We start from the raw sequence: 133,439 nt of genomic DNA, 5'->3' as shown, positions 1-133,439 counted from the left end.
CATCAAAAATGAAATGCTCAAGTTCAGCAATATGGAGATGCAGGGTGCGGTACTCAAATTATTCAACATCATATTACGTTCAGGCTGTTTTCCCGATATCTGGTGCCAAGGACTAATCTCCCCCATATATAAAAGCGGAAACAAATCAGACCCAAATAACTACCGCGGCATCTGTGTCAACAGTTGTCTAGGGAAGTTATTCTGCAGTATTCTAAATAGTAGATTACTTGATTTTCTTAACAAACATAATATCCTCAGAAAAAACCAAATAGGCTTTCTTCCAAAACACCGCACCGCCGACCATATCTATACCCTTCACACCCTCATTGAAAAACATATACACCAAACAAAAAATGGGAAAATATTCGCCTGTTTCATCGACTTCAAGAAAGCCTTTGACTCTATATGGCACGAAGGGCTCTATTATAAACTTCTTCAATGTGGAATAGGGGGCAAAGTCTATGACCTTATTAAATCAATGTATCTGAAAAACAAATGCGGGGTCAAAATTGGAGACAAACGCACCGATTTCTTCACCCAGAGAAGAGGCGTCCGGCAGGGCTGCAATTTGAGCCCGACCCTGTTCAACATATACATAAATGAATTAGCAGACATGCTGGAGCAAAGCGAGTCACCAGGTCTCCGTCTCCTAGATGGAGAAGTGAAATCCCTGTTCTATGCGGACGACCTGGTTCTGCTGTCTCCCACAGAACAGGGATTACAGCAACAACTAGACCTACTCGACAAATACTGCCAAAATTGGGCTCTAACAGTAAATCTAAAGAAAACCAACATCATGATTTTTCAAAAAAGGCCCAGATGTCAGGAAAACAAATACCAGTTTACCCTCAGTGATACCACTATAGGACACACTATGAGCTACACCTACCTTGGTCTAACTATTACAGCATCAGGGAGCTTCAGCATAGCAGTGAATGCACTAAAAGAAAAAGCCCGAAGAGCCCTATATGCAATAAAAAGAAAATTCTACAACATCCAAATCCCAATCAAAATCTGGCTCAAAATATTTGACAGCATAATCCTGCCCATTGCACTGTACGGTAGTGAAGTATGGGGCCCGCTAAATCACCAAAGCTACACTAAATGGGAAAAACATACAATAGAAGCCCTACATGCAGAATTCTGCCGAAGCATCCTTCGCACCCAAAGGAAAACGCCAACAAATGCATGCAGAGCCGAACTAGGCAGATACCCACTGATAATAAACATCCAAAAACGAGCACTAAACTTCCTAAATCACCTCAAATCTAGCTCCCCAGACACCCTTCATTTCAAAGCCTTTCAGACCCAAGAGCTAAACCCAGAAAAGAGTCCCCTGAGTCAGCTGCTACGGAAACTAAGTACTCAGCCGGACCCTGACCAGCCCCAGACCAACACAGCCGCCCAAACACCAATCCGAGTGAACCAAATCATTAAAAAATGCAAAGAAACCTACCTGGAACATTGGAACAAAATAACCGAAAGCCAAAGCAGATTAGAATGTTACCGGGCCCTAAAAAGAGAATATAAACTGGCAGACTACCTCACGACCATCAGAGACACAAAACAGAGACAGACCCTCACCAGGTACAGACTAAGCGACCACCAACTGGAAATTGAAAAAGGCAGATACAAGAAATCCTGGCAGCCTAGAGAGAATAGAATATGCGATCAATGTCTGGCTGGCGAGGTTGAAACAGAAATGCATTTCCTCCTAAAATGCGAAAAATTCAACACATCAAGAAACATATTATTCAACAAGCTAAGCCAAACAACCCCAGATTTCAAGGAATTGGATGATCTGTCAAAATTGAGATTAGTCCTAGGAGAAGGAGACAGACCATACCTTGGGGCCAAATATGTAACAACATGTCACAACCTGAGGACTGTTTAAAATTAAGACTGTTTAAAATTAATATTGAACGTACCAAATGAAGTACAAAGACTGTTTAAAATTAATACTGTTTAAAAGTAATATTGTATGTACCCAACAAATGTCAAATCGATTGACACCTACAGAATGTTGGAAAACTGTACCTTTTTGCTATGTAAGCTTTGGCAATATGGTTCTCTGTAAACTTTCATGCCAATAAAGCATTTTAATTGGAATTGGAATTGGACAGAGAAACACAGAGCGACAGAGAGAGACAGAGAAAGAGAGAGAGACAGAGAGCGACAGAGAAACACAGAGCGACAGAGAGAGACAGAGAAAGAGAGAGAAACAGAGAGAGACAGAGAAAGAGAGAGACAGAGAAAGAGAGAGACAGAGAAAGAGAGAGACAGAGAAACAGAGGGAGACAGAGAAACAGAGAGAGACAGAGAGAGACAGAGAAACACAGAGAAACAGAGAGAGACAGAGAAACAGAGAGAGAGACAGAGAGAGACAGAGAAACACAGAGAAACAGAGAGAGACAGAGAAACAGAGAGAGACAGAAACAGAGAGAGACAGAAACAGAGAGAGACAGAGAAACAGAGAGAGACAGAAACAGAGAGAGACAGAGAGCGACAGAGAGAAACAGAGAGAGAGACAGAGAAACAGAGAGAGAGACAGAGAAAGAGAAACACAGAGCGACAGAGAGAGACAGAGAGAGAGAAACACAGAGCGACAGAGAGAAACAGAGAGAGAGACAGAGAAACAGAGAGAGAGAGAGAGAGACACAGAGAGAGAGAGAGAGAGACAGAGAGAGAGAGAAACAGAGAGAGAGAGAGAAACAGAGAGAGACAGAGAAACAGAGAGCGAGAGAGAGACGGAGAGAGAGAGACAGAGACAGACAGAGCGAGAGACAGACAGACAGAGATAGAGAACAAAATAACCGAAAGCCAAAGCAGATTAGAATGTTACCGGGCCCTAAAAAGAGAATATAAACTGGCAGACTACCTCACGACCATCAGAGACACAAAACAGAGACAGACCCTCACCAGGTACAGACTAAGCGACCACCAACTGGAAATTGAAAAAGGCAGATACAAGAAATCCTGGCAGCCTAGAGAGAATAGAATATGCGATCAATGTCTGGCTGGCGAGGTTGAAACAGAAATGCATTTCCTCCTAAAATGCAAAAAATTCAACACATCAAGAAACATATTATTCAACAAGCTAAGCCAAACAACCCCAGATTTCAAGGAATTGGATGATCTGTCAAAATTGAGATTAGTCCTAGGAGAAGGAGACAGACCATACCTTGGGGCCAAATATGTAACAACATGTCACAACCTGAGGACTGTTTAAAATTAAGACTGTTTAAAATTAATATTGAACGTACCAAATGAAGTACAAAGACTGTTTAAAATTAATATTGTTTAAAAGTAATATTGTATGTACCCAACAAATGTCAAATCGATTGACACCTACAGAATGTTGGAAAACTGTACCTTTTTGCTATGTAAGCTTTGGCAATATGGTTCTCTGTAAACTTTCATGCCAATAAAGCATTTTAATTGGAATTGGAATTGGAATTGGAGAGAAATAGAGAGCAAGAGAGACAGATAGAGAGACAGAGATATAGGAGACAGTTGAGAGATAGGGACAGAGACACACATAGAGACAGAGAGACGCATATAGAGACAGAGAGAGACACGCATATAGAGACAGAGAGAGACACGCATATAGAGACAGAGAGAGACACGCATATAGAGACAGAGAGAGACACGCATATAGAGACAGAGAGAGACACGCATATAGAGACAGAGAGAGACACGCATATAGAGACAGAGAGAGACACGCATATAGAGAGAGAGAGAGACATGCATATAGAGAGAGAGAGAGACACGCATATAGAGACAGAGAGAGACACGCATATAGAGACAGAGAGAGACACGCATATAGAGACAGAGAGAGACACGCATATAGAGACAGAGAGAGACACGCATATAGAGACAGAGAGAGACACGCATATAGAGACAGAGAGAGACACGCATATAGAGACAGAGAGAGACACGCATATAGAGACAGAGAGAGACACGCATATAGAGACAGAGAGAGACACGCATATAGAGACAGAGAGAGAGACACGCATATAGAGACAGAGAGAGACACGCATATAGAGACAGAGAGAGACACGCATATAGAGACCGAGAGAGACACGCATACAGAGACAGAGAGAGACACGCATACAGAGACAGAGAGAGACACGCATACAGAGACAGAGAGAGACACGCATACAGAGACAGAGAGAGACACGCATACAGGGACAGAGAGAGACACGCATACAGAGACAGAGAGAGACACGCATACAGAGACAGAGAGAGACACGCATACAGAGACAGAGAGAGACACGCATACAGAGACAGAGAGAGACACGCATACAGAGACAGAGAGAGACACGCATACAGAGACAGAGAGAGACACGCATATAGAGACAGAGAGAGACACGCATATAGAGACAGAGAGAGACACGCATACAGAGACAGAGAGAGAGACAGAGACAGAGAGAGACACGCATACAGAGACAGAGAGAGACACGCATATAGAGACCGAGAGAGACACGCATATAGAGACAGAGAGAGAGACGCATACAGAGACAGAGAGAGACACGCATATAGAGACAGAGAGAGACACGCATATAGAGACAGAGAGAGACACGCATATAGAGACAGAGAGAGACACGCATATAGAGACACAGACAGAGACACGCATATAGAGACACAGACAGAGACACGCATATAGAGACAGAGAGAGACACGCATATAGAGACCGAGAGAGACACGCATATAGAGACAGAGAGAGAGACGCATATAGAGACAGAGAGAGAGACGCATATAGAGACAGAGAGAGACACGCATATAGAGACAGAGAGAGACACGCATATAGAGACAGAGAGAGACACGCATACAGAGACAGAGAGAGACACGCATATAGAGACAGAGAGAGACACGCATACAGAGACAGAGAGAGACACGCATATAGAGACCGAGAGAGACACGCATATAGAGACAGAGAGAGAGACGCATATAGAGACAGAGAGAGACACGCATATAGAGACAGAGAGAGACACGCATATAGAGACAGAGAGAGACACGCATATAGAGACCGAGAGAGACACGCATATAGAGACAGAGAGAAATTGGAGACAAACGCACCGATTTCTTCACCCAGAGAAGAGGCGTCCGGCAGGGCTGCAATTTGAGCCCGACCCTGTTCAACATATACATAAATGAATTAGCAGACATGCTGGAGCAAAGCGAGTCACCAGGTCTCCGTCTCCTGGATGGAGAAGTGAAGTCCCTGTTCTATGCGGACGACCTGGTTCTGCTGTCTCCCACAGAACAGGGATTACAGCAACAACTAGACCTACTCGACAAATACTGCCAAAATTGGGCTCTAACAGTAAATCTAAAGAAAACCAACATCATGATTTTTCAGAAAAGACCCAGATGTCAGGAAAACAAATACCAGTTTACCCTCAGTGATACCACTATAGGACACACTATGAGCTACACCTACCTTGGTCTAACTATTACAGCATCAGGGAGCTTCAGCATAGCAGTGAATGCACTAAAAGAAAAAGCCCGAAGAGCCCTATATGCAATAAAAAGAAAATTCTACAACATCCAAATCCCAATCAAAATCTGGCTCAAAATTTTTGACAGCATAATCCTGCCCATTGCACTGTACGGTAGTGAAGTATGGGGCCCGCTAAATCACCAAAGCTACACTAAATGGGAAAAACACACAATAGAAGCCCTACATGCAGAATTCTGCCGAAGCATCCTTCGCACCCAAAGAAAAACGCCAACAAATGCATGCAGAGCCGAACTAGGCAGATACCCACTGATAATAAACATCCAAAAACGAGCACTAAACTTCCTAAATCACCTCAAATCTAGCTCCCCAGACACCCTTCATTTCAAAGCCTTTCAGACCCAAGAGCTAAACCCAGAAAAGAGTCCCCTGAGCCAGCTGCTACTGAAACTAAGTACTCAGCCGGACCCTGACCAGCCCCAGACCAACACAGCCGTCCAAACACCAATCCGAGTGAACCAAATCATTAAAAAATGCAAAGAAACCTACCTGGAACATTGGAACAAAATAACCGAAAGCCAAAGCAGATTAGAATGTTACCGGGCCCTAAAAAGAGAATATAAACTGGCAGACTACCTCACGACCATCAGAGACACAAAACAGAGACAGACCCTCACCAGGTACAGACTAAGCGACCACCAACTGGAAATTGAAAAAGGCAGATACAAGAAATCCTGGCAGCCTAGAGAGAATAGAATATGCGATCAATGTCTGGCTGGCGAGGTTGAAACAGAAATGCATTTCCTCCTAAAATGCAAAAAATTCAACACATCAAGAAACATATTATTCAACAAGCTAAGCCAAACAACCCCAGATTTCAAGGAATTGGATGATCTGTCAAAATTGAGATTAGTCCTAGGAGAAGGAGACAGACCATACCTTGGGGCTAAATATGTAACAACATGTCACAACCTGAGGACTGTTTAAAAGTAAGACTGTTTAAAATTAATATTGAACGTACCAAATGAAGTAGAAAGACTGTTTAAAATTAATATTGTTTAAAAGTAATATTGTATATACCCAACAAATGTCAAATCGATTGACACCTACAGAATGTTGGAAAACTGTACCTTTTTGCTATGTAAGCTTTGGCAATATGGTTCTCTGTAAACTTTCATGCCAATAAAGCATTTGAACTGAACTGAAAACTGAACTGAGAGACACGCATATAGAGACAGAGAGAGACACGCATATAGAGACAGAGAGAGACACGCATATAGAGACAGAGAGAGACACGCATATAGAGACAGAGAGAGACACGCATATAGAGACAGAGAGAGACACGCATATAGAGACAGAGAGAGACACGCATACAGAGACAGAGAGAGACACGCATATAGAGACAGAGAGAGACACGCATATAGAGACAGAGAGAGACACGCATACAGAGACAGAGAGAGAGACGCATATAGAGACAGAGAGAGAGACGCATATAGAGACAGAGAGAGACACGCATATAGAGACAGAGAGAGACACGCATATAGAGACAGAGAGACACGCATATAGAGACAGAGAGAGACACGCATATAGAGACAGAGAGAGACACGCATACAGAGACAGAGAGAGACACGCATATAGAGACAGAGAGAGACACGCATATAGAGACAGTGAGAGACACGCATATAGAGACAGAGAGAGACACGCATATAGAGACAGAGAGAGAGACGCATATAGAGACAGAGAGAGAGACGCATATAGAGACAGAGAGAGACACGCATATAGAGACAGAGAGAGACACGCATATAGAGACAGAGAGAGACACGCATACAGAGACAGAGAGAGACACGCATATAGAGACAGAGAGAGACACGCATATAGAGACCGAGAGAGACACGCATATAGAGACACAGACAGAGAGAGACACGCATATAGAGACAGAGAGAGACACGCATATAGAGACAGAGAGAGACACGCATATAGAGACAGAGAGAGACACGCATATAGAGACAGAGAGAGACACGCATATAGAGACAGAGAGAGACACGCATATAGAGACAGAGAGAGACACGCATATAGAGACAGAGAGAGACACGCATATAGAGACAGAGAGAGACACGCATATAGAGACAGAGAGAGACACGCATATAGAGACAGAGACACGCATATAGAGACAGAGAGAGACACGCATATAGAGACAGAGAGAGACACGCATATAGAGACAGAGAGAGACACGCATATAGAGACAGAGAGAGACATGCATATAGAGACAGAGAGAGACACGCATATAGAGACAGAGAGAGAAAACCAAATAGGCTTTCTTCCAAAACACCGCACCGCCGACCATATCTATACCCTTCACACCCTCATTGAAAAACATATACACCAAACAAAAAATGGGAAAATATTCGCCTGTTTCATCGACTTCAAGAAAGCCTTTGACTCTATATGGCACGAAGGGCTCTATTATAAACTCCTTCAATGTGGAATAGGGGGCAAAGTCTATGACCTTATTAAATCAATGTATCTGAAAAACAAATGCGGGGTCAAAATTGGAGACAAACGCACCGATTTCTTCACCCAGAGAAGAGGCATCCGGCAGGGCTGCAATTTGAGCCCGACCCTGTTCAACATATACATAAATGAATTAGCAGACATGCTGGAGCAAAGCGAGTCACCAGGTCTCCGTCTCCTAGATGGAGAAGTGAAATCCCTGTTCTATGCGGACGACCTGGTTCTGCTGTCTCCCACAGAACAGGGATTACAGCAACAACTAGACCTACTCGACAAATACTGCCAAAATTGGGCTCTAACAGTAAATCTAAAGAAAACCAACATCATGATTTTTCAAAAAAGGCCCAGATGTCAGGAAAACAAATACCAGTTTACCCTCAGTGATACCACTATAGGACACACTATGAGCTACACCTACCTTGGTCTAACTATTACAGCATCAGGGAGCTTCAGCATAGCAGTGAATGCACTAAAAGAAAAAGCCCGAAGAGCCCTATATGCAATAAAAAGAAAATTCTACAACATCCAAATCCCAATCAAAATCTGGCTCAAAATATTTGACAGCATAATCCTGCCCATTGCACTGTACGGTAGTGAAGTATGGGGCCCGCTAAATCACCAAAGCTACACTAAATGGGAAAAACATACAATAGAAGCCCTACATGCAGAATTCTGCCGAAGCATCCTTCGCACCCAAAGGAAAACGCCAACAAATGCATGCAGAGCCGAACTAGGCAGATACCCACTGATAATAAACATCCAAAAACGAGCACTAAACTTCCTAAATCACCTCAAATCTAGCTCCCCAGACACCCTTCATTTCAAAGCCTTTCAGACCCAAGAGCTAAACCCAGAAAAGAGTCCCCTGAGTCAGCTGCTACGGAAACTAAGTACTCAGCCGGACCCTGACCAGCCCCAGACCAACACAGCCGCCCAAACACCAATCCGAGTGAACCAAATCATTAAAAAATGCAAAGAAACCTACCTGGAACATTGGAACAAAATAACCGAAAGCCAAAGCAGATTAGAATGTTACCGGGCCCTAAAAAGAGAATATAAACTGGCAGACTACCTCACGACCATCAGAGACACAAAACAGAGACAGACCCTCACCAGGTACAGACTAAGCGACCACCAACTGGAAATTGAAAAAGGCAGATACAAGAAATCCTGGCAGCCTAGAGAGAATAGAATATGCGATCAATGTCTGGCTGGCGAGGTTGAAACAGAAATGCATTTCCTCCTAAAATGCGAAAAATTCAACACATCAAGAAACATATTATTCAACAAGCTAAGCCAAACAACCCCAGATTTCAAGGAATTGGATGATCTGTCAAAATTGAGATTAGTCCTAGGAGAAGGAGACAGACCATACCTTGGGGCCAAATATGTAACAACATGTCACAACCTGAGGACTGTTTAAAATTAAGACTGTTTAAAATTAATATTGAACGTACCAAATGAAGTACAAAGACTGTTTAAAATTAATATTGTTTAAAAGTAATATTGTATGTACCCAACAAATGTCAAATCGATTGACACCTACAGAATGTTGGAAAACTGTACCTTTTTGCTATGTAAGCTTTGGCAATATGGTTCTCTGTAAACTTTCATGCCAATAAAGCATTTTAATTGGAATTGGAATAATTGGAGAGACACGCATATAGAGACAGAGAGAGACACGCATATAGAGACACAGAGAGCGACACGCATATAGAGACACAGACAGACACGCATATAGAGACAGAGAGAGACACGCATATAGAGACAGAGAGAGACACGCATACAGAGACAGAGAGAGACACGCATACAGAGACAGAGAGAGACACGCATACAGAGACAGAGAGAGACACGCATACAGAGACAGAGAGAGACACGCATACAGAGACAGAGAGAGACACGCATATAGAGACAGAGAGAGACACGCATATAGAGACACAGACAGAGACACGCATATAGAGACACAGACAGAGACACGCATATAGAGACACAGACAGAGAGAGAGAGAGACAGAGAGGGAGACAGAGAGACAGGGAGGGAGACACAGAGAGAGAGAGACAGAGAGAGAGAGACAGAGAGAGACTCAGTGAAGTAACTACTAACACTACTAACAATAACCAGCCCCAGGACAGTGACATCGTAGCACAGAGAATTCGACAACACAATTGTCACTAAGCAAAAGGAAAAATACCTGTCATATTGGGCAGAAACAACAAAAACCCAAAACAAACTCAATTGCTACTTGGCCCTAAACAGACAATACAACATGGATGAATACCTGACCATGGTAAAGGATAGCAAACTGAGAAAAACTTTGACAATGTACAGACTTAGTGAACATAGCCTGGCCATCGAAAAAGGCAGACACAGGCAGACCCGGCTGCCAAGAAAGGACAGGATATGCTCTCACTGCAGTCAGGGAGTGGTGGAGACAGAGATGCACTTCCTCACAGCTTGTGGAAAATATCAGGGCATCAGGGAGAATTTCTACCCAAAATTCACAAAAATATGCCCTGAATTCAGAAATTTGAATGATGACCAAAAACTCCCATACCTACTAGGGGAACAGAGAAACTGTGTAACCTTAGCGGCACACTATGTTACAGCTTGCCATAAACAGAGGGACAACCAGTAAACCTAAGAAAAGAGTATATACAAATTATATGAATGTATATTTATACACTCTGTTTATACACTGTATGGATAGATCTGCGTTTGTGTTCAACCATAAATGTTTTTCGATGCTTTGGCAACATAAGATGTACCTTGTCATTCCAATAAAGCAATTTGAATTGAATTGAGAGAGACAGAGAGACAGAGACAGAGAGAGACATTTATAAAAAAGGGCGAAAACCACTTATGGCTCAAGATTAAGAAAGACATAATTTCTAGCATGCAAAATGTTTTCATTTGCGCAATCTACATCCCCCCTACAGAATCCCCGTACTTCAAAGAGGACACCTTCTCCAACATTGAGAGGGAGATTAACCATTACCAGGCCCATGGGAACGTGTTGATTTGTGGTGACCTCAACTCAAGAACTGGTGAAGAACCAGACTTTATCAGTACTCAGGGGAATAATTACATATTTGGAAATAACCAGTTTGATCTCCCTTTACGTTCACACAGGTGTAACTACGACAAACAGATAAATGCAAACGGAAAACAGCTCCTGCAGCTCTGTCGAAGCCTGGGTCTGTACATCGTCAATGGTAGGTTCATAGGAGACTCCCTAGGAAGACCGACCTATTCTTCACCTCTTGGCATCAGCACCGTAAACTACATGATTACAGATCTGGACCCATCCTCTTTCAGAGCATTCAGATTCAAACCACTAACACCACTGTCAGATCACAGCCAAATTACTGCATATCTTAAAAGGACAGAAACAACCAACACAGAAACACAGCCCAGTAAGCTGTACAACATTAAAAAATCCTACAGATGGGCCCAAAACAGTACGGAAAAATACCAGAAAGCAATTAGCAGCCAATCAACTCAATCCCTCTTGGACAACTTTCTGGAAAACACATACACTCACAATAAAGAAGGCGTAAACCAGGCAGTGAATAACCTAAATAATATTTTTGATAATTTGGCAACAATGTCGAACTTGATATCTCGCAAGAGTAAACCCAAAACAAAAAACCACGAAAAATGGTTTGATTCAGACTGTCATAACATGAGGAAAAAACTCAGAAAAATATCAAACCAAAAACACAGAAAACGAGGAACTATGCCTTGCTTATTGTCAGGCACTAACACAATATAAAAACACACTCAGAACCAAGAAAGAACAGTATATTAAGAATATACTCAGCTCCATTGAGGAATCTATCGATTCTAATTGTTTCTGGGACAACTGGAATACATTACACAAAAAGCAACACGATGAATTGCCCATTCAAAACGGAGACACATGGGAAAACCATTTTGAAAAATTATACCAGAAAAACACACAAAGCCCAGAGCAAGATCTAATATGCAAAGAATTGGAAAAGCTCGAACTGGCCATAAAAGACAACCAAAACCCATTAGACCACCCAATAACTGAAAAAGAGCTATTTGAAAAATTCAAGGACCTGCGACCAAGAAAAGCTTGCGGTGCAGATGGCATACTAAGCGAGATGATTAAACACACTGACGATAAAATGAAATTGGCTATCCTAAAACTCTTCAACTTGGCTCTGAGTGTCGGTTACTTCCCTGATATCTGGAACAAAGGACTCATAACGCCCATATACAAAAGTGGAGACAAAGTTGACCCAAATAACTATCGAGGCATCTGTGTGAACAGTAACCTGGGGAAGGTATTCTGTAGTATCATAAACCAAAGACTTATAAACTTCCTTGAGGAGCACAATGTCTTGAGTAAAAGCCAAATTGGATTCTTACCAAGTTATAGAACATCGGACCATATTTTCATCCTACACACCCTAATTGACAAACATGTTCACCAAAACAAAAGCAAAATTTTTGCCTGCTTTATAGATTTCCAGAAGGCTTTCGATTCTATTTGGCACGACGGTCTATTAAAACTTAGTGAAAGTGGTGTAGGGGGAAAAACATATGATGTAATTAAATCAATGTATACAAACAATAAATGTGCAGTTAAAATTGGAGACAAACAAACAAAATATTTCTCACGGGCGTGGAGTGGCGCAGGGCTCGCCTATCTCACCGACACTCTTTAATATTTACATAAATGAATTGGCAAAACTACTTGAACAATCTACAGCACCTGGCCTCGCCCTATATGACTCCATGGTTAAATTCCTCCTCCATGCAGATGACCTGGTTCTGCTGTCACCAACTGAGGAGGGTCTACAGCAGAACCTGGATCTGCTAGAGTCGTTCTGTCAGACCTGGGCCCTGACAATAAACCCCCAAAAACCCAAAGTTCTTGTGTTCCAGCAAAGATCCAGACATCAGGGACCCAGAATGAACTTCACACTAGGAGCAACTAAAATTGAACAAACTACAAATTACACATACTTAGGCTTAAAAATCAGTTCTACGGGAAACTTTCATTTGGCTGTGAATGAACTGAAAGAGAAAGCAAGAAGGGCTTTCTATGCCATTAAAAAGTCAATCCAAATAGAAATTCCAATTGGCATTTGGCTCAAAATTTTCAAATCAGTAATTGAACCAATTGCACTATATGGCAGTGAGGTGTGGGGTCCGCTAACACAACAAGATTTCGCAAAATGGGACAAACACCCAATTGAGATCCTGCATGCAGAATTCTGTAAAAGTATCCTCCGGACTCAGAGGAAAACCACAAACAATGCACGCAGGGCAGAACTAGGCCAATATCCACTACTAATTAATATCCAAAAACGAGCCATCAAACTTTGGAAACACCTAAAAATGAGCAACCCCCACTGCTATCATTACGAAGCCTTGAAATGCCAAGAGATGATCATAGAGAAGAGTTCCCTCAGTCAACTAGTCCTGGGACTCAGTGAAGTAACTACCAACACTACTAATAATAACCAGCCCCAGGACAGTGACATCCTAGCACAGAGAATTCGACCCAACACAATTATCACTAAACAAAAGGAAAAATATTTGACCTATTGGACAGAAACGACAAAAACCCAAAACAAACTCGATTGCTATTTGGCCCTAAACAGACAATACAACATGGCTGAGTACCTGACCATGGTAAAGGATAGCAAACTGAGAAAAGCCATGACAATGTACAGACTTAGTGAACATAGCCTGACCATCAAAAAATGCAGACACAGGCAGACCCGGCTGCCCAGAGAGGACAGGATATGCTCTCACTGCAGTCAGGGAGTGGTGGAGACAGAGGTGCACTTCCTCACAACTTGTGGAAACTATCAGGACATGAGGGAGAATTTCTACCCAAAATTCACAAAAATATGCCCTGAATTCAAAAATTTGAATGACCACCAAAAACTCCCATATCTATTGGGGGAACAGAGAAAATGTGTAACTATAGCGGCACACTATGTTACAGCTTGCCACAAGCAGAGGGACACCCAGTGACACATTAAATCTAAGAAAAGATTATATGCATATTATATGTGTATATATCTATGTATACATGGGTATACTTGTCTATACACTGTATGTCTAGATCGGTGTTTATGTGTTCAATCATACATGTATTTCTGTGCTTTGGCAACATAAGATGTATCTTGTCATGCCAATAAAGCAATTTGAATTGAATTGAATTGAGACAGAGAGAAACAGAGACAGAGAGAGAGAGAGACAGAGAGAGAGAGAGAGAGAGAGAGAGACAGAGTTGAGATAGGGAGACAGACACACAGAGACAGAGACAGAGAGACAGAGGGAGAGAAATAGAGAGCGAGAGACAGATAGAGACACACAGATAGAGAGAGATAGAGAGACAGAGATATAGGGAGACAGAGTTGAGAGATAGGGAGATAGAGACAGAGATAGAGCGATAGAGACAGAGACGCATATATAGAGACAGAGACAAACATAGAGACAGAGACACACATACAGAGACACACATACAGAGACAGAGACACACATACAGAGACAGAGACACACACATAGAGACAGAGACACACACATAGAGACAGAGACACACACATAGAGACAGAGACACACACAGAGAGACGGAGAAAGAGACAGGGAGAGGGAGAGACACAGAGAGAAAGACAGAGAGACCGAGCGAGCGAGAGAGAGAGCGAGACAGGGAAGGGGGCACGCACTGGGCCTCTGACTCGTGTCTCGTCCAGTGTGGTACTGGCCTACCTGGCTGACCTTTAACCCCTTGACCAGCATGAGGTCAGTCTTCGCTGGGCTCGGCACCAGCCAAAGGGAACACTACCGGGACCGTTACTCCCTGAAATTTGCTCTCTGACCTTGACTGAGCGATCACTCTGACACATCACCGTGCCCTAGTTCCAGTCAGTCCCACGGGTTCATGGGTTCCAGACACACACACACCAGACAGGAGTGAATCATTCCCTTTTACCCGCTGTGTGCTGTACATGTACAGGAGCCGACACTGAGACACACACGGTCTGTACAGTACCAGACGGGAGTGAATCATTCCCTTTTACCCGCTGTGTACTGTACACATACAGGAGCTGACACTGAGACACACACGGGCCGTACAGTACCAGACGGGAGTGAATCGTTCCCTTTTACCCGCTGTGTACTGTACATGTACAGGAGCTGACACTGAGACACACACGGGCCATACAGTACCAGACGGGAGTGAATCGTTCCCTTTTACCCGCTGTGTACTGTACATGTACAGGAGCTGACACTGAGACACACACGGGTCGTACAGTACCAGACGGGAGTGAATCGTTCCCTTTTACCCGCTGTGTACTGTACATGTACAGGAGCTGACACTGAGACACACACGGGCCGTACAGTACCAGATGGGCGTGAATCATTCCCTTTTACCCGATGTGTACTGTACATGTACAGCAGCTGACACTGAGACACACACGGGCCGCACAGTACCAGACGGGAGTGAATCGTTCCCTTTTACCCGCTGTGTGCTGTACATGTACAGGAGCTGGCACTGAGACACACACGGGCCGCACAGTACCAGACGGGAGTGAATCGTTCCCTTTTACCCGCTGTGTGCTGAGAGACTGATACACAACTCTCTTTCAGATTAGTCCACGGGTGTGCTGACAAGTCGCACGCACAGCTGCTATGTCCAGGGCCCCAGGGCAGGTGTACTTGGTGACTGGGGGATGCGGCTTTCTGGGGAGGCACCTGGTGAAGATGCTGGCTGAGCGCGGAGAGGGCATCTCGGAGATTCGAGTCTTTGACCTGCACCTGGACAGGGAGCTGGAATCTCTGAGCACAGGTAGGGAGCAGTCCCTGGGGATTGATGCAGGGAGGGAGCGGGGCTATGGGGAGAGGGCGGGGCAGCGGGATTAGTTTGGGGATTGATACAGGGCTATGGGGAGAGAGCGGGGCAGTGGGATTAGTTTGGGGATGGATACAGGGCTATGGGGAGAAAGCGGGTCAGTGGGATTAGTTTGGGATTGATACAGGGCTATGGGGAGAGAGCGGGGCAGTGGGATTAATTTGAGGATTGATACAGGGCTATGGGGAGAGAGCGGGGCAGTGGGATTAGTTTGGGGATTGTTACAGGGCTATGGGGAGAGCGCGGGGCAGTGGGATTAGTTTGGGGATTGTTACAGGGCTATGGGGAGAGAGCGGGGCAGTGGGATTAGTTTGTGGATTGATACAGGGCTATGGGGAGAGAGCGGGGCAGTGGGATTAGTTTGGGATTCATAGAGGGCTATGGGCAGAGAGCAGGGCAGTGGGATTAGTTGGGGATTGATACAGGGCTATGGGGAGAGAGCGGGGCTATGGGATTAGTTTGGGGAATGATACAGGGCTATGGGGAGAGAGCGGGACAGTGGGATTAGTTTGGCAATGAAACGGCTATGGGGAGAAAGCGGGGCAGTGGGATTAGTTTGGGATTGATACAGGGCCATGGGGAGAGAGCGGGGTAGTGGGATTAGTTTGGGATTGATACAGGGCTATGGGGAGAGAGCGGGGCTATGGGACTAGTTTGGGGAATGATACAGGGCTATGGGGAGAGAGCGGGGCAGTGGGATTAGTTTGGCAATGAAACGGCTATGGGGAGAGGGCGGGGCAGTGGGATTATTTTGGGGATTGATACAGGCCTATGGGGAGAGAGCGGGGCGGTGGGATTAGTTTGGGGATTGATACAGGGCTATGGGGAGAGAGCGGGGCAGTGGGATTAGTTTGGAGATTTATACAGGGCTATGGGGAGAGTGGGGGGGCAGTGGGATTAGTTTGGGGATTGATACCGGGCTATAGGGAGAGAGCAGGGTAGTGGGATTAGTTTGGGATTGATACAGGGCTATGGGGAGAGTGCGGGGAAGTGGGATTAGTTTGGGGATTGATACAGGGCTATGGGGAGAGCGCGGGGCTGTGGGATTAGTTTGGGGATTGATATGGGGCTATGGGGAGGGAGCTGGCCAGTGGGATTAGTTGGGGATTAATACAGGCCTATGAGAAGGGAGTGGGGCAGTCTGATTAGTTGGGAATTGTTACAGGGCTATGGGGAGAGAGCGGGGCAGTGGGATTAGTTTGGCAATTGATGCGGGGCAATGGGATTAGTTGGGGATTGATACAGGGCTATGGGGAGAACGCGAGGCAGTGGGATTAGTTTGGGATTGATACAGGGCTTTGGGGAGAACGCGGGGCAGTGGGATTAGTTTGGGATTGATATAGGGCTATGGGGAGAACGCGGGGCGGTGGGATTAGTTGGGAATTGATACAGGGCTATGGGGAGAGCGCGGGGCAGTGGGATTAGTTTGGGGATTGATACAGGGCTATGGGGAGAACGCGAGGCAGTGGGATTAGTTGGGAATTGATACAGGGCTATGGGGAGAGCGCGGGGCAGTGGGATTAGTTTGGGGATTGATACAGGGCTAGGGGGAGAGCGGGGCAGTGGGATTAGTTGGGAATTGATACAGGGCTATGGGGCGAGCGCGGGGCAGTGGGATTAGTTTGGGATTGATACAGGACTATGGGGAGAGCGCGGGGCAGTGGGATTAGTTTGGGGATTGATACAGGGCTGGGGGAGAGAGCGGGGCAGTGGGATTAGTTGGGAATTGATACAGGGCTATGGGGAGAGCGCGGGGCAGTGGGATTAGTTGAGAATTGAAACAGGGCTATGGGGAAAGAGTGGGGCAGTGGGATTAGTTGGGAATTGATACAGGGCTATTGGGAGAGAGCGGGGCAGTGAGATTAGTTGGGAATTGATACAGGGCAATGGGGAGAGAGCAGGGCAGTGGGATTAGTTGGGAATTGATACAGGGCTATGGGGAGAGAGCGGGGCAGTGGGATTAGTTTGGGATTGATACAGGGCTTTGGGGAGAGAGCGCGGCAGTGGGATTAGTTTGTGTATTGATACAGGGCTTTGGAGAGAGAGCGGGGCAGTGGGATTATTTGGGATTGATACAGGGCTATGGGGAGAGAGCGGGGCAATGGGACCAGTTGGGAATTGATTGAGGGCTATGGGGAGAGCGCGGGGCAGTGGGATTAGCTTGGGATTGATACAGGGCGATGGGGAGAGAGCGGGGCAGTGGGATTAGTTGGGAATTGATAAAGGGCTATGGGGAGAGAGCGGGGCAGTGGGATTAGTTTGGGGATTGATACAGGGCTATGGGGAGAGAGCGGGGCAGTGGGATTAGTTGGGAATTGATACAGGGCTATGGGGAGAGCGCGGGGCAGTGGGATTAGTTTGGGATTGATACAGGGCTATGGGGAGAGAGCGGGGCAGTGGGATTAGTTGGGAATTGATACAGGTCCATGGGGAGAGAGCGGGGCAGTGGGATTAGTTGGGAATTGATAAAGGGCTATGGGGAGAGAGCGGGGCAGTGGGATTAGTTGGGGATTGACACAAGGCTATGGGGAGGGAGCGGGGCAGTGGGATTAGTTTGGGGATTGACACAAGGCTATGGGGAGAGAGCGGGGCAGTGGGATTAGTTTGGGATTGTTACAGGGCTATGGGGAGAGAGTGGGGCACTGTGATTGGTTTGGGGATTGATACAGGGCTATGGGGAGAGAGCGGGGCAGTGGGATTAGTTTGGGGAGAGAGCGGGGCAGTGGGATTAGTTTGGGATTGACACAGGGCTATGGGGAGAGAGCGGGGCAGTGGGATTGTTGGGGATTGATAGAGGGCTATGGGGAGAGAGTGGGGCAGTGTGATTAGTTGGGGATTGAGACAGGGCTATGGGGGGAGAGCGGGGCAGTGGGATTAGTTTGGGGATTGAAACAGGACTATGGGGAGAGAGCGGGGCAGTGGGATTAGTTTGGGGATTGATACAGGGCTATGGGGAGAGAGTGGGGCAGTGGGATTAGTTGGGAATTGATACAGGGCTATGGGGAGAGAGCGGGTCAGTGCGATTAGTTTGGGGATTGATACAGGACTAAGGGGAGAGAGCGGGGCAGTGGGATTAGTTGGGGATTGATACAGGGCTATGGGGAGAGAGCAGGGCAGTGAGATTAGGTTGAGCATTGATACAGGGCTATGGGGAGAGAGCGGGGCAGTGAGATTAGTTTGGGGATTGATACAGGGCAATGGGGAGAGAGCGGGGCAGTGGGATTAGTTGGGAATTGATACAGGGCTATGGGGAGAGAGCGGGGCAGTGGGATTAGTTTGGGATTGATACAGGGCTATGGGGAGAGAGCGGGGCAGTGGGATTAGTTGGTAATTGATACAGGGCTATGGGGAGAGAGCGGGGCAGTGGGACTAGTTGGGAATTGATACAGGGCTATGGGGAGAGCGCGGGGCAGTGGGATTAGCTTGGGAATTGATACAGGGCTATGGGGAGAGAGCTGGGCAGTGGGATTAGTTGGGAATTGATACAGGGCTATGGGGAGAGAGCGGGGCAGTGGGATTAGTTGGGAATTGATGCAGGGCTATGGGGAGAGAGCGGGGCAGTGGGATTAGTTGGGAATTGATACAGGGCTATGGGGAGAGAGCGGGGCAGTGGGATTAGTTTGGGATTGATACAGGGCTATGGGGAGAGAGCGGGGCAGTGGGATTAGTTGGTAATTGATACAGGGCTATGGGGAGAGAGCGGGGCAGTGGGATTAGTTGGGAATTGATACAGGGCTATGGGGAGATCGCGGGGCATTGGGATTAGTTTGGGATTGATACAGGGCTATGGGGAGAGAGCGGGGCAGTGGGATTAGTTGGGAATTGATGCAGGGCTATGGGGAGAGAGCGGGGCAGTGGGATTAGTTTGGGGATTGATACAGGACTATGGGGAGAGAGCGGGGCACTGTGATTAGTTAAGGGATTGATACAGGGCTATGGGGAGAGAGCGGGGCAGTGGGATTAGTTTGGGGATTGATACAGGGCTATGGGGAGAGAGCGGGGCAGTGGGATTAGTTTGGGATTGTTACAGGGCTATGGGGAGAGAGTGGGGCACTGTGATTAGTTTGGGGATTGATACAGGGCTATGGGGAGAGAGCGGGGCAGTGGGATTAGTTTGGGGAGAGAGCGGGGCAGTGGGATTAGTTTGGGATTGATACAGGGCTATGGGGAGAGAGCGGGGCAGTGGGATTGTTGGGGATTGATAGAGGGCTATGGGGAGAGAGCGGGGCAGTGTGATTAGCTGGGGATTGAGACAGGGCTATGGGGGGAGAGCGGGGCAGTGGGATTAGTTTGGGGATTGAAACAGGACTATGGGGAGAGAGCGGGGCAGTGGGATTAGTTTGGGTATTGATACAGGGCTATGGGGAGAGAGTGGGGCAGTGGGATTAGTTGGGAATTGATACAGGGCTATGGGGAGAGAGCGGGTCAGTGGGATTAGCTTGGGAATTGATACAGGGCTATGGGGAGAGAGCTGGGCAGTGGGATTAGTTGGGAATTGATACAGGGCTATGGGGAGAGATCGGGGCAGTGGGATTAGTTGGGAATTGATGCAGGGCTATGGGGAGAGAGCGGGGCAGTGGGATTAGTTGGGAATTGATACAGGGCTATGGGGAGAGAGCGGGGCAGTGGGATTAGTTTGGGGATTGATACAGGGCTATGGGGAGAGAGTGGGGCAGTGGGATTAGTTGGGAATTGATACAGGGCTATGGGGAGAGAGCGGGTCAGTGGGATTAGCTTGGGAATTGATACAGGGCTATGGGGAGAGCTGGGCAGTGGGATTAGTTGGGAATTGATACAGGGCTATGGGGAGAGAGCGGGGCAGTGGGATTAGTTGGGAATTGATACAGGGCTATGGGGAGAGCGCGGGGCAGTGGGATTAGCTTGGGAATTGATACAGGGCTATGGGGAGAGAGCTGGGCAGTGGGATTAGTTGGGAATTGATACAGGGCTATGGGGAGAGAGCGGGGCAGTGGGATTAGTTGGGAATTGATGCAGGGCTATGGGGAGAGAGCGGGGCAGTGGGATTAGTTGGGAATTGATACAGGGCTATGGGGAGAGAGCGGGGCAGTGGGATTAGTTTGGGATTGATACAGGGCTATGGGGAGAGAGCGGGGCAGTGGGATTAGTTGGTAATTGATACAGGGCTATGGGGAGAGAGCGGGGCAGTGGGATTAGTTGGGAATTGATACAGGGCTATGGGGAGATCGCGGGGCATTGGGATTAGTTTGGGATTGATACAGGGCTATGGGGAGAGAGCGGGGCAGTGGGATTAGTTGGGAATTGATGCAGGGCTATGGGGAGAGAGCGGGGCAGTGGGATTAGTTTGGGGATTGATACAGGACTATGGGGAGAGAGCGGGGCACTGTGATTAGTTAAGGGATTGATACAGGGCTATGGGGAGAGAGCGGGGCAGTGGGATTAGTTTGGGGATTGATACAGGGCTATGGGGAGAGAGCGGGGCAGTGGGATTAGTTTGGGATTGTTACAGGGCTATGGGGAGAGAGTGGGGCACTGTGATTAGTTTGGGGATTGATACAGGGCTATGGGGAGAGAGCGGGGCAGTGGGATTAGTTTGGGGAGAGAGCGGGGCAGTGGGATTAGTTTGGGATTGAGACAGGGCTATGGGGAGAGAGCGGGGCAGTGTGATTAGCTGGGGATTGAGACAGGGCTATGGGGGGAGAGCGGGGCAGTGGGATTAGTTTGGGGATTGAAACAGGACTAGGGGGAGAGAGCGGGGCAGTGGGATTAGTTTGGGGATTGATACAGGGCTATGGGAGAGAGTGGGGCAGTGGGATTAGTTGGGAATTGATACAGGGCTATGGGGAGAGAGCGGGTCAGTGCGATTAGTTTGGGGATTGATACAGGACTAAGGGGAGAGAGCGGGGCAGTGGGATTAGTTGGGGATTGATACAGGGCTATGGGGAGAGCGCGGGGCAGTGGGATTAGTTTGGAGATTGATACAGGGCTATGGGGAGAGCGCGGGGCAGTGAGATTAGTTTGGGGATGGAGACGGCTATGGGGAGAGAGCAGGGCAGTGAGATTAGGTTGAGGATTGATACAGGGCTATGGGGAGAGAGCGGGGCAGTGGTATTAGTTTGGGGATTGAAACAGGGCTATGGGGAGAGAGCGGGTCAGTGGGATTAGTTTGGGAATTTATACAGGGCTATGGGGAGAGAGCGGGGCAGTGGGATTAGTTTGGGGATTGGTACAGGGCTATGGGGAGAGAGCAGGGCAGTGGGATTAGGTTGGGGATTGATACAGGGCTATGGGGAGAGAGCGGGGCAGTGGGATTAGTTTGGGGATTGATACAGGACTATGGGGAGAGTGCGGGGCACTGATTAGTTGGGAATTGATACAGGGCTATGGGGAGATCGCGGGGCAGTGGGATTAGTTGGGAATTGATACAGGGCTATGGGGAGAGAGCGGGTCAGTGGGATTAGTTTGGGGATTGATACAGGACTATGGGGAGAGAGCGGGGCACTGTGATTAGTTTGCGGATAGATACAGGGCTATGGGGAGAGAAGCGGGGCAGTGGGATTAGTGGGGATTGATACAGGGCTATGGGGAGAGAGCGGGGCAGTGGGATTAGTTTGGGATTGTTACAGGGCTATGGGGAGAGAGTGGGGCACTGTGATTGGTTTGGGGATTGACACAGGGCTATGGGGAGAGAGCGGGGCAGTGGGATTAGTTTGGGGAGAGAGCGGGGCAGTGGGATTAGTTTGGGATTGACACGGCTATGGGGAGAGAGCGGGGCAGTGTGAATAGTTGGGGATTGAGACAGGGCTAAGGGGGGAGAGCGGGGCAGTGGGATTAGTTTGGGGATTGAAACAGGACTATGGGGAGAGAGCGGGGCAGTGGGATTAGTTTGGGGATTGATACAGGGCTATGGGGAGAGAGTGGGGCAGTGGGATTAGTTGGGAATTGATACAGGGCTATGGGGAGAGAGCGGGTCAGTGCGATTAGTTTGGGGATTGATACAGGACTAAGGGGAGAGAGCGGGGCAGTGGGATTAGTTGGGGATTGATACAGGGCTATGGGGAGAGCGTGGGGCAGTGGGATTAGTTTGGAGATTGATACAGGGCTATGGGGAGAGCGCGGGGCAGTGAGATTAGTTTGGGGATTGACACAGGGCTATGGGGAGAGAGCAGGGCAGTGAGATTAGGTTGAGGATTGATACAGGGCTATGGGGAGAGAGCGGGGCAGTGAGATTAGTTTGGGGATTGATACAGGGCAATGGGGAGAGAGCGGGGCAGTGGGATTAGTTTGGGGATTGACACAAGGCTATGGGGAGAGAGCGGGGCAGTGGGATTAGTTTGGGATTGTTACAGGGCTATGGGGAGAGAGTGGGGCACTGTGATTGGTTTGGGGATTGATACAGGGCTATGGGGAGAGAGCGGGGCAGTGGGATTAGTTTGGGGAGAGAGCGGGGCAGTGTGATTAGTTGGGGATTGAGACAGGGCTATGGGGGGAGAGCGGGGCAGTGGGATTAGTTTGGGGATTGAAACAGGACTATGGGGAGAGAGCGGGGCAGTGGGATTAGTTTGGGGATTGATACAGGGCTATGGGGAGAGAGTGGGGCAGTGGGATTAGTTGGGAATTGATACAGGGCTATGGGGAGAGAGCGGGTCAGTGCGATTAGTTTGGGGATTGATACAGGACTAAGGGGAGAGAGCGGGGCAGTGGGATTAGTTGGGGATTGATACAGGGCAATGGGGAGAGCGCGGGGCAGTGGGATTAGTTTGGAGATTGATACAGGGCTATGGGGAGAGCGCGGGGCAGTGAGATTAGTTTGGGGATTGACACAGGGCTATGGGGAGAGAGCGGGGCACTGTGATTAGTTAAGGGATTGATACAGGGCTATGGGGAGAGAGCGGGGCAGTGGGATTAGTTGGGGATTGATACAGGGCTATGGGGAGAGCGCGGGGCAGTGGGATTAGTTTGGAGATTGATACAGGGCTATGGGGAGAGCGCGGGGCAGTGAGATTAGTTTGGGGATTGACACGGCTATGGGGAGAGAGCAGGGCAGTGAGATTAGGTTGAGGATTGATACAGGGCTATGGGGAGAGAGCGGGGCAGTGGTATTCGTTTGGGGATTGAAACAGGGCTATGAGGAGAGAGCGGGTCAGTGGGATTAGTTTGGGAATTTATACAGGGCTATGGGGAGAGAGCGGGGCAGTGGGATTAGTTTGGGGATTGGTACAGTGCTATGGGGAGAGAGCAGGTCAGTGGGATTAGGTTGGGGATTGATACAGGGCTATGGGGAGAGAGCGGGGCAGTGGGATTAGTTTGGGGATTGATACAGGACTATGGGGAGAGTGCGGGGTACTGATTAGTTGGGAATTGATACAGGGCTATGGGGAGATCGCGGGGCAGTGGGATTAGTTGGGAATTGATACAGGGCTATGGGGAGAGAGCGGGTCAGTGGGATTAGTTTGGGGATTGATACAGGACTATGGGGAGAGAGCGGGGCACTGTGATTAGTTTGCGGATAGATACAGGGCTATGGGGAGAGAGCGGGGCAGTGGGATTAGTGGGGATTGATACAGGGCTATGGGGAGAGAGCGGGGCAGTGGGATTAGTTTGGGATTGTTACAGGGCTATGGGGAGAGAGTGGGGCACTGTGATTGGTTTGGGGATTGATACAGGGCTATGGGGAGAGAGCGGGGCAGTGGGATTAGTTTGGGGAGAGAGCGGGGCAGTGGGATTAGTTTGGGATTGACACAGGGCTATGGGGAGAGAGCGGGGCAGTGTGATTAGTTGGGGATTGAGACAGGGCTATGGGGGGAGAGCGGGGCAGTGGGATTAGTTTGGGGATTGAAACAGGACTATGGGGAGAGAGCGGGGCAGTGGGATTAGTTTGGGGATTGATACAGGGCTATGGGGAGAGAGTGGGGCAGTGGGATTAGTTGGGAATTGATACAGGGCTATGGGGAGAGAGCGGGTCAGTGCGATTAGTTTGGGGATTGATACAGGACTAAGGGGAGAGAGCGGGGCAGTGGGATTAGTTGGGGATTGATACAGGGCTGTGGGGAGAGCGCGGGGCAGTGGGATTAGTTTGGAGATTGATACAGGGCTATGGGGAGAGCGCGGGGCAGTGAGATTAGTTTGGGGATTGACACAGGGCTATGGGGAGAGAGCAGGGCAGTGAGATTAGGTTGAGGATTGATACAGGGCTATGGGGAGAGAGCGGGGCAGTGAGATTAGTTTGGGGATTGATACAGGGCAATGGGGAGAGAGCGGGGCAGTGGGATTAGTTTGGAATTGATACAGGGCTATGGGGAGAGAGCGGGGCAGTGGGATTAGTTGGGAATTGATACAGGGCTATGGGGAGAGAGCGGGGCTGTGGGATTAGTTTGGGATTGATACAGGGCTATGGGGAGAGAGCGGGGCAGTGGGATTAGTTGGTAATTGATACAGGGCTATGGGGAGAGAGCGGGGCAGTGGGACCAGCTGGGAATTGATACAGGGCTATGGGGAGAGCGCGGGGCAGTGGGATTAGCTTGGGAATTGATACAGGGCTATGGGGAGAGAGCGGGGCAGTGGGATTAGTTGGGAATTGATACAGGGCTATGGGGAGAGAGCGGGGCAGTGGGATTAGTTGGGAATTGATGCAGGGCTATGGGGAGAGAGCGGGGCAGTGGGATTGGTTGGGAATTGATACAGGGCTATGGGGAGAGAGCGGGGCAGTGGGATTAGTTTGGGATTGATACAGGGCTATGGGGAGAGAGCGGGGCAGTGGGATTAGTTGGTAATTGATACAGGGCTATGGGGAGAGAGCGGGGCAGTGGGATTAGTTGGGAATTGATACAGGGCTATGGGGAGATCGCGGGGCATTGGGATTAGTTTGGGATTGATACAGGGCTATGGGGAGAGAGCGGGGCAGTGGGATTAGTTGGGAATTGATGCAGGGCTATGGGGAGAGAGCGGGGCAGTGGGATTAGTTTGGGGATTGATACAGGACTATGGGGAGAGAGCGGGGCACTGTGATTAGTTAAGGGATTGATACAGGGCTATGGGGAGAGAGCGGGGCAGTGGGATTAGTTTGGGGATTGATACAGGGCTATGGGGAGAGAGCGGGGCAGTGGGATTAGTTTGGGATTGTTACAGGGCTATGGGGAGAGAGTGGGGCACTGTGATTAGTTTGGGGATTGATACAGGGCTATGGGGAGAGAGCGGGGCAGTGGGATTAGTTTGGGGAGAGAGCGGGGCAGTGGGATTAGTTTGGGATTGATACAGGGCTATGGGGAGAGAGCGGGGCAGTGGGATTGTTGGGGATTGATAGAGGGCTATGGGGAGAGAGCGGGGCAGTGTGATTAGTTGGGGATTGAGACAGGGCTATGGGGGGAGAGCGGGGCAGTGGGATTAGTTTGGGGATTGAAACAGGACTATGGGCAGAGAGCGGGGCAGTGGGATTAGTTTGGGGATTGATACAGGGCTATGGGGAGAGAGTGGGGCAGTGGGATTAGTTGGGAATTGATACAGGGCTATGGGGAGAGAGCGGGTCAGTGCGATTAGTTTGGGGATTGATACAGGACTAAGGGGAGAGAGCGGGGCAGTGGGATTAGTTGGGGATTGATACAGGGCTATGGGGAGAGCGCGGGGCAGTGGGATTAGTTTGGAGATTGATACAGGGCTATGGGGAGAGCGCGGGGCAGTGAGATTAGTTTGGGGATTGACACGGCTATGGGGAGAGAGCAGGGCAGTGAGATTAGGTTGAGGATTGATACAGGGCTATGGGGAGAGAGCGGGCAGTGGGATTAGTTTGGGGATTGAAACAGGGCTATGGGGAGAGAGCGGGTCAGTGGGATTAGTTTGGGAATTTATACAGGGCTATGGGGAGAGAGCGGGGCAGTGGGATTAGTTTGGGGATTGGTACAGGGCTATGGGGAGAGAGCAGGGCAGTGGGATTAGGTTGGGGATTGATACAGGGCTATGGGGAGAGAGCGGGGCAGTGGGATTAGTTGGGAATTGATACAGGGCTATGGGGAGAGAGCGGGGCAGTGGGATTAGTTTGGGGATTGATACAGGGCTATGGGGAGAGCGCGGGGCAGTGGGATTAGTTTGGGGATTGATACAGGACTATGGGGAGAGTGCGGGGTACTGATTAGTTGGGAATTGATACAGGGCTATGGGGAGAGAGCGGGGCAGTGGGATTAGTTGGGAATTGATACAGGGCTATGGGGAGAGAGCGGGTCAGTGGGATTAGTTTGGGGATTGATACAGGACTATGGGGAGAGAGCGGGGCACTGTGATTAGTTTGCGGATAGATACAGGGCTATGGGGAGAGAGCGGGGCAGTGGGATTAGTGGGGATTGATACAGGGCTATGGGGAGAGAGCGGGGCAGTGGGATTAGTTTGGGATTGTTACAGGGCTATGGGGAGAGAGTGGGGCACTGTGATTGGTTTGGGGATTGATACAGGGCTATGGGGAGAGAGCGGGGCAGTGGGATTAGTTTGGGGAGAGAGCGGGGCAGTGGGATTAGTTTGGGATTGACACAGGGCTATGGGGAGAGAGCGGGGCAGTGTGATTAGTTGGGGATTGAGACAGGGCTATGGGGGGAGAGCGGGGCAGTGGGATTAGTTTGGGGATTGAAACAGGACTATGGGGAGAGAGCGGGGCAGTGGGATTAGTTTGGGGATTGATACAGGGCTATGGGGAGAGAGTGGGGCAGTGGGATTAGTTGGGAATTGATACAGGGCTATGGGGAGAGAGCGGGTCAGTGCGATTAGTTTGGGGATTGATACAGGACTAAGGGGAGAGAGCGGGGCAGTGGGATTAGTTGGGGATTGATACAGGGCTGTGGGGAGAGCGCGGGGCAGTGGGATTAGTTTGGAGATTGATACAGGGCTATGGGGAGAGCGCGGGGCAGTGAGATTAGTTTGGGGATTGACACAGGGCTATGGGGAGAGAGCAGGGCAGTGAGATTAGGTTGAGGATTGATACAGGGCTATGGGGAGAGAGCGGGGCAGTGAGATTAGTTTGGGGATTGATACAGGGCAATGGGGAGAGAGCGGGGCAGTGGGATTAGTTTGGAATTGATACAGGGCTATGGGGAGAGAGCGGGGCAGTGGGATTAGTTGGGAATTGATACAGGGCTATGGGGAGAGAGCGGGGCTGTGGGATTAGTTTGGGATTGATACAGGGCTATGGGGAGAGAGCGGGGCAGTGGGATTAGTTGGTAATTGATACAGGGCTATGGGGAGAGAGCGGGGCAGTGGGACCAGCTGGGAATTGATACAGGGCTATGGGGAGAGCGCGGGGCAGTGGGATTAGCTTGGGAATTGATACAGGGCTATGGGGAGAGAGCGGGGCAGTGGGATTAGTTGGGAATTGATACAGGGCTATGGGGAGAGAGCGGGGCAGTGGGATTAGTTGGGAATTGATGCAGGGCTATGGGGAGAGAGCGGGGCAGTGGGATTGGTTGGGAATTGATACAGGGCTATGGGGAGAGAGCGGGGCAGTGGGATTAGTTTGGGATTGATACAGGGCTATGGGGAGAGAGCGGGGCAGTGGGATTAGTTGGTAATTGATACAGGGCTATGGGGAGAGAGCGGGGCAGTGGGATTAGTTGGGAATTGATACAGGGCTATGGGGAGATCGCGGGGCATTGGGATTAGTTTGGGATTGATACAGGGCTATGGGGAGAGAGCGGGGCAGTGGGATTAGTTGGGAATTGATGCAGGGCTATGGGGAGAGAGCGGGGCAGTGGGATTAGTTTGGGGATTGATACAGGACTATGGGGAGAGAGCGGGGCACTGTGATTAGTTAAGGGATTGATACAGGGCTATGGGGAGAGAGCGGGGCAGTGGGATTAGTTTGGGGATTGATACAGGGCTATGGGGAGAGAGCGGGGCAGTGGGATTAGTTTGGGATTGTTACAGGGCTATGGGGAGAGAGTGGGGCACTGTGATTAGTTTGGGGATTGATACAGGGCTATGGGGAGAGAGCGGGGCAGTGGGATTAGTTTGGGGAGAGAGCGGGGCAGTGGGATTAGTTTGGGATTGATACAGGGCTATGGGGAGAGAGCGGGGCAGTGGGATTGTTGGGGATTGATAGAGGGCTATGGGGAGAGAGCGGGGCAGTGTGATTAGTTGGGGATTGAGACAGGGCTATGGGGGGAGAGCGGGGCAGTGGGATTAGTTTGGGGATTGAAACAGGACTATGGGCAGAGAGCGGGGCAGTGGGATTAGTTTGGGGATTGATACAGGGCTATGGGGAGAGAGTGGGGCAGTGGGATTAGTTGGGAATTGATACAGGGCTATGGGGAGAGAGCGGGTCAGTGCGATTAGTTTGGGGATTGATACAGGACTAAGGGGAGAGAGCGGGGCAGTGGGATTAGTTGGGGATTGATACAGGGCTATGGGGAGAGCGCGGGGCAGTGGGATTAGTTTGGAGATTGATACAGGGCTATGGGGAGAGCGCGGGGCAGTGAGATTAGTTTGGGGATTGACACGGCTATGGGGAGAGAGCAGGGCAGTGAGATTAGGTTGAGGATTGATACAGGGCTATGGGGAGAGAGCGGGCAGTGGGATTAGTTTGGGGATTGAAACAGGGCTATGGGGAGAGAGCGGGTCAGTGGGATTAGTTTGGGAATTTATACAGGGCTATGGGGAGAGAGCGGGGCAGTGGGATTAGTTTGGGGATTGGTACAGGGCTATGGGGAGAGAGCAGGGCAGTGGGATTAGGTTGGGGATTGATACAGGGCTATGGGGAGAGAGCGGGGCAGTGGGATTAGTTGGGAATTGATACAGGGCTATGGGGAGAGAGCGGGGCAGTGGGATTAGTTTGGGGATTGATACAGGGCTATGGGGAGAGCGCGGGGCAGTGGGATTAGTTGGGAATTGATACAGGGCTATGGGGAGAGAGCGGGGCAGTGGGATTAGTTGGGAATTGATACAGGGCTATGGGGAGAGAGCGGGTCAGTGGGATTAGTTTGGGGATTGATACAGGACTATGGGGAGAGAGCGGGGCAGTGGGATTAGTTTGGGGATTGATACAGGGCTATGGGGAGAGAGCGGGGCACTGTGATTAGTTTGCGGATAGATACAGGGCTATGGGGAGAGAGCGGGGCAGTGGGATTAGTTTGGGGATTGATACAGGGCTATGGGGAGAGAGCGGGGCAGTGGGATTAGTTTGGGATTGTTACAGGGCTATGGGGAGAGAGTGGGGCACTGTGATTGGTTTGGGGATTGATACAGGGCTATGGGGAGAGAGCGGGGCAGTGGGATTAGTTTGGGGAGAGAGCGGGGCAGTGGGATTAGTTTGGGATTGACACAGGGCTATGGGGAGAGAGCTGGGCAGTGTGATTAGTTGGGGATTGAGACAGGGCTATGTGGGGAGAGCGGGGCAGTGGGATTAGTTTGGGGATTGAAACAGGACTATGGGGAGAGAGAGGGGCAGTGGGATTAGTTTGGGGATTGATACAGGGCTATGGGGAGAGAGTGGGGCAGTGGGATTAGTTGGGAATTGATACAGGGCTATGGGGAGAGAGCGGGTCAGTGCGATTAGTTTGGGGATTGATACAGGACTAAGGGGAGAGAGCGGGGCAGTGGGATTAGTTGGGGATTGATACAGGGCTATGGGGAGAGCGCGGGGCAGTGGGATTAGTTTGGAGATTGATACAGGGCTATGGGGAGAGCGCGGGGCAGTGAGATTAGTTTGGGGATTGACACAGGGCTATGGGGAGAGAGCAGGGCAGTGAGATTAGGTTGAGGATTGATACAGGGCTATGGGGAGAGAGCGGGGCAGTGAGATTAGTTTGGGGATTGATACAGGGCAATGGGGAGAGAGCGGGGCAGTGGGATTAGCTTGGAATTGATACAGGGCTATGGAGAGAGAGCGGGGCAGTGGGATTAGTTGGGAATTGATACAGGGCTATGGGGAGAGAGCGGGGCAGTGGGATTAGTTTGGGATTGATACAGGGCTATGGGGAGAGAGCGGGGCAGTGGGATTAGTTGGTAATTGATACAGGGCTATGGGGAGAGAGCGGGGCAGTGGGACTAGTTGGGAATTGATACAGGGCTATGGGGAGAGCGCGGGGCAGTGGGATTAGCTTGGGAATTGATACAGGGCTATGGGGAGAGAGCGGGGCAGTGGGATTAGTTGGGAATTGATACAGGGCTATGGGGAGAGAGCGGGGCAGTGGGATTAGTTGGGAATTGATGCAGGGCTATGGGGAGAGAGCGGGGCAGTGGGATTAGTTGGGAATTGATACAGGGCTATGGGGAGAGAGCGGGGCAGTGGGATTAGTTTGGGATTGATACAGGGCTATGGGGAGAGAGCGGGGCAGTGGGATTAGTTGGTAATTGATACAGGGCTATGGGGAGAGAGCGGGGCAGTGGGATTAGTTGGGAATTGATACAGGGCTATGGGGAGATCGCGGGGCATTGGGATTAGTTTGGGATTGATACAGGGCTATGGGGAGAGAGCGGGGCAGTGGGATTAGTTGGGAATTGATGCAGGGCTATGGGGAGAGAGCGGGGCAGTGGGATTAGTTGGGAATTGATACAGGGCTATGGGAGGAGAGCGGGGCAGTGGGATTAGTTGGGAATCGATACAGGGCTATGGAGAGAGCGGGGCAGTGGGATCACTTGGGAATTGATACAGGGCTATGGGGAGACAGCGGGGCAGTGGGATTAGTTTGGGGATTGATACAGGAATTTGGGGAGAGAGCGGGGCACTGTGATTAGTTTGGGGATCGATACAGGGCTATGGGGAGAGAGCGGGGCAGTGGGATCAGTTGGGAATTGATACAGGGCTATGGGGAGAGAGCGGGGCAGTGGGATTAGTTGGGAATTGATACAGGGCTATGGGGAGAGAGCGGGGCAGTGGGATTAGTTGGGAATTGAGACAGGGCTATGGGGAGCGAGCGGGGCAGTGGGATTAGTTTGGGGTTTGATACAGGACAATGGGGAGAGAGCGGGGCACTGTGATTAGTTTGGGGATTGATACAGGGCTATGGGGAGAGAGCGGGACGGTGGGATTAGTTTGGGGATTGATCGAGGGCTATGGGGAGAGAGCGGGGCAGCGGGATTAGTTTGGGGTTTGATACAGGGCTATGGGGAGAGAACGGGGCAGGGGGATTAGTTTGGGGATTTATACAGGGCTATGGGGAGAGAGCTGGGCAGTGGGACTAGTAGGGAATTGATACAGGGCTATGGGGAGAGCGCGGGGCAGTGGGATTAGTTTGGGATTGATACAGGGCTATGGGGAGAGAGCGGGGCAGTGGGATTAGTTGGGAATTGATACAGGGCTATGGGGAGAGAGCGGGGCAGTGGGATTAGTTGGGAATTGATACAGGGCTATGGGGAGAGAGCGGGGCAGTGGGATTAGTTGGGAATTGAGACGGCTATGGGGAGCGAGCGGGGCAGTGGGATTAGTTTGGGGATTGATACAGGACTATGGGGAGAGAGCGGGGCACTGTGATTAGTTTGGGGATTGATACAGGGCTATGGGGAGAGAGCGGGACGGTGGGATTAGTTTGGGGATTGATACAGGGCTATGGGGAGAGAGCGGGGCACTGATTAGTTTAGGGATTGATACAGGGCTATGGGGAGAGCAGGGCAGTGGGATTAGTTTGGGATTGATACAGGTCTATGGGGAGAGAGCGGGGCAGTGGGATTAGTTTGGGGATTGATACAGGGCTATGGGGAGAGAGCGGGGCAGTGGGATTAGTTGGGAATTGATACAGGGCTATGGGGAGAGAGCGGGGCAGTGGGATTAGTTTGGGGATTGATACAGGACTATGGGGAGAGTGCGGGGCACTGATTAGTTGGGAATTGATACAGGGCTATGGGGGAGCGCGGGGCAGTGGGATTAGTTGGGAATTGATACAGGGCTATGGGGAGAGAGCGGGGCAGTGGGATTAGTTGGGAATTGATACAGGGCTATGGGGAGAGAGCGGGTCAGTGGGATTAGTTTGGGTGTTGATACAGGACTATGGGGAGAGAGTGGGGCACTGTGATTGGTTTGGGGATTGATACAGGGCTATGGGGAGAGAGCGGGGCAGTGGGATTAGTTTGGGGAGAGAGCGGGGCAGTGGGATTAGTTTGGGATTGACACGGCTATGGGGAGAGAGCGGGGCAGTGGGATTGTTGGGGATTGATAGAGGGCTATGGGGAGAGAGCGGGGCAGTGTGATTAGTTGGGGATTGAGACAGGGCTATGGGGAGAGAGTGGGGCAGTGGGATTAGTTGGGAATTGATACTGGGCTATGGGGAGAGAGCGGGTCAGTGCGATTAGTTTGGGGATTGATACAGGACTAAGGGGAGAGAGCGGGGCAGTGGGATTAGTTGGGGATTGATACAGGGCTATGGGGAGAGCGCGGGGCAGTGGGATTAGTTTGGAGATTGATACAGGGCTATGGGGAGAGCGCGGGGCAGTGAGATTAGTTTGGGGATTGACACAGGGCTATGGGGAGAGAGCAGGGCAGTGAGATTAGGTTGAGGATTGATACAGGGCTATGGGGAGAGAGCGGGGCAGTGAGATTAGTTTGGGGATTGATACAGGGCAATGGGGAGAGAGCGGGGCAGTGGGATTAGTTTGGAATTGATACAGGGCTATGGAGAGAGAGCGGGGCAGTGGGATTAGTTGGGAATTGATACAGGGCTATGGGGAGAGAGCGGGGAAGTGGGATTAGTTTGGGATGGATACAGGGCTATGGGGAGAGAGCGGGGCAGTGGGATTAGTTGGTAATTGATACAGGGCTATGGGGAGAGAGCGGGGCAGTGGGACTAGTTGGGAATTGATTCAGGGCTATGGGGAGAGCGCGGGGCAGTGGGATTAGCTTGGGAATTGATACAGGGCTATGGGGAGAGAGCGGGGCAGTGGGATTAGTTGGGAATTGATACAGGGCTATGGGGAGAGAGCGGGGCAGTGGGATTAGTTGGGAATTGATGCAGGGCTATTGGGAGAGAGTGGGGCAGTGGGATTAGTTGGGAATTGATACAGGGCTATGGGGAGAGAGCGGGGCAGTGGGATTAGTTTGGGATTGATACAGGGCTATGGGGAGAGAGCGGGGCAGTGGGATTAGTTGGTAATTGATACAGGGCTATGGGGAGAGAGCGGGGCAGTGGGATTAGTTGGGAATTGATACAGGGCTATGGGGAGATCGCGGGGCATTGGGATTAGTTTGGGATTGATACAGGGCTATGGGGAGAGAGCGGGGCAGTGGGATTAGTTGGGAATTGATGCAGGGCTATGGGGAGAGAGCGGGGCAGTGGGATTCGTTGGGAATTGATACAGGGCTATGGGAGGAGAGCGGGGCAGTGGGATTAGTTGGGAATCGATACAGGGCTATGGAGAGAGCGGAGCAGTGGGATCACTTGGGAATTGATACAGGGCTATGGGGAGAGAGCGGGGCAGTGGGATTAGTTTGGGGATTGATACAGGACTATGGGGAGAGAGCGGGGCACTGTGATTAGTTTGGGGATCGATACAGGGCTATGGGGAGAGAGCGGGGCAGTGGGATCAGTTGGGAATTGATACAGGGCTATGGGGAGAGAGCGGGGCAGTGGGATTAGTTGGGAATTGATACAGGGCTATGGGGAGAGAGCGGGGCAGTGGGATTAGTTGGGAATTGAGACAGGGCTATGGGGAGCGAGCGGGGCAGTGGGATTAGTTTGGGGTTTGATACAGGACAATGGGGAGAGAGCGGGGCACTGTGATTAGTTTGGGGATTGATACAGGGCTATGGGGAGAGAGCGGGACGGTGGGATTAGTTTGGGGATTGCTACAGGGCTATGGGGAAAGAGCGGGGCCCTGTGATTAGTTTGGGGATTGATACAAGGCTATGGGGAGAGAGCGGGGCAGTGGGAATAGTTTGGGGATTGATACAGGGCTATGGGGAGAGAGTGGGGCAGTGGGATTAGTTTGGGGATTGATACAGGGCTATGGGGAGAGAGCGGGGCAGTGGGATTAGTTGGGAATTGATACAGGGCGATGGGGAGAGAGCGGGGCAGTGGGATTAGTTTGGGGATTGATACAGGACTATGGGGAGAGAGCGGGGCACTGTGATTAGTTTAGGGATTGATACAGGGCTGTGGGGAGAGAGCAGGGCAGTAGGATTAGTTTGGGATTGATACAGGGCTATGGGGAGAGAGCGGGGCAGTGGGATTAGTTGGGGATTGATACAGGGCTATGGGGAGAGAGCGGGGCAGTGGGATTAGTTTCGGGATTGATACAGGTCTATGGGGAGAAAGCGGGGCAGTGGGATTAGTTTGGGGATTGATAGAGGGCTATGGGGAGAGAGCGGGGCTGCGGGATTAGTTTGGGGTTTGATACAGGGCTATGGGGAGAGAACGGGGCAGGGGGATTAGTTTGGGGATTTATACAGGGCTATGGGGAGAGAGCTGGGCAGTGGGACTAGTAGGGAATTGATACAGGGCTATGGGGAGAGCGCGGGGCAGTGGGATTAGTTGGGAATTGATACAGGGCTATGGGGAGAGAGCGGGGCAGTGGGATTAGTTGGGAATTGATACAGGGCTATGGGGAGAGAGCGGGGCAGTGGGATTAGTTGGGAATTGAGACGGCTATGGGGAGCGAGCGGGGCAGTGGGATTAGTTTGGGGATTGATACAGGACTATGGGGAGAGAGCAGGGCACTGTGATTAGTTTGGGGATTGATACAGGGCTGTGGGGAGAGAGCGGGACGGTGGGATTAGTTTGGGGATTGATACAGGGCTATGGGGAGAGAGCGGGGCACTGTGATTAGTTTAGGGATTGATACAGGGCTATGGGGAGAGCAGGGCAGTGGGATTAGTTTGGGATTGATACAGGTCTATGGGGAGAGAGCGGGGCAGTGGGATTAGTTTGGGGATTGATACATGGCTATGGGGAGAGAGCGGGGCAGTGGGATTAGTTGGGAATTGATACAGGGCTATGGGGAGAGCGGGGCAGTGGGATTAGTTTGGGGATTGATACAGGACTATGGGGAGAGTGCGGGGCACTGATTAGTTGGGAATTGATACAGGGCTATGGGGAGAGCGCGGGGCAGTGGGATTAGTTGGGAATTGATACAGGGCTATGAGGAGAGAGCGGGGCAGTGGGATTAGTTGGGAATTGATACAGGGCTATGGGGAGAGAGCGGGTCAGTGGGATTAGTTTGGTGGTTGATACAGGACTATGGGGAGAGAGCGGGGCACTGTGATTAGTTTACGGATAGATACAGGGCTATGGGGAGAGAGCGGGGCAGTGGGATTAGTTTTGGGATTGATACAGGGCTATGGGGAGAGAGCGGGGCAGTGGGATTAGTTTGGGATTGTTACAGGGCTATGGGGAGAGAGTGGGGCACTGTGATTGGTTTGGGGATTGATACAGGGCTATGGGGAGAGAGCGGGGCAGTGGGATTAGTTTGGGGAGAGAGCGGGGCAGTGGGATTAGTTTGGGATTGACACAGGGCTATGGGGAGAGAGCGGGGCAGTGGGATTGTTGGGGATTGATAGAGGGCTATGGGGAGAGAGCGGGGCATTGTGATTAGTTGGGGATTGAGACAGGGCTATGGGGGGAGAGCGGGGCAGTGGGATTAGTTTGGGGATTGAAACAGGACTATGGGGAGAGAGCGAGGCAGTGGGATTAGTTTGGGGATTGATACAGGGCTATGGGGAGAGAGTGGGACAGTGGGATTAGTTGGGAATTGATACTGGGCTATGGGGAGAGAGCGGGTCAGTGCGATTAGTTTGGGGATTGATACAGGACTAAGTGGAGAGAGCGGGGCAGTGGGATTAGTTGGGGATTGATACAGGGCTATGGGGAGAGCGCGGGGCAGTGGGATTAGTTTGGAGATTGATACAGGGCTATGGGGAGAGCGCGGGGCAGTGAGATTAGTTTGTGGATTGACACAGGGCTATGGGGAGAGAGCAGGGCAGTGAGATTAGGTTGAGGATTGATACAGGGCTATGGGGAGAGAGCGGGGCAGTGAGATTAGTTTGGGGTTTGATACAGGGCAATGGGGAGAGAGCGGGGCAGTGGGATTAGTTTGGAATTGATACAGGGCTATGGGGAGAGAGCGGGGCAGTGGGATTAGTTGGGAATTGATACAGGGCTATGGGGAGAGAGCGGGGCAGTGGGATTAGTTTGGGATTGATACAGGGCGATGGGGAGAGAGCGGGGCAGTGGGATTAGTTGTTAATTGATACAGGGCTATGGGGAGAGAGCGGGGCAGTGGGACTCGTTGGGAATTGATACAGGGCTATGGGGAGAGCGCGGGGCAGTGGGATTAGCTTGGGAATTGATACAGGGCTATGGGGAGAGAGCAGGGCAGTGGGATTAGTTGGGAATTGATACAGGGCTATGGGGAGAGAGCGGGGCAGTGGGATTAGTTGGGAATTGATGCAGGGCTATGGGGAGAGAGCGGGTAGTGGGATTAGTTGGGAATTGATACAGGGCTATGGGGAGAGAGCGGGGCAGTGGGATTAGTTTGGGATTGATACAGGGCTATGGGGAGAGAGCGGGGCAGTGGGATTAGTTGGGAATTGATACAGGGCTATGGGGAGATCGCGGGGCATTGGGATTAGTTTGGGATTGATACAGGGCTATGGGGAGAGAGCGGGGCAGTGGGATTATTTGGGAATTGATGCAGGGCTATGGGGAGAGAGCGGGGCAGTGGGATTAGTTTGGGGATTGATACAGGACTATGGGGAGAGAGCGGGGCACTGTGATTAGTTAAGGGATTGATACAGGGCTATGGGGAGAGAGCGGGGCAGTGGGATTAGTTTGGGGATTGATACAGGGCTATGGGGAGAGAGCGGGGCAGTGGGATTAGTTTGGGATTGTTACAGGGCTATGGGGAGAGGGTGGGGCACTGTGATTAGTTTGGGGATTGATACAGGGCTATGGGGAGAGAGCGGGGCAGTGGGATTAGTTTGGGGAGAGAGCGGGGCAGTGGGATTAGTTGGGAATTGATACAGGGCTATGGGGAGAGAGCGGGGCAGTGGGATTGATACAGGGCTATGGGGAGAGCGCGGGGCAGTGGGATTAGTTTGGAGATTGATACAGGGCTATGGGGAGAGCGCGGGGCAGTGAGATTAGTTTGGGGATTGACACGGCTATGGGGAGAGAGCAGGGCAGTGAGATTAGGTTGAGGATTGATACAGGGCTATGGGGAGAGAGCGGGGCAGTGAGATTAGTTTCTGGATTGATACAGGGCAATGGGGAGAGAGCAGGGCAGTGGGATTAGTTTGGAATTGATACAGGGCTATGGGGAGAGGGCGGGGCAGTGGGATTAGTTGGGAATTGATACAGGGCTATGGGGAGAGAGCGGGGCAGTGGGATTAGTTTGGGATTGATACAGGGCTATGGGGAGAGAGCGGGGCAGTGGGATTAGTTGGTAATTGATACAGGACTATGGGGAGAGAGCGGGGCAGTGGGACGAGTTGGGAATTGATACAGGGCTATGGGGAGAGCGCGGGGCAGTGGGATTAGCTTGGGAATTGATACAGGGCTATGGGGAGAGAGCGGGGCAGTGGGATTAGTTGGGAATTGATACAGGGCTATGGGGAGAGAGCGGGGCAGTGGGATTAGTTGGGAATTGATGCAGGGCTATGGGGAGAGAGGGGGGCAGTGGGATTCGTTGGGAATTGATACAGGGCTATGGGGAGAGAGCGGGGCAGTGGGATTAGTTTGGGATTGATACAGGGCTATGGGGAGAGAGCGGGGCAGTCGGATTAGTTGGTAATTGATACAGGGCTATGGGGAGAGAGCGGGGCAGTGGGATTAGTTGGGAATTGATACAGGGCTATGGGGAGATCGCGGGGCATTGGGATTAGTTTGGGATTGATACAGGGCTATGGGGAGAGAGCGGGGCAGTGGGATTAGTTGGGAATTGATGCAGGGCTATGGGGAGAGAGCGGGGCAGTGGGATTAGTTGGGAATTGATACAGGGCAATGGGAGGAGAGCGGGGCAGTGGGATTAGTTGGGAATCGATACAGGGCTATGGAGAGAGCGGGGCAGTGGGATCACTTGGGAATTGATACAGGGCTATGGCGAGAGAGCGGGGCAGTGGGATTAGTTTGGGGATTGATACAGGACTATGGGGAGAGAGCGGGGCACTGTGATTAGTTTGGGGATCGATACAGGGCTTTGGGGAGAGAGCGGGGCAGTGGGATCAGTTGGGAATTGATACAGGGCTATGGGGAGAGAGCGGGGCAGTGGGATTAGTTGGGAATTGATACAGGGCTATGGGGAGAGAGCGGGGCAGTGGGATTCGTTGGGAATTGAGACAGGGCTATGGGGAGCGAGCGGGGCAGTGGGATTAGTTTGGGGTTTGATACAGGACAATGGGGAGAGAGCGGGGCACTGTGATTAGTTTGGGGATTGATACAGGGCTATGGGGAGAGAGCGGGGCAGTGGGATTAGTTGGGAATTGATACAGGGCTATGGGGAGAGAGCGGGGCAGTGGGATTAGTTGGGAATTGATACAGGGCTATGGGGAGAGAGCGGGGCAGTGGGATTAGTTGGGAATTGATACAGGGCTATGGGGAGAGAGCGGGGCAGTGGGATTAGTTGGGAATTGAGACAGGGCTATGGGGAGCGAGCGGGGCAGTGGGATTAGTTTGGGGATTGATACAGGACTATGGGGAGAGAGCGGGGCACTGTGATTAGTTTGGGGATTGATACAGGGCTATGGGGAGAGAGCGGGACGGTGGGATTAGTTTGGGGATTGCTACAGGGCTATGGGGAAAGAGCGGGGCCCTGTGATTAGTTTGGGGATTGATCCAAGGCTATGGGGAGAGAGCGGGGCAGTGGGAATTGTTTGGGGATTGATACAGGGCTATGGGGAGAGAGCGGGGCACTGTGATTAGTTTAGGGATTGATACAGGGCTATGGGGAGAGCAGGGCAGTGGGATTAGTTTGGGATTGATACAGGTCTATGGGGAGAGAGCGGGGCAGTGGGATTAGTTTGGGGATTGATACAGGGCTATGGGGAGAGAGCGGGTCAGCGGGATTAGTTTGGGGTTTGATACAGGGCTATGGGGAGAGAGCGGGGCAGTGGGATTAGTTTGGGGATTTATACAGGGCGATGGGGAGAGAGCGGGGCACTGGGACTAGTAGGGAATTGATACAGGGCTATGGGGAGAGCGCGGGGCAGTGGGATTAGTTTGGGATTGATACAGGGCTATGGGGAGAGAGCGGGGCAGTGGGATTAGTTGGGAATTGATACAGGGCTATTGGGAGAGAGCGGGGCAGTCGGATTAGTTGGTAATTGATACAGGGCTATGGGGAGAGAGCGGGGCAGTGGGATTAGTTGGGAATTGATACAGGGCTATGGGGAGATCGCGGGGCATTGGGATTAGTTTGGGATTGATACAGGGCTATGGGGAGAGAGCGGGGCAGTGGGATTAGTTGGGAATTGATGCAGGGCTATGGGGAGAGAGCGGGGCAGTGGGATTAGTTGGGAATTGATACAGGGCAATGGGAGGAGAGCGGGGCAGTGGGATTAGTTGGGAATCGATACAGGGCTATGGAGAGAGCGGGGCAGTGGGATCACTTGGGAATTGATACAGGGCTATGGGGAGAGAGCGGGGCAGTGGGATTAGTTTGGGGATTGATACAGGACTATGGGGAGAGAGCGGGGCACTGTGATTAGTTTGGGGATCGATACAGGGCTTTGGGGAGAGAGCGGGGCAGTGGGATCAGTTGGGAATTGATACAGGGCTATGGGGAGAGAGCGGGGCAGTCGGATTAGTTGGGAATTGATACAGGGCTATGGGGAGAGAGCGGGGCAGTGGGATTAGTTGGGAATTGATACAGGGCTATGGGGAGAGAGCGGGGCAGTGGGATTAGTTTGGGGATTGATACAGGACTATGGGGAGAGTGCGGGGCACTGATTAGTTGGGAATTGATAGGGCTATGGGGAGAGCGCGGGGCAGTGGGATTAGTTGGGAATTGATACAGGGCTATGGGGAGAGAGCGGGGCAGTGGGATTAGTTGGGAATTGATACAGGGCTATGGGGAGAGAGCGGGGCCCTGTGATTAGTTTGCGGATAGATACAGGGCTATGGGGAGAGAGCGGGGCAGTGGGATTAGTTTGGGGATTGATACAGGGCTATGGGAAGAGAGCGGGGCAGTGGGATTAGTTTGGGATTGTTACAGGGCTATGGGGAGAGAGTGGGGCACTGTGATTGGTTTGGGGATTGATACAGGGCTATGGGGAGAGAGCGGGGCAGTGGGATTAGTTTGGGGAGAGAGCGGGGCAGTGGGATTAGTTTGGGATTGACACAGGGCTATGGGGAGAGAGCGGGGCAGTGTGATTAGTTGGGGATTGAGACAGGGCTATGGGGGGAGAGCGGGGCAGTGGGATTAGTTTGGGGATTGAAACAGGACTATGGGGAGAGAGCGGGGCAGTAGGATTAGTTTGGGGATTGATACAGGGCTATGGGGAGAGAGTGGGGCAGTGGGATTAGTTGGGAATTGATACAGGGCTATGGGGAGAGAGCGGGTCAGTGCGATTAGTTTGGGGATTGATACAGGACTAAGGGGAGAGAGCGGGGCAGTGGGATTAGTTGGGGATTGATACAGGGCTATGGGGAGAGCGCGGGGCAGTGGGATTAGTTTGGAGATTGATACAGGGCTATGGGGAGAGCGCGGGGCAGTGAGATTAGTTTGGGGATTGACACGGCTATGTGGAGAGAGCAGGGCAGTGAGATTAGGTTGAGGATTGATACAGGGCTATGGGGAGAGAGCGGGGCAGTGAGATTAGTTTGGGGATTGATACAGGGCAATGGGGAGAGAGCGGGGCAGTGGGATTAGTTTGGAATTGATACAGGGCTATGGGGAGAGAGCGGGGCAGTGGGATTAGTTGGGAATTGATACAGGGCTATGGGGAGAGAGCGGGGCAGTGGGATTAGTTTGGGGATTGATACAGGACTATGGGGAGAGTGCGGGGCACTGATTAGTTGGGAATTGATAGGGCTATGGGGAGAGCGCGGGGCAGTGGGATTAGTTGGGAATTGATACAGGGCTATGGGGAGAGAGCGGGGCAGTGGGATTAGTTGGGAATTGATACAGGGCTATGGGGAGAGAGCGGGGCCCTGTGATTAGTTTGCGGATAGATACAGGGCTATGGGGAGAGAGCGGGGCAGTGGGATTAGTTTGGGGATTGATACAGGGCTATGGGAAGAGAGCGGGGCAGTGGGATTAGTTTGGGATTGTTACAGGGCTATGGGGAGAGAGTGGGGCACTGTGATTGGTTTGGGGATTGATACAGGGCTATGGGGAGAGAGCGGGGCAGTGGGATTAGTTTGGGGAGAGAGCGGGGCAGTGGGATTAGTTTGGGATTGACACAGGGCTATGGGGAGAGAGCGGGGCAATGTGATTAGTTGGGGATTGAGACAGGGCTATGGGGGGAGAGCGGGGCAGTGGGATTAGTTTGGGGATTGAAACAGGACTATGGGGAGAGAGCGGGGCAGTAGGATTAGTTTGGGGATTGATACAGGGCTATGGGGAGAGAGTGGGGCAGTGGGATTAGTTGGGAATTGATACAGGGCTATGGGGAGAGAGCGGGTCAGTGCGATTAGTTTGGGGATTGATACAGGACTAAGGGGAGAGAGCGGGGCAGTGGGATTAGTTGGGGATTGATACAGGGCTATGGGGAGAGCGCGGGGCAGTGGGATTAGTTTGGAGATTGATACAGGGCTATGGGGAGAGCGCGGGGCAGTGAGATTAGTTTGGGGATTGACACGGCTATGGGGAGAGAGCAGGGCAGTGAGATTAGGTTGAGGATTGATACAGGGCTATGGGGAGAGAGCGGGGCAGTGAGATTAGTTTGGGGATTGATACAGGGCAATGGGGAGAGAGCGGGGCAGTGGGATTAGTTTGGAATTGATACAGGGCTATGGGGAGAGAGCGGGGCAGTGGGATTAGTTGGGAATTGATACAGGGCTATGGGGAGAGAGCGGGGCAGTGGGATTAGTTTGGGATTGATACAGGGCTATGGGGAGAGAGCGGGGCAGTGGGATTAGTTGGTAATTGATACAGGGCTATGGGGAGAGAGCGGGGCAGTGGGACTAGTTGGGAATTGATACAGGGCTATGGGGAGAGCGCGGGGCAGTGGGATTAGCTTGGGAATTGATACAGGGCTATGGGGAGAGAGCGGGGCAGTGGGATTAGTTGGGAATTGATACAGGGCTATGGGGAGAGAGCGGGGCAGTGGGATTAGTTGGGAATTGATGCAGGGCTATGGGGAGAGAGCGGGGCAGTGGGATTAGTTTGGGATTGATACAGGGCTATGGGGAGAGAGCGGGGCAGTGGGATTAGTTGGTAATTGATACAGGGCTATGGGGAGAGAGCGGGGCAGTGGGATTAGTTGGGAATTGATACAGGGCTATGGGGAGATCGCAGGGCATTGGGATTAGTTTGGGATTGATACAGGGCTATGGGGAGAGAGCGGGGCAGTGGGATTAGTTTGGGGTTTGATACAGGACTATGGGGAGAGAGCGGGGCACTGTGATTAGTTTGGAGATTGATACAGGGCTATGGGGAGAGAGCGGGACGGTGGGATTAGTTTGGGGATTGCTACAGGGCTATGGGGAAAGAGCGGGGCCCTGTGATTAGTTTGGGGATTGATACAAGGCTATGGGGAGAGAGCGAGGCAGTGGGAATTGTTTGGGGATTGATACAGCGCTATGGGGAGAGAGTGGGGCAGTGGGATTAGTTTGGGGATTGATACAGGGCTATGGGGAGAGAGCGGGGCAGTGGGATTAGTTGGGAATTGATACAGGGCGATGGGGAGAGAGCGGGGCAGTGGGATTAGTTTGGGGATTGATACAGGACTATGGGGAGAGAGCGGGGCACTGATTAGTTTAGGGATTGATGCAGGGCTATGGGGAGAGAGCAGGGCAGTGGGATTAGTTTGGGATTGATACAGGGCTATGGGGAGAGAGCGGGGCAGTGGGATTAGTTGGGGATTGATACAGGGCTATGGGGAGAGAGCGGGGCAGTGGGATTAGTTTCGGGATTGATACAGGTCTATGGGGAGAAAGCGGGGCAGTGGGATTAGTTTGGGGATTGATAGAGGGCTATGGGGAGAGAGCGGGGCAGCGGGATTAGTTTGGGGTTTGATACAGGGCTATGGGGAGAGAACGGGGCAGGGGGATTAGTTTGGGGATTTATACAGGGCTATGGGGAGAGAGCGGGGCAGTGGGACTAGTAGGGAATTGATACAGGGCTATGGGGAGAGGGCGGTGCAGTGGTATTAGTTTGGGATTGATACAGGGCTATGGGGAGAGAGCGCGGCAGTGGGATTAGTTGGGAATTGATACAGGGCTATGGGGAGAGAGCGGGGCAGTGGGATTAGTTGGGAATTGATACAGGGCTATGGGGAGAGAGCGGGGCAGTGGGATTAGTTGGGAATTGATACAGGGCTATGGGGAGAGAGCGGGGCAGTGGGATTAGTTGGGAATTGAGACAGGGCTATGGGGAGCGAGCGGGGCAGTGGGATTAGTTTGGGGATTGATACAGGACTATGGGGAGAGAGCGGGGCAGTGTGATTAGTTTGGGGATTGATACAGGGCTATGGGGAGAGAGCGGGACGGTGGGATTAGTTTGGGGATTGCAACAGGGCTATGGGGAAAGAGCGGGGCCCTGTGATTAGTTTGGGGATTGATCCAAGGCTTTGTGGAGAGAGCGGGGCAGTGGGAATTGTTTGGGGATTGATACAGGGCTATGGGGAGAGAGCGGGGCACTGTGATTAGTTTAGGGATTGATACAGGGCTATGGGGAGAGCAGGGCAGTGGGATTAGTTTGGGATTGATACAGGGCTATGGGGAGAGAGCGGGGCAGTGGAATTAGTTGGGGATTGATACAGGGCTATGGGGAGAGAGCGGGGCAGTGGGATTAGTTTGGGGATTGATACAGGTCTATGGGGAGAGAGCGGGGCAGCGGGATTAGTTTGGGGTTTGATACAGGGCTATGGGGAGAGAGCGGGGCAGTGGGATTAGTTTGGGGATTTATACAGGGCGATGGGGAGAGAGCGGGGCACTGGGACTAGTAGGGAATTGATACAGGGCTATGGGGAGAGCGCGGGGCAGTGGGATTAGTTTGGGATTGATACAGGGCTATGGGGAGAGAGCGGGGCAGTGGGATTAGTTGGGAATTGATACAGGGCTATTGGGAGAGAGCGGGGCAGTGGGATTAGTTGGGAATTGATACAGGGCTATGGGGAGAGAGCGGGGCAGTGGGATTAGTTGGGAATTGATACAGGGCTATGGGGAGAGAGCGGGGCAGTGGGATTAGTTTGGGGATTGATACAGGACTATGGGGAGAAAGCGGGGCACTGTGATTAGTTTGGGGATTGATACAGGGCTATGGGGAGAGAGCAGGGCAGTGGGATTAGTTTGGGATTGATACAGGGCTATGGGGAGAGAGCGGGGCAGAGGGATTAGTTGGGAATTGATACAGGGCTATGGGGAGAGAGCGGGGCAGTGGGATTAGTTGGGAATTGAGACAGGGCTATGGGGAGCGAGCGGGGCAGTGGGATTAGTTTGGGGATTGATACAGGACTATGGGGAGAGAGCGGGGCACTGTGATTAGTTTGGGGATTGATACAGGGCTATGGGGAGAGAGCGGGGCAGTGGGATTAGTTTGGGGATTGATACAGGGCTATGGGGAGAGAGCGGGGCAGTGGGATTAGTTTGGGATTGATACAGGGCTATGGGGAGAGAGCGGGGCAGTGGGATTAGTTGGGGATTGACACAAGGCTATGGGGAGAGAGCGGGGCAGTGGGATTAGTTTGGGGATTGATACAGGACTATGTGGAGAGAGCCGGGCACTGTGATTAGTTTGGGGATTGATACAGGGCTATGGGGAGAGAGCGGGGCAGTGGGATTAGTTTGGGGATTTATACAGGTCTATGGGGAGAGAGCGGGGCAGTGGGTTTAGTTTGGGGATTGATACAGGGCTAGGGGGAGAGAGCGGGGCAGTGGGGTTAGTTTGGGGATTGACACAGGGCTATGGGGAGAGAGCGGGGCAGTGGGATTAGTTGGGAATTGATACAGGGCTATGGGGAGAGAGCGGGGCAGTGGGATTAGTTTGGGGATTGATACAGGGCTATGGGGAGAGAGCGGGGCAGTGGGATTAGTTTGGGGATTGATATAGGGCTATGGGGAGAGTGCGGGGCAGTGGGATTAGTTTGGGATTGATACAGGGCGATGGGGAGAGCGCGGGGCAGTGGGATTAGTTGGGAATTGATACAGGGCTATGGGGATAGAGCGGGGCAGTGGGATTAGCTGGGAATTGATACAGGGCTATGGGGAGAGAGCGGGGCAGTGGGATTCGTTGGGAATTGATACAGGGCTATGGGGAGAGAGCGGGGCAGTGGGATTAGTTGGGAAGTGATACAGGCTATGGGGAGAGAGGGGGGCAGTGGGATTAGTTAGGAATTGATACAGGGCTATGGTGAGAGAGCGGGGCAGTGGGATTAGTTTGGGGATTGATACAGGGCTATGGTGAGAGAGTGGGGTAGTGGGATTAGTTTGGGGATTTATACAGGGCTATGGGGAGAGAGCGGGGCAGTGGCATTAGTTGGGAATTGATACAGGGCTATGGGGAGAGAGCGGGGCAGTGGGATTAGTTGGTAATTGATACAGGGCTATGGGGAGAGAGCGGGGCAGTGGGATTAGCTGGGAATTGATACAGGGCTTTGGGGAGATCGCGGGGCAGTGGGATTAGTTTGGGATTGATACAGGGCTATGGGGAGAGAGCGGGGCAGTGGGATAAGTTGGGAATTGATACAGGGCTATGGGGAGAGAGTGGGGCAGTGGGATTAGTTGGGGATTGATACAGGGCTATGGGGAGAGCGTGGGGCAATGGGATTAGTTGGGAATTGATACAGGGCTATTGGGAGAGAGTGGGGCAGTGGGATTAATTGGGAATTGATACAGGGCTATGGGGAGAGAGCGGGGCAGTGGGATTAGTTTGGGGATTGATACAGGACTATGGGGAGAGAGCGGGCCACTGTGATTAGTTTGGGGATTTATACAGGGCTATGGGGAGAGAGCGGGGCACTGTGATTAGTTTGGGGATTGATACAGGGCTATGTGGAGAGAGCGGGGCAGTGGCATTAGTTTGGGATTGATACAGGGCTATGGGGAGAGAGCGGGGCAGTGGGATTAGTTGGGAATTGATACAGGGCTATGGGGAGAGAGCGGGGCACTGGGATTAGTTGGGAATTGATACAGGGCTATGGGGAGAGAGCGGGGCAGTGGGATTAGTTGGGAATTGAGACAGGGCTATGGGGAGAGAGCGGGGCAGTGGGATTAGTTTGGGGATTGATACAGGACTATGGGGAGAGAACGGGGCACTGTGATTAGTTTGGGGATTGATACAGGGCTATGGGGAGAGAGCGGGGCCCTGCGATTAGTTTGGGGATTGATACAAGGCTATGGGGAGAGAGTGGGGCAGTGGGATTAGTTGGGAATTGATACAGGACTATGGGGAGAGCGCGGGGCAGTGGGATTAGTTGGGAATTGATACAGGGCTATGGGGAGAGAGTGGGGCAGTGGGATTAGTTGGGAATTGATACAGGGCTATGGGGAGAGAGCGGGGCAGTGGGATGAGTTGGGAATTGATACAGGGCTATGGGGAGAGAACGGGGCAGTGGGATTAGTTCGGAATTGATACAGGGCTATGGGGAGAGAGCGGGGCAGTGGGATTAGTTGGGAATTGATACAGGGCTATGGGGAGAGAGTGGGGCAGTGGGATTAGTTGGGAATTGATACAGGGCTATGGGGAGAGAGCGGGGCAGTGGGATTAGTTGGGAATTGATACAGGGCTATGGGGAGAGAGTGGGGCAGTGGGACTAGTTTGGGGATTGATACAGGACTATGGGGAGAGAGCGGGGCACTGTGATTAGTTAAGGGATTGATACAGGGCTATGGGGAGAGAGCGGGGCAGTGGGATTAGTTTGGGGATTGATACAGGACTATGGGGAGAGAGCGGGGCACTGTGATTAGTTAAGGGATTGATACAGGGCTATGGGGAGAGAGCGGGGCAGTGGGATTAGTTTGGGGATTGATACAGGGCTATGGGGAGAGAGCGGGGCAGTGGGATTAGTTTGGGATTGTTACAGGGCTATGGGGAGAGAGTGGGGCACTGTGATTAGTTTGGGGATTGATACAGGGCTATGGGGAGAGAGCGGGGCAGTGGGATTAGTTTCGGGAGAGAGCGGGGCAGTGGGATTAGTTTGGGATTGATACAGGGCTATGGGGAGAGAGCGGGGCAGTGTGATTAGTTGGGGATTGAGACAGGGCTATGGGGGGAGAGCGGGGCAGTGGGATTAGTTTGGGGATTGATACAGGGCTATGGGGAGAGAGTGGGGCAGTGGGATTAGTTGGGAATTGATACAGGGCTATGGGGAGAGAGCGGGTCAGTGCGATTAGTTTGGGGATTGATACAGGACTAAGGGGAGAGAGCGGGGCAGTGGGATTAGTTGGGGATTGATACAGGGCTATGGGGAGAGCGCGGGGCAGTGGGGTTAGTTTGGAGATTGATACAGGGCTATGGGGAGAGCGCGTGGCAGTGAGATTAGTTTGGGGATTGACACGGCTATGGGGAGAGAGCGGGGCAGTGGGATTAGTTGGGAATTGATGCAGGGCTATGGGGAGAGAGCGGGGCAGTGGGATTAGTTGGGAATTGATACAGGGCTATGGGGAGAGAGCGGGGCAGTGGGATTAGTTTGGGGATTGATACAGGACTATGGGGAGAGTGCGGGGCACTGATTAGTTGGGAATTGATACAGGGCTATGGGGAGAGCGCGGGGCAGTGGGATTAGTTGGGAATTGATACAGGGCTATGGGGAGAGAGCGGGGCAGTGGGATTAGTTGGGAATTGATACAGGGCTATGGGGAGAGAGCGGGTCAGTGGGATTAGTTTGGGGATTGATACAGGACTATCGGGAGAGAGCGGGGGACTGTGATTAGTTTGCGGATTGATACAGGGCTATGGGGAGAGAGCGGGGCAGTGGGATTAGTTTGGGGATTGATACAGGACTAAGGGGAGAGAGCGGGGCAGTGGGATTAGTTGGGGATTGATACAGGGCTATGGGGAGAGCGCGGGGCAGTGGGATTAGTTTGGAGATTGATACAGGTCTATGGGGAGAGCGCGGGGCAGTGAGATTAGTTTGGGGATTGACACAGGGCTATGGGGAGAGAGCGGGGCAGTGGGATTAGGTTGAGGATTGATACAGGGCTATGGGGAGAGAGCGGGGCAGTGAGATTAGTTTGGGGATTGATACAGGGCAATGGGGAGAGAGCGGGGCAGTGGGATTAGTTTGGGGATTCATACAGAGCTATGGGGAGAGAGTGGGGCAGTGGGATTAGTTGGGAATTGATACAGGGCTATGTGGAGAGAGCGGGGCAGTGCGACTAGTTGGGAATTGATACAGGGCTATGGGGAGAGAGCGAGGCAGTGGGATTAGTTCGGAATTGATACAGGGCTATGGGGAGACAGCGGGGCGGTGGGATTAGTTTGGGGATTGATACAGGACTATGGGGAGAGAGCGGGGCACTGTGATTAGTTAAGGGATTGATACAGGGCTATGGGGAGAGAGCGGGGCAGTGGGATTAGTTTGCGGATTGATACAGGACTATGGGGAGAGAGCGGGGCAGTGCGATTAGTTGAGAATTGATACAGGGCTATGGGGAGAGAGCGAGGCAGTGGGATTAGTTTGGGGATTGAAACAGGACTATGGGGAGAGAGCGGGGCAGTGCGATTAGTTGGGGATTGAGACAGGGCTATGGGGGGAGAGCGGGGCAGTGGGATTAGTTTGGGGATTGAAACAGGACTATGGGGAGAGAGCGGGGCAGTAGGATTAGTTTGGGGATTGCTACAGGACTATGGGGAGAGAGCGGGGCCGTGGGATTAGTTTGGGGATTGATTCACGGCTATGGGGGGAGAGCGGGGCAGTGGGATTAGTTTGGGGATTGATACAGGGCTATGGGGAGAGAGCGGGGCAGCGGCATTAGTTTGGGGATTGATACTGGGCTATGGGGAGAGAGCGGGGCAGTGCGATTAGTTTAGGGATTGATACAGGCTATGTGGAGAGAGCGGGGCAGTGGGATTAGCTTGAGATTGATACAGGGCTATGGGGAGAGCGCGGGGCAGTGAGATTAGTTGGGATATGATACAGGGCTATGGGGAGAGAGCGGGGCAGTGGGATTAGTTGGGAATTGATACAGGGTTATGGGGAGAGCGCGGGGCAGTGGGAATAGTTCAGAATTGATACAGGGCTATGGGGAGAGAGCGGGGCAGTGGGATTAGTTGGGAATTGATACAGGGCTATGGGGAGAGAGTGGGGCAGTGGGATTAGTTGGGAATTGATACAGGGCTATGGGGAGAGAGCGGGGCAGTGGGATTAGTTGGGAATTGATACAGGGCTATGGGGAGAGAGCGGGGCAGTGGGATTAGTTTGGGGATTGATACAGGACTATGGGGAGAGAGCGGGGCAGTGGGATTAGTTGGGGATTGATACAGGGCTATGGGGAGAGAGCGGGGCAGTGGGATTAGTTTGGGGATCGATACAGGACTATGGGGAGTGAGTGGGGCACTGTGATTCGTTTGGGGATTGATACAGGGCTATGGGGAGAGAGCGGGGCAGTGGGATTAGTTTGGGATTGATACAGGGCTATGGGGATGAGCAGGGCCATGGGATTAGTTTGGGGATTGATACAGGGCTATGCGGAGAGAGCGGGGTAGCGGGATTAGTTTGGGGATTGATACAGGGCTATGGGGAGAGAGCGGGGCAGTAGGATTAGTTGGGGATTGAGACAGGGCTATGGGGGGAGAGCGGGGCAGTGGGATGAGTTTGGGGATTGATACAGGACTATGGGGAGAGAGCGGGGCACTGTGATTAGTTGGGAATTGATACAGGACTATGGGGAGAGAGCGGGGCAGTGGGATTAGTTTGGGGATTGATACAGGACTATGGGGAGAGAGCGGGGCAGTGGGATTAGTTTCGGGATTGACACAGGGCTATGGGGAGAGAGCGGGGCAGTGGGTTTAGTTTGGGAATTTATACAGGGCTATGGGGAGAGAGCGGGGCAGTGGGATTAGTTTGGGGATTGAGACAGGGCTATGGGGAGAGAGCGGGGCACTGTGATTAGTTTGGAGATTGATACAGGGCTATGGGGAGAGAGCGGGGCAGTGGGATAAGTTTGGGGTTTGATACAGGACTATGGGGAGAGAGCGGGGCAGTGGGATTAGTTTGGGAATTTATACAGGGCTATGGGGAGAGAGCGGGGCAGTGGGATTAGTTTGGGGATTGATACAGGACTATGGGGAGAGAGCGGGGCAGTGGGATTAGTTTCGGGATTGACACAGGGCTATGGGGAGAGAGCGGGGCAGTGGGTTTAGTTTGTGATTGATACAGGGCTATGGGGAGAGAGCGGGGCAGTGGGATTAGTTGGGAATTGATACAGGGCTATGGGGAGAGAGCGGGGCAGTGGGATTAGTTTGGGGATTGATACAGGGCTATGGGGGGAGAGCGGAGCAGTGGGATAAGTTTGGGGTTTGATACAGGACTATGGGGAGAGAGCGGGGCAGTGGGATTAGTTTGGGAATTTATACAGGGCTATGGGGAGAGAGCGGGGCAGTGGGATTAGTTTGGGGATTGAGACGGCTATGGGGAGAGAGCGGGGCACTGTGATTAGTTTGGAGATTGATACAGGGCTATGGGGAGAGAGCGGGGCAGTGGGATTAGTTTGGGGATTGATACAGGGCTATGGGGAGAGAGCGGGGCAGTGGGATTAGTTGGGAATTGATACAGGGCTATGGGGAGAGAGCGGGGCACTGTGATTAGTTGGAAATTGATACAGGGCTATGGGGACAGAGCGGGGCAGTGGGATTAGTTTGGGGATTGATACAGGGCTATGGGGAGAGAGCGGGGCAGTGGGATTAGTTGGGAATTGATACAGGGCTATGGGGAGAGAGCGAGGCAGTGGGATTAGTTGGGAATTGATACAGGGCTATGGGGACAGAGCGGGGCAGTGGGATTAGTTTGGGGATTGATACAGGGCTATGGGGAGAGAGCGGGGCAGTGGGATTAGATTGGGGATTGATACAGTGCTATGGGGAGAGAGCGGGGCAGTGGGATTAGTTTGGGGATTGATACAGGGCTATGGGGAGAGAGCGGGGCAGTGGGATTAGTTTAGGATTGATACAGGGCTATGGGGAGAGAGCGGAGCGGTTGGATTAGTTGGGAATTGATACAGGGCTATGGGGAGAGAGCGGGGCAGTGGGATTAGTTGGGAATTGATACAGGGCTATGGGGAGAGAGCGAGGCAGTGGGATTAGTTGGGAATTGATACAGGGCGATGGGGAGAGAGCGGGGCAGTTGGATTAGTTTGGGGATTTGTACAGGACTATGGGGAGAGAACGGGGCGGTGGGATTAGTTTGGGGATTGATACAGGGCTATGGGGAGAGAGCGGGGCAGTGGGATTAGTTTGGGGATTGATACAGGGCTATGGGGAGAGAGCGGGGCAGTGGGATTAGTTTGGGGATTGATACAGAGCTATGGGGAGAGAGCGGGGCAGTGGGATTAGTTTGGGTTTGATACAGGGCTATGGGGAGAGAGCGGGGCAGTGGGATTAGTTTGGGATTGATACAGGGCTGTGGGGAGAGAGCGGGGCAGTGGGATTAGTTGGGGATTGATACAGGGCTATGGGGAGAGAGCGGGGCAGTGGGATTAGTTTGGGGATTGATACAGGACTATGTGGAGAGAGCGGGGCACTGTGATTAGTTAAGGGATTGATACAGGGCAATGGGGAGAGAGCGGGGCAGTGGGATTAGTTTGGGGATTTATACAGGGCCAAGGGGAGAGAGCAGGGCAGTGGGATTAGTTTGGGGATTGATACAGGGCTATGGGGATGAGCAGGGCCATGGGATTAGTTTGGGGATTGATACAGGGCTATGCGGAGAGAGCGGGGTAGCGGGATTAGTTTGGGGATTGATACAGGGCTATGGGGAGAGAGCGGGGCAGTAGGATTAGTTGGGGATTGAGACAGGGCTATGGGGGGAGAGCGGGGCAGTGGGATGAGTTTGGGGATTGATACAGGACTATGGGGAGAGAGCGGGGCACTGTGATTAGTTGGGAATTGATACAGGACTATGGGGAGAGAGCGGGGCAGTGGGATTAGTTTGGGGATTGATACAGGACTATGGGGAGAGAGCGGGGCAGTGGGATTAGTTTCGGGATTGACACAGGGCTATGGGGAGAGAGCGGGGCAGTGGGTTTGTTTGTGATTGATACAGGGCTTTGGGGAGAGAGCGGGGCAGTGGGATTAGTTGGGAATTGATACAGGGCTATGGGGAGAGAGCGGGGCAGTGGGATTAGTTTGGGGATTGATACAGGGCTATGGGGGGAGAGCGGGGCAGTGGGATAAGTTTGGGGTTTGATACAGGACTATGGGGAGAGAGCGGGGCAGTGGGATTAGTTTGGGAATTTATACAGGGCTATGGGGAGAGAGCGGGGCAGTGGGATTAGTTTGGGGATTTATTCAGGGCTATGGGGAGAGAGCGGGGCACTGTGATTAGTTTGGAGATTGATACAGGGCTATGGGGAGAGAGCGGGGCAGTGGGATTAGTTTGGGGATTGATACAGGGCTATGGGGAGAGAGCGGGGCAGTGGGATTAGTTGGGAATTGATACAGGGCGATGGGGAGAGAGCGGGGCACTGTGATTAGTTGGGAATTGATACAGGACTATGGGGAGAGAGCGGGGCAGTGGGACTAGTGGGGAATTGATACAGGGTTATGGGGAGAGCGCGGGGCAGTGGGATTAGTTCGGAATTGATACAGGGCGATGGGGAGAGAGCGGGGCAGTGGGATTAGTTGGGAATTGATACAGGGCTATGGGGAGAGAGTGGGGCAGTGGGATTAGTTGGGAATTGATACAGGGCTTTGGGGAGAGAGCGGGGCAGTGGGATTAGTTGGGAATTGATACAGGGCTATGGGGAGAGAGCGGGTCAGTGGGATTAGTTTGGGGATTGATACAGGACTATGGGGAGAGAGCGGGGCACTGTGATTAGTTTGGGGATTGATACAGGGCTATGGGGAGAGAGCGGGGCAGTGGGATTAGTTTGGGGATTTATACAGGGCGATGGGGAGAGAGCGGGGCACTGTGATTAGTTAAGGGATTGATACAGGGCTTTGGGGAGAGAGCGGGGCAGTGGGATTAGTTTGGGGATTGATACAGGGCTATGGGGAGAGAGCGGGGCAGTGGGATTAGTTTGGGATTGTTACAGGGCTATGGGGAGAGAGTGGGGCACTGTGATTAGTTTGGGGATTGATACAGGGCGATGGGGAGAGAGCGGGGCAGTGGGATTAGTTTGGGGAGAGAGCGGGGCAGTGGGATTAGTTTGGGATTGACACAGGGCTATTGGGAGAGAGCGGGGCAGTGGGATTAGTTGGGGATTGAGACAGGGCTATGGGGGGAGAGCGGGGCAGTGGGATTAGTTTGGGGATTGAAACAGGACTATGGGGAGAGAGTGGGGCAGTGGGATTAGTTTGGGGATTGATACAGGGCTATGGGGAGAGAGCGGGGCAGTGGGATTAGTTTGGGGATTGATTCACGGCTATGGGGAGAGAGCGGGGCAGTGGTATTAGTTTGGGGATTGATACAGGGCCATGGGGAGAGAGCGGGGCTGTGGGATTAGTTGGGGCTTGATACAGGGCTATGGGGAGAGAGCGGGGCAGTGGGATTAGTTTGCGGATTGATACAGGACTATGGGGAGAGAGCGGGGCAGTGGGATTAGTTTGGGGATTGATACAGGGCAATGGGGAGAGAGCGGGGCAGCGGGATTAGTTTGGGGATTGATACAGGGCTATGGGGAGAGAGCGGGGCTGTGCGATTAGTTTAGGGATTGATACAGGGCTATGGGGAGAGAGCGGGGCAGTGGGATTAGTTGGGGATTGATAAAGGGCTATGGGGAGAGAGTGGGCAGTGGGATTGGTTTGGGGATTGATACAGGACTATGGGGAGAGAGCGGGGCAGTGGGATTAGTTTGGGGATTCATACACGGCTATGGGGAGAGAGCGGGGCAGTGGGATTAGTTTGGGGATTTATACAGTGCTATGGGGAGAGAGCGGGGCAGTGGGATTAGTTTGGGGATTGATACAGGGCTATGGGGAGAGAGCGGGGCAGTTGGATTAGTTTGAGGATTGATACAGGGCTATGGGGAGCGAGCGGGGCAGTGGGATTAGTTGGGAATTGATACAGGGCTTTGGGGAGAGAGCGGGGCAGTTGGATTAGTTTGGAATTGATACAGGGCTATGGGGAGAGAGCGGGGCAGTGGGATTAGTTTGGGGATTGATACAGGGCTAAGGGGAGAGAGCGGGGCAGTGGGATTAGTTTGGGATTGATACATGGCTATGGGGAGAGAGCGAGGCAGTGGGATTAGTTGGGGATTGATACAGGGCTATGGGGAGAGAGCGGGGCAGTGGGATTAATTTGGGGATTGATACAGGACTATGGGGAGAGAGCGGGGCAGTGGGATTAGTTTGGGGATTGATACAGGGCTATGGGGAGAGAGCGGGGCAGCGGGATTAGTTTGGGGATTGATACAGGGCTATGGGGAGAGAGCGGGGCAGTGGGATTAGTTTGGGGATTGATACAGGGCTATGGGGAGAGAGCGGGGCAGTGGGATTAGTTTGGGATTGATACAGGGCTATGGGGAGAGAGCGGGGCAGCGGGATTAGTTTGGGGATTGATACAGGGCTATGGTGAGAAAGCGGGGCAGTGGGATTAGTTGGGGATTGATACAGGACAATGGGGACAGCGCGGGGCAGTGGGATTAGTTTGAGGATTGATACAGGACTATGGGGAGAGAGCGGGGCAGTGGGATTAGTTGGGGATTGATACAGGACTATGGGGAGAGAGCGGGGCAGTGGGATTAGTTGGGGATTAATACAGGGCTATGGGGAGAGAGCGGGGCAGTGAGATTAGTTTGGGGATTGATACTGGGCTATGGGGAGAGAGCGGGGCAGTGGGGTTAGTTTGGGGATTGATACAGGGCTATGGGGAGAGAGCGGGACAATGGGATTAGTTGGGGATTGATACAGGTCCATGGGGAGAGAGCGGGGCAGCGGGATTAGTTTGCGGGTTGATACAGGACTTAGGGAGAGAGCGGGGCAGTGGGATTAGTTTGGGGATTGATACAGGGCTATGGGAAGAGAGCGGGGCAGCGGGATTAGTATGGGGATTGATACAGGGCTATGGGGAGAGAGCGGGGCAGTGGGATTAGTTGGGGATTGATACAGGGCTATGGGGGGAGAGCAGGGCAGTGGGATTAGTTTGGGAATTGATACAGGACTATGGGGAGAGAGCGGGGCAGTGGGATTAGTTTGGGGATTGATACAGGGCTATGGGGTGATAGCGGGGCTGTGGGATTAGTTTGGGGATTGATACAGGACTATGGGGAGAGAGCGGGGCAGTGGGATTAGTTTGGGGATTGATACAGGACTATGGGGAGTGAGCGGGGCAGTGGGATTAGTTTGGGGATTGATACAGGGCTATGGGGAGAGAGCGGTGCAGCGGGATTAGTTTGGGGATTGATACAGGGCTATGGGGAGAGAGCGGGGCAGTGGGATTAGTTGGGGATTGATACAGGGCTATGGGGAGAGAGCGGGGTGGTGGGATTAGTTGAGGATTGATGCAGGGCTATGGGGAGAGAGCGGGGCAGTGGGGTTAGTTTGGGGATTGATACAGGGCTATGGGGAGAGAGCGGGGCAGTGAGATTAGTTTGGGGATTGATACAGGGCTATGGGGAGAGAGCGGGGCAGTGAGATTAGTTTGGGGATTGATACAGGGCTATGGGGAGAGAACGGGGCAGTGGGATTAGTTTGGAGATTGATACAGGGCTATGGGGAGAGAGCGGGGCAGTGAGTTTAGTTTGGGGATTGATACAGGGCTATGGAGAGAGAGCAGGGCAGTGAGATTAGTTTTGGGATTGATACAGGGCTATGGGGAGAGAGCGAGGCAGTGAGATTAGTTTGGGGATTGATACAGGGCAATGGGGAGAGAGCGGGGCAGTGGGATTAGTTTGGGGAATGATAGACGGCTATGGGGAGAGAGCGGGGCAGTGGGATTAGTTTGGGGATTGATACAGGACTATGGGGAGAGAGCGGGGCAGTGAGATTAGTTTGGGGTTTGATACAGGGCTATGGGGAGAGAGCGGAGCAGTGAGATTAGTTTGGGGATTGATACAGGGCTATGGGTAGAGAGCGGGGCAGTGGGATTAGTTTGTGGATTAATACAGGGCAATGGGGAGAGAGCGGGGCAGTGAGATTAGTTGGGGATTGATACAGGGCTATGGGGAGACAGCGGGGCAGTGGGGTTAGTTTGGGGATTGATACAGGGCTATGGGGAGAGAGCGGGGCAGTGAGATTAGTTTGGGGATTGCTACTGGGCTATGGGGAGAGAGCGGGATTCGTTGGGGATTGATGCAGGTCTATGGGGGGACAGCGGGGCAGTGGGATTAGTTTGGGGATTGATACAGGACTATGGGGAGAGAGCGGGGCAGTGGAGTTAGTTTGGGGATTTATACAGGGCTATGGGGAGAGAGCGGGGCAGTGGGATTAGTTTGGGGATTGATACAGGGCTATGGGGAGAGAGCGGGGCAGTTGGATTAGTTTGGGGATTGATACAGGGCTATGGGGAGAGAGCGGGTCAGTGGGATTAGTTGGGAATTGATACAGGGCTTTGGGGAGAGAGCGGGGCAGTGAGATTAGTTGGGAATTGATACAGGGCTATGGGGAGAGAGCGGGGCAGTGGGATTAGTTGGGAATTGATACAGGGCTATGGGGAGAGAGTGGGGCAGTTGGATTAGTTGGGAATTGATACAGGGCTATGGGGAGAGAGCGGGGCAGTGGGATTAGTTTGGGGAGTGATACAGGACTCTGGGGAGAGAGCGCGGCAGTGGGATTAGTTTCGGGATTGATACAGGGCTATGGGGAGAGAGCGGGGCAGCGGGATTAGTTTGGGGATTGATACAGGGCTATGGGGAGAGAGCGGGGCAGCGGGATTAGTTTGGGGATTGATACAGGGCTATGGGGAGAGAGCGGGGCAGCAGGATTAGTTTAGGGATTGATACAGGACTATGGGGAGAGAGCGGGGCAGTGGGATTAGTTTGGGGATTGATACAGGGCTATGGGGAGAGAGCGGGGCAGCGGGATTAGTTTGGGGATTGATACAGGGCTATGGGGAGAGAGCGGGGCAGTGGGATTAGTTGGGGATTGATACAGGGCTATGGGGGGAGAGCAGGGCAGTGGGATTAGTTTGGGGGTTGATACAGGACTATGGGGAGAGAGCGGGGCATTGGGATTAGTTGGGAATTGATACAGGGCTATGGGGACAGAGCGGGGCAGTGGGATTAGTTTGGGGATTGATACAGGGCTATGGGGAGAGAGCGGGGCAGTGGGATTAGATTGGGGATTGATACAGTGCTATGGGGAGAGAGCGGGGCAGTGGGATTAGTTTGGGGATTGATACAGGGCTATGGGGAGAGAGCGGGGCAGTGGGATTAGTTTAGGATTGATACAGGGCTATGGGGAGAGAGCGGGGCGGTTGGATTAGTTGGGAATTGATACAGGGCTATGGGGAGAGAGCGGGGCAGTGGGATTAGTTGGGAATTGATACAGGGCTATGGGGAGAGAGCGAGGCAGTGGGATTAGTTGGGAATTGATACAGGGCTATGGGGAGAGAGCGGGGCAGTTGGATTAGTTTGGGGATTGGTACAGGACTATGGGGAGAGAACGGGGCGGTGGGATTAGTTTGGGGATTGATACAGGGCTATGGGGAGAGAGCGGGGCAGTGGGATTAGTTTGGGGATTCATACAGGGCTATGGGGAGAGAGCGGGGCAGTGGGATTAGTTTGGGGATTGATACAGAGCTATGGGGAGAGAGCGGGGCAGTGGGATTAGTTTGGGATTGATACAGGGCTATGGGGAGAGAGCGGGGCAGTGGGATTAGTTTGGGATTGATACAGGGCTGTGGGGAGAGAGCGGGGCAGTGGGATTAGTTGGGGATTGATACAGGGCTATGGGGAGAGAGCGGGGCAGTGGGATTAGTTTGGGGATTGATACAGGACTATGTGGAGAGAGCGGGGCACTGTGATTAGTTAAGGGATTGATACAGGGCAATGGGGAGAGAGCGGGGCAGTGGGATTAGTTTGGGGATTTATACAGGGCCAAGGGGAGAGAGCAGGGCAGTGGGATTAGTTTGGGGATTGATACAGGGCTATGGGGATGAGCAGGGCCATGGGATTAGTTTGGGGATTGATACAGGGCTATGCGGAGAGAGCGGGGTAGCGGGATTAGTTTGGGGATTGATACAGGGCTATGGGGAGAGAGCGGGGCAGTAGGATTAGTTGGGGATTGAGACAGGGCTATGGGGGGAGAGCGGGGCAGTGGGATGAGTTTGGGGATTGATACAGGAGTATGGGGAGAGAGCGGGGCACTGTGATTAGTTGGGAATTGATACAGGACTATGGGGAGAGAGCGGGGCAGTGGGATTAGTTTGGGGATTGATACAGGACTATGGGGAGAGAGCGGGGCAGTGGGATTAGTTTCGGGATTGACACAGGGCTATGGGGAGAGAGCGGGGCAGTGGGTTTAGTTTGTGATTGATACAGGGCTATGGGGAGAGAGCGGGGCAGTGGGATTAGTTGGGAATTGATACAGGGCTATGGGGAGAGAGCGGGGCAGTGGGATTAGTTTGGGGATTGATACAGGGCTATGGGGGGAGAGCGGGGCAGTGGGATAAGTTTGGGGTTTGATACAGGACTATGGGGAGAGAGCGGGGCAGTGGGATTAGTTTGGGAATTTATACAGGGCTATGGGGAGAGAGCGGGGCAGTGGGATTAGTTTGGGGATTTATACAGGGCTATGGGGAGAGAGCGGGGCACTGTGATTAGTTTGGAGATTGATACAGGGCTATGGGGAGAGAGCGGGGCAGTGGGATTAGTTTGGGGATTGATACAGGGCTATGGGGAGAGAGCGGGGCAGTGGGATTAGTTGGGAATTGATACAGGGCTATGGGGAGAGAGCGGGGCACTGTGATTAGTTGGGAATTGATACAGGACTATGGGGAGAGAGCGGGGCAGTGGGATTAGTGGGGAATTGATACAGGGTTATGGGGAGAGCGCGGGGCAGTGGGATTAGTTCGGAATTGATACAGGGCTATGGGGAGAGAGCGGGGCAGTGGGATTAGTTGGGAATTGATACAGGGCTGTGGGGAGAGAGTGGGGCAGTGGGATTAGTTGGCAATTGATACAGGGCTTTGGGGAGAGAGCGGGGCAGTGGGATTAGTTGGGAATTGATACAGGGCTATGGGGAGAGAGCGGGTCAGTGGGATTAGTTTGGGGATTGATACAGGACTATGGGGAGAGAGCGGGGCACTGATTAGTTTGGGGATTGATACAGGGCTATGGGGAGAGAGCGGGGCAGTGGGATAAGTTTGGGGATTTATACAGGGCGATGGGGAGAGAGCGGGGCACTGTGATTAGTTAAGGGATTGATACAGGGCTATGGGGAGAGAGCGGGGCAGTGGGATTAGTTTGGGGATTGATACAGGGCTATGGGGAGAGAGCGGGGCAGTGGGATTAGTTTGGGATTGTTACAGGGCTATGGGGAGAGAGTGGGGCACTGTGATTAGTTTGGGGATTGATACAGGGCGATGGGGAGAGAGCGGGGCAGTGGGATTCGTTTGGGGAGAGAGCGGGGCAGTGGGATTAGTTTGGGATTGACAGGGCTATGGGGAGAGAGCGGGGCAGTGGGATTGTTGGGGATTGATAGAGGGCTATGGGGAGAGAGCGGGGCAGTGGGATTAGTTGGGGATTGAGACAGGGCTATGGGGGGAGAGCGGGGCAGTGGGATTAGTTTGGGGATTGAAACAGGACTATGGGGAGAGAGTGGGGCAGTGGGATTAGTTTGGGGATTGATACAGGGCGATGGGGAGAGAGCGGGGCAGTGGGATTAGTTTGGGGATTGATTCACGGCTATGGGGAGAGAGCGGGGCAGTGGTATTGGTTTGGGGATTGATACAGGGCCATGGGGAGAGAGCGGGGCTGTGGGATTAGTTGGGGCTTGATACAGGGTTATGGGGAGAGAGCGGGGCAGTGGGATTAGTTTGCGGATTGATACAGGACTATGGGGAGAGAGCGGGGCAGTGGGATTAGTTTGGGGATTGATACAGGGCTATGGGGAGAGAGCGGGGCAGTGCGATTAGTTTAGGGATTGATACAGGGCTATGGGGAGAGAGCGGGGCAGTGGGATTAGTTGGGGATTGATAAAGGGCTATGGGGAGAGAGTGGGCAGTGGGATTGGTTTGGGGATTGATACAGGACTATGGGGAGAGAGCGGGGCAGTGGGATTAGTTTGGGGATTCATACAAGGCTATGGGGAGAGAGCGGGGCAGTGGGATTAGTTTGGGGATTTATACAGTGCTATGGGGAGAGAGCGGGGCAGTGGGATTAGTTTGGGGATTGATACAGGGCTATGGGGAGAGAGCGGGGCAGTTGGATTAGTTTGAGGATTGATACAGGGCTATGGGGAGCGAGCGGGGCAGTGGGATTAGTTGGGAATTGATACAGGGCTTTGGGGAGAGAGCGGGGCAGTTGGATTAGTTTGGAATTGATAGAGGGCTATGGGGAGAGAGCGGGGCAGTGGGATTAGTTTGGGGATTGATACATGGCTATGGGGAGAGAGCGAGGCAGTGGGATTAGTTGGGGATTGATACAGGGCTATGGGGAGAGAGCGGGGCAGTGGGATTAATTTGGGGATTGATACAGGACTATGGGGAGAGAGCGGGGCAGTGGGATTAGTTTGGGGATTGATACAGGGCTATGGGGAGAGAGCGGGGCAGCGGGATTAGTTTGGGGATTGATATAGGGCTATGGGGAGAGAGCGGGGCAGTGGGATTAGTTTGGGGATTGATACAGGGCTATGGGGAGAGAGCGGGGCAGTGGGATTAGTTTGGGATTGATACAGGGCTATGGGGAGAGAGCGGGGCAGCGGGATTAGTTTGGGGATTGATACAGGGCTATGGTGAGAGAGCGGGGCAGTGGGATTAGTTGGGGATTGATACAGGACAATGGGGACAGCGCGGGGCAGTGGGATTAGTTTGAGGATTGATACAGGACTATGGGGAGAGAGCGGGGCAGTGGGATTAGTTGGGGATTGATACAGGGCTATGGGGAGAGAGCGGGGCAGTGGGATTAGTTTGCGGATTGATACAGGGTAATGGGGAGAGAGCGGGGCAGTGGGATTAGTTTGGGGATTGATACAGGGCTATGGGGAGAGAGCGGGGCAGTGGGATTAGTTTGGGGATTAATACAGGGCTATGGGGAGAGAGCGGGGCAGTGAGATTAGTTTGGGGATTGATACTGGGCTATGGGGAGAGAGCGGGGCAGTGGGGTTAGTTTGGGGATTGATACAGGGCTATGGGGAGAGAGCGGGACAATGGGATTAGTTGGGGATTGATACAGGTCTATGGGGAGAGAGCGGGGCAGCGGGATTAGTTTGCGGGTTGATACAGGACTTAGGGAGAGAGCGGGGCAGTGGGTTTAGTTTGGGGATTGATACAGGGCTATGGGAAGAGAGCGGGGCAGCGGGATTAGTATGGGGATTGATACAGGGCTATGGGGAGAGAGCGGGGCAGTGGGATTAGTTGGGGATTGATACAGGGCTATGGGGGGAGAGCAGGGCAGTGGGATTAGTTTGGGAATTGATACAGGACTATGGGGAGAGAGCGGGGCAGTGGGATTAGTTTGGGGATTGATACAGGGCTATGGGGTGATAGCGGGGCTGTGGGATTAGTTTGGGGATTGATACAGGGCTATGGGGAGAGAGCGGGGCAGTGGGATTAGTTTGGGGATTGATACAGGACTATGGGGAGAGAGCGGGGCAGTGGGATTAGTTTGGGGATTGATACAGGGCTATGGGGAGAGAGAGGTGCAGCGGGATTAGTTTGGGGATTGATACAGGGCTATGGGGAGAGAGCGGGGCAGTGGGATTAGTTGGGGATTGATACAGGGCTATGGGGGGAGTGCGGGGCAGTGGGATTAGTTTGGGGATTGATACAGGACTATGGGGAGCGAGCGGGGCAGTCAGATTAGTTTGGGGATTGATACAGGACTATGGGTAGAGAGCGGGGCAGTGGGATTAGTTGGGGATTGATACAGGGCTATGGGGAGAGAGCGGGGCGGTGGGATTAGTTGAGGATTGATGCAGGGCTATGGGGAGAGAGCGGGGCAGTGGGGTTAGTTTGGGGATTGATACAGGGCTATGGGGAGAGAGCGGGGCAGTGAGATTAGTTTGGGGATTGATACAGGGCTATGGGGAGAGAGCGGGGCAGTGAGATTAGTTTGGGGATTGATACAGGGCTATGGGGAGAGAACGGGGCAGTGGGATTAGTTTGGAGATTGATACAGGGCTATGGGGAGAGCGCGGGGCAGTGAGTTTAGTTTGGGGATTGATACAGGGCTATGGGGAGAGAGCAGGGCAGTGAGATTAGTTTGGGGATTGATACAGGGCTATGGGGAGAGAGCGAGGCAGTGAGATTAGTTTGGGGATTGATACAGGGCAATGGGGAGAGAGCGGGGCAGTGGGATTAGTTTGGGGAATGATAGACGGCTATGGGGAGAGAGCGGGGCAGTGGGATTAGTTTGGGGATTGATACAGGACTATGGGGAGAGAGCGGGGCAGTGAGATTAGTTTGGGGTTTGATACAGGGCTATGGGGAGAGAGCGGAGCAGTGAGATTAGTTTGGGGATTGATACAGGGCTATGGGTAGAGAGCGGGGCAGTGGGATTAGTTTGGGGATTAATACAGGGCAATGGGGAGAGAGCGGGGCAGTGAGATTAGTTGGGGATTGATACAGGGCTATGGGGAGACAGCGGGGCAGTGGGGTTAGTTTGGGGATTGATACAGGGCTATGGGGAGAGAGCGGGGCAGTGAGATTAGTTTGGGGATTGCTACTGGGCTATGGGGAGAGAGCGGGATTAGTTGGGGATTGATGCAGGGCTATGGGGGGACAGCGGGGCAGTGAGATTAGTTGGGAATTGATACAGGGCTATGGGGAGAGAGCGGGGCCGTGGGATTAGTTGGGAATTGATACAGGGCTATGGGGAGAGAGTGGGGCAGTTGGATTAGTTGGGAATTGATACAGGGCTATGGGGAGAGAGCGGGGCAGTGGGATTAGTTTGGGGATTGATACAGGACTCTGGGGAGAGAGCGCGGCAGTGGGATTAGTTTCGGGATTGATACAGGGCTATGGGAAGAGAGCGGGGCAGCGGGATTAGTTTGGGGATTGATACAGGGCTATGGGGAGAGAGCGGGGCAGCGGGATTAGTTTGGGGATTGATACAGGGCTATGGGGAGAGAGCGGGGCAGCAGGATTAGTTTAGGGATTGATACAGGACTATGGGGAGAGAGCGGGGCAGTGGGATTAGTTTGGGGATTGATACAGGGCTATGGGGAGAGAGCGGGGCAGCGGGATTAGTTTGGGGATTGATACAGGGCTATGGGGAGAGAGCGGGGCAGTGGGATTAGTTGGGGATTGATACAGGGCTATGGGGGGAGAGCAGGGCAGTGGGATTAGTTTGGGGGTTGATACAGGACTATGGGGAGAGAGCGGGGCATTGGGATTAGTTGGGAATTGATACAGGGCTATGGGGACAGAGCGGGGCAGTGGGATTAGTTTGGGGATTGATACAGGGCTATGGGGAGAGAGCGGGGCAGTGGGATTAGATTGGGGATTGATATAGTGCTATGGGGAGAGAGCGGGGCAGTGGGATTAGTTTGGGGATTGATACAGGGCTATGGGGAGAGAGCGGGGCAGTGGGATTAGTTTAGGATTGATACAGGGCTATGGGGAGAGAGCGGGGCGGTTGGATTAGTTGGGAATTGATACAGGGCTATGGGGAGAGAGCGGGGCAGTGGGATTAGTTGGGAATTGATACAGGGCTATGGGGAGAGAGCGAGGCAGTGGGATTAGTTGGGAATTGATACAGGGCTATGGGGAGAGAGCGGGGCAGTTGGATTAGTTTGGGGATTGGTACAGGACTATGGGGAGAGAACGGGGCGGTGGGATTAGTTTGGGGATTGATACAGGGCTATGGGGAGAGAGCGGGGCAGTGGGATTAGTTTGGGGATTGATACAGGGCTATGGGGAGAGAGCGGGGCAGTGGGATTAGTTTGGGGATTGATACAGAGCTATGGGGAGAGAGCGGGGCAGTGGGATTAGTTTGGGATTGATACAGGGCTATGGGGAGAGAGCGGGGCAGTGGGATTAGTTTGGGATTCATAGAGGGCTGTGGGGAGAGAGCGGGGCAGTGGGATTAGTTGGGGATTGATACAGGGCTATGGGGAGAGAGCGGGGCAGTGGGATTAGTTTGGGGATTGATACAGGACTATGTGGAGAGAGCGGGGCACTGTGATTAGTTAAGGGATTGATACAGGGCAATGGGGAGAGAGCGGGGCAGTGGGATTAGTTTGGGGATTTATACAGGGTCAAGGGGAGAGAGCAGGGCAGTGGGATTAGTTTGGGGATTGATACAGGGCTATGGGGATGAGCAGGGCCATGGGATTAGTTTGGGGATTGATACAGGGCTATGCGGAGAGAGCGGGGTAGCGGGATTAGTTTGGGGATTGATACAGGGCTATGGGGAGAGAGCGGGGCAGTAGGATTAGTTGGGGATTGAGACAGGGCTATGGGGGGAGAGCGGGGCAGTGGGATGAGTTTGGGGATTGATACAGGACTATGGGGAGAGAGCGGGGCACTGTGATTAGTTGGGAATTGATACAGGACTATGGGGAGAGAGCGGGGCAGTGGGATTAGTTTGGGGATTGATACAGGACTATGGGGAGAGAGCGGGGCAGTGGGATTAGTTTCGGGATTGACACAGGGCTATGGGGAGAGAGCGGGGCAGTGGGTTTAGTTTGTGATTGATACAGGTCTATGGGGAGAGAGCGGGGCAGTGGGATTAGTTGGGAATTGATACAGGGCTCTGGGGAGAGAGCGGGGCAGTGGGATTAGTTTGGGGATTGATACAGGGCTATGGGGGGAGAGCGGGGCAGTGGGATAAGTTTGGGGTTTGATACAGGACTATGGGGAGAGAGCGGGGCAGTGGGATTAGTTTGGGAATTTATACAGGGCTATGGGGAGAGAGCGGGGCAGTGGGATTAGTTTGGGGATTTATACAGGGCTATGGGGAGAGAGCGGGGCACTGTGATTAGTTTGGAGATTGATACAGGGCTATGGGGAGAGAGCGGGGCAGTGGGATTAGTTTGGGGATTGATACAGGGCTATGGGGAGAGAGCGGGGCAGTGGGATTAGTTGGGAATTGATACAGGGCTATGGGGAGAGAGCGGGGCACTGTGATTAGTTGGGAATTGATACAGGACTATGGGGAGAGAGCGGGGCAGTGGGATTAGTGGGGAATTGATACAGGGTTATGGGGAGAGCGCGGGGCAGTGGGATTAGTTCGGAATTGATACAGGGCTATGGGGAGAGAGCGGGGCAGTGGGATTAGTTGGGAATTGATACAGGGCTATGGGGAGAGAGTGGGGCAGTGGGATTAGTTGGGAATTGATACAGGGCTTTGGGGAGAGAGCGGGGCAGTGGGATTAGTTGGGAATTGATACAGGGCTATGGGGAGAGAGCGGGTCAGTGGGATTAGTTGGGGGATTGATACAGGACTATGGGGAGAGAGCGGGGCACTGTGATTAGTTTGGGGATTGATACAGGGCTATGGGGAGAGAGCGGGGCAGTGGGATTAGTTTGGGGATTTATACAGGGCGATGGGGAGAGAGCGGGGCACTGTGATTAGTTAAGGGATTGATACAGGGCTATGGGGAGAGAGCGGGGCAGTGGGATTAGTTTGGGGATTGATACAGGGCTATGGGGAGAGCGCGGGGCAGTGGGATTAGTTTGGGATTGTTACAGGGCTATGGGGAGAGAGTGGGGCACTGTGATTAGTTTGGGGATTGATACAGGGCGATGGGGAGAGAGCGGGGCAGTGGGATTCGTTTGGGGAGAGAGCGGGGCAGTGGGATTAGTTTGGGATTGACACAGGGCTATGGGGAGAGAGCGGGGCAGTGGGATTGTTGGGGATTGATAGAGGGCTATGGGGAGAGAGCGGGGCAGTGGGATTAGTTTGGGGATTAAAACAGGACTATGGGGAGAGAGTGGGGCAGTGGGATTAGTTTGGGGATTGATACAGGGCTATGGGGAGAGAGCGGGGCAGTGGGATTAGTTTGGGGATTGATTCACGGCTATGGGGAGAGAGCGGGGCAGTGGTATTAGTTTGGGGATTGATACAGGGCCATGGGGAGAGAGCGGGGCTGTGGGATTAGTTGGGGCTTGATACAGGGCTATGGGGAGAGAGCGGGGCAGTGGGATTAGTTTGCGGATTGATACAGGACTATGGGGAGAGAGCGGGGCAGTGGGATTAGTTTGGGGATTGATACAGGGCTATGGGGAGAGAGCGGGGCAGCGGGATTAGTTTGGGGATTGATACAGGGCTATGGGGAGAGAGCGGGGCAGTGCGATTAGTTTAGGGATTGATACAGGGCTATGGGGAGAGAGCGGGGCAGTGGGATTAGTTGGGGATTGATAAAGGGCTATGGGGAGAGAGTGGGCAGTGGGATTGGTTTGGGGATTGATACAGGACTATGGGGAGAGAGCGGGGCAGTGGGATTAGTTTGGGGATTCATACAAGGCTATGGGGAGAGAGCGGGGCAGTGGGATTAGTTTGGGGATTTATACAGTGCTATGGGGAGAGAGCGGGGCAGTGGGATTAGTTTGGGGATTGATACAGGGCTATGGGGAGAGAGCGGGGCAGTTGGATTAGTTTGAGGATTGATACAGGGCTATGGGGAGCGAGCGGGGCAGTGGGATTAGTTGGGAATTGATACAGCGCTTTGGGGAGAGAGCGGGGCAGTGGGATTAGTTTGGGGATTGATACAGGGCTATGGGGAGAGAGCGGGGCAGTGGGATTAATTTGGGATTGATACATGGCTATGGGGAGAGAGCGAGGCAGTGGGATTAGTTGGGGATTGATACAGGGCTATGGGGAGAGAGCGGGGCAGTGGGATTAATTTGGGAATTGATACAGGACTATGGGGAGAGAGCGGGGCAGTGGGATTAGTTTGGGGATTGATACAGGACTATGGGGAGAGAGCGGGGCAGCGGGATTAGTTTGGGGATTGATACAGGGCTATGGGGAGAGAGCGGGGCAGTGGGATTAGTTTGGGGATTGATACAGGGCTATGGGGAGAGAGCGGGGCAGTGGGATTAGTTTGGGATTGATACAGGGCTATGGGGAGAGAGCGGGGCAGCGGGATTAGTTTGGGGATTGATACAGGGCTATGGTGAGAGAGCGGGGCAGTGGGATTAGTTGGGGATTGATACAGGACAATGGGGACAGCGCGGGGAAGTGGGATTAGTTTGAGGATTGATACAGGACTATGGGGAGAGAGCGGGGCAGTGGGATTAGTTGGGGATTGATACAGGGCTATGGGGAGAGAGCGGGGCAGTGGGATTAGTTTGCGGATTGATACAGGGTAATGGGGAGAGAGCGGGGCAGTGGGATTAGTTTGGGGATTGATACAGGGCTATGGGGAGAGAGCGGGGCAGTGGGATTAGTTTGGGGATTAATACAGGGCTATGGGGAGAGAGCGGGGCAGTGAGATTAGTTTGGGGATTGATACTGGGCTATGTGGAGAGAGCGGGGCAGTGGGGTTAGTTTGGGGATTGATACAGGGCTATGGGGAGAGAGCGGGACAATGGGATTAGTTGGGGATTGATACAGGTCTATGGGGAGAGAGCGGGGCAGCGGGATTAGTTTGCGGGTTGATACAGGACTTAGGGAGAGAGCGTGGCAGTAGGTTTAGTTTGGGGATTGATACAGGGCTATGGGAAGAGAGCGGGGCAGCGGGATTAGTATGGGGATTGATACAGGGCTATGGGGAGAGAGCGGGGCAGTGGGATTAGTTGGGGATTGATACAGGGCTATGGGGGGAGAGCAGGGCAGTGGGATTAGTTTGGGAATTGATACAGGACTATGGGGAGAGAGCGGGGCAGTGGGATTAGTTTGGGGATTGATACAGGGCTATGGGGTGATAGCGGGGCTGTGGGATTAGTTTGGGGATTGATACAGGGCTATGGGGAGAGAGCGGGGCAGTGGGATTAGTTTGGTGATTGATACAGGACTATGGGGAGAGAGCGGGGCAGTGGGATTAGTTTGGGGATTGATACAGGGCTATGGGGAGAGAGCGGTGCAGCGGGATTAGTTTGGGGATTGATACAGGGCTATGGGGAGAGAGCGGGGCAGTGGGATTAGTTGGGGATTGATACAGGGCTATGGGGGGAGTGCGGGGCAGTGGGATTAGTTTGGGGATTGATACAGGACTATGGGGAGCGAGCGGGGCAGTCAGATTAGTTTGGGGATTGATACAGGACTATGGGTAGAGAGCGGGGCAGTGGGATTAGTTGGGGATTGATACAGGGCTATGGGGAGAGAGCGGGGCGGTGGGATTAGTTGAGGATTGATGCAGGGCTATGGGGAGAGAGCAGGGCAGTGGGGTTAGTTTGGGGATTGATACAGGGCTATGGGGAGAGAGCGGGGCAGTGAGATTAGTTTGGGGATTGATACAGGGCTATGGGGAGAGAGCGGGGCAGTGAGATTAGTTTGGGGATTGAGACAGGGCTATGGGGAGAGAACGGGGCAGTGGGATTAGTTTGGAGATTGATACAGGGCTATGGGGAGAGCGCGGGGCAGTGAGTTTAGTTTGGGGATTGATACAGGGCTATGGGGAGAGAGCAGGGCAGTGAGATTAGTTTGGGGATTGATACAGGGCTATGGGGAGAGAGCGAGGCAGTGAGATTAGTTTGGGGATTGATACAGGGCAATGGGGAGAGAGCGGGGCAGTGGGATTAGTTTGGGGAATGATAGACGGCTATGGGGAGAGAGCGGGGCAGTGGGATTAGTTTGGGGATTGATACAGGACTATGGGGAGAGAGCGGGGCAGTGAGATTAGTTTGGGGTTTGATACAGGGCTATGGGGAGAGAGCGGAGCAGTGAGATTAGTTTGGGGATTGATACAGGGCTATGGGTAGAGAGCGGGGCAGTGGGATTAGTTTGGGGATTAATACAGGGCAATGGGGAGAGAGCGGGGCAGTGAGATTAGTTGGGGATTGATACAGGGCTATGGGGAGACAGCGGGGCAGTGGGGTTAGTTTGGGGATTGATACAGGGCTATGGGGAGAGAGCGGGGCAGTGAGATTAGTTTGGGGATTGCTACTGGGCTATGGGGAGAGAGCGGGATTAGTTGGGGATTGATGCAGGGCTATGGGGGGACAGCGGGGCAGTGGGATTAGTTTGGGGATTGATACAGGACTATGGGGAGAGAGCGGGGCAGTGGAGTTAGTTTGGGGATTTATACAGGGCTATGGGGAGAGAGCGGGGCAGTGGGATTAGTTTGGGGATTGATACAGGGCTATGGGGAGAGAGCGGGGCAGTTGGATTAGTTTGGGGATTGATACAGGGCTATGGGGAGAGAGCGGGTCAGTGGGATTAGTTGGGAATTGATACAGGGCTTTGGGGAGAGAGCGGGGCAGTGAGATTAGTTGGGAATTGATACAGGGCTATGGGGAGAGAGCGGGGCTGTGGGATTAGTTGGGAATTGATACAGGGCTATGGGGAGAGAGCGGGGCAGTTGGATTAGTTGGGAATTGATACAGGGCTATGGGGAGAGAGCGGGGCAGTGGGATTAGTTTGGGGATTGATACAGGACTCTGGGGAGAGAGCGCGGCAGTGGGATTAGTTTCGGGATTGATACAGGGCTATGGGGAGAGAGCGGGGCAGCGGGATTAGTTTGGGGATTGATACAGGGCTATGGGGAGAGAGCGGGGCAGCGGGATTAGTTTGGGGAATGATAGACGGCTATGGGGAGAGAGCGGGGCAGTGGGATTAGTTTGGGGATTGATACAGGACTATGGGGAGAGAGCGGGGCAGTGAGATTAGTTTGGGGTTTGATACAGGGCTATGGGGAGAGAGCGGAGCAATGAGATTAGTTTGGGGATTGATACAGGGCTATGGGTAGAGAGCGGGGCAGTGGGATTAGTTTGGGGATTAATACAGGGCAATGGGGAGAGAGCGGGGCAGTGAGATTAGTTGGGGATTGATACAGGGCTATGGGGAGACAGCGGGGCAGTGGGGTTAGTTTGGGGATTGATACAGGGCTATGGGGAGAGAGCGGGGCAGTGAGATTAGTTTGGGGATTGCTACTGGGCTATGGGGAGAGAGCGGGATTCGTTGGGGATTGATGCAGGGCTATGGGGGGACAGCGGGGCAGTGGGATTAGTTTGGGGATTGATACAGGACTATGGGGAGAGAGCGGGGCAGTGGAGTTAGTTTGGGGATTTATACAGGGCTATGGGGAGAGAGCGGGGCAGTGGGATTAGTTTGGGGATTGATACAGGGCTATGGGGAGAGAGCGGGGCAGTTGGATTAGTTTGGTGATTGATACAGGGCTATGGGGAGAGAGCGGGTCAGTGGGATTAGTTGGGAATTGATACAGGGCTTTGGGGAGAGAGCGGGGCAGTGAGATTAGTTGGGAATTGATACAGGGCTATGGGGAGAGAGCGGGGCAGTGGGATTAGTTGGGAATTGATACAGGGCTATGGGGAGAGAGTGGGGCAGTTGGATTAGTTGGGAATTGATACAGGGCTATGGGGAGAGAGCGGGGCAGTGGGATTAGTTTGGGGATTGATACAGGACTCCGGGGAGAGAGCGCGGCAGTGGGATTAGTTTCGGGATTGATACAGGGCTATGGGGAGAGAGCGGGGCAGCGGGATTAGTTTGGGGATTGATACAGGGCTATGGGGAGAGAGCGGGGCAGCGGGATTAGTTTGGGGATTGATACAGGGCTATGGGGAGAGAGCGGGGCAGCAGGATTAGTTTAGGGATTGATACAGGACTATGGGGAGAGAGCGGGGCAGTGGGATTAGTTTGGGGATTGATACAGGGCTATGGGGAGAGAGCGGGGCAGCGGGATTAGTTTGGGGATTGATACAGGGCTATGGGGAGAGAGCGGGCCAGTGGGATTAGTTGGGGATTGATACAGGGCTATGGGGGGAGAGCAGGGCAGTGGGATTAGTTTGGGGGTTGATACAGGACTATGGGGAGAGAGCGGGGCATTGGGATTAGTTGGGAATTGATACAGGGCTATGGGGACAGAGCGGGGCAGTGGGATTAGTTTGGGGATTGATACAGGGCTATGGGGAGAGAGCGGGGCAGTGGGATTAGATTGGGGATTGATACAGTGATATGGGGAGAGAGCGGGGCAGTGGGATTAGTTTGGGGATTGATACAGGGCTATGGGGAGAGAGCGGGGCAGTGGGATTAGTTTGGGGATTTATACAGGGCGATGGGGAGAGAGCGGGGCACTGTGATTAGTTAAGGGATTGATACAGGGCTATGGGGAGAGAGCGGGGCAGTGGGATTAGTTTGGGGATTGATACAGGGCTATGGGGAGAGAGCGGGGCAGTGGGATTAGTTTGGGATTGTTACAGGGCTATGGGGAGAGAGTGGGGCACTGTGATTAGTTTGGGGATTGATACAGGGCGATGGGGAGAGAGCGGGGCAGTGGGATTCGTTTGGGGAGAGAGCGGGGCAGTGGGATTAGTTTGGGATTGACACAGGGCTATGGGGAGAGAGCGGGGCAGTGGGATTGTTGGGGATTGATAGAGGGCTATGGGGAGAGCGGGGCAGTGGGATTAGTTGGGGATTGAGACAGGGCTATGGGGGGAGAGCGGGGCAGTGGGATTAGTTTGGGGATTGAAACAGGACTATGGGGAGAGAGTGGGGCAGTGGGATTAGTTTGGGGATTGATACAGGGCTATGGGGAGAGAGCGGGGCAGTGGGATTAGTTTGGGGATTGATTCTCGGCTATGGGGAGAGAGCGGGGCAGTGGTATTAGTTTGGGGATTGATACAGGGCCATGGGGAGAGAGCGGGGCTGTGGGATTAGTTGGGGCTTGATACAGGGCTATGGGGAGAGAGCGGGGCAGTGGGATTAGTTTGCGGATTGATACAGGACTATGGGGAGAGAGCGGGGCAGTGGGATTAGTTTGGGGATTGATACAGGGCTATGGGGAGAGAGCGGGGCAGCGGGATTAGTTTGGGGATTGATACAGGGCTATGGGGAGAGAGCGGGGCAGTGCGATTAGTTTAGGGATTGATACAGGGCTATGGGGAGAGAGCGGGGCAGTGGGATTAGTTGGGGATTGATAAAGGGCTATGGGGAGAGAGTGGGCAGTGGGATTGGTTTGGGGATTGATACAGGACTATGGGGAGAGAGCGGGGCAGTGGGATTAGTTTGGGGATTCATACAAGGCTATGGGGAGAGAGCGGGGCAGTGGGATTAGTTTGGGGATTTATACAGTGCTATGGGGAGAGAGCGGGGCAGTGGGATTAGTTTGGGGATTGATACAGGGCTATGGGGAGAGAGCGGGGCAGTTGGATTAGTTTGAGGATTGATACAGGGCTATGGGGAGCGAGCGGGGCAGTGGGATTAGTTGGGAATTGATACAGGGCTTTGGGGAGAGAGCGGGGCAGTTGGATCAGTTTGGAATTGATACAGGGCTATGGGGAGAGAGCGGGGCAGTGGGATTAGTTTGGGGATTGATACAGGGCTAAGGGGAGAGAGCGGGGCAGTGGGATTAGTTTGGGATTGATACATGGCTATGGGGAGAGAGCGAGGCAGTGGGATTAGTTGGGGATTGATACAGGGCTATGGGGAGAGAGCGGGGCAGTGGGATTAATTTGGGGATTGATACAGGACTATGGGGAGAGAGCGGGGCAGTGGGATTAGTTTGGGGATTGATACAGGGCTATGGGGAGAGAGCGGGGCAGCGGGATTAGTTTGGGGATTGATACAGGGCTATGGGGAGAGAGCGGGGCAGTGGGATTAGTTTGGGGATTGATACAGGGCTATGGGGAGAGAGCGGGGCAGTGGGATTAGTTTGGGATTGATACAGGGCTATGGGGAGAGAGCGGGGCAGCGGGATTAGTTTGGGGATTGATACAGGGCTATGGTGAGAGAGCGGGGCAGTGGGATTAGTTGGGGATTGATACAGGACAATGGGGCCAGCGCGGGGCAGTGGGATTAGTTTGAGGATTGATACAGGACTATGGGGAGAGAGCGGGGCAGTGGGATTAGTTGGGGATTGATACAGGGCTATGGGGAGAGAGCGGGGCAGTGGGATTAGTTTGCGGATTGATACAGGGTAATGGGGAGAGAGCGGGGCAGTGGGATTAGTTTGGGGATTGATACAGGGCTATGGGGAGAGAGCGGGGCAGTGGGATTAGTTTGGGGATTAATACAGGGCTATGGGGAGAGAGCGGGGCAGTGAGATTAGTTTGGGGATTGATACTGGGCTATGGGGAGAGAGCGGGGCAGTGGGGTTAGTTTGGGGATTGATACAGGGCTATGGGGAGAGAGCGGGACAATGGGATTAGTTGGGGATTGATACAGGTCTATGGGGAGAGAGCGGGGCAGCGGGATTAGTTTGCGGGTTGATACAGGACTTAGGGAGAGAGCGGGGCAGTGGGTTTAGTTTGGGGATTGATACAGGGCTATGGGGAGAGAGCGGGGCAGCGGGATTAGTTTGGGGATTGATACAGGGCTATGGGGAGAGAGCGGGGCAGTGGGATTAGTTTGGGGATTGATACAGGGCTATGGGGAGAGAGCGGGGCAGTGGGATTAGTTTGGGATTGATACAGGGCTATGGGGAGAGAGCGGGGCAGCGGGATTAGTTTGGGAATTGATACAGGGCTATGGTGAGAGAGCGGGGCAGTGGGATTAGTTGGGGATTGATACAGGACAATGGGGCCAGCGCGGGGCAGTGGGATTAGTTTGAGGATTGATACAGGACTATGGGGAGAGAGCGGGGCAGTGGGATTAGTTGGGGATTGATACAGGGCTATGGGGAGAGAGCGGGGCAGTGGGATTAGTTTGCGGATTGATACAGGGTAATGGGGAGAGAGCGGGGCAGTGGGATTAGTTTGGGGATTGATACAGGGCTATGGGGAGAGAGCGGGGCAGTGGGATTAGTTTGGGGATTAATACAGGGCTATGGGGAGAGAGCGGGGCAGTGAGATTAGTTTGGGGATTGATACTGGGCTATGGGGAGAGAGCGGGGCAGTGGGGTTAGTTTGGGGATTGATACAGGGCTATGGGGAGAGAGCGGGACAATGGGATTAGTTGGGGATTGATACAGGTCTATGGGGAGAGAGCGGGGCAGCGGGATTAGTTTGCGGGTTGATACAGGACTTAGGGAGAGAGCGGGGCAGTGGGTTTAGTTTGGGGATTGATACAGGGCTATGGGAAGAGAGCGGGGCAGCGGGATTAGTATGGGGATTGATATAGGGCTATGGGGAGAGAGCGGGGCAGCGGGATTAGTTTGGGGATTGATACAGGGCTATGGGGAGAGAGCGGGGCAGCGGGATTAGTTTGGGGATTGATACAGGGCTATGGGGAGAGAGCGGGGCAGCGGGATTAGTTTGTGGATTGATACAGGGCTATGGGGAGAGAGCGGGGCAGTGGGATTAGTTGGGGATTGATACAGGGCTATGGGGGGAGAGCAGGGCAGTGAGATTAGTTTGGGGGTTGATACAGGATTATGGGGAGAGAGCGGGGCATTGGGATTAGTTTGGGGATTGATAGAGGACTATGGGGAGAGAGCGGGGCAGTGGGATTAGTTTGGGGATTGATACAGGGCTATGGGGAGAGAGCGGGGCAGTGGGATTAGTTTGGGGATTGATACAGGGCTATGGGGAGAGAGCGGGGCAGTGGGATTAGTTTGGGGATTGATACAGGACTGCGGGGAGAGAGCGGGGCAGCGGGATTAGTTTGGGGATTGATACAGGGCTACGGGGAGAGAGCGGGGCAGTGGGATTAGTTGGGGATTGATACAGGGCTATGGGGGGAGAGCGGGGCAGTGGGATTAGTTTGTGGATTGATACAGGACTATGGGGAGAGAGCGGGGCAGTGGGATTAGTTTGGGGATGGATACAGGACTATGGGGAGAGAGCGGGGCAGTGGGATTAGTTGGGGATTGATACAGGGATATGGGGAGAGAGCGGGGCAGTGGGATTAGTTGGGGATTGATACAGGGCTATGGGGAGAGAGCGGGGCAGTGGGATTAGTTTGGGGATTGATACAGGGCTATGGGGAGAGAGCGGGGCATTGAGATTAGTTTGCGGATTGATACAGGGTTATGGGGAGAGAGCGGGGCAGTGAGATTAGTTTGGGGATTGATACAGGGCTATGGGGAGAGATCGGGGCAGTGGGATTAGTTTGGGGATTAATACAGGGCTATTGGGAGAGAGCGGGGCAGTGAGATTAGCTTGGGGTTTGATACTGGGCTATGGGGTGAGAGCGGGGCAGTAGGGTTAGTTTGGGGATTGATACAGGGCTATGGGGAGAGAGCGGGGCAGTGAGATTAGTTTGTGGATTGATACAGGGCTATGGGGAGAGAGCGGGGCAGTGGGATTAGTTTGAGGATTGATACAGGGGTATGGGGAGAGAGCGGGGCAGTGAGATTCGTTTGGGGATTGATACAGGGCAATGGGGAGAGAGCGGGCCAGTGGGATTAGTTTGGGGATTGATACATGGATATGGGGAGAGAGCGGGGCAGTGGGATTAGTTTGGGGATTGATACAGGGCTATGGGGAGAGAGCGATGCTGCGAGATTAGTTTGGGGATTGATACTGGGCTATCGGGAGAGAGCGGGGCAGTGGGGTTAGTTTGGGGATTGATACAGGGCTATGGGGAGAGAGCGGGGCAGTGGGATTAGTTTGGGGATTGATACAGGACTATGGGGAGAGAGCGGGGCAGTGAGATTAGTTTGGGGATTGATACTGGGCTATGGGGAGAGAGCGGGGCAGTGCGGTTAGTTTGGGGTTTGATACAGGGCTATGGGGAGAGAGCGGGGCACTGAGATTAGTTTCGGGATTGATACAGGGCTATGGGGAGAGAGCGGGTCAGTGGGATTAGTTGGGGATTGATACAGGGCTATGGGGAGAGAGCGGGGCAGTGGGGTTAGTTTGGGGATTGATACAGGGCTATGGGGAGAGAGCGGGGCAGTGAGATTAGTTTGGGGATTGGTTCAGGGCTATGGGGAGAGAGCGGGGCAGTGGGATTAGTTTGGGGATTGATACAGGGCTATGGGGAGAGAGCGGTGCTGTGGGATTAGTTTGGGGATTGATGCAGGGCTGTGGGGAGAGAACGGGGCAGTGAGATTAGTTTAGGGATTGATTCTGGGCTATGGGGAGAGAGCGGGGCAGTGGGGTTAGTTTGTGGATTGATACAGGGCTATGGGGAGAGAGCGCGGCAGTGAGATTAGTTTGGGGATTGATACAGGGCTATGGGGAGAGAGCGGGGCTGTGGGATTAGTTTGGGGATTGATACATGGCTATGGGGAGAGAGCGGGGCAGTGGGATTAGTTTGGGGATTGATACAGGGCTATAGGGAGAGAGCGGGGCAATGGGATTAGTTTGTGGATTGATACAGGGCTATGGGGAGAGAGCGGGGCAGTGGGATTAGTTTGTGGATTGATACAGGGCTATGGGGAGACTGCGGGGCAGTGGGATTACTTTGGGAATTGATACAGGGCTATGGGGAGAGAGCGGGGCCGTGGGATTAGTTTGGGAATTGATATTGGGCTATGGGGAGAGAGTGGGGCAGTGGGATTAGTTTGGGGATTGATACAGGGCTATAGGGAGAGAGCGGGGCAATGGGATTAGTTTGTGGATTGATACAGGGCTATGGGGAGAGAGCGGGGCAGTGGGATTTGTTTGGGGATTGAAACAGGGCTATGGGGAGAGAGCGGGGCAGTGGGATTAGTTTGGAGATTGATACAGGGCTATGGGGAGAGCGCGGGGCAGTGAGATTAGTTTGGGGATTGATACATGGCTGTGGGGAGAGAGCGGGGCAGTGAGATTAGTTTGGGGATTGATACAGGGCTATGGGGAGAGAGCGGGGCAGTGAGATTAGTTTGGGGATTGATACAGGGCAATGGGGAGAGAGCGGGGCAGTGGGATTAGTTTCGGGATTGATACACGGCTATGGGAAGAGAGCGGGGCAGTGGGATTAGTTTGGGGATTGATACAGGGCTATGGGGAGAGACAGAGGCTGTGAGATTAGTTTGGGCATTGATACTGGGCTATGGGGAGAGAGCGGGGCAGTGGGGTTAGTTTGGGGATTGATACAGGCCTATGGGGCGAGAGCGGGGCAGTGGGATTAGTTTGGCGATTGATACAGGGCTATGGGGAGAGAGCGGGGCAATGGGATTAGTTTGGGGATTGATACAGGGCTATGATGAGAGCGGGGCAGTGGGATTAGTTTGTGGATTGATACAGGGCTATGGGGAGAGAGCGGGGCAGTGGGATTAGTTTGGGAATTGATACAGGGCTATGGGGAGAGAGCGGGGCAGTGGGATTAGTTTGGGAATTGATATAGGGCTATGGGGATAGAGCTGGGCAGTGAGATTAGTTTGGGGATTGATAGAGGGCTATGGGGAGAGAGCAGGGCAGTGGGATTAGTTTGGTTGTTGATAGAGGGCTATGGGGAGAGAGCGGGGCAGTGGGATTAGTTTGGGGATTGATACAGGGCTATTGGGAGAGAGCGGGGCAGTGAGATTAGTTTGGGGATTGATACAGGGCTATGGGGAGAGAGCGCGGCAGTGGGATTAGTTTGGGGATTGATATAGGTCTATGGGGAGAGAGCGGGGCAGTGGGATTAGTTTTGGGGATTGATACAGGGCTGTGGGGAGAGAGCGGGGCAGTGGCATTAGTTTGGGGATTGATACAGGGCTATGGGGAGAGAGCGGGGCAATGGGATTAGTTTGGGGATTGATACTTGGCTATGGGGAGAGAGCGGGGCAATGGGATTAGTTTGAGGATTGATACATGGCTATGGGGAGAGAGCGGGGCAGTGGGATTAGTTTGGGAATTGATACAGGTCTATGGGGAGAGAGCGGGGCAGTGGGATTAGTTTGGGAATTGATACAGGGCTATGGGGAGAGAGCGGGGCCATGAGATTAATTTGGGGATTGATACAGGGCTGTGGGGAGAGAGCGGGGCAGTTGAATTAATTTGGGGATTGATACAGTGTTATGGGGAGAGAGCGGGGCAGTGGGATTAGTTTGGGGATCGATACATGGCTATGGGGAGTGAGCGGGGCAATGGGATTAGTTTGGGGATTGATACAGGGCTATGGGGAGAGAGCGAGGCAGTGAGATTAGTTTGGGGATTGATACAGGGCAATGGGGAGAGAGCGGGGCAGTGGGGTTAGTTTGGGGAATGATAGATGGCTATGGGGAGAGAGCGGGGCAGTGAGATTAGTTTGGGGTTTGATACAGGGCTATGGGGAGAGAGCGGAGCAGTGAGATTAGTTTGGGGATTGATACAGGGCTATGGGTAGAGAGCGGGGCAGTGGGATTAGTTTGGGGATTGATACAGGGCTATGGGGAGAGAGCGGGGCAGTGAGATTAGTTGGGGATTGATACAGGGCTATGGGGAGACAGCGGGGCAGTGGGGTTAGTTTGGGGATTGATACAGGGCTATGGGGAGAGAGCGGGGCAGTGAGATTAGTTTGGGGATTGCTACTGGGCTATGGGGAGAGAGCGGGATTAGTTGGGGATTGATGCAGGGCTATGGGGGGACAGCGGGGCAGTGGGATTAGTTTGGGGATTGATACAGGACTATGGGGAGAGAGCGGTGCAGTGGGATTAGTTTGTGGATTGATACAGGGCTATGGGGAGACAGCGGGGCAGTGGGATTACTTTGGGAATTGATACAGGGCTATGGGGAGAGAGCGGGGCAGTGGGATTAGTTTGGGAATTGATACAGGGCTATGGGGAGAGAGCGGGGCAGTGGGATTAGTTTGGGGATTGATACAGGGCTATTGGGAGAGAGCGGGGCAGTGAGATTAGTTTGGGGATTGATACAGGGCTATGGGGAGAGAGCGCGGCAGTGGGATTAGTTTGGGGATTGATATCGGTCTATGGGGAGGGAGCGGGTCAGTGGGATTAGTTTTGGGGATTGATACAGGGCTGTGGGGAGAGAGCGGGGCAGTGGCATTAGTTTGGGGATTGATACAGGGCTATGGGGAGAGAGCGGGGCAATGGGATTAGTTTGGGGATTGATACTTGGCTATGGGGAGAGAGCGGGGCAATGGGATTAGTTTGAGGATTGATACAGGGCTATGGGGAGAGAGCGGGGCAGTGGGATTAGTTTGGGAATTGATACAGGTCTATGGGGAGAGAGCGGGGCAGTGCGATTAGTTTGGGAATTGATACAGGGCTATGGGGAGAGAGCGGGGCCATGAGATTAATTTGGGGATTGATACAGGGCTATGGGGAGAGAGCGGGGCAGTTGAATTAATTTGGGGATTGATACAGTGTTATGGGGAGAGAGCGGGGCAGTGGGATTAGTTTGGGGATCGATACATGGCTATGGGGAGTGAGCGGGGCAATGGGATTAGTTTGGGGATTGATACAGGGCTATGGGGAGAGAGCGAGGCAGTGAGATTAGTTTGGGGATTGATACAGGGCAATGGGGAGAGAGCGGGGCAGTGGGGTTAGTTTGGGGAATGATAGACGGCTATGGGGAGAGAGCGGGGCAGTGAGATTAGTTTGGGGTTTGATACAGGGCTATGGGGAGAGAGCGGAGCAGTGAGATTAGTTTGGGGATTGATACAGGGCTATGAGTAGAGAGCGGGGCAGTGGGATTAGTTTGGGGATTGATACAGGGCTATGGGGAGAGAGCGGGGCAGTGAGATGAGTTGGGGATTGATACAGGGCTATGGGGAGACAGCGGGGCAGTGGGGTTAGTTTGGGGATTGATACAGGGCTATGGGGAGAGAGCGGGGCAGTGAGATTAGTTTGGGGATTGCTACTGGGCTATGGGGAGAGAGCGGGATTAGTTGGGGATTGATGCAGGGCTATGGGGGGACAGCGGGGCAGTGGGATTAGTTTGGGGATTGATACAGGGCTATGGGGAGAGAGCGGGGCAGTGGGATTAGTTTGTGGATTGATACAGGGCTATGGGGAGACAGCGGGGCAGTGGGATTACTTTGGGAATTGATACAGGGCTATGGGGAGAGAGCGGGGCAGTGGGATTAGTTTGGCAATTGATATTGGGCTATGGGGAGAGAGCGGGGCAGTGGGATTAGTTTGGGGATTGATACAGGGCTATAGGGAGAGAGCGGGGCAATGGGATTAGTTTGTGGATTGATACAGGGCTATGGGGAGAGAGCGGGGCAGTGGGATTAGTTTGTGGATTGATACAGGGCTATGGGGAGACAGCGGGGCAGTGGGATTACTTTGGGAATTGATACAGGGCTATGGGGAGAGAGCGGGGCCGTGGGATTAGTTTGGGAATTGATATTGGGCTATGGGGAGAGAGTGGGGCAGTGGGATTAGTTTGGGGATTGATACAGGGCTATAGGGAGAGAGCGGGGCAATGGGATTAGTTTGTGGATTGATACAGGGCTATGGGGAGAGAGCGGGGCAGTGGGATTTGTTTGGGGATTGAAACAGGGCTATGGGGAGAGAGCGGGGCAGTGGGATTAGTTTGGAGATTGATACAGGGCTATGGGGAGAGCGCGGGGCAGTGAGATTAGTTTGGGGATTGATACATGGCTGTGGGGAGAGAGCGGGGCAGTGAGATTAGTTTGGGGATTGATACAGGGCTATGGGGAGAGAGCGGGGCAGTGAGATTAGTTTGGGGATTGATACAGGGCAATGGGGAGAGAGCGGGGCAGTGGGATTAGTTTCGGGATTGATACACGGCTATGGGGAGAGAGCGGGGCAGTGGGATTAGTTTGGGGATTGATACAGCGCTATGGGGAGAGAGAGAGGCTGTGAGATTAGTTTGGGTATTGATACTGGGCTATGGGGAGAGAGCGGGGCAGTGGGGTTAGTTTGGGGATTGATACAGGCCTATGGGGCGAGAGCGGGGCAGTGGGATTAGTTTGGGGATTGATACAGGGCTATGGGGAGAGAGCGGGGCAGTGGGATTAGTTGGGGATTGATACAGGGCTATGGGGAGCGAGCGGGGCTGTGGGCTTAGTTTGGGGATTGATACAGGGCTATGGGGAGAGAGCGAGGCTGTGAGATTAGTTTGGGCATTGGTACTGGGCTATGGGGAGAGAGCGGGGCAGTGGGATTAGTTTGGGGATTGATACAGGGCTATGGGGAGAGAGCGGGCCTGTGGGATTAGTTTGGGGATTGATACAGGGCTATGGGGAGAAAGCGGTGCAGTGAGATTAGTTTGGGGATTGATACAGGGCTATGGGGAGAGAGAGGGGCAGTGGGATTAGTTTGGGGATTGATACAGGGCTATGGGGAGAGAGCGGGGCAGTGGGGTTAGTTTGGGGATTGATACAGGGCTATGGGGAGAGAGCGGGGTAGTGGGATTAGTTTGGGGATTGATATAGGGCTATGGGGAGAGAGCGGGGCAGTGGAATTAGTTTGGGGATTGATGCAGGGCTGTGGGGAGAGAGCGGGGCAGTGAGATTAGTTTGGGGATCGATACTGGGCTATGGGGAGAGAGCGGGGCAGTGGGATTAGTTTGGGGATTGATACATGGCTATGGGGAGAGAGCGGGGCAGTGGGATTAGTTTGGGGATTGATACATGGCTATGGGGAGAGAGCGGGGCAATGGGATTAGTTTGGGGATTGATACAGGGCTATGATGAGAGCGGGGCAGTGGGATTAGTTTGTGGATTGATACAGGGCTATGGGGAGAGAGCGGGGCAGTGGGATTAGTTTGGGAATTGATACAGGGCTATGGGGAGAGAGCGGGGCAGTGGGATTAGTTTGGGAATTGATATAGGGCTATGGGGATAGAGCTGGGCAGTGAGATTAGTTTGGGGATTGATAGAGGGCTATGGGGAGAGAGCGGGGCAGTGGGATTAGTTTGGTTATTGATAGAGGGCTATGGGGAGAGAGCGGGGCAGTGGGATTAGTTTGGGGATTGATACAGGGCTATTGGGAGAGAGCGGGGCAGTGAGATTAGTTTGGGGATTGATACAGGGCTATGGGGAGAGAGCGGGGCAGTAGGATTAGTTGGGGATTGATACAGGGCTATGGGGAGCGAGCGGGGCAGTGGGCTTAGTTTGGGGATTGATACAGGGCTATGGGGAGAGAGCGAGGCTGTGAGATTAGTTTGGGCATTGGTACTGGGCTATGGGGAGAGAGCGGGGCAGTGGGATTAGTTTGGGGATTGATACAGGGCTATGGGGAGAGAGCGGGCCTGTGGGATTAGTTTGGGGATTGATACAGGGCTATGGGTAGAAAGCGGTGCAGTGAGATTAGTTTGGGGATTGATGCAGGGCTGTGGGGAGAGAGCGGGGCAGTGAGATTAGTTTGGGGATCGATACTGGGCTATGGGGAGAGAGCGGGGCAGTGGGATTAGTTTGGGGATTGATACATGGCTATGGGGAGAGAGCGGGGCAGTGGGATTAGTTTGGGGATTGATACATGGCTATGGGGAGAGAGCGGGGCAATGGGATTAGTTTGGGGATTGATACAGGGCTATGGGGAGAGAGCGGGGCAGTGGGATTAGTTTGTGGATTGATACAGGGCTATGGGGAGACAGCGGGGCAGTGGGATTACTTTGGGAATTGATACAGGGCTATGGGGAGAGAGCGGGGCCGTGGGATTAGTTTGGGAATTGATATTGGGCTATGGGGAGAGAGTGGGGCAGTGGGATTAGTTTGGGGATTGATACAGGGCTATAGGGAGAGAGCGGGGCAATGGGATTAGTTTGTGGATTGATACAGGGCTATGGGGAGAGAGCGGGGCAGTGGGATTTGTTTGGGGATTGAAACAGGGCTATGGGGAGAGAGCGGGGCAGTGGGATTAGTTTGGAGATTGATACAGGGCTATGGGGAGAGCGCGGGGCAGTGAGATTAGTTTGGGGATTGATACATGGCTGTGGGGAGAGAGCGGGGCAGTGAGATTAGTTTGGGGATTGATACAGGGCTATGGGGAGAGAGCGGGGCAGTGAGATTAGTTTGGGGATTGATACAGGGCAATGGGGAGAGAGCGGGGCAGTGGGATTAGTTTCGGGATTGATACACGGCTATGGGGAGAGAGCGGGGCAGTGGGATTAGTTTGGGGATTGATACAGCGCTATGGGGAGAGAGAGAGGCTGTGAGATTAGTTTGGGTATTGATACTGGGCTATGGGGAGAGAGCGGGGCAGTGGGGTTAGTTTGGGGATTGATACAGGCCTATGGGGCGAGAGCGGGGCAGTGGGATTAGTTTGGGGATTGATACAGGGCTATGGGGAGAGAGCGGGGCAGTGGGATTAGTTGGGGATTGATACAGGGCTATGGGGAGCGAGCGGGGCTGTGGGCTTAGTTTGGGGATTGATACAGGGCTATGGGGAGAGAGCGAGGCTGTGAGATTAGTTTGGGCATTGGTACTGGGCTATGGGGAGAGAGCGGGGCAGTGGGATTAGTTTGGGGATTGATACAGGGCTATGGGGAGAGAGCGGGCCTGTGGGATTAGTTTGGGGATTGATACAGGGCTATGGGGAGAAAGCGGTGCAGTGAGATTAGTTTGGGGATTGATACAGGGCTATGGGGAGAGAGAGGGGCAGTGGGATTAGTTTGGGGATTGATACAGGGCTATGGGGAGAGAGCGGGGCAGTGGGGTTAGTTTGGGGATTGATACAGGGCTATGGGGAGAGAGCGGGGTAGTGGGATTAGTTTGGGGATTGATATAGGGCTATGGGGAGAGAGCGGGGCAGTGGAATTAGTTTGGGGATTGATGCAGGGCTGTGGGGAGAGAGCGGGGCAGTGAGATTAGTTTGGGGATCGATACTGGGCTATGGGGAGAGAGCGGGGCAGTGGGATTAGTTTGGGGATTGATACATGGCTATGGGGAGAGAGCGGGGCAGTGGGATTAGTTTGGGGATTGATACATGGCTATGGGGAGAGAGCGGGGCAATGGGATTAGTTTGGGGATTGATACAGGGCTATGATGAGAGCGGGGCAGTGGGATTAGTTTGTGGATTGATACAGGGCTATGGGGAGAGAGCGGGGCAGTGGGATTAGTTTGGGAATTGATACAGGGCTATGGGGAGAGAGCGGGGCAGTGGGATTAGTTTGGGAATTGATATAGGGCTATGGGGATAGAGCTGGGCAGTGAGATTAGTTTGGGGATTGATAGAGGGCTATGGGGAGAGAGCGGGGCAGTGGGATTAGTTTGGTTATTGATAGAGGGCTATGGGGAGAGAGCGGGGCAGTGGGATTAGTTTGGGGATTGATACAGGGCTATTGGGAGAGAGCGGGGCAGTGAGATTAGTTTGGGGATTGATACAGGGCTATGGGGAGAGAGCGGGGCAGTAGGATTAGTTGGGGATTGATACAGGGCTATGGGGAGCGAGCGGGGCAGTGGGCTTAGTTTGGGGATTGATACAGGGCTATGGGGAGAGAGCGAGGCTGTGAGATTAGTTTGGGCATTGGTACTGGGCTATGGGGAGAGAGCGGGGCAGTGGGATTAGTTTGGGGATTGATACAGGGCTATGGGGAGAGAGCGGGCCTGTGGGATTAGTTTGGGGATTGATACAGGGCTATGGGGAGAAAGCGGTGCAGTGAGATTAGTTTGGGGATTGATGCAGGGCTGTGGGGAGAGAGCGGGGCAGTGAGATTAGTTTGGGGATCGATACTGGGCTATGGGGAGAGAGCGGGGCAGTGGGATTAGTTTGGGGATTGATACATGGCTATGGGGAGAGAGCGGGGCAGTGGGATTAGTTTGGGGATTGATACATGGCTATGGGGAGAGAGCGGGGCAATGGGATTAGTTTGGGGATTGATACAGGGCTATGATGAGAGCGGGGCAGTGGGATTAGTTTGTGGATTGATACAGGGCTATGGGGAGAGAGCGGGGCAGTGGGATTAGTTTGGGAATTGATACAGGGCTATGGGGAGAGAGCGGGGCAGTGGGATTAGTTTGGGAATTGATATAGGGCTATGGGGATAGAGCTGGGCAGTGAGATTAGTTTGGGGATTGATAGAGGGCTATGGGGAGAGAGCGGGGCAGTGGGATTAGTTTGGGGATTGATACAGGGCTATTGGGAGAGAGCGGGGCAGTGAGATTAGTTTGGGGATTGATACAGGGCTATGGGGAGAGAGCGCGGCAGTGGGATTAGTTTGGGGATTGATATAGGTCTATGGGGAGAGAGCGGGGCAGTGGGATTAGTTTTGGGGATTGATACAGGGCTGTGGGGAGAGAGCGGGGCAGTGGCATTAGTTTGGGGATTGATACAGGGCTATGGGGAGAGAGCGGGGCAATGGGATTAGTTTGGGGATTGATACTTGGCTATGGGGAGAGAGCGGGGCAATGGGATTAGTTTGAGGATTGATACAGGGCTATGGGGAGAGAGCGGGGCAGTGGGATTAGTTTGGGAATTGATACAGGTCTATGGGGAGAGAGCGGGGCAGTGGGATTAGTTTGGGAATTGATACAGGGCTATGGGGAGAGAGCGGGGCCATGAGATTAATTTGGGGATTGATACAGGGCTATGGGGAGAGAGCGGGGCAGTTGAATTAATTTGGGGATTGATACAGTGTTATGGGGAGAGTGCGGGGCAGTGGGATTAGTTTGGGGATCGATACATATCTATGGGGAGTGAGCGGGGCAATGGGATTAGTTTGGGGATTGATACAGGGCTATCGGGAGAGAGCGAGGCAGTGAGATTAGTTTGGGGATTGATACAGGGCAATGGGGAGAGAGCGGGGCAGTGGGATTAGTTTGGGGAATGATAGACGGCTATGGGGAGAGAGCGGGGCAGTGAGATTAGTTTGGGGTTTGATACAGGGCTATGGGGAGAGAGCGGAGCAGTGAGATTAGTTTGGGGATTGATACAGGGCTATGGGTAGAGAGCGGGGCAGTGGGATTAGTTTGGGGATTGATACAGGGCTATGGGGAGACAGCGGGGCAGTGGGGTTAGTTTGGGGATTGATACAGGGCTATGGGGAGAGAGCGGGGCAGTGAGATTAGTTTGGGGATTGCTACTGGGCTATGGGGAGAGAGCGGGATTAGTTGGGGATTGATGCAGGGCTATGGGGGGACAGCGGGGCAGTGGGATTAGTTTGGGGATTGATACAGGACTATGGGGAGAGAGCGGGGCAATGGAGTTAGTTTGGGGATTTATACAGGGCTATGGGGAGAGAGCGGGGCAGGGGGGGTTAGTTTGGGGATTGATACAGGGCTATGGGGAGAGAGCGGGGCAGTTGGATTAGTTTGGGGATTGATACAGGGCTATGGGGAGAGAGCGGGTCAGTGGGATTAGTTGGGAATTGATACAGGGCTATGGGGAGAGAGCGGGGCAGTGAGATTAGTTGGGAATTGATACAGGGCTATGGGGAGAGAGCGGGGCAGTGGGATTAGTTGGGAATTGATACAGGGCTATGGGGAGAGAGCGGGGCAGTTGGATTAGTTGGGAATTGATACAGGGCTATGGGGAGAGAGCGGGGCAGCGGGATTAGTTTGGGGATTGATACAGGGCTCTGGGGAGAGAGCGGGGCAGCGGGATTAGTTTGGGGATTGATACAGGGCTATGGGGAGAGAGCGGGGCAGCGGGATTAGTTTAGGGATTGATACAGGACTATGGGGAGAGAGCGGGGCAGTGGGATTAGTTTGGGGATTGATACAGGGCTATGGGGAGAGAGCGGGGCAGCGGGATTAGTTTGGGGATGGATACAGGGCTATGGGGAGAGAGCGGGGCAGTGGGATTAGTTGGGGATTGATACAGGGCTATGGGGGGAGAGCAGGGCAGTGGGATTCGTTTGGGGGTTGATACAGGACTATGGGGAGAGAGCGGGGCATTGGGATTAGTTTGGGGATTGATACAGGGCTACGGGGAGAGAGCGGGGCAGCGGGATTAGTTTGGGGATTGATACAGGGCTACGGGGATAGAGCGGGGCAGTGGGATTAGTTGTGGATTGAAACAGGGCTATGGGGAGAGAGCGGGGCAGCGGGATTAATTTGGGGATTGATACAGGGCTATGGGGAGAGAGCGGGGCAGCGGGATTAGTTTGGGGATTGATACAGGGCTATGGGGAGAGAGCGGGGCAGTGGGATTAGTTGGGGATTGATACAGGGCTATGGGGGAGAGCAGGGCAGTGAGATTAGTTTGGGGGTTGATACAGGACTATGGGGAGAGAGCGGGGCATTGGGATTAGTTTGGGGATTGATAGAGGACTATGGGGAGAGAGCGGGGCAGTGGGATTAGTTTGGGGATTGATACAGGGCTATGGGGAGAGAGCGGGGCAGTGGGATTAGTTTGGGGATTGATACAGGGCGATGGGGAGAGAGCGGGGCAGTGGGATTAGTTTGGGGATTGATACAGGGCTATGGGGATGGAGCGGGGCAGTGGGACTAGTTTGGGGATTGATACAGGGCTACGGGGAGAGAGCGGGGCAGCGGGATTAGTTTGGGGATTGATACAGGGCTACGGGGTGAGAGCGGGGCAGTGGGATTAGTTTGGGGATGGATACAGGACTATGGGGAGAGAGCGGGGCAGTGGGATTAGTTTGGGGATGGATACAGGACTATGGGGAGAGAGCGGGGCAGTGGGATTAGTTGGGGATTGATACAGGGATATGGGGAGAGAGCGGGGCAGTGGGATTAGTTGGGGATTGATACAGGGCTATGGGGAGAGAGCGGGGCAGTGGGATTAGTTTGGGGATTGATACAGGGCTATGGGGAGAGAGCGGGGCATTGAGATTAGTTTGCGGATTGATACAGGGCTATGGGGAGAGAGCGGGGCAGTGAGATTAGTTTGGGGATTGATACAGGGCAATGAGGAGAGAGCGGGGCAGTGGGATTCGTTTGGGGATTGATACAGGGCTATGGGGAGAGATCGGGGCAGTGGGATTAGTTTGGGGATTAATACAGGGCTATGGGGAGAGAGCGGGGCAGTGAGATTAGCTTGGGGTTTGATACTGGGCTATGGGGTGAGAGCGGGGCAGTGGGGTTAGTTTGGGGATTGATACAGGGCTATGCGGAGAGAGCGGGGCAGTGAGATTAGTTTGAGGATTGATACAGGGCTATGGGGAGAGAGCGGGGCAGTGGGATTAGTTTGAGGATTGATACAGGGGTATGGGGAGAGAGCGGGGCAGTGAGATTAGTTTGGGGATTGATACAGGGCAATGGGGAGAGAGCGGGCCAGTGGGATTAGTTTGGGGATTGATACACGGCTATGGGGAGAGAGCGGGGCAGTGGGATTAGTTTGGGGATTGATACAGGGCTATGGGGAGAGAGCGATGCTGCGAGATTAGTTTGGGGATTGATACTGGGCTATCGGGAGAGAGCGGGGCAGTGGGGTTAGTTTGGGGATTGATACAGGGCTATGGGGAGAGAGCGGGTCAGTGGGATTAGTTGGGGATTGATTCTGGGCTATGGGGAGAGAGCGGGGCAGTGGGGTTAGTTTGGGGATTGATACAGGGCTATGGGGAGAGAGCGCGGCAGTGAGATTAGTTTGGGGATAGATACAGGGCTATGGGGAGAGAGCGGGGCTGTGGGATTAGTTTGGGGATTGATACAGGGGTATGGGGAGAGAGCGGGGCAGTGGGATTAGTTTGTGGATTGATACAGGGCTATGGGGAGAGAGCGGGGCAGTGGGATTAGTTTGGGGATTGATACAGGGCTATGGGGAGAGAGCGGGGCAGTGGGATTAGTTTGTGGATTGATACAGGGCTATGGGGAGGCAGCAGGGCAGTGGGATTACTTTGGGAATTGATACAGGGCTATGGGGAGAGAGCGGGGCAGTGGGATTAGTTTGGGAATTGATATTGGGCTATGGGGAGAGAGCGGGGCAGTGGGATTAGTTTGGGGATTGATACAGGGCTATAGGGAGAGAGCGGGGCAATGGGATTAGTTTGTGGATTGATATCGGGCTATGGGGAGAGAGCGGGGCAGTGGGATTAGTTTGTGGATTGATACAGGGCTATGGGGAGACAGCGGGGCAGTGGGATTACTTTGGGAATTGATACAGGGCTATGGGGAGAGAGCGGGGCAGTGGGATTAGTTTGGGAATTGATATTGGGCTATGGGGAGAGAGTGGGGCAGTGGGATTAGTTTGGGGATTGATACAGGGCTATAGGGAGAGAGCGGGGCAATGGGATTAGTTTGTGGATTGATACAGGGCTATGGGGAGAGAGCGGGGCAGTGGGATTTGTTTGGGGATTGAAACAGGGCTATGGGGAGAGAGCGGGGCAGTGGGATTCGTTTGGAGATTGATACAGGGCTATGGGGAGAGCGCGGGGCAGTGAGATTAGTTTGGGGATTGATACATGGCTGTGGGGAGAGAGCGGGGCAGTGAGATTAGTTTGGGGATTGATACAGGGCTATGGGGAGAGAGCGGGGCAGTGAGATTAGTTTGGGGATTGATACAGGGCAATGGGGAGAGAGCGGGGCAGTGGGATTAGTTTCGGGATTGATACACGGCTATGGGGAGAGAGCGGGGCAGTGGGATTAGTTTGTGGATTGATACAGGGCTATGGGGAGAGAGAGAGGCTGTGAGATTAGTTTGGGGATTGATACTGGGCTATGGGGAGAGAGCGGGGCAGTGGGGTTAGTTTGGGGATTGATACAGGCCTATGGGGCGAGAGCGGGGCAGTGGGATTAGTTTGGGGATTGATACAGGGCTATGGGGAGAGAGCGGGGCAGTGGGATTAGTTGGGGATTGATACAGGGCTATGGGGAGCGAGCGGGGCAGTGGGCTTAGTTTGGGGATTGATACAGGGCTATGGGGAGAGAGCGAGGCTGTGAGATTAGTTTGGGGATTGGTACTGGGCTATGGGGAGAGAGCGGGGCAGTGGGATTAGTTTGGGGATTGATACAGGGCTATGGGGAGAGAGCGGGCCTGTGGGATTAGTTTGGGGATTGATACAGGGCTATGGGGAGAAAGCGGTGCAGTGAGATTAGTTTGGGGATTGATACAGGGCTATGGGGAGAGAGCGGTTCAGTGGGATTAGTTGGGGATTGATTCTGGGCTATGGGGAGAGAGCGGGGCAGTGGGGTTAGTTTGGGGATTGATACAGGGCTATGGGGAGAGAGCGCGGCAGTGAGATTAGTTTGGGGATTGATACAGGGCTATGGGGAGAGAGCGGGGCTGTGGGATTAGTTTGGGGATTGATACAGGGGTATGGGGAGAGAGCGGGGCAGTGGGATTAGTTTGTGGATTGATACAGGGCTATGGGGAGAGAGCGGGGCAGTGGGATTAGTTTGGGGATTGATACAGGGCTATGGGGAGAGAGCGGGGCAGTGGGATTAGTTTGGGGATTGATACAGGGCTACGGGGATAGAGCGGGGCAGTGGGATTAGTTTGTGGATTGATACAGGGCTATGGGGAGAGAGCGGGGCAGTGGGATTAGTTTGGGGATTGATACAGGGCTATGGGGAGAGAGCGGGGCAGTGGGATTAGTTTGTGGATTGATACAGGGCTATGGGGAGACAGCGGGGCAGTGGGATTACTTTGGGAATTGATACAGGGCTATGGGGAGAGAGCGGGGCAGTGGGATTAGTTTGGGAATTGATATTGGGCTATGGGGAGAGAGCGGGGCAGTGGGATTAGTTTGGGGATTGATACAGGGCTATCGGGAGAGAGCGGGGCAATGGGATTAGTTTGTGGATTGATACAGGGCTATGGGGAGAGAGCGGGGCAGTGGGATTAGTTTGTGGATTGATACAGGGCTATGGGGAGACAGCGGGGCAGTGGGATTACTTTGGGAATTGATACAGGGCTATGGGGAGAGAGCGGGGCAGTGGGATTAGTTTGGGAATTGATATTGGGCTATGGGGAGAGAGTGGGGCAGTGGGATTAGTTTGGGGATTGATACAGGGCTATAGGGAGAGAGCGGGGCAATGGGATTCGTTTGTGGATTGATACAGGGCTATGGGGAGAGAGCGGGCCAGTGGGATTTGTTTGGGGATTGAAACAGGGCTATGGGGAGAGAGCGGGGCAGTGGGATTCGTTTGGAGATTGATACAGGGCTATGGGGAGAGCGCGGGGCAGTGAGATTAGTTTGGGGATTGATACATGGCTGTGGGGAGAGAGCGGGGCAGTGAGATTAGTTTGGGGATTGATACAGGGCTATGGGGAGAGAGCGGGGCAGTGAGATTAGTTTGGGGTTGATACAGGGCAATGGGGAGAGAGCGGGGCAGTGGGATTAGTTTCGGGATTGATACACGGCTATGGGGAGAGAGCGGGGCAGTGGGATTAGTTTGGGGATTGATACAGGGCTATGGGGAGAGAGAGAGGCTGTGACATTAGTTTCGGGATTGATACTGGGCTATGGGGAGAGAGCGGGGCAGTGGGGTTAGTTTGGGGATTGATACAGGCCTATGGGGCGAGAGCGGGGCAGTGGGATTAGTTTGGGGATTGATACAGGGCTATGGGGAGAGAGCGGGGCAGTGGGATTAGTTGGGGATTGATACAGGGCTATGGGGAGCGAGCGGGGCAGTGGGCTTAGTTTGGGGATTGATACAGGGCTATGGGGAGAGAGCGAGGCTGTGAGATTAGTTTGGGGATTGGTACTGGGCTATGGGGAGAGAGCGGGGCAGTGGGATTAGTTTGGGGATTGATACAGGGCTATGGGGAGAGAGCGGGCCTGTGGGATTAGTTTGGGGATTGATACAGGGCTATGGGGAGAAAGCGGTGCAGTGAGATTAGTTTGGGGATTGATACAGGGCTATGGGGAGAGAGCGGTTCAGTGGGATTAGTTGGGGATTGATTCTGGGCTATGGGGAGAGAGCGGGGCAGTGGGGTTCGTTTGGGGATTGATACAGGGCTATGGGGAGAGAGCGCGGCAGTGAGATTAGTTTGGGGATTGATACAGGGCTATGGGGAGAGAGAGAGGCTGTGGGATTAGTTTCGGGATTGATACTGGGCTATGGGGAGAGAGCGGGGCAGTGGGGTTAGTTTGGGGATTGATACAGGCCTATGGGGCGAGAGCGGGGCAGTGGGATTAGTTTGGGGATTGATACAGGGCTATGGGGAGAGAGCGGGGCAGTGGGATTAGTTGGGGATTGATACAGGGCTATGGGGAGCGAGCGGGGCAGTGGGCTTAGTTTGGGGATTGATACAGGGCTATGGGGAGAGAGCGAGGCTGTGAGATTAGTTTGGGGATTGGTACTGGGCTATGGGGAGAGAGCGGGGCAGTGGGATTAGTTTGGGGATTGATACAGGGCTATGGGGAGAGAGCGGGCCTGTGGGATTAGTTTGGGGATTGATACAGGGCTATGGGGAGAAAGCGGTGCAGTGAGATTAGTTTGGGGATTGATACAGGGCTATGGGGAGAGAGCGGTTCAGTGGGATTAGTTGGGGATTGATTCTGGGCTATGGGGAGAGAGCGGGGCAGTGGGGTTTGTTTGGGGATTGATACAGGGCTATGGGGAGAGAGCGCGGCAGTGAGATTAGTTTGGGGATTGATACAGGGCTATGGGGAGAGAGCGGGGCTGTGGGATTAGTATGGGGATTGATACAGGGGTATGGGGAGAGAGCGGGGCAGTGGGATTAGTTTGTGGATTGATACAGGGCTATGGGGAGAGAGCGGGGCAGTGGGATTAGTTTGGGGATTGATACAGGGCTATGGGGAGAGAGCGGGGCAGTGGGATTAGTTTGGGGATTGATACAGGGCTATGGGGAGAGAGCGGGGCAGTGGAATTAGTTTGGGGATTGATGCAGGGCTGTGGGGAGAGAGCGGGGCAGTGAGATTAGTTTGGGGATCGATACTGGGCTATGGGGAGAGAGCGGGGCAGTGGGATTAGTTTGGGGATTGATACATGGCTATGGGGAGAGAGCGGGGCAGTGGGATTAGTTTGGGGATTGATACATGGCTATGGGGAGAGAGCGGGGCAATGGGATTAGTTTGGGGATTGATACAGGGCTGTGATGAGAGCGGAGCAGTGGGATTAGTTTGTGGATTGATACAGGGCTATGGGGAGAGAGCGGGGCAGTGGGATTAGTTTGGGAATTGATACAGGGCTATGGGGAGAGAGCGGGGCAGTGGGATTAGTTTGGGAATTGATACAGGGGTATGGGGAGAGAGCGGGGCAGTGAGATTAGTTTGGGGATTGATACAGGGCTATGGGGAAAGAGCGGGGCTGTGGGATTAGTTTGGGGATTGATACAGGGGTATGGGGAGAGAGCGGGGCAGTGGGATTAGTTTGTGGATTGATACAGGGCTATGGGGAGAGAGCGGGGCAGTGGGATTAGTTTGGGGATTGATACAGGGCTATGGGGAGAGAGCGGGGCAGTGGGATTAGTTTGGGGATTGATACAGGGCTACGGGGATAGAGCGGGGCAGTGGGATTAGTTTGTGGATTGATACAGGGCTATGGGGAGAGAGCGGGGCAGTGGGATTAGTTTGGGGATTGATACAGGGCTATGGGGAGAGAGCGGGGCAGTGGGATTAGTTTGTGGATTGATACAGGGCTATGGGGAGACAGCGGGGCAGTGGGATTACTTTGGGAATTGATACAGGGCTATGGGGAGAGAGCGGGGCAGTGGGATTAGTTTGGGAATTGATATTGGGCTATGGGGAGAGAGCGGGGCAGTGGGATTAGTTTGGGGATTGATACAGGGCTATAGGGAGAGAGCGGGGCAATGGGATTAGTTTGTGGATTGATACAGGGCTATGGGGAGAGAGCGGGGCAGTGGGATTAGTTTGTGGATTGATACAGGGCTATGGGGAGACAGCGGGGCAGTGGGATTACTTTGGGAATTGATACAGGGCTATGGGGAGAGAGCGGGGCAGTGGGATTAGTTTGGGAATTGATATTGGGCTATGGGGAGAGAGTGGGGCAGTGGGATTAGTTTGGGGATTGATACAGGGCTATAGGGAGAGAGCGGGGCAATGGGATTAGTTTGTGGATTGATACAGGGCTATGGGGAGAGAGCGGGGCAGTGGGATTTGTTTGTGGATTGAAACAGGGCTATGGGGAGAGAGCGGGGCAGTGGGATTCGTTTGGAGATTGATACAGGGCTATGGGGAGAGCGCGGGGCAGTGAGATTAGTTTGGGGATTGATACATGGCTGTGGGGAGAGAGCGGGGCAGTGAGATTAGTTTGGGGATTGATACAGGGCTATGGGGAGAGAGCGGGGCAGTGAGATTAGTTTGGGGATTGATACAGGGCAATGGGGAGAGAGCGGGGCAGTGGGATTAGTTTCGGGATTGATACACGGCTATGGGGAGAGAGCGGGGCAGTGGGATTAGTTTGGGGATTGATACAGGGCTATGGGGAGAGAGAGAGGCTGTGAGATTAGTTTCGGGATTGATACTGGGCTATGGGGAGAGAGCGGGGCAGTGGGGTTAGTTTGGCGATTGATACAGGCCTATGGGGCGAGAGCGGGGCAGTGGGATTAGTTTGGGGATTGATACAGGGCTATGGGGAGAGAGCGGGGCAGTGGGATTAGTTGGGGATTGATACAGGGCTATGGGGAGCGAGCGGGGCAGTGGGCTTAGTTTGGGGATTGATACAGGGCTATGGGGAGAGAGCGAGGCTGTGAGATTAGTTTGGGGATTGGTACTGGGCTATGGGGAGTGAGCGGGGCAGTGGGATTAGTTTGGGGATTGATACAGGGCTATGGGGAGAGAGCGGGCCTGTGGGATTAGTTTGGGGATTGATTCTGGGCTATGGGGAGAGAGCGGGGCAGTGGGGTTAGTTTGGGGATTGATACAGGGCTATGGGGAGAGAGCGCGGCAGTGAGATTAGTTTGGGGATTGATACAGGGCTATGGGGAGAGAGCGGGGCTGTGGGATTAGTTTGGGGATTGATACAGGGCTATGGGGAGAGAGCGGGGCAGTGGGATTAGTTTGGGGATTGATACAGGGCTATGGGGAGAGAGCGGGGCAGTGGGATTAGTTTGGGGATTGATACAGGGCTATGGGGAGAGAGCGGGGCAGTGGAATTAGTTTGGGGATTGATGCAGGGCTGTGGGGAGAGAGCGGGGCAGTGAGATTAGTTTGGGGATCGATACTGGGCTATGGGGAGAGAGCGGGGCAGTGGGATTAGTTTGGGGATTGATACATGGCTATGGGGAGAGAGCGGGGCAGTTGGATTAGTTTGGGGATTGATACATGGCTATGGGGAGAGAGCGGGGCAATGGGATTAGTTTGGGGATTGATACAGGGCTGTGATGAGAGCGGGGCAGTGGGATTAGTTTGTGGATTGATACAGGGCTATGGGGAGAGAGCGGGGCAGTGGGATTAGTTTGGGAATTGATACAGGGCTATGGGGAGAGAGCGGGGCAGTGGGATTAGTTTGGGAATTGATATAGGGCTATGGGGATAGAGCTGGGCAGTGAGATTAGTTTGGGGATTGATAGAGGGCTATGGGGAGAGAGCGGGGCAGTGGGATTAGTTTGGTTATTGATAGAGGGCTATGGGGAGAGAGCGGGGCAGTGGGATTAGTTTGGGGATTGATACAGGGCTATTGGGAGAGAGCGGGGCAGTGAGATTAGTTTGGGGATTGATACAGGGCTATGGGGAGAGAGCGGGGCAGTGGGATTAGTTTTGGGGATTGATACAGGGCTGTGGGGAGAGAGCGGGGCAGTGAGATTAGTTTGGGGATTGATACAGGGCTATGGGGAGACAGCGGGGCAGTGGGGTTAGTTTGGGGATTGATACAGGGCTATGGGGAGAGACCGGGGCAGTGAGATTAGTTTGGGGATTGCTACTGGGCTATGGGGAGAGAGCGGGATTAGTTGGGGATTGATGCAGGGCTATGGGGGGACAGCGGGGCAGTGGGATTAGTTTGGGGATTGATACAGGACTATGGGGAGAGAGCGGGGCTGTGGAGTTAGTTTGGGGATTTATACAGGGCTATGGGGAGAGAGCGGGGCAGGGGGGGTTAGTTTGGGGATTGATACAGGGCTATGGGGAGAGAGCGGGGCAGTTGGATTAGTTTGGGGATTGATACAGGGCTATGGGGAGAGAGCGGGTCAGTGGGATTAGTTGGGAATTGATACAGGGCTATGGGGAGAGAGCGGGGCAGTGAGATTAGTTGGGAATTGATACAGGGCTATGGGGAGAGAGCGGGGCAGTGGGATTAGTTGGGAATTGATACAGGGCTATGGGGAGAGAGCGGGGCAGTTGGATTAGTTGGGAATTGATACAGGGCTATGGGGAGAGAGCGGGGCAGTGGGATTAGTTTGGGGATTGATACAGGACTCTGGGGAGAGAGCGCGGCAGTGGGATTAGTTTCGGGATTGATACAGGACTATGGGGAGAGAGCGGGGCAGCGGGATTAGTTTGGGGATTGATACAGGGCTATGGGGAGAGAGCGGGGCAGCGGGATTAGTTTGGGGATTGATACAGGGCTATGGGGAGAGAGCGGGGCAGCGGGATTAGTTTAGGGATTGATACAGGACTATGGGGAGAGAGCGGGGCAGTGGGATTAGTTTGGGGATTGATACAGGGCTATGGGGAGAGAGCGGGGCAGCGGGATTAGTTTGGGGATTGATACAGGGCTATGGGGAGAGAGCGGGGCAGTGGGATTAGTTGGGGATTGATACAGGGCTATGGGGAGAGAGCGGGGCAGCGGGATTAGTTTGGGGATTGATACAGGGCTATGGGGAGAGAGCGGGGCAGCGGGATTAGTTTGGGGATTGATAGAGGACTATGGGGAGAGAGCGGGGCAGTGGGATTAGTTTGGGGATCGATACAGGGCTATGGGGAGAGAGCGGGGCAGTGGGATTAGTTTGGGGATTGATACAGGGCGATGGGGAGAGAGCGGGGCAGTGGGATTAGTTTGGGGATTGATACAGGGCTATGGGGATAGAGCGGGGCAGTGGGATTAGTTTGGGGATTGATACAGGGCTACGGGGAGAGAGCGGGGCAGCGGGATTAGTTTGGGGATTGATACAGGGCTACGGGGAGAGAGCGGGGCAGTGGGATTAGTTGGGGATTGATACAGGGCTATGGGGAGAGAGTGGGGCAGTGGGATTAGTTTGTGGATTGATACAGGACTATGGGGAGAGAGCGGGGCAGTGGGATTAGTTTGGGGATGGATACAGGACTATGGGGGAGAGCGGGGCAGTGGGATTAGTTTGGGGATGGATACAGGACTTTGGGGAGAGAGCGGGGCAGTGGGATTAGTTGGGGATTGATACAGGGATATGGGGAGAGAGCGGGGCAGTGGGATTAGTTGGGGATTGATACAGGGCTATGGGGAGAGAGCGGGGCAGTGGGATTAGTTTGGGGATTGATACAGGGCTATGGGGAGAGAGCGGGGCATTGAGATTAGTTTGCGGATTGATACAGGGCTATGGGGAGAGAGCGGGGCAGTGAGATTAGTTTGGGGATTGATACAGGGCAATGAGGAGAGAGCGGGGCAGTGGGATTCGTTTGGGGATTGATACAGGGCTATGGGGAGAGATCGGGGCAGTGGGATTAGTTTGGGGATTAATACAGGGCTATGGGGAGAGAGCGGGGCAGTGAGATTAGCTTGGGGTTTGATACTGGGCTATGGGGTGAGAGCGGGGCAGTGGGGTTAGTTTGGGGATTGATACAGGGCTATGGGGAGAGAGCGGGGCAGTGAGATTAGTTTGTGGATTGATACAGGGCTATGGGGAGAGAGCGGGGCAGTGGGATTAGTTTGAGGATTGATACAGGGGTATGGGGAGAGAGCGGGGCAGTGAGATTAGTTTGGGGATTGATACAGGGCAATGGGGAGAGAGCGGGCCAGTGGGATTAGTTTGGGGATTGATACACGGCTATGGGGAGAGAGCGGGGCAGTGGGATTAGTTTGGGGATTGATACAGGGCTATGGGGAGAGAGCGATGCTGCGAGATTAGTTTGGGGATTGATACTGGGCTATCGGGAGAGAGCGGGGCAGTGGGGTTAGTTTGGGGATTGATACAGGGCCATGGGGAGAGAGCGGGGCAGTGGGATTAGTTTGGGGATTGATACAGGACTATGGGGAGAGAGCGGGGCAGTGAGATTAGTTTGGGGATTGATACTGGGCTATGGGGAGAGAGCGGGGCAGTGCGGTTAGTTTGGGGTTTGATACAGGGCTATGGGGAGAGAGCGGGGCACTGAGATTAGTTTGGGGATTGATACAGGGCTATGGGGAGAGAGCGGGTCAGTGAGATTAGTTGGGGATTGATTCTGGGCTATGGGGAGAGAGCGGGGCAGTGGGGTTAGTTTGGGGATTGATACAGGGGTATGGGGAGAGAGCGGGGCAGTGGGATTAGTTTGTGGATTGATACAGGGCTATGGGGAGAGAGCGGGGCAGTGGGATTAGTTTGGGGATTGATACAGGGCTATGGGGAGAGAGCGGGGCAGTGGGATTAGTTTGTGGATTGATACAGGGCTATGGGGAGACAGCGGGGCAGTGGGATTACTTTGGGAATTGATACAGGGCTATGGGGAGAGAGCGGGGCAGTGGGATTAGTTTGGGAATTGATATTGGGCTATGGGGAGAGAGCGGGGCAGTGGGATTAGTTTGGGGATTGATACAGGGCTATAGGGAGAGAGCGGGGCAATGGGATTAGTTTGTGGATTGATACAGGGCTATGGGGAGAGAGCGGGGCAGTGGGATTAGTTTGTGGATTGATACAGGGCTATGGGGAGACAGCGGGGCAGTGGGATTACTTTGGGAATTGATACAGGGCTATGGGGAGAGAGCGGGGCAGTGGGATTAGTTTGGGAATTGATATTGGGCTATGGGGAGAGAGTGGGGCAGTGGGATTAGTTTGGGGATTGATACAGGGCTATAGGGAGAGAGCGGGGCAATGGGATTAGTTTGTGGATTGATACAGGGCTATGGGGAGAGAGCGGGGCAGTGGGATTTGTTTGGGGATTGAAACAGGGCTATGGGGAGAGAGCGGGGCAGTGGGATTCGTTTGGAGATTGATACAGGGCTATGGGGAGAGCGCGGGGCAGTGAGATTAGTTTGGGGATTGATACATGGCTGTGGGGAGAGAGCGGGGCAGTGAGATTAGTTTGGGGATTGATACAGGGCTATGGGGAGAGAGCGGGGCAGTGAGATTAGTTTGGGGATTGATACAGGGCAATGGGGAGAGAGCGGGGCAGTGGGATTAGTTTCGGGATTGATACACGGCTATGGGGAGAGAGCGGGGCAGTGGGATTAGTTTGGGGATTGATACAGGGCTATGGGGAGAGAGAGAGGCTGTGAGATTAGTTTCGGGATTGATACTGGGCTATGGGGAGAGAGCGGGGCAGTGGGGTTAGTTTGCGGATTGATACAGGCCTATGGGGCGAGAGCGGGGCAGTGGGATTAGTTTGGGGATTGATACAGGGCTATGGGGAGAGAGCGGGGCAGTGGGATTAGTTGGGGATTGATACAGGGCTATGGGGAGCGAGCGGGGCAGTGGGCTTAGTTTGGGGATTGATACAGGGCTATGGGGAGAGAGCGAGGCTGTGAGATTAGTTTGGGGATTGGTACTGGGCTATGGGGAGAGAGCGGGGCAGTGGGATTAGTTTGGGGATTGATACAGGGCTATGGGGAGAGAGCGGGCCTGTGGGATTAGTTTGGGGATTGATACAGGGCTATGGGGAGAAAGCGGTGCAGTGAGATTAGTTTGGGGATTGATACAGGGCTATGGGGAGAGAGCGGTTCAGTGGGATTAGTTGGGGATTGATTCTGGGCTATGGGGAGAGAGCGGGGCAGTGGGGTTAGTTTGGGGATTGATACAGGGCTATGGGGAGAGAGCGCGGCAGTGAGATTAGTTTGGGGATTGATACAGGGCTATGGGGAGAGAGCGGGGCTGTGGGATTAGTTTGGGGATTGATACAGGGGTATGGGGAGAGAGCGGGGCAGTGGGATTAGTTTGTGGATTGATACAGGGCTATGGGGAGAGAGCGGGGCAGTGGGATTAGTTTGGGGATTGATACAGGGCTATGGGGAGAGAGCGGGGCAGTGGGATTAGTTTGGGGATTGATACAGGGCTATGGGGAGAGAGCGGGGCAGTGGAATTAGTTTGGGGATTGATGCAGGGCTGTGGGGAGAGAGCGGGGCAGTGAGATTAGTTTGGGGATCGATACTGGGCTATGGGGATAGAGCGGGGCAGTGGGATTAGTTTGGGGATTGATACATGGCTATGGGGAGAGAGCGGGGCAGTGGGATTAGTTTGGGGATTGATACATGGCTATGGGGAGAGAGCGGGGCAATGGGATTAGTTTGGGGATTGATACAGGGCTATGATGAGAGCGGGGCAGTGGGATTAGTTTGTGGATTGATACAGGGCTATGGGGAGAGAGCGGGGCAGTGGGATTAGTTTGGGAATTGATACAGGGCTATGGGGAGAGAGCGGGGCAGTGGGATTAGTTTGGGAATTGATATAGGGCTATGGGGATAGAGCTGGGCAGTGAGATTAGTTTGGGGATTGATAGAGGGCTATGGGGAGAGAGCGGGGCAGTGGGATTAGTTTGGTTATTGATAGAGGGCTATGGGGAGAGAGCGGGGCAGTGGGATTAGTTTGGGGATTGATACAGGGCTATTGGGAGAGAGCGGGGCAGTGAGATTAGTTTGGGGATTGATACAGGGCTATGGAGAGAGAGCGGGGCAGTGGGATTAGTTTTGGGGATTGATACAGGGCTGTGGGGAGAGAGCGGGGCAGTGGCATTAGTTTGGGGATTGATACAGGGCTATGGGGAGAGAGCGGGGCAATGGGATTAGTTTGGGGATTGATACTTGGCTATGGGGAGAGAGCGGGGCAATGGGATTAGTTTGAGGATTGATACAGGGCTTTGGGGAGAGAGCGGGGCAGTGGGATTAGTTTGGGAATTGATACAGGTCTATGGGGAGAGAGCGGGGCAGTGGGATTAGTTTGGGAATTGATACAGGGCTATGGGGAGAGAGCGGGGCAGTGAGATTAGTTTGGGGATTGATAAAGGGCTATGGGGAGAGAGCGGGGCAGTGAGATTAGTTTGGGGATTGATACAGGGCTATGAGGAGAGAGCGGGGCAGTGGGATTAGTTTGGGGATTGATACAGTGCTATGGGGAGAGAGCGGGGCAATGGGATTAGTTTGGGGATTGATACAGGGCTATGGGGAGAGAGCGGGGCAGTGGGATTAGTTTGGGGATTAATACAGGACTATGGCGAGAGAGCGGGGCTGTGGGATTAGTTTGGGGATTGATACATGGCTATGGGATGAGAGCGGGGCAGTGGGACTAGTTTGGGGATTGATACATGGCTATGGGGAGAGTGCGGGGCAGTGGGATTAGTTTGGGGATTGATACAGGGCTATGGGGAGAGAGCAGGGCAGTGGGATTAGTTTGGGGATTGATACATGGCTATGGGGAGAGTGCGGGGCAGTGGGATTAGTTTGGGGATTGATACAGGGCTATGGGGAGAGAGCGGGTCAGTGGGATTAGTTTGGGGATTGATGCAGCGCTATGGGGAGAGAGCGGGTCAGTGGGATTAGTTTGGGGATTGATACAGGGCTATGGGGAGTGAGCGGGTCAGTGGGATTAGTTTGGGGATTGATACAGGGCTATGGGGAGAGAGCAGGGCAGTGGGATTAGTTTGGGGATTGATACAGGGCTATGGGGAGAGAGCGGGGCAGTGGGATTAGTGTAGATGGCTCTGATGTGATGGGCGAAATGGCCTTTTATTGTGTCTCAAATTATTACTGTTAAACTCTCTTTGCCTCCCTTTCTCGGTGTCTCATTAAATATCTCTCCACTCTCTCCCTCTCTCTGGCTCTCTCTTTCTCTCTCTCTGTCTGTCTCACCCTCTCTCGCTCTCCCTCTCTCCCCCTCTCTCCCCCTCTCTCCCCCTCTCTCCACCTCTCTCTCTCTCTCTCTCTCCCTCCCTCCCTCTCTCTCTCCCTCTCTCCCTCTCTCTCCCTCTCCCCCTCTGTCTCTCTATCTCTCTCTCTGTCCCTCTCCCCCTCTCTCAATCTCTCTCTTTCTCTCTCTTTGTCTCTGTTTCGCTCGCTCTCTCCCTCCGTCTGTCTCTTTCTCCCTCCCACTCCCCCTCTCTCTCTTTCTCTCTCCCACTCCCTCTCTCTCTCCCTCTCTCTCTGTCCCTCTCTCTTCCTCTGTCTCTCTCCCTCTCACTCCCACCCCCTCTCTGTCTCTGTCTATCTCTTCCTCTGTCTCTGTCTCTCGCCCTCTCTCTCTCTGTCTCGATCTCTCATTCCCTCCCTCTCTCTCTCTCTGTCCCTCTCTCTTCCTCTGTCTCTCTCCCTCTCTCTCTCCCATCCCTCTCTGTCTCTGTCTCTATCTCTCTCTCTCTCTCTCTCTCCTCTGTCTCTCTCCCTCGCCCTTTCTCTCTGTGTGTCTCTCCCTCTCTGTCCCTCTCTCTTCCTCTGTCTCATCCTCTCTTTCCCTCTCTATCCCATGTTCAGAGTCGGTCACGGTGACGCTGATTAAGGGGGACATCACCGACCGTACGCAGGTGTTTCGAGCCTCGGAGGGCGCTGACGTCATCTTGCACGTGGCGAGCATAATTGATTTCCGTGGCGTGATTCCTGAGGCCACCATCCAGGCAGTGAACGTCCGGGGTGAGTCCCAGGGAAAGTGGGGGAGTAAATATCCTCCCGATCATTTCACTGTGATGTCACGGCACCAACCCCACTGCTCCCGGGCCGGGAACGCTCATTGCTCTTAGTTGAGTCTCTCATCCATCGGAATCCCTTAACTTGCATCTTAACGTTGTTCAGATTTGTCGGCTTGTTATAAAACCCAACTGGTTGCCCTGACAGTGCAGCACTCCCTCAGTGCTGCCACTCCGACAGTGCAGCGCTCCCTCAGCGCTGCCACTCCGACAGTGCGGTGCTCCCTCAGTACAGCCCCTCCGACAGTGCGGCGCTCCCTCAGTACAACCCCTCCGACAGTGTGGCGCTCCCTCAGTACTGCCCCTCCGACAGTGCGACGCTCCCTCAGTACAGCCCCTCCGATAGTGCGGTGCTCCCTCAGTACTGCCCCTCCGACAGTGCGACGCTCCCTCAGTACAGCCCCTCCGATAGTGCGGTGCTCCCTCAGTACTGACCCTCCTACAGTGCGGCGCTCCCTCAGTACAGCCCCTCCGACAGTGCGGTGCTCCCTCAGTACTGCCCCTCCGACAGTGCGACGCTCCCTCAGTACAGCCCCTCCGATAGTGCGGTGCTCCCTCAGTACTGACCCTCCTACAGTGCGGTGCTCCCTCAGTACTGACCCTCCTACAGTGCGGTGCTCCCTCAGTACTGACCCTCCTACAGTGCGGCACTCCCTCAGTACTGCCCCTCCGACAGTGCGGCGTTCCCTCGGTATTGCCCCTCCGACAGTGTAGCGCTCCCTACTAGAGTGTGATGCCCGGAGGGGTGCCGAACGCCGCTAAACATGGGGCTTTTATGCGCAGACAATTGGCCAGGCGAAATCGAACCATCAAAAGCGTAACCACCTCTGCCCCTGCCTCACTGCCGGCCTGCTGTTCTCACACACCCCGTATTGCTCTCTTCCGCAGGAACGCATCACGTGATTGAAGCCTGCGTGCAGCATGGCATCCAGTCCTTGGTCTACACGAGCTCCATGGAGGTCGTGGGCCCTAATACCAAGGGGCAGCATTTTTACAGGTACGTTCTCACCCAGTGATCGGTGCGAGACACTGAAGAACAAGAGACTTTCGTTTCTCCAGCACCTTTCTCATCCTGAGGATGTCCCAAAGAGCTTCTCAGCCAATGAAGTACCTCTTTCGAAGTCAAGTCCCTGTTGCGATGTCAAGAAGCGTGGCAGAAAAGTTACGCACAGCAAGCTCCCACAAACAGCAATGCGATAATGGCCAGATCACCAGTGTTTTTTTTAGTGATGTTGGTCGAGGGAATAAATATCATCCCCAGGACAGAACTCCCCTGCTCTTCTTCCAATAGTGTGGGATTTTAGGTCCACCTCAGAGGTCAGACGGGGCCCTCGGTTTAATAACTCACCCCAAAGACGGCAACTCCGACAGTGCAGCGCTCCCTCAGTACTGCCCCTCTGACAGTGTAGCACTCCCTCAGTACTGCCCCTCTGACAGTGTAGCACTCCCTCAGTGCTGCCCCTCCGACAGTGCGTCACCCCCTCAGTACTGCCCCTCCGACAGTGCAGTGCTCCCTCAGTACTGCCCCTCCGACAGTGTAGCGCTCCCTCAGTACTGCCCCTCCGACAGTGTAGCGCTCCCTCAGTACTGCCCCTCCGACAGTGCAGCGCTCCCTCAGTACTGACCCTCCGACAGTGCAGCACTCCCTCAGTACTGACCCTCCGACAGTGCGGCACTGCCTCAGTACTGCCCCTCCGACAGTGTAGCGCTCCCTCAGTACTGCCCCTCCGACAGTGCAGCGCTCCCTCAGTACAGCCCCTCCCACAGTGCGGCGCTCCCTCAGTACTGCCCCTCCGACAGTGCAGCGCTCCCTCAGTACAGCCCCTCCGACAGTGCAGCGCTCCCTCAGTACTGCCCCTCCGACAGTGCGGCGCTCCCTCAGTACTGCCCCTCCGACAGTGCAGCGCTCCCTCAGTACTGCCCCTCCTACAGTGCAGCGCTCCCTCAGTACTGACCCTCCGACAGTGCAGCGTTACCTCAGTACAGCCCCTCCGACAGTGCAGCGCTCCCTCAGTACTGCCCTTTCAACAGTGCAGCGCTCCCTCAGTACAGCCCCTCCGACAGTGCAACGCTCCCTCAGTACTGCCCCTCCGACAGTGCAGCGCTCCCTCAGTACAGCCCCTCCGACAGTTCAGCACTCCCTCAGTACAGCCCCTCCGACAGTGCAGCGCTCCCTCAGTACAGCCCCTGCGACAGTGCAGCACTCCCTCAGTACTGCCCCCCTGACAGTGCAGCGCTCCCTCAGTACTGCCCCTCCCGACAGTGCAACGCTCCCTCAGTACTGACCCTCCGACAGTGCGGTGCTCCCTCAGTACTGCCCTTTCGACAGTGCGGTGCTCCCTCAGTACTGCCCCTCTGACAGTGCAGCGCTCCCTCAGTACTGCCCCTCCGACAGTGCGGTGCTCCCTCAGTACTGCCCCTCCGACAGTGCAGCGCTCCCTCAGTACAGCCCCTTCGACAGTGCGGCGCTCCCTCAGTACTGACCCTCCGACAATTGAGCGCTCCCTCAGTACTGACCCTCCGACAGTGCGGTGCTCCCTCAGTACTGCCCCTCCGACAGTGCGGTGCTCCCTCAGTACTGCCCCTCTGACAGTGCAGCGCTCCCTCAGTACTGCCCCTCCGACAGTGCGGTGCTCCCTCAGTACTGCCCCTCCGACAGTGCAGCGCTCCCTCAGTACAGCCCCTTCGACAGTGCGGCGCTCCCTCAGTACTGACCCTCCGACAATTGAGCGCTCCCTCAGTACTGACCCTCCGACAGTGCGGTGCTCCCTCAGTACTGCCCCTCCGACAGTGCGGTGCTCCCTCAGTACTGCCCCTCTGACAGTGCAGCGCTCCCTCAGTACTGCCCCTCCGACAGTGCGGTGCTCCCTCAGTACTGCCCCTCCGACAGTGCAGCGCTCCCTCAGTACAGCCCCTTCGACAGTGCGGCGCTCCCTCAGTACTGACCCTCCGACAATTGAGCGCTCCCTCAGTACTGACCCTCCGACAGTGCGGTGCTCCCTCAGTACTGCCCTTTCGACAGTGCGGTGCTCCCTCAGTACTGCCCCTCTGACAGTGCAGCGCTCCCTCAGTACTGCCCCTCCGACAGTGCGGTGCTCCCTCAGTACTGCCCCTCCGACAGTGCGGTGCTCCCTCAGTACAGCCCCTTCGACAGTGCGGCGCTCCCTCAGTACTGACCCTCCGACAATTGAGCGCTCCCTCAGTACTGACCCTCCGACAGTGCGGTGCTCCCTCAGTACTGCCCTTTCGACAGTGCGGTGCTCCCTCAGTACTGCCCCTCTGACAGTGCAGCGCTCCCTCAGTACTGCCCCTCCGACAGTGCGGTGCTCCCTCAGTACTGCCCCTCTGACAGTGCAGCGCTCCCTCAGTACAGCCCCTCCGACAGTGCGGCGCTCCCTCAGTACTGCCCTTTCGACAGTGCGGTGCTCCCTCAGTACTGCCCCTCTGACAGTGCAGCGCTCCCTCAGTACTGCCCCTCCGACAGTGCGGTGCTCCCTCAGTACTGCCCCTCTGACAGTGCAGCGCTCCCTCAGTACAGCCCCTCCGACAGTGCGGCGCTCCCTCAGTACTGCCCTTTCGACAGTGCGGTGCTCCCTCAGTACTGCCCCTCCGACAGTTCAGCACTCCCTCAGTACAGCCCCTTCGACAGTGCGGCGCTCCTTCATACGGCCTCTGGTTTGACTTGGTTGTGCGTTTACTTAAGGAAGAATATATTTGCCTTAAAGGGAGTGCAACGAAGGTTCACTAGATTGATTCCTGGGATGAGAGGGCTGTCCTATGAGGAGAGATTGAGTAGAATGGGCCTACACTCTCTGGAATTTAGAAGAATGAGAGGTGATCTCATTGCAAAATATAAGATTCTGAGAGGGCTTGACAGGGTAGATGCTGAGAGGCTGTTTCCCCTGGCTGGAGAGTCTAGAACCAGAGGTCACAGTCCCAGGATAAGGGCCGGCCATTTAGGACTGAGATGAGGAGGAATTCCTTCACTCAGAGGGTGGTGAATCTTTGGAATTCTCTGCCCCAGAGGGCTGTGGAGGCTCAGTCGTTGAGTAGATTCAAGGCTGAGATCGATAGATTTTTGGACTCCAGGGGAATCGAGGGATATGGGGATCGGGCGGGAAGGTGGAGTTGAGGTCGAAGAATGGCCGACTCTTGCTCCTAGTTCTTATGTTCTTATGTTCCTACCCGTAGAGGCAATGAGGCGACCAGTTACAACACATGCCACACTGAGGCATATTCTAGGAGCAAGGCAATGGCAGAGAGACTCGTCATTGAGGCCAACGGAATGCAGGTGAGAGATTTCAACACTGCACAGGGGGAGTTCACGGGATCCGAACCTCTTTAAAGGGGTCTCTGAAGGTGAGACTCTCTCTATAAAAGGGGTCCCTGATGGTGAGACTCTCTCTTTAAAAGGGGTCCCTGATGGTGAGACTCTCTCTTTAAAGGGGTCTCTGAAGGTGAGACACTCTCTATAAAAGGGGTCCCTGATGGTGAGACTCTCTCTTTAAAGGGGTCTCTGAAGGTGAGACACTCTCTATAAAAGGGGTCCCTGATGGTGAGACACTCTCTATAAAAGGGGTCCCTGATGGTGAGACTCTCTCTATAAAAGGGGTCCCTGATGGTGAGACTCTCTCTATAAAAGGGTCCCTGATGGTGAGACTCTCTCTATAAAAGGGGTCCCTGATGGTGAGACTCTCTCTTTAAAAGGGGTCCCTGATGGTGAGACTCTCTCTTTAAAAGGGGTCCCTGATGGAGAGACTCTCTCTTTAAAAGGGGTCCCTGATGGTGAGACTCTCTCTTTAAAAGGGGTCCCTGATGGAGAGACTCTCTCTTTAAAAGGGGTCCCTGATGGTGAGACTCCCTCTTTAAAAGGGGTCCCTGATGGTGAGACTCCCTCTTTAAAAGGGGTCCCTGATGGTGAGACTCTCTCTTTAAAAGGGGTCCCTGATGGTGAGACTCTCTCTTTAAAAGGGGTCCCTGATGGTGAGACTCTCTCTTTAAAAGGGGTCCCTGATTGTGAGACTCTCTCTTTAAAAGGGGTCCCTGATGGTGAGACTCCCTCTTTAAAAGGGGTCCCTGATGGTGAGACTCTCTCTATAAAAGGGGTCCCTGATGGTGAGACTCCCTCTTTAAAAGGGGTCCCTGATGGTGAGACTCTCTCTTTAAAAGGGGTCCCTGATGGTGAGACTCTCTCTTTAAAAGGGGTCCCTGATGGTGAGACTCTCTCTTTAAAAGGGGTCCCTAATGGTGAGTCTCTCTCTTTCAAAGGGGTCCCTGATGGTGAGACTCTCTCTTTAAAAGGGGTCCCTGATGGTGAGACTCGCTCTTTAAAAGGGGTCCCTGATGGTGAGACTCCCTCTTTAAAAGGGGTCCCTGATGGAGAGACTCTCTCTTTAAAAGGGGTCTCTGATGGTGAGACTCTCTCTTTAAAAGGAGTCCCTTATGGTGAGACTCTCTCTTTAAAAGGGGTCCCTGATGGTGAGACTCTCTCTTTAAAAGGGGTCCCTGATGGTGAGACTCTCTCTTTAAAAGGGGTCCTTGATAGTGAGACTCTCTCTTTAAAAGGGGTCCCTGATGGTGAAACTCTCTCTTTCAAAGGGGTCCCTGATGGTGAGACTCTCTCTTTAAAAGGGGTCCCTGATGGTGAGACTCTCTCTTTAAAAGGGGTCCCTGATGGTGAGACTCTCTTTAAAAGGGGTCCCTGATGGAGAGACTCTCTCTTTAAAAGGGGTCCCTGATGGTGAGACTCTCTTTAAAAGGGGTCCCTGATGGAGAGACTCTCTCTTTAAAAGGGGTCCCTGATGGTGAGACTCGCTCTTTAAAAGGGGTCCCTGATGGTGAGACTCTCTTTAAAAGGGGTCCCTGATGGTGAGACTCCCTCTTTAAAAGGGGTCCCTGATGGAGAGACTCTCTCTTTAAAAGGGATCTCTGATGGTGAGACTCTCTCTTTAAAAGGAGTCCCTTATGGTGAGACTCGCTCTTTAAAAGGGGTCCCTGATGGTGAGACTCTCTTTAAAAGGGGTCCCTGATGGTGAGACTCCCTCTTTAAAAGGGGTCCCTGATGGTGAGACTCTCTCTTTAAAAGGGGTCCCTGATGGTGAGACTCTCTCTTTAAAAGGGGTCCCTGATGGTGAGACTCCCTCTTTAAAAGGGGTCCCTGATGGTGAGACTCGCTCTTTAAAAGGGGTCCCTGATGGTGAGACTCCCTCTTTAAAAGGGGTCCCTGATGGTGAGACTCGCTCTTTAAAAGGGGTCCCTGATGGTGAGACTCCCTCTTTAAAAGGGGTCCCTGATGGTGAGACTCGCTCTTTAAAAGGGGTCCCTGATGGTGAGACTCTCTCTTTAAAAGGGGTCCCTGATGGTGAGACTCTCTCTTTAAAAGGGGTCCCTGATGGTGAGACTCTCTTTAAAAGGGGTCCCTGATGGTGAGACTCCCTCTTTAAAAGGGGTCCCTGATGGAGAGACTCTCTCTTTAAAAGGGGTCTGGAGTGGCGCTGCCAACCCTCCAAGATAGTATAACTGGTGTCTCCAGGAATCAAAGGCACCAGGAGTAAATTCAAAGGAGCGTTTAAAAAAAACGGACTTTAAAATTTTTAAAAAATTCATTTATTGGATGTGGGCGTCGCTGGCAAGGCCAGCATTTATTGCCCATCCCTAATTGCCCTCGAGAAGGTGGTGGTGAGCCGCCTTCTTGAACCGCTGCAGTCCGTGTGGTGAAGGTGCTCCCACAGTGTTGTTAGGGAGGGAGTGCCAGGATTTTGACCCAGCGACGATGAAGGATCAGTGATATACTTCTAAGTCGGGATGATGTGTGCCTTGGAGGGGAACTTGGAGGTGGTGGTGTTCCCATGCGCCTGCTGCCCTTGTTCTCCTAGGTGGAAGAATTCGTGGGTTTGGGAGGTGCTGCTGAAGAAGCCTTGGCGAGTTGCTGCAGTGCATCTTGTAGATGGTACACACTGCAGCCACGGTACGCCGGTGGTGGAGGGAGTGAATGTTTACACTGGTGGATGGGGTGCCAATTAAGCGGGCTGCTTTGTCCTGGATGGTGTCGAGCTTCTTGAGTGTTGTTGGAGCTGCACTCATCCAGGCAAGTGGAGACTATTCCATCACACTCCTTACTTGTGCCTTGTAGACGGTGGAAAGGCTTTGGGGAGTCAGGAGGTGAGACACTCACTGCAGAATATCTAGCCTCTGACCTGCTCTTGTTACTGTAAAGTCTGTGTGTTCTAGTTGTAATTAATAACACACAGGCTACAAGATTAAAGTTCAACAGGTCTTTACTGGTTGGAGGTCAGGACTATCTGAAATACAATCTTACTACACAGTGCTTATATACCGGTGGTCACCACCGGTATTACGTATACAGCAGCCAGAGAAAGTAGTACATCTCTTAAGGTGGAACAGGCTTAAGTTCTCTTAAGGTGGAACAGGTTACATACACCACAATCCTCCCTTTTTAGCTTAATAGTCATATCCCCATTTAACATAATATCATAACATATATACATATATAACTTCAGGTATAAACAGTTCAAAGGTTCAGTCTCTCAGGAGGCCTTCTGATTCGGTCTGGATAACGCCTTTCAGTGGTCTCTGATTCTTGTTGCTGAGGTGACTCTTCTTGTTGGTTTCCTATGTATTGGACGTCATCATCAGGTACAGTCCCTGCCGAGGTAGATGCTTCAGGTTCATTAACGTCTTCCACAGTTGTCTCTGTCGCAACCATGGGTTCGACCTTTGCTCTTGATTCTACCAGTTGATCCGCATGACGCCTTATCACATTGTTACCAATATCTACTGTGTACATCAGAGGTCCTTGTCTGGCCCGAATTGTTCCGGGCTGCCATTTTTCGTTTCCATAGCCCCTTGCCAACACTGGTTGTCCTACTTCGAAACTTCGAGTGGACTTGTTATTAATATGCCGGAACTGTTTGTTTTCCACTTCCCTCCGCACATTTGGTTTTAACACGTCCAACCTGGACCGCAACCTCCTGTTATAAAACATCATGGCAGGACTTTGGTTAGTCACTGCATGAGCAGCGTTTCGATACGCCATTAGGAAATTGTCCACCTTGTGCTGTAGCGGAATCTGGTCATCGTTCATGGCCTTTATTGCCTTTTTGAATGTTTGGACAAATCTCTCGGCCAACCCGTTTGTCGCCGGATGATATGGGGCAGAGGTATAATGTTTCACCCCATTCTTCTTTAAGAATTTTTGGAATTCTTCCGACACGAACTGTGGTCCGTTGTCCGAACAGATCTGTCCTGGCAATCCGTTCCTTGCGAATATTGTTCTTAACACCGCAATTGTCTTTTCTGAAGTAGTGGTATTCATCTTGATCACTTCTGGCCATTTGGAATGTGCGTCCACCGCAATTAGGAACATGGAGTCCATGAATGGACCAGCAAAGTCAATATGTACGCGTTGCCATGGGGCTGAAGGCCATTCCCATGGGTGTAGTGGTGCGATCGGAGGTGCATTTTGCACTTTTTGGCACCCAGCGCAGCTTTTCGTCAACTCCTCTATCTGTTGGTCAATACCCGGCCACCATACATAAGCCCTAGCAAGACTTTTCATCTTAACTCCCCCCAGATGACCTTCATGCAGTTCTTTTAGAACTCTTTCCCTTAACTCGGGAGGAATAATCACTCTTGTCCCGTACATCAAAGTACCATGGCAGACGGACAGCTGGTCTCGCCTTGCCGAGAATGCCGGTAACAGAGGATCACCACGTGTTGGCCATCCTTTCACTGTCACCTCGTAGACTCTGGACAGTGTCGGGTCGTTCCTGGTTTCTCTTTCAATACTTGCATTGGTGACTGGTAAACACTCGATGATGGTCGAATGAAATAACTCAACAGGGTCAACTTTCATCGTTTCTTCTTCTTCAGGTAGTGGCAGGCGCGACAGCCCATCAGCATTGCCATGCTGCTTCGTACCTTTGAATTCTATTTGATATTGATGTGCCCCTAGGAAAAGGGACCATCTCTGGAGACGCTGTGCTGTCATCACTGAAACACTCTTCTTAGGGTTAAAAATGGATACCAACAGCTGATGGTCTGTCAGAAGTGTGAATTTTTGGCCCTGCAGGTAATGATTAAACTTCTTCACTCCCCATACAAGGCTGAGAGCCTCCCTATCGATCTGCGCATAGTTGCGCTCAGCGGAGGTCAATGATCTGGATGCAAACGCGACTGGCCTTTCCGTACCATTTGGCAACTTGTGTGAGAGTACTGCCCCAATACCATATGGAGAAGCATCACAAGCCAACCGAATAGGCAGTGTCGGGTTGAAGTGAGCCAACACTTCCTCTGAGGTGATCAATTCTTTGCTTTTGCGAAATGCCTTCTTACAGTTTTCGCTCCATTCCCATGGTACCCCCTTCTGTAAAAGAGCGTTTAGCGGGTGCAGTACCGTGGATAGATTTGGTAGAAATTTATGGTAATAGTTAATCAATCCTAGAAACGACCTCAACTGAGAGACATTATCCGGAGCGGGAGCCTTTACAACTGCCTCTATCTTGTCAGGAGACTTATGAAGCCCCTCCCGGTCAATGACATGACCACAGTACGAGATCCGCTTCTGAAAGAACTCACATTTCTGCCGATTAACTCTAAGTCCATACTCTTTCAGTCTGTTGAGCACCAGTTCCAAGTTTGCGAGGTGTTCTTCATCACCATCACCTGTAATCAGAATATCGTCCAGGTAACATTGTGTGCCTGGAATTCCCTGTAATACCTGCTCCATGGCCCTCTGCCAAATTGCTGGAGCCGATGCCACTCCAAAAACCAGTCTATTGTACCGGTACAAACCTTGATGTGTGTTGATCGTGAGGTATTGGCGTGACTCTTCTTCAACCTCCATCTGCAAGTACGCCTGCGCCAGGTCTATCTTGGTGAAGTGTTTCCCGCCAGACAACGAAGCAAAAATATCCTCAATCCGCGGAAGCGGATACTGCACCGTGTGAAGCACCGGATTAACGGTGATTTTGAAATCTCCACAGATGCGAACCTTCCCTGGTTCTCCTGGTTTGTTGCTCGAAGGACGTTTCATAACGGGAACAATGGGCGTAGCCCACTCACTCCAATCTACCTTAGACAGTACACCTGAACGTTCTAGCGCTTCCAGTTCCACTTCTACAGTAGGTCGTATTGCATAGGGTACCGGTCTGGCTTTAAAAAATTTTGGTTGTGCATGTTCATCAATCTTGATGTTTGCCGTAATTCCTCTCCGTGTTCCCAGTCCCTGCTGGAACACCTCTTTAGCATCATCCAATATTCTGGACAATCGTTTAGGTTTGACATCTGTTTCCCCGGAATCTACCGTTAGTGCCTTCAAGGAGTGCCAGTCCATATTCATTTTCCTAATCCACTCCCGTCCCAGTAGTGGTGGACCTCCTTCAGGTAGCACATATAAGTCCATTACTTGGCTTTCTTCGCCCTTGTGGACCACTTTTACCTCTATCTTTCCGACGGGGTACACTCTTTGCCCCATGTATGTTTTCAATATAATCTCCGTATCCCGTAGGGGAATATGTTGGAATAACCTTTTGTAATCTTTCTTATTCATGACTGTCAATGCCGATCCAGTGTCCAATTCCATCTTTACTTGGACTCCTGCTATCTGAAGGGTGACCCAAATTGTCTGGAGATCTGCATCCTTACCAACGTTGTGTACTCTTAAGCTACCCAGTTCATTACTGCTAGTGTCTGAATCTGACTTCTGTTCGGTCAAACTGTTCTTTGTCACCTTGTGTACCTTTATGTATTTTCCTTGCGGTGACTTTTTGTTGCTGGTCTTCTTTCCTGACCGGCATACTTTAGCTATGTGGCCAAGCCTGCCACACGTTCTGCATTCTTGGTTTTTAAACCAACACTGGTTCTGATCGTGCGTTGTCTTTCCGCAACGATAACATTTTACAGTACTCAAACCCAATTTATTTGTACTGAGTTCCGGTGACCGTAGCTGCATTACTGCCATGCCTCTCGCTGCGGCTTCGTGTGCTGCTGCCATAGTGACTGCTTTCTCAAGCGTCAGCTCATTCTCCTCGAGCAATCGCTTTTGTGTATCTTCTTTTAATAAACCACAGACAAATTTATCTCGTAGCGCCTCTGTCAATCTCGTTCCGAATTGACAGTACTTTGCTAGCTTACGCAATTCCATTAAATATTCAGCATTGCTTTCATCCTTCAGCTGCCTTCTGCTGTAAAATTTAAATCGTTCCGCTAGCATCAGCGGCGTGGGGTTTAGGTGATTTTTCAGGACAGTAACAATCTCCTCGAACGTCTTATCCGCCGGTTCATCTGGTGATACAAGGTGTTTCAATTGCCCGTATGTCTTCGCACCCATTAAGTTTAATAATGTTAGTGCTTTCTCTGCATCTGGGATTTTATTTGCTTTACAATAATTTTGTATGCGTTCTACATACATAGCCCAATCTTCGATGTCGCTATCAAAGGTATTAATGTTCCCATGTCTAGGCATCGTTGCAATTTAATTTATTTTTATTTTTATCCAAGATGGCGGCTTCCGCGCTCTTGTCTTCGTCCTCCGCCTACAAAATGGCGGTTTTCCCGTGCTTGGCGGTCTTCACCCTTCCCCTGACGCTGTCTCCGCTTCACCGCGGCTCTCGCGCCTTCAGTTGCCCCCAGACGCTGCGCCTTTTTAGCCCGAATGCGGCCCGGCCCTTATCACCAGCCGCGATCGATGTCCCCGCGCTGCGCCTTTCGGCCCGAATGCGGCCCGGCCCTTATCTCTGGTCGCGATCGATCTCACCGCCCTTATTCCTCCGTCTTCCCTCCCCGTCTGTACAGCCAACGCGGCCGATTTTCTGGTCGCGTCGCTGCCCGGCTTACCCACTACCGAGGTAGGAAGAAGATAGCTGACAGCCGCTGATGGAGGCTTCGAGTTCAGGATGTCTTCTGCACTCTGGTTTCTCGATGTCTGCCGCGCGACGTGTCTTCCAGCAGGGTGATGAGGGTGGAAACCTCTCTTCGACGTCCGTTCTGTAGACGAAGCTGCCGTGGATATAACTGCCGCAGGGTAAGAATCTGACTCGTCGCCACTGTAAAGTCTGTGTGTTCTAGTTGTAATTAATAACACACAGGCTACAAGCTTAAAGTTCAACAGGTCTTTACTGGTTGGAGGTCAGGACTATCTGAAATACAATCTTACTACACAGTGCTTATATACCGGTGGTCACCACCGGTATTACGTATACAGCAGCCAGAGAAAGTAGTACATCTCTTAAGGTGGAACAGGCTTAAGTTCTCTTAAGGTGGAACAGGTTACATACACCACAGTTACCACAGTATTTATGTGGCTGGTCCAGTTAAGTTTCTGGTCAATGGTGACCCCCAGGATGTTGATGGTGGGGGATTCAGTGATGGTAATGCCGTTGAATGTCAAGGGGTGGTGGTTAGACTCTCGCTTGTTGGAGATAGTCATTGCCTGGCACTTGTGTGACGCAAATGTTGCCTGCCACTCATCAGGCCAAGCCTGAATGTCATCCAGGTCTTGTTGCATGCGGGCATGGACTGCCTCATTATCTGAGTTGTTGTGAATGGCGCTGAACACTGTGCAGTCATCAGTGAACATCCCCATTTCTGACCTTATGTTGGAGGGAAGGTCATTGATGAAGCAGCTGAAGATGGTTTGGGCCTAGGACACTGCCCTGAGGAACTCCTGCTGCGATGTCCCGGGGCTGTGATGATTGACCTTCAACCACCACAACCATCTTCCTTTGTGCTAGGTATGACTCCAGCCAGTGAAGCGTTTTTCCCCCCAATTCCCATTGACTTCAGTTTTACTCGGGCTCCTTGATGCCACACTCAGTCAAATGCTGCCTTGATGTCAAGGGCAGTCACTCTCACCTCACCTCTGGAATTCAGCTCCTTTGTCCATGTTTGGACCAAGGCTGAAATGAGGTCGGGAGCCGATGGTCTTGACGGAACCCAAACTGGGCATCAGTGAGCAGGTTATTGGTGAGTAAGTGCCGCTTGATAGCACTGTCGATGACACCTTCCATCACTTTGCTGATGATTGAGAGTGGACTGATGGGGCGGTAATTGGCTGGGTTGGATTTTTGTGGACGGGACATACCTGGGCAGTTTTCCACATTGTCGGATAGATGCCAGTGTACGGACTGCAGTGGTTCAAGGAGGCAGCTCACCGCCACCTTCTTGAGGGGCAATTAAGGATAGGCAATAAATGCCAGCGACGCCCACATCCCAGGAATGATTTTTTTTTTTTTTTTTAAAGTGAGGGGAAAGCATGACTAAGGGACGGTTCTGGATGCTTTGCCCGCAGGTCGCAGGTGGGAGAAAGCTGCACACGTGTGCCCTGAGGCCGACGGGGATCTACGGCGAGGGCTTCACCATGCTGAGGATGTTGTACGAACGGGCCTCGCGGCTGGGCGGGCGCCTGGTCCGTCTCGGGCCTACCACGGTTCAAATGGGACGCGTCTACGTGGGTAGGTCACGCTTGCACATTGACCTTGATGGCCGCCCCTCACCAGCACTGCCAGCTACGCCGATTTAGCTTTTAAGCACCCTTATGTTCAAAAATTAAATTCATACAGAGAAGTTATGTTGAACCTTTATAAAGCGCTGGTTAGGCCACAACTGGAGTATTGTGTCCAGTTCTGGTCACCACACTTTAGGAAAGATGTGAAGGCCCTTGAGAGGGTGCAGAGGAGATTTACCAGAATGGTTCCGGGGATGGGGGAATCTTAGCTACAAGGACAGGTTGGAGAAGCTGGATTTGTTTTCATTAGAGCAAAGGAGGTTGAGGGGTGGTTTGATGGAGGTGTACAAGATTATGATGGGTTTGGATAGGCTAGACGGGGAAAGGTTGTTCCCACTAGTTGATGGTACAAGGACTAGGGGACACAGATTTAAGGTTTTGGGCAAGAGATACAGGGGGGATGTGAGGAAAAACTTTTTTACGCAGCGAGTGGTGAGGACCTGGAACTCGCTGCCGACGGAAGTGGTGGAAGCGGAGACACTCAATGTTTTCAAGGGGAGACTGGATAGGCACTTGAGGGAAATAAACTTGCAGGGCTACGGGGATAGAGCGGGGGAATGGGACTGACTCGATTGCTCTGCGGAGAACTGACGCAGAGTCAATGGGCCGAATGGCCTCCTTCTGTGCCGTTCTGACTCTGACTATGAGATAGGTGGGCACACACACACACGTGCGCGCGCGGTTTCGCCATGCTGAGTGTGATGAATGAGCAGGCTTCACAACTAGGTGGGTGCCTGGTCCGTCTCGGGCCTACCGCGGTTGAACCCGAGGGGGGGATGACTATGTGGGTTAGTCAAGCTGGGACAGTGGGCTGCATGACCCACCCGCTCCCACCCCCCCCCCCCACCCACCGGCACTGTGAGCTTTGTCGGTTTAGCTTCTAAGTGCCCTCTACAGGAAACAGCAGAGGGCCGGCACGAGGGGCCAGAGGGCCGGCATGAGGTGCCGAAGGGCCTCCTCCTGTTCCTAATGTCAGATAGAATGGCAGGTAACATAACCTAAGAATTAGGAGCAGGAGTCGGCCATTCTGCCCCTCGAGCCTGCTCCGCCATTCAATAAGATCATGGCTGATCTTCGACCTCAACTTCACTTTCCCGCCTGATCTCCATATCCCTTGATTCCCCTAGAGTCCAAAAATCTTTCGATCTCTCTCTTGAATATACTAAACGACTAAGCATCCACTGCCCTCTGGGGCAGAGAATTCCAAAGATTCACCACCCTCTGAGTGAAGAAATTCCTCCTCATCTCAGTCTTAAATGGCCGGCCCTTATCCTGAGACTATGTTCCCTAGTTCTAGACCCTCCAGTCTGGGGAAACAGCCTCTCAGCATCTACCCTGTCAATCCCCCTCAGAATCGATTATGTTTCACTGAGATCACCTCTCACTGTTCTAAACTCCAGAGAGTATCGGCCCATTCTACACAATCTCTCATCATAGGACAGCCCTCTCATCCCAGGATTCAATCTAGTGAGCCTTTGTTGCACCACCTCCAAGGGAAGTATATCCTTCCTTAGATAAGGAGACCAAAACTGTGTGCAGTGCTCCAGGTGTGGTCTCATCAAGGCCCTGTACAATTGCGGCCAGGCTGGAGGGGCTGAAGGGCCGGTTGCTAATGCAGAGCCTCCGCCTCAGCGGTAGGGAGAGGGCAGGGCTGGCGGGTCACGGGTGAAAGGAAGCGTGCGTGCGTTGACTCTCTTCCCCTTCCCATCCTCCCCCCCCCCCCTTCTAGGAAACGTGGCTTGGATGCACCTATTGGCCGCCAGGGCCCTTCAGGAGAAGCCGGGGTTGCTGGGGGGGCAAGTCTATTACAGCTACGACGAGTCGCCGGACAAGAGCTACCTGGATTTCAACATGGAGTTCCTGGAGCCCTGTGGTGTGCGGCTGATCGGCCGGGGGAGGCCGCTGCTGCCCTTTCTCCTCATCTACCTGCTGGCCTGCCTGGGCGACCTGCTCCAGTTCATCCTCCGCCCCTTCTGCACCTTCGCGCCATACCTCAATCGCTTCACACTGGCCATCGTCTCCACCACCTTCACTGTGCGGACGGACAAGGCCGCCCGGCACTTCGGCTACCACCCGCTCTTCCCTTGGGATGAGTGCAAGAGGCGAACCGTGTGCTGGCTGCAAGAGCTCCTGCAGCTGGCCCCGAAGCCGGGGGGGCTTCTGAGGGGGCCCTAATCTGCACTAATCCGCTCCGGGTTTTATACAGGACACACTCTCTCTCTCTCTCGCTCTCTCTCTGTCACAGGAAACTCTCGTTTAAACGGCACCTAAATATCCGGAATTCTCTATTAACCAGCAAAATTCATACTCCGAAAACAACACCTCAATAACCGGAAATGTTGTCGAGTCCGAGTCCGAGTATCCCACGGTGGCCGAGTTAGTCAGTGGGGGTAGTTCTCCAAACTGCCACTACTCGGCTTCTTGGCGCTGTCGGAATTCCGAACACCTCAATAACAGGAGTCTGACTCTCCCGCGCTGCCGGGAGTCTTTCCCGATCCGCCATTTTTCTGTGTGTCTCTCCATCTTTATCGTGAATTATCTCCCCCATCTTGCATTATGGAATTCCCAAAAGTTGGTCCAAGCAAAAAGGAAGAGTTATGGATTACCCTCAACTGGCAGAACTGTACTTAAGCATCTTCCACCATCCATTTAACACAACATTCTGTAGGTGAGTCCCCAATTACTGTACGATAGCAAAATACTGCGGGTGCTGGAAATCCGAAGTAACAACAGAAGATGCTGGAAAAACTCAGCAGGCCAGGCAACATCCGTGGAGAGAGAAATAGAGTCAACGTTTCAGGTCGAAACCCTTCATCAGAACTGAGAAAAAAGGGCAGGAAATGAAACAGATTAAAAGGCAGTTTGGGGGGCTGGGAAATGGGGGAGGGGATGAAAGAAGAGACATTAAGAGATATTCAAGGTGAGATGAGATGGTAATAGGACAGGTAAAGAAACAAACAATGGCTCTAGATGAAGTGTGAAATGCGCTGGCAGAGTGAAAGACATCCCCTCCCCCATTTCCAGTTTTTCCAGCATCTTCTGTTGTTATACCCAATTACTGTATACTGCACATTTTTTTTTGTTTGTTAAAAATATCCTCGGTAGATAACCCTCTCCACCTTCTGGAATTTTTAATCAACCGGCACCATCCCGTCCCGTCGGTGCCGGATACCAGAGAGTTTCCTGTACTCCACTCTGTTTTATATCAGACTCTCACTCCCTGTACCAAAATGGATTTGTCAGGCATGTCAGAAGGTTGTGGGTTCAAGTTCCCACGCACTCCAGAGACTTGAGCCCACAATGTCGCCGACACTCCCGGCAGTACTGAGGGAGCGCTGCTCTGTCGGAGGGGCAGTACTGAGGGAGCGCCGCACTGTGGGAGGGGCAGTACTGAGGGAGCGCCGCACTGTCGGAGGGTCAGTACTGAGGGAGCGCCGCACTGTCGGAGGGGCAGTACTGAGGGAGCGCTGCACTGTCGGAGGGGCAGTACTGAGGGAGCGCCACACTGTGGGAGGGTCAGTACTGAGGGAGCGCCACACTTTGGGAGGGTCAGTACTGAGGGAGTGCTGCACTGTCGGAGGGGCAGTACTGAGGGAGAGCCTTGACATTTCTCTTGCTGCTTTTAAATTTACTTTCATGGATCCTCCCCCCCCCCCCCCCCCAACTTCATTAGTTTAAAGCCCTGTTTACTGTCCTAGTTATAAGGTCCACCAGGACACCGGTTCCAGCCCGGTTTAAGTGTAGCCTGTCCCAACGGAACAGCTCTCTCTTTCCCCAGTACTGGTGCCAGTGCCTCCTGAAGCAAAACCCCTGCTCCCACACTACTCTTTGAGCCATGCATTTAACCTTCTAATCCGTTTGTCCCTATGCCAATTTGCACGTGGCTCAGGTAACAATCCAGAGATTATTACCTTTGTGGTTCTGCTTTTTAATTTGGATCCTAGCTGCTCAAACACCCTCAGCAGAACCTTATTCCTAGTTCTACCTATGTCGCTGGTTCCTACGTGGACCACAACAACTGGATCCTCCCCCTCCCACTCCAAGTTCTCCTCCAGAACTGTGCACAGTGCTCCAAGTGTGGTCTAACCAGAGCAGAACTGTGCACAGTGCTCCAAGTGTGGTCTAATCAGACCAGAACTGTGCACAGTGCTCCAAGAGTAGTCTAACCAGACCAGAACTGTGCACAGTGCTCCAAGTGTGGTCTAACCAGACCAGGACTGTGCACAGTGCTCCAAGTGTGGTCTAACCCGACCAGAACTGTGCACAGTGCTCCAAGTGTGGTCTAACCAGACCAGAACATGGCACAGTGCTCCAAGTGTGGTCTAACTAGATCGGAACTGTGCACAGTGCTCCAAGTGTGGTCTAACCAAGGTTCGATACAAGTTTAACATAATTTCTCTGCTTTTCAATTCTATCCCTCTAGAAATGAACCCCAGTGCTTTGTTTGCTTTTTTATGGCCTTATTAGCCTGTGTCATACTTTTAGTGATCTGCGTATCTGTACCCGCAGATCTCTCTGCTCCTCTACCCCATTTAGATACTGTTTTCCAAGGAGTAGGTGGTCTCCTTATTCTTCCTACCAAAATGTATTGATCTCCTGACCCACCCGCCAGAGGGAATAGTTGTTTCCTATCAAAACCTCTCGTCATCTTGAAAACCTTTATTAGGTCACCTCATCGCCTTCACTGTTCCAAGGAGAACAGTCCTAACTTTTCCAATCTCGCCTCATAACCGGTCACCTCAACCCTGCGACTTTCCCCTTAATTCCATGGGCTTCCATCATCATAACAAGCCTCCTGAGTGGCACTTTGGCGAATGCCTTCCGAAAGTCCATATATACATCTGCTGCATTACCTTGATCAACCTTCCCTGTTACCTCAACAAAGCGTTGAATTGAGTTAGTCAGACACGATTTGCCTTTAACAAATCCATGCGGGCTCTCCTTGATTTAACCCATGCCTTTCCAAATGAAGGTTTATTTGGGCCTGATAAAGGGGCATTCGAAGAGCTGGACTGTTCTGCGTGGAAAGGGACACCGCTCGACTGGCAACTGCTCGCCACCTCGCCTTTCGCTTCCTGGTGACACCACCGCACCTGGGATCTTCCTGACTGCTCGCCACCTCACCTGGGATCTCCCTGACTGCTCGCCCCCCTCACCTGGGATCTCCCTGACTGCTCACCACCTCACCTGGGATCTCCCTGACTGTTCACCACCTCACCTGGGATCTCCCTAACTGCTCGCCCCCCTCACCTGGGATCTCCCTGACTGCTCGCCCCCCTCACCTGGGATCTCCCTGACTGCTCGCCACCTCACCTGGGATCTCCCTGTCTGCTCGCCCCCCTCACCTGGGATCTCCCTGACTGCTCGCCCCCTCACCTGGGATCTCCCTGACTGCTCGCCCCCCTCACCTGGGATCTCCCTGACTGCTCGCCCCCCTCACCTGGGATCTCCCTGACTGCTCGCCACCTCACCTGGGATCTCCCTGACTGCTCGCCCCCCTCACCTGGGATCTCCCTGACTGCTCGCCCCCCTCACCTGGGATCTCCCTGACTGCTCGCCCCCCTCACCTGGGATCTCCCTGACTGCTCGCCCCCCTCACCTGGGATCTCCCTGACTGCTCGCCCCCCTCACCTGGGATCTCCCTGACTGTTCACCGCCTCTCCTGGGATCTCCCTGACTGCTCGCCCCCCTCACCTGGGATCTCCCTGACTGCTCGCCCCCCTCACCTGGGATCTCCCTGACTGCTCGCCCCCCTCACCTGGGATCTCCCTGACTGCTCGCCACCTCACCTGGGATCTCCCTGACTGCTCGCCCCCTCACCTGGGATCTCCCTGACTGCTCGCCCCCCTCACCTGGGATCTCCATGACTGCTCGTCCCCCTCACCTGGGATCTCCCTGACTGCTCGCCCCCCTCACCTGGGATCTCCCTGACTGCTCGCCCCCCTCACCTGGGATCTCCCTGACTGCTCGCCCCCCTCACCTGGGATCTCCCTGACTGCTCGCCCCCCTCACCTGGGATCTCCCTGACTGCTCGCCCCCCTATCCTGGGATCTCCCTGACTGCTCGCCACCTCACCTGGGATCTCCCTGACTGCTCGCCCCCCCTCACCTGGGATCTCCCTGACTGCTCGCCACCTCACCTGGGATCTCCCTGACTGCTCGCCCCCTCACCTGGGATCTCCCTGACTGCTCGCCCCCCTCACCTGGGATCTCCATGACTGCTCGCCCCCTCACCTGGAATCTCCCTGACTGCTCGCCCCCCTCACCTGGGATCTCCCTGACTGCTCGCCCCCCTCACCTGGGATCTCCCTGCCTGCTTGCCACCTCACCTGGGATCTCCCTGCCTGCTCGCCACCTCACCTGGGATCTCCCTGACTGCTCTCCCCCCTCACCTGGGATCTCCCTGACTGCTCGCCACCTCACCTGGGATCTCCCTGATTGCTCTCCCCCCTCACCTGGGATCTCCCTGACTGCTCGCCACCTCACCTGGGATCTCCCTGACTGCTCGCCCCCCTCACCTGGGATCTCCCTGACTGCTCGCCCCCCTCACCTGGGATCTCCCTGACTGCTCGCCCGCCTCACCTGGGATCTCCCTGACTGCTCGCCCGCCTCACCTGGGATCTCCCTGACTGCTCGCCCCCCTCACCTGGGATCTCCCTGCCTGCTCGCCACCTCACCTGGGATCTCCCTGCCTGCTCGCCACCTCACCTGGGATCTCCCTGACTGCTCTCCCCCCTCACCTGGGATCTCCCTGACTGCTCGCCACCTCACCTGGGATCTCCCTGACTGCTCGCCCCCCTCACCTGGGATCTCCCTGACTGCTCGCCACCTCACCTGGGATCTCCCTGACTGCTCGCCCCCCCTCACCTGGGATCTCCCTGACTGCTCACCCCCCTCACCTGGGATCTCCCTGACTGCTCGTCCCCCTCACCTGGGATCTCCCTGACTGCTCGCCACCTCACCTGGGATCTCCCTGACTGCCACCTCACCTGGGACCTTCCTGACTGTTTGCCACCTCACCTGGGATCTCCCTGACTGCCACCTCACCTGGGACCTTCCTGACTGTTTGCCACCTCACCTGGGACCTTCCTGACTGTTTGCCACCTCACCTGGGACCTTCCTGACTGTTCACCACCTCACCTGGGATCTTCCTGACTGTTTGCCATCTCACCTGGGATCTCCCTGACTGCTCACCACCTCACCTGGGACCTTCCTGACTGTTCACCACCTCACCTGGGATCTTCCTGACTAATATATTTGTGTAGAACAAATGAGGGCCGACGACATGATGTTTATGTCTGTGTTTATTAGGCCAGTGCACACTGCACATGCTCATACAGAACTCCGTGCATACATTACACTGCTTCCCCCCCCCACCAAAAAAAAGTGTGTGTTCCTTCCTCAAATATAACAAAACTGCTTTTATCTTTCTTGGTATGTCATTTTATTACAGTATCTTATACATGGATACTAATAAGTGTCAGACAATAAATATTAATATGCCTTAATATATTTGTTGGCTTTACTTATTCTCTTTTGTTTTTAAACATAATATAAAGTGCATCTATAAAGTAAAGATCTTTTTTCAATAGTACATGTACCACATAACAATGACTCTTGGCTTTTTTTCTTTTGAAATGAACTACAAATCCAGTTTAATAACCGGTTTGCAGAGCCTTCCTGATCTCCTTACAGAAGATTTTGGAGTGGAACCAATTTTCGGGCTGTTTTGTTTTGGTTCCGACATCCGAGATGGTCCTGTTTCCATCTCAGACTTGCTTGAACCTGGTACTTCAGTTACTGAAGTCTGAATGGAGTCAAACTCATGTATGTGTTCGTGATCAAGTGGTTCACGATCACGTCTTGGTTCATCTCTGGCAGAGATCATTTGATCTCCATGAACACTTCAGATGTTGTCACCAAGATCAACCAAATATATTGTGGCGTACCGATCACAGAAAGGACACAATCCGCTTTCCGGTCCGTAGACTATAAATCAGGCGTCATGCCTTTAAGAAGGATCACACCTTTAAGAAACTCGATCTGCAACATAGTTAAGCCCAGAGCGGGGGAGGAGCAGTCAAAGCTGTGCACTGATGAAAGGCAGTCGTACTTTGTGTAGTCTCTGGCTCCATTTTGTGTTCAGCATGCAGCCTCAACAATTAAACCTTTTCTGTTGAACCTCTCCGAGTTCAGTATTTTTTGCTAGGAGTACGTAGACGTCTACATTGGTGACCCCGATGCTCAGGATGACTCCTAAGCGTAACCATGGCTGACACAAACGCAGTTTCTGTGAAGCTGCCGGAGTTCTGGGAGAACCTGGCCACTGCCTGGTTCCTTCAAGCCGAATCGCAATTCCGACTCCGCGGCATCACCACCGACACAATGATGTACGACTACCTCCTCGCCTCCCTGGGCAGCTCCACAATTAGGAAAGTCTGGACAACACTCCAAAACCCTCCGGAGGAAGGCAAGTACGCACACCTCAAGGCCGCGCTCATTAAAAAATTCACAGCCTCCCAATTCTTGCGTAACTGCCACCTCCTCGACCTCCCGGGCCTCGGTGACTCCACGCCGTCAGACTTGCTCTCACACATGCTTGCTCTGACCGACGAGAAACCGCCCGGCTCCCTCTTCCGCACGCTCTTTATCCGCCAACTACCTCCCAGCATCCGCCCGGCGATCGTGGCGTCCAGCCTCACGGACCTCGAGGCCCTGGCCGACGAAGCCGATAAGCTCCTGTCCGCCAGCTCCAACCACGCCGTCACCCCCGACCTGACCTCCGCAGCGTCGGCGCGTGCTCCACCCTCTATCGCGCGGCCACACAGCTTGGCCACGAGGCCCCCCAGGCCCCCACGTCCCCCAAGCCCTCCGACCCAGGGCTACTGCTACTTCCATACCCGGTTCGGCGCACGGGCACGCCGCTGCAGCCATCCCTGCACGTTTCCAACTGCCCCCACACCGGCCTACACGATGGCCGTGGGGCAAGCAGGTGCGCTGCTGTATGTTACGGACGGCGCCTCCAGACGCCGTTTCCTATGCGACACGGGCGCGCAGCGCAGCATCATACCCGCATCCGCCCTCGAGATCCAACGAGGCGGCCGCGGCCCTGCGCTGGCTGCCGCCAACGGCACCGACATCCGGACGTACGGCACCCGCACCGTCACCATCGACCTCGCAGGCCGCCGCTACCACTGGGAGTTTATCACCGCCAAGGTGCTCTCCCCGCTCCTCGGTGCGGATTTCCTGTGCGCCCACGGCCTGTTGGTCGACATGCCTCAGCACCGCCTCGTGGACATGAACACCATGTCACCTATCCCGGGCGCCATGGCCCCCCCCAACCCGCCGAAATGGCACGGCAGTGGCGCGCCCGCTCAACGGACGACTACTCAGCACTCCTGGCTGAGTTCCCAGCCCTCACCAACCCGACCTTCTCCGCGAAGGTTGCTAAGCACGGGGTAGAACACTTCATCCCCACCACAGGCCCACCGGTGTATGCCCACGCCCGCAGGCTGGACCCGGCCAAGCTGGAGATCGCGTGGGCCGAGTTTGCCACAATGGAACAGCTCGGCATCATCCGCCGCTCCAACAGCCCCTGGGCCTCCCCACTCCACATCGTCACCAAACCCGACGGGGGATGGCGCCCCTGCGGGGACTACCAGCGCCTAAACGACGCCACCATGCCGGATCGGTACCCCATACCGCACATTCAAGACTTCTCGGCTAGACTGGCCAGTCGCTCAGTCTTCTCCAAAGTCGACCTGGTGCGCGGTTACCATCAGGTGCCAGTCCACCCCACGGATGTTCCCAAGACGGCCATAATCACCCCTTTTGGGCTATTCGAGTTCCTCCGAATGCCCTTCGGCCTCAAAAACGCGGCCCAGGCCTTCCAGCGGCTCATGGACTCGGTCCTCCGGGACCTGAAGTTCCTCTTTGTCTACCTGGATGACATCCTGGTAGCTAGTTCCTCCAAGCAGGAACACATGGAGCACCTCCGCACCCTGTTCCAGCGGCTCAGTGAGCATGGGCTCATCATCAGCCCAGCCAAGTGCCAATTCGGCCTCAGCAGGATCGAATTCCTCGGCCACCACATCACGCAGGACGGAGCCATTCCCCTGCCCGCCAAGGTGCAAGCCGTCCAGCAGTTCCCCCGGCCTACCACCATCAAAGGCCTCCAGGAGTTCTTGGGGATGATCAACTTTTACAACCGCTTCATTCCTGGAGTGGCCTCCCTCATGCGGCCCCTACATGAAGCCCTCCGGGGTAAGAAAGACAGAATGGCGATCGAGTGGTCGGTGGACATGTTGACTGCTTTCGACTCGATCAAAAAGGTGCTCGCTGACGCCACCATGCTCGCTCACCCAAAGCCAGGGTGGCCCTCACCACGGACGCCTCCGACCACGCGGTCGGCGCCGTGTACGAACAGTGGGTCGACGGGGCCTGGCAACCGCTGGCCTTTTTCAGCCGCCAACTGCGCCCCTCGGAGGCCAAATACTGCGAGCTCCTCGCACTGTACCTGGCAGTCCGCCATTTTTGATTTCTTCTGGAGGGCCGCCCCTTCACCGCGTTTGTCGACCACAAACCCCTGACATTTGCGATGGCGAAATCTGCGGACCTGTGGTCAGCCAGGCAACAACGCCAGCTCGCCGCGGTGTCCAAATTCACCACGGACATCCGGCACGTCTCCGGTCGAGACAACGTGGTGGCCGACTGCCTATCCCGCCCCGCCGTCCACGGCGCCCACCTGGCAGTGGACTATGCTCAACTGGCAGCGGAGCAACGCACCGACCCCGATCTGCTCTCCGCGCCCACAACCCTCCCAGGGCTGCGACTGACCGACGTCGCCTGCGGCCCCTCCGCTGTCACAGTCAAATGCGACACCTCCTTGGCGCAACCCCGTCCCGGCGTCCTATCGAAAACGGGTGTTCGACATCGTCCACGGCCTCTCACACCCCGGCACCCGTGCGTCCATTAGACTGGTGGCCAACAGATTTGTCTGGCGCGGCCTGCGCAAAGATGTGCGCGTCTGGTCCAGACCCTGCATAGCTTGCTAGCGTGCCAAAATCCACCAGCACATCAAAGCCCCACTCGAGGAGTTCACCGTGCCAGGAAGAAGGTTCGACCACGTCCACATCGACCTCGTCGGCCCCCTGCCGCTATCACAAGGTCACACGCACCTGCTGACAATCGTGGACCGTACCACCCGCTGGCCCGAGGCCATTCCACTGACCACCACCACCGCCGACATCGCGAGGGCGTTCATCGGTACCTGGGTCGCTCGGTTCGGCGACCCCTCCGACATGACGTCGGATAGAGGCCCGCAGTTCACCTCTGATTTGTGGACCGCCATCGCCCGAAACCTCGGGGTGGCCGTTCACCGCACCACGGCTTACCACCCCCAAGCCAACGGACTGTGCGAGCGATTCCACAGGTCCATGAAGGCGTCCCTCCGCGCCAGCCTCGAGGATGAGGCTTGGATCGACCGCCTCCCATGGGTGCTACTCGGCCTACGCTCCGCGGTCAAGGAAGACCTGCAAGCCTCGGCGGCGGAACTCGTGTACGGCCAGCCGCTGCGCGTACCCGGAGAGTTCCTGCCCACCGCCACGACCCCCTGGTCGGCTGACCAGCAACGCCGCGCTTTCGCCAACCGAGCACAACAGTTCGCTCTGGTACCCACCAACCGGCACGGCGAACCAGCAACCCGCGTACCACCTAGCCTGCACATGGCCAAATTTGTTTTCGTGCACCATGACGTCCACCGAGGACCTCTACGGCCCCCATACGACGGACCCTACAAGGTACTCCAGACGGGGAACAAGTTCTTCCTCCTCGAAGTGGGCGGCAGAACTGACAAGGTGTCGGTCGACCGGCTCAAGCTGGCACACCTAGAGCCCGATGAACCCGTTCAAGTGGGCCAACCCCCACCGCGGGGCAGACCGCCTAAGAGCCCGACGCGTCCGACCGCCCCGCTCCCGACACCAACCGCCAAGAGCCGTTCTGGCCGTGCCATCAAGCTGCCACGCCGGTTCGTACACTCCCTACTAGCGGATTCTGGGGGGAGCTGTGTGGCGCACCGATCACAGAAAGGACACAATCCGCTTTCCGGTCCGTAGACTATAAATCAGGCGTCATGCCTTTAAGAAGGATCACACCTTTAAGAAACTCGATCTGCAACATAGTTAAGCCCAGAGCGGGGGAGGAGCAGTCGAAGCTGTGCGCTGATGAAAGGCAGTCGTACTTTGTGTAGTCTCTGACTCCATTTTATGTTCAGCATGCAGCCTCAACAATTAAACCTTTTCTGTTGAACCTCTCCGAGTTCAGTATTTTTTGCTAGGCGTACGTAGACGCCTACAATATCTTGGTTCCATCAACCTCTACCACGGTTCCTACGCCCCACTTGTGTTTTTTTAAAATTCGTTCCTTGTATGTGGGCATCGCTGGCAAGGCCGGCATTTATTGCCCATCCCTAATTGCCCTCGAGAAGGTGGTGGTGAGCCGCCGCCTTGAACCACTGCAGTCCGTGTGGTGAAGGTCCTCCCACAGTGCTGTTAGGGAGGAAGTTCCAGGATTTTGACCCAGCGACGATGAAGGAACGGCCGATACATTTCCAAGTCGGGATGGTGTGTGACTTCGAGGGGAACATGGAGGTGGTGTTCCCATGCGCTTGCTGCCCTTGTCCTTCTAGGTGGAAGAGGTTGCGGGCTTGGGAGGTGCTGCCGAAGAATCCTGGGTGCGTTGCTGCAGTGCATCAGTGCAGTTGCGATCAGCACATCGTCTTGATCGCATAAGCAATTTGGAACTCCTTGCAAAATCTTATCCATCGTAGCCTGGAAGATTTCGGGGGAGGACTTTACACTGTACAGCAGCTTGGTTGTATGAGTACAGTCCCTTGCGTGTGTTGATGGCGAGATACTGTTGACTCTCTTTGTCAACATTCAGCTGAGCATGTGACAGGTCAAGCTTGGAGAAAACCTTTGACCCAGAGAGTGCTGCATACAAATCTTGGGATGTAGGTAATAGGTACTGCTCATCGTCAACTGCTTGGTTGACACTTTGTAGTCACCGCACAAGCGTACAGTTTTGTCTGCTTTGGGCACTACCACGATCGAGATAACCCATTCACTTTTGTCAGTTTTTACTAGCACTCCGTTCTCTCTGAGCTTCGCTAGCTCTTCCTCCACCTGACCTTTCAAGGCATAGGGGACCGGCCTTGCCTTACAATAGACAGGCTTCGCGTTGGACTTGATGCGGATCTGTGCGTCATACCCAGTGATGCCCTCATAACTGTCTGTGAACATGCTTTCATACATATGTCTCCGCCGCATCTGCTCCGACGATGCCACCTTCCACACCAATGCTTCCGACATGTCTTCCTTTTTCCTCAACCGAGGATTCCCCTCTACCGTGGTTGACACTGCCCTCGACCGTGTCCGTTCTATCTCCCGCACTTCTGCCCTCACCCCTGCCCCTCCCTCCCGGAACCACGATAGGGTTCCCCTTGTCCTCACCTTTCACCCCACCAGCCTCCACATTCGACGGATCATCGTCCGCCATCTCCAACGTGATCCCACCACCAAATGCATCTTCCCCTCCCCTCCCCTTTCAGCATTCCGTAGGGACCGCTCCCTCCGAGACACCCTAGTCCACTCCTCTATCACCCTCAGCACCCCTTCCCCTTCGCCCGGCACCCTCCCGTGCAAGCACAGGAGATGCAACACCTGCCCTTATACCTCCCCCCTTCCCACTGTCCAGGGCCCCAAACACCCCTTCCAGGTGAAACAGCGATTTACTTGTACTTCTTGCAATCTAGTATACTGTATTCGCTGCTCACGATGTGGTCTCCTCTACATTGGGGAGACCAAACGCAGATTGGGCGACCGCTTTGCGGAACACCTCCGTTCAGTCCGTAAGGGTGACCCCGAGCTTCCGGTCGCCTGTCACTTTAATTCACCGCTCCATTCCCACTCAGACCTCCCTGTACTCGGGCTCTTGCATTGTTCCACGGAAGCTCAGTGTAAGCTCGAGGAACAGCACCTCATCTTCCGATTAGGCACTTTACAGCCTTCCGGACTCAATGTCGAGTTCAACAATTTCAGATCATAACCTTGGCCCCCATCATATTTTTATATATTTTTTATCCACACTTTTGGTTTGTGCCTTTTCCTATTTTCTCTCTCCCACACGGCAGCTGTCTCTCACTCTGCCAGCGCATTTCACACTTCATCTAGAGCCATCCTTTGTCTCTTTACCTGTCCTATTACCATCTCGTCTCGCCTTGAATATCTTTTCACCTCTCACAGACCTTCCCTTTTGTTTTTTCACCCCCTCCCCCATTTCCCAGCTCCCAAACTTGCTTTTTCATCCGTTTCATTTCCTGCTTTTTTCTCAGTTCTGACGAAGGGCCTTCGACCTGAAACGTTAACTCTGTTTCTCTCTCCACAGATGTTGCCTGGCCTGCTGAGTTTTTCCAGCGATTTCTGTTGTTATTTATGCTTTCATACTTGTTCAGCATTGTGTCGAGTCGCTCCTTTGACGCATCTACACTGAAGATGTTTTTCCAATCCAGTTTTAACTTTCTCGACCAGTCTTTGCCCATGAGGGTTGGCCTGTTGTTGTAGCTCGCTACAGTAATAGGCAGCTTTACTAACTGGCCATTGTGTTGAACTGTACATTCCATTTGTCCACATGTCTCTCGGATTTCTCCGGAGTAGGTTTTTAACTCTACGGTACTCTTTGTAAGTGGTACTTGATTAAACTTATGTCCTTACTCATGATAGAGCAGTCCGTCACCGTGTCGATACACATATCAATAGATTGCTGGTTGATCAAAAGTTTTGTACGGAAGTCTTTCTCATGACTGCTAGCATTGCCGCTAGTGGTATAGATACTGTAGATGCCTAGTTCTTCAACATCAGGTGTGTTCACTTCAATATTTTGAACTCTGTAGGATCGATTCCTCCCCACCCATCGATAAAAATATTGGACTATGAAATATAAAAACCCAGAACTGCAGAGCCCGCAAAAAGGGCTCGGCAATAAAGGGTTAATTCAAACATTGCAGCCGAAACTATGACTGGATCACAGACAATCGAAAATCTGAACAAGAACATCCGCATATTCATGTATTTTAAGGGGTTACATTGTTCACCTTAGACCATGGCCCCCAAATAACTAGTTTCAGTGCAGGCCTAGACAGTGGGCCGGGCCTTGAACGCTAACAGAAGCCAACAACTTCGCATACGCAGTCACTTTGGGAAGGTTGTATTGTCAGTGAGGTATCTCTAATCAATGGACAATACCAGGGGCAATTCACACATTTTGAAACGAATCGTATGCTCAGGAGGGGGCCAGGAAATGTGTGTCAAGATACTGCAAGTTGGTTTTGGTTTAAAAATAAGAGCACTTCGAAGACAGCGGTGCAGGAAGCCAACGGCAGAACAGTGAAGAGAAAGATTCGAGCCTACAATCAACGCCAAGAGACAGCCGATCAGGAGTGGTGATTATATGTTTCAGTCACATCATAGAGGGGGCTTTTGTGATTGAGTCTGAGTAAGTTTGTGAGTTTCAGTCAGATCACAATATGGGTTTTGTGATTAGAGTCATAGGGGGAGAAATTGGGTGGAGCCGCAAACGAGGCGCCAAGCTCGCCTGCGCGCCGGATTTCGCGCAGCGTTTGGAGCAGTAGCGACCGCCGGAAATTCAGTTTGAGCGCCCCAAGAGGGACACGGGGCGAGGCTCGAGGCGCTCCGCGTCCCTGTTAGGGCGCTGAAACTGAATATCGCAGCGCAACGTGCCGCAGCGCCACACGCTGCGGCATGGCGCGCTGCGGTACTGCAGGCCTTCCTCCCATTCTTAAGGGGGAGGGGCCTGCACCAGCGCGATCGGAGATCGCGAGTGCCGGCAAAAGAGCCCAGCACCGAGGAGAAGTGCCGGGCTCTCGGATAACAGCCAGCAATGCCGCGGGGGGCGATCAGAAGGCCGGGGACGGAGGTGCTGGCAGGCGGCTGCTGAAAAAAATGGCCGCCCCGCACCTCCACCTTAATTTGCGCCACTGCCACCACAGGAAGGCCCCGTGAACCGGGCACCATTTGCGAACGGCGCTACAGAGGCGGTCGCTGCCAAATATTGAGAACGGGGCGGTAGCGGAGCACTGCGCACACCGATGATGTCATCAGAGGCGGCGCAGCACAACAGGTTAACGCCGCCATTAGCGCCCCAGATAAATATCGCGGGAGGCGCGGCCAGTGGCGCTAAAGCCACTGAGTGCCCTCTTTAGGCGCTAACTGGTAGCGCAGCCCACCAAATTTCTAGGCCATAGAGTTATAGAGCACAGAAAGAGGCCCTTCGGCCCATCGTGTCTGCGCCGGCCATCAAGCTCTGTCTATTCTAATCCCATTTTCCAACATTTGGTCCATAGCCTTGTATGCAATGGCATTTCAAGTGCTCAT

At 53.3% G+C, this 133,439-nt stretch overlaps 1 protein-coding gene across 1 annotated transcript; it reads left to right on the top strand.

Moving 5' to 3' along the window:
* The first annotated feature begins 15,610 nt into the window (after positions 1 to 15,610).
* LOC147094894 (3 beta-hydroxysteroid dehydrogenase type 7-like) lies at positions 15,611 to 123,296 on the top strand. Its single transcript, XM_085974519.1, has 6 exons — positions 15,611 to 15,803; positions 103,259 to 103,414; positions 104,356 to 104,464; positions 107,659 to 107,758; positions 116,777 to 116,939; positions 118,722 to 123,296. The coding sequence occupies exons 1-6, from the start codon at positions 15,647 to 15,649 to the stop codon at positions 119,165 to 119,167; spliced, it is 1,131 nt and encodes a 376-aa protein (XP_085830645.1). The 5' UTR covers positions 15,611 to 15,646; the 3' UTR covers positions 119,168 to 123,296.
* Positions 123,297 to 133,439: the final 10,143 nt, after the last annotated feature.

This window comes from Somniosus microcephalus, unplaced genomic scaffold (assembly GCF_052327205.1).
Source record: "Somniosus microcephalus isolate GS21.2 unplaced genomic scaffold, FLI_Smic_1.0 unresolved_chr1, whole genome shotgun sequence".
Classification (NCBI taxonomy): Eukaryota; Metazoa; Chordata; class Chondrichthyes; order Squaliformes; family Somniosidae; genus Somniosus; species Somniosus microcephalus.
This window is presented reverse-complemented; position numbering and strand designations above follow the sequence as displayed.

Excerpts from the sequence above, each read along its gene's own strand:
- LOC147094894 (XM_085974519.1), top strand. The coding sequence starts at position 15,647 with ATGTCCAGGGCCCCAGGGCAGGTGTACTTGGTGACTGGGGGATGCGGC. Across the intron at positions 103,415-104,355 it reads CCAGGCAGTGAACGTCCGGG|GAACGCATCACGTGATTGAA; the intron begins GTGAGTCCCAGG and ends TCTCTTCCGCAG. Across the intron at positions 107,759-116,776 it reads TTGAGGCCAACGGAATGCAG|GTCGCAGGTGGGAGAAAGCT; the intron begins GTGAGAGATTTC and ends CTTTGCCCGCAG.